Genomic DNA, 144,179 nt, shown 5'->3' on the forward strand with positions numbered 1-144,179 from the left:
GGACTCGGCACAGTGCCATGGACTGGGGTTGGGCATCGCGGAAATACTCCACAAATATCAATAAAATTGCACACTTGCACTTTAGCAGCTTAAGAGTAATAGGAAAATCTTTTTTTTTTTCTTTTAAATGTGGAGGCTCCAAGAGGGTCTCTTAAAGCCTAGACTCCAGAACTCATACAGTATCAGCTCCATCACATTTAGTCGATCAAGAAATAATTACAAATAGGGACTTCTCTGGCAGTACAATGGTTAAGACTCTGTGCTCCCACTCCCACTCTGTGCTCCCACTGTTAAGACTCTGTGCTCCCACTGTAGACTCTGGGCACAGGTTTGATCCCTGGTCAGGGAACTGAGATCCCACAGGCCACGCGGGGCAGCCAAAAAAACCCCAAAGAAACAAGAAAGAAAGAAAAAACACAAATAATTCCGCTGGATAGGAGGATGAGCAATGCTACATTGCAAAGTGTCGAGCATACTGGGCTGGCAGGAATTCATGGCCATTAAATAATTTACCACACATTAGCACCAGGCATAATGATTAGCATATGTGGGGGTGGATTTCTGTTGTGACAGGATTGGTTTTCGTAGTTGTCAACATTTTGACATCATGTCTCTGATAACCTGAAGTCCTTTGCCCAACCTAGCCCAGCCAACTGGTCAGCCTAATGCATTGTCTTTTGAGAAAATGCTCTAGTCTGAGTCTGGACTTGCTGGAGATTAGAGCTGGCTCCAGCTCTCCTGACATGGGTGGCACTTTCTATATCTCACACTGCTGATTTGAATTCAAACGCTCGATCTCCTTAGGGCTCATTAGGATTGGCTCTCTCAGATTTCCCTGGTGGTGCAGTGGTTAAGAATCCGCCTGCCAATGCAGGGGACACGGGTTCGAGCCCTGGTCCGGGAAGATCCCACATGCCGCGGAGCAAGTAAGCCCATGCGCCACAACTACTGAGCCTCTGCTCTAAGAGAGCCCATGAGCCACAACTACTGAATCCCATGCGCCTAGGGCCCATGCTCCATAACAAGAGAAGCCACCACAGCGAGAAGCCTGCGCACCGCAACGAAGAGTAGCCTCCGCTCGCCGCAGCTAGAGAAAGCCCGCATGCAGCAAAGACCCAACACAGCCAAAAATAAATAAATAAATACATTTATTAAAAAAAAAAAAAAGAATTGGTTGTCTCTGGGCGTTACCCATTCAGCATTTTGTCTGTGTTCAAAATTTCAGCTTAAGAGGAACTCTCCAAATTGCACAGACTTGATGGGGTTTCTTCTTTCAACAGCCTTCTCTCACTGGTTTTGTGTTTTGCTAAGGAGAAGGAAGCTTGATTCCCCTCCTTTCATATAATAAAGCGTAGGATTTTCCCTATGGGTCTTAGAGCAACAGAAGCAAAATTGTTATGAGAACAAATATCTGAGGATTCATGTAAGAATGTTTTGAGCTAAAACTATTCTGAGAAAAGAGATTCCAATCAACACAAATTGATTTTCTAGGGAAAAATTGTTTATACTTTTCTCTTCCTTTTTTGTGTTTTGACTATAGATTTAACTCACGCCACATAGGGCAGGACATGCTTTGATTCTGCCTAATGCAAGTCTTGTTGGGAACAGAAAATAAAGCTGGATACTAAAAAGGTGTCAATACCCTAATGGATGAGAAATGAATAAGTTCTTCTGGTGCAGGAACCATGTCTTATTCATCTTTATGCCTGCTGAGATGACAAGCCCAGTCACTTGTACATGGCAAATGATTGATAAAGGTTTACTGAGTTGAATTATCACAGACAGGTGGATCTTGGGATCTGATGTGTGCTCTTAATCTTTTGAGATGATTGTCAAGGACAAGCATGAGTCTTTTGGGGGAATGTGTATTCATTCTTATTTTTAGCTGTATTCCTGAAGGTTTGCACATGGTTATTTATTCAACATGGGATAAAATCCAAGGACATAGTTCATTTATCTTCTGCTTTATTTAAATTAGACTTAAGGAAAGCTTACTCAGCTTACTCCATTACTGATAAATAACTAACATACTTAGAAAAGGGACTTAGGTGCTGGGGCAGGAAAGGGCTAATTCAAACCAGGTAGACAGATTTCTTTTTGGCTGTGCAGCATGTGGGATCTTAGTTCCCAACCAGGGATTGAACCTGCGCCCCTGCATTGGAAGCACACAGTCTTAACCACTGGACCACCAGGGAAGTCCCAAACCAGGTAGACTTCTAATACCTTAGTGGGTACCAAGTACTGCAAGCACTTTACATTAGCAATTATGGAGTAAGTTTTAAATATAGCTCTGTCTTGAAGGAGTGAGCTGGCCAGATCAGTGATTGGTTGTTTCTGTAACTCTTACAAGAATTAACTTTTCCCCATTAAACTTATGGCCAGCAAACAACACTGCTTCCTATAAAACTGGAAACAGTGCTAGTGAGGGTCATCCTTGAGTAAATATGTAGCAACATGAAGTGGATGATGCAGACTGGAAGCTAGTGGTCACTTCTCCACTCAAGATTTATTTTCATTGTTTTTAGGTGAGAAAATAGATGTGAAGATTTCTCAGACAAATCCGGTTTCTTGGAAATACAAATAATTGCTCCCTTTGGTGTACTCGGAAGTGCAGCAGTAGTTGCTTGATAGATCATGAGCTGACATTACATTTCCAGGATGGAGTGCTGGCCTTTATGGGAGCCTCAGAGGAAAAGGAGGCTGAGATTGAATAAGGCTGCAAAAGAACTCACTGCTGAGACTCTCACCTTTGCATATAAATTTTAGGACCTTTAATAACATGAAATGGTCTGCGTACATTAAAATTTCACATGAGACATTTGCTAGCTGTTAGACAACCAGGTGAGTAAGGATAAAGAGATGAAAAACACAAGTTAATGTATTTCTTTACAGTTTATGAGTTGATGTGAGGCATAGAAGATGCTGCAATTTGCTTTGAAGATCATTCTTTGTGACTCTATCCCCTGCTTTGACTTTATGCATACCAATGCATGTACAGTTTTCAAAAATGAATCCCATGTTTATAGCTCTGTCTATTTAGGTTTCTTTTTTCCAAGATCCCTTCCATTTAGAGGAAAATGGACAAGGCACAGAGAACCTTGCTGTGGAGGCACAGGTGGGAGAGTCAGGGTTCCTGTGGAAGGGAGCTGGGGGAGAGAGGAAAGATCCTGAAATAAAGAGGGCAAGGAGAAAGTGGGGGTGGGCTGCAAAGAGATGGGAAAGCATGATCAGGTGTGAGGTCAAGTTCAAGGTATGAGGCCAGGCTACCTGGGTTTTCATATATCCCAATCACTCTTTTTTTTTTTTTTTTGTGGTACACGGGCCTCTCACTGTTGTGGCCTCTCCCCTTGCGGAGCACAGGCTCCGGACACGCAGGCTCAGCGGCCATGGCTCACGGGCCCAGCCGCTCTGCGGCATGTGGGATCTTCGCGGACTGGAGCACGAACCCGCATCCCCTGTATTGGCAGGCGGACTCTCAACCACTGCGCCACCAGGGAAGCCCTCCCAATCACTCTTGATCCTGGGTGCAGCAAGAGGACATTCTTTCTGAAGCTTTCCCTCTAGAATTTTTGGGCAAATGCAGATCTCCATCATATTTGTCTCTGCACCTGGAATCTGTCCTTTGAATCTACCTGTGGGCAAGGCAGGTTGCTTGGACAAGTCTGGAATAATCCATGATCAAGGTCAATCTATGTATTTCTGTCAGGGCAACAGATTTATTTCATTTGTTCTGGTAGATGAGAGAAGAAGGAAAAAAATCCCATTTTAATGCAGATGCATACGTAAAAAGTTGTACTTGAAGCAGGAAGTGATTCCCAAGAACAGCAAAGCCCAGTTAGACCTTTGTGCATTTCTTTTTTATTTTCTAACAATCCTGAGGGTTCTTTTAAAGAGGAGAAGGTAATTACTTAACTAATTCAGAATGATGAGAGAAAGTAATTCTAGGAATAATAATAATATCTAACATCTGATCAGTGCTAATATGGGCCAGGCACTGATCTAAGATGTTAAGTCTTGACTCCTCTCCACGGACCTATAAAACCGGGAGGTATAAATAGAGACCAAAAAGGCAGGTAACTGGGCAGTTCTGTTTTCTGCTTCCTTTTTTTTTTGTTTTAATTTTTTTTGGAGAATCTTTTCCAAAAATCTGAAAACATACAGTTCCCTTGGGAGAGGTCCTGGCAAGGTCTAAATGGCACTCCTTTTTATGGACCTTATAAAACACAGCACTTACTATATTAACTGATGTCGTGAACCTGCCAGATTTGCACTAATGGGCCAGAACATTTACCAGCAACCCCTTAATTACTAATAACAGCGCCTCCGGGTTTGTAAGCATCCTGAAGGCCACTTGCTCTGCCTCTTTCTTGTCCTTGTTTTGTTATCTTCATTCTCTACTAAGTGAGACAGAGATTTTCTTCTTTCTTGCATTTGGAAGGGATGAAGTTTGGGTGGGGTGGGACCCAAAAGAGACAAGAAAAAGAAGGAGAAGGAGAGGACTCCACCAGTGTGGGAGCACAAGAAATTGTGGGCATTTAAGCTAAACAGGCAGAGTCAAGTGGTCATATATGAGGAGAGCCTGAGCTGCATTGGGGATGACTTTGGGGGCCTTTGCATATGAGGCTGATTTGTATATTAGTTTCCTATTGCTGCTGTAAAAAATTACTATAATCTTAGTGGCTTAAAACAACACGGTCTTATTCTTTTTACAGTTCTGGAGAATGGAGGTCTGAAATGAGTCCTATGGGACTAAAATCAAGGTGCTGGCGGGGCTGGTTACTTCTAGAGACTCCAGGGAAGAATTCGTTCCTTGCCTCTTCTTTGACTTGCACATCTAATCATCTCTCCTCGTATACTCTATAGAAATGTGAGGGTTAAATTGTTCTGCTGTTTAGAAGTGTGTACCCTCAGTTACATAGTTCTCACGTACAAACCTTAATCACAGAATTACTAATCTTAGGAAAATCTTCCCACTTTCTTTGGGAATACTACAGCTGTGAGTCACCAGAAAGATGGCCAGGAAAGAGGAGGTGGCTGGGTCCCTGGGCTCAACATTCACTGGCACATCGGTTATCTCTGTCCAGCAGATGAGCCAAGGCATCCTTCAGACAGGAAACAGGATGTTGGTGGGTGGCCCCGAGGAGTGCACAGACTCTGAAGCAGGAAAATGACAGAACAATGTGGAAGCAATCCAGGTAAGGGAGTTTCTGTGATCAGGGCCACAGCAGCACCAAGAGGTAAAGACTAGTTTCTTCATGCTGCCACCCTACCCCACTACTGTCACCAGCCACATTCTAACTTGCAGGCTATACTTACTGCCTCTTTTACTGCACTGTTTAGCTCTTGAAAGCTGGCTTCCATCACCACCACTTTACTGAGATGTTCACTCATCCGCTTTCACAAATGGTCCCAGCTTCCTTAAAAGTGTGGAATGCCAATCGCTTACTCCTTTGAGATTATTACGGGCTGAATGTTGTCCCCCCAAATGATATGTGAAGTCCTAACCTCCAGTACCTATGAATGTGACCTTATATAGAAACAGGGCCTTTGCAGATGTAATCAAGTTAAGGTAAGATCATTAGGTTGGACCCTGATCCAATATGACTAATGTCCTTACAAGAAAAGAAACAGAGACACAGAGGGAGAAGATAGCTATGTGACGATGGAGGTAAGATAGGACGAATGCAGCTGTGAGCTGAGGAACACCAGAGATTGATGACAACCACCAGAAGCAACAAGAGGCAAGGAAGGAGTCTTTCCCACAGGTTTCACTGCTGTTCAGGGAGACACTGCTTTGGGAAAGGTCCCTGGAGCTCTCCTTACTTGCTCCAAGTATTAAATCCTTTCTTCTCTTGATCTTTGGCTTGGTTGTGTCTATTGGCTCCACACCTATCAAGAGGTGAACCCAGTTTTCAGGTAATAGAGGGAGACAACTTACAAATGGAGACTTCCTTTAAAAATGTAAATTTGTATGTTTTGTCTTCAGAGCTTCTCTTGTGTCTATTGATTATTAAATAATCAGCTCACAATAATCCTTATGCTAAAGAGGCATATTTTGGAGTGACATGTTCTGGTCTCCTACGGTTCTCCTTGTGCATCTGAACATATTGATTGGCTCCACCAGATACAACTATAATATGTTCTTGATTGTTCAGATTAGAAGGGCATCAACAGACATTTAAACACAAAGGAAAATGACCATTTGAAGTGAGCTTGGTTAACATTTGGGGCAAATCTGTCACAATTTGCAGATTTCCCCCTCTTTTATGTAGGCTCAGGAGTGTCCACTCATAATATTTGGGGATATCCTGACCTTAATCCACCAGGGTGAAACTGAGCAGGACCCTGTGAGGTCCTCTCGGCTACAAATCCTGTCCATCTCCCATTTCCTGTTTGTAGGAAATAGGCTTCTTTCAGCCTCTTAGACTTTCCCTGAGTTCCAAAGGGCAGATTAAAACGGTTGCCAATCAGGGAAGGGAGGGATTTCAGAAACAATAGTGCAGCCTTGTGGCAGGGTCCCGGTTCCTCCTGAAGGAATATTCATAACAATACCTTTGAGCTCTTCTGCAGGAACTAAGGCCCTCACCCGGGTGGAGGCTGGTAACTTCAGGCTGACCACAGGATTCCTGAAACACCACCCTGTTCCCTCCCCACCAACCAATCAGAAGAAAGTCACACACCCTGCAGCCCTCACCCCAAATTTTGCCTATAGAAACGTTTCAGTTTGTTTGACCTCCCTGGGCATCGGGCACAGGAACTTGTCTTTGGCAACAAGGGTACTGAAGGGGAACAGGATTTGCCACCCCAAAATATGCCTCTTTGGCATAAAGATTATTTGGGGCTGTTATTTTTTAAAAAAACAGCAGACTCAGGAAAAGCTCTGAAAATTGAGTAGAAATTACCCTTTTGTGGGAGACGTTTACATTTACAAGAAAATCTCCACATGTAGGGGCATCTCTCCATACCACGAGGAGGATGACTAAATCCCTAGCAACTCTTATCCACTGAGAAGGCAAAGACTTTGATTTGCATAACAGCCATGACCTTGTTACTTGTTACCATCCTATTCCTGGTTACCTCCCATTAACAGGACTTCCTCTACCCCTCAACATCTTTTTTTTGTCATTTGCTAAGGATGGTATTTAAGCTCCTGGCCTGGGCCATTTCAGGGACACACTCAGTTTTGTATACAGGCATACAGAAGGTATACTAAACTTATGTTTGTTTTTCTCCTGTTAATCTTTCTTTTATTGCAGGGGCATCTCCACCAAAAACCTAGAAGGGTAGAGGGGAAATTATTTTTCCTCCCCTGCAGTACCTTCTGCCACTTCATTTTTTTTTTTTTTTTTTTTTACTTTTGTAACTGAAATACACACTTTATTTTGCGGAAGCTAATTGCTTAATCTCCAGTCCCTCAGCCTTTAAAACATGTTTTTCTCCCTCAAGAATATGGCACCCAAATAGCTCCCTTTGACATTTGGACTATTTTGAGTTAAAGGCCATTAAGAAACAGTAGATGCAGGGAAAGCTCTAAAAACAGGCATCATTTACTTATCCTTTTGTAAAGCTTCCCCATCCTGCACCCGGGGGAGAAGGACTTTTAACATATCTTCAGTGGAGAAAGTACCTACTTAAGTCTGCATAACACATCCCACTAAGCAACCCTTGTTGACAGTACTTTTACTTGTCACCTACCCATAGCTTGCCTCTCCCACCTAGAAGTCCCAAACCCCTTTTCCTTTGTTTAGCCTAGGATGGTATATAAACCTTAGTCATCTGGCTGTACCATTTCTTTGTGAAATCCCATGCAAATGTATACACATAGTTAAATGTGTTGTTTTTTTTTCCTCTTGTTAATCTGTCTTTTATTTTACTATTATTATTATTTTTTTGGCCAAGCTGCAGGGCTTGCAGGTTCTTAATTCCCCGACCAGGGATTGAACCCACACCCTTGGCAGCGAAAGCACAGAGTGCTAACCACTGGACCGGCAGGGAATTTCCAATCTGTCTTTTATCAGTTTGGTCCCAGCCTATGAACCTAAGATGGGTAGAGAAAAAAAAATAAGCTTTTTTCCTTCCCCACAAAACCACCCAAAGCTGCTTGGTTCTTCACTCTCTCCACCTCTCTCCCCTCTGTCTTGCACACCAGACTGCCAGCAAGTGAGCCTGGAGGTGAAGTAGCTGGGATTCTCCAGTTAAAGGGTTGCTGAGCATGAGAAGGGGCTGTGAAGAGGCAGGGCACAGTGCCCACCAGGAGGCTGGGAGCTCTAGAACCCAGATGTCCTGGGAAATGAAGGAGAAATAATAGGCCGCTCACACTTGCAGCCAACCAGCCTGGGTGGTATTCTTTGAAGGAAAGCACTCAGAAATCCCTCCTGGGGCCAGACCAGTTTGACAAACTGGAGATTTGGGTGCCCTGTCTGCTCTTTGGGGGCAACCTTGGGAAGCTGAAGAAATCAAATCAAGGCCTCAGACCCTTTGAAGAGTTGCTTCTTCACAACTCTCATAATATACATGCAAATGCTGATTAAAAAATTCGATTATGTAATATTAAAAATGTCACAATGATCTTCCTTTGATAACAGCTTCAACTGGGGTGACATATCAACCTGTGATAGAGTCGATAGGAAGGATTTTGTCCCTGTTTTTGAAGTAAAAACGGGTATAATCTAAATGTACCACCTACTTTTTCTTAGTATAATGAATTTTATTTTAAACGCAAATTGGATGTGTTTATAATAAGAGCCACTTGTTTATGTATGTTTTCTGCTAAAGCAAATAAATGCAACATTGCCATTGTTTTCTTTGTTTTTTTTTTTTTTTTTCTTTGTTTTTTTTTTGTCAGAATATCTCAGGCTTAGATTTCTCACCCCAGGGGAACAGGGGTGTGTGTACAGGAACATCTGACAAAATTGTTTTGCAAAATTAGATGAATGTGCTTCCGAACACGGGAAAGTTTCCCATGTTTTTTCTTGTTGTGAATTGGGAAGCCTATGTTTCTGAGCCTGGGCAAACCTCCACTTTGCCAAATGAAAACACAAACAGGCACACAGATAAACACAATTTTTTAAAAAGTTAAAAGAAAAACAACAGGAAGGCCAGAAGCAATCTAATTTCAGTAATATTTTCAGTAAATTAATGGCTTGTGTTTGTGGCAGCAGACGCTTGGAAAAGATTGAGCTGACAGATGGGCACAAATAAAGCCACGGGAGAACTGGGAAGGATGATAAATATTATCTGTAGGCCATTCTTATCCCCCTTGTTAATTAACCATCCTGCTCTTCTACAACAGCTACTCTTATTTTTCTCTTTACTCTGAAATTCTTTCATTTCATATTGCTTTCTTTCAAATGTTCTCATATTTCCTTCCTGTGTTTTTTTCTATACCAAACCTACTTCGATTTTCAATCCTGTGTTCTTTCCACTTTTCCTACAGTGAGGTTTTTGCAGGGGAGAAAGCAAGGACATTTCCTTTACCTCTTGTCAGCTTCCTAATCTTACTGACTGGATGACCTTGGGTAAGTCCTTTAGTCCTTCTGAGCCAGTGTCTTCATTCCAGTAATGATTTCCACCATCTGAGTTTGCTAATGGGTCTTAGGGAGACATGGCACATATATCATCCAGCACCTCCTTTCACTTCTTTGATAGCAGAATGCTGGAAGGATATGGCAGTCAAGGGGGCCTTAGGTCAATTATGACTTTCTCTTCTGCAGAGTTAATATCTTCTTCTTTTCCTGCCACAAAAAAGATAAAGTTTCTGAATCAAATGAGACCTTTCTGTTTTTTGAAAAGCTTTAACTGGGTTCAATTCCTTAAAAGGAGTCTTCTCTGGCCATAGCAGACTGGATTTGTGGTCACATGGTTCAGCAGATATCTGATATACCTCCCCTGGCATCCTTACTCTCCTCTTTTATTTCAGCTCTCCAGGGGCTCTGGGAAAGGCACGAGGGAGAACAGAAGATAATGCTGGGATTCTCCTTTCTGTGCAGCAGCTCAGGAGTGGTGGAAGGTCAAAGAGCTATAATGAAACTCACTGAGGAGTTGTCTAATTTGAATAATTCAGATTTCAGACAACTATCACTTCCTCAGAGACACCTTACCTGATCATATGATCAAAAGTAATTTCCTCAGTCACTCTCTAGTCATCATTCTGCTTTATCATCATCACAACACTCAGCACTATCTGAAATTACTTACTAATTTATATGTTTACCCATCTGTCTATGTTTTTTGTTTATTTCCTCCACTGAAATGTTAACTCTATGACAGCTAGAAACCTACTTATCTTACTTTCTGTTATAGCTTGATTGCTTGGAGCAGTGTGTGACGAAACTAGGCACCCAATAAATATTTGTTACACAAATACAGTAGTTAGGCTACAGATATCACTAAAATGTTGGAAATCATCCTGACAGCTATCAGTGAATGAATGTAGCAAAAGATTCTGTTTAGGCTGGGCTTAGCTAATCTTAAACTGGTTTGTTTATGTGTCTGCAGGTGGAGTGGGTGTGGCAAGGCAGTTCTTATTAGATGCTAACTGCACCCTAGCTTAGCAAAGTGATATACCCAACTGTGACATGACTCTCCAGAAAGAACCAGGCAGCAGTTTAAAAAAGTTTTATTTATTTCATGGAGCAGCGATCGACACACTGATCATTCCTCCTTATTAAAACACCTTCTGGGACTTCCCTGGTGGCACAGTGATTAAGAATTCACCTGCCGATGCAGGGGACATGGGTTTGATCCCTGGTCCGGGAAGATCCCACATGCCACGGAGCAACTAAGCCCATGAGCCAAAACTACTGAGCCTGCGCTCTAGAGCCCGTGAGCCATAACTACTGAAGCTCATGCCCTCTAGGGCCCGTGCTCCACAACAAGAGAAGCCACCGTAATGAGAAGCCTGCACACCGCAACGAAGAGTAGCCCCTGCTCGCTGCAACTAGAGAAAGCCCATGCACAACAACAAAGACCCAACGCAGCCAAAAAAAAAAAAACATGTTCTGAGCCCCTCTTCTAGAATACTGTTCTCTCTTTACTCTACATAACTTACCAGCACCCCATTTCGATATCCTCTGCTGGTTTTCTTCATCTCCCCCGACTTGAATCTCTTCTCTATCAACATTCATTTTCAGGTGATCCATCTAGTCATATAACCTCAAATACTTTCCTATTTCAACAACCCTCAGTTTTATATCTTCAGCCCAGAGCTTTGAATTCCATACACGTATTTCCAAATACTCCTCTGATAGCTCCACTCGGAGCTGGAGGTTGACTGCATTAATATCCACACCCTTTGTCATGTGACTTTACATTTTCTCTCACTTAAGAGGCAAGGTCCATACACTAATATGTATAAAATGGATAACTAATAAGAACCTGATGTATAAAAAAATAAATAAAATAAAATTCAAAAAACCCCAAAAAAGAGTCAAGGTGTATTCTTCCTGCCACCCCTGCTGAACCTGGGCTTAGCCACGTCACTTGCTTTGCCAGACGAATGAGGCAGAATTCATGGTGTGTAGTTCCAAGCCTACCCCTCAAGAGTACGTGTGTCTCTTGGGCTTCGCCACTGCCATGAGAAGTACAAGACCAGGTTAGCCCTCTGGTCCCAAGAGGAGGATGAAGGGCTTAGAGCATAGCTTCCCAGCTAAGAGGCCTCAACCAAGCCAGACAAGAGCAGATGCCCAGCTTACCTGTAGACAGGAAACTTGCAGACAGGTGATGAGTGAACCCAGCTGACATTAGATGTGTGCAGCCTAAGCAGCTAATCCTCATTAACCACCAGTACTATAATAAATGACTTTAATCCATTGAGGTTTTTTAAAAAAATAATTTTAGATAGAATTTGTGTAGAAAAATTGCCTATTTTTTTTTGGTTTTGTTTTGAACAAGTAATTTATTCATGCTGGGCCTCAGTTTCCTCATCTGGTTTTTTAAAATTTATTTATTTATTTTATTTTTGGCTGTGTTGGGTCTTTGTTGCTGTGTGCGGGCTTTCTCTAGTTGTGGAGAGTAGGGGCTACTCTTCATTGCAGTGCGTGGGCTTTTCATTGCGGTGGCTTCTCTTCTTGCAGAGGATGGGCTCTAGGTGCTAGGGCTTCAGTAGTTGTGTCACGCAGGCTCAGTAGTTGCAGCGCATGGGCTTAGTTGCTCTGTGGCATGTGGGATCTTCCCGGACTAGTGCTCGAACCCATGTCCCCTGCATTGGCTGGTGGATTCTTAACCACTGCGCCACCAGGGAAGTCCCCAAGTTACCTATATTTAAAGGTATAAGTCAATGAGTCTGAGTACACATTGTATATATATTGTCTCACTATACATTGTATAATGAGACTATATATACATTGGTGATCGAAAATGTCCATTTCTTAAGGGCAAGGATGTTACTTTGTTACTGTTGGATCTTCAGGGCTTGAAAATGAGGTAAATCAAGATGGAGTATTAATAAGTATATAGCAAACTACTTAATTTTAGAATTTTAAAATCAATATTGTAATTTTTGATAAATAGAAAAATTCTGAATGTTCTCTACACTTGGAGAATAATATGTTTAAAATGTTAATTTTCTGGAACAGTTCAAATGTTCAGTAATAGAGGAGAACATCTGAATGTTGGGTTAGAAAGCAGCAATTACAACTGCTTTTTGAGCATGACATGATATACTGATATGTAAATATGCTCTGGAATGCTTTTTTTGAAGTGTAATATTAGTAATGGAAAACATAAAAGCAACAGAAAAAGGAGGGGAAAAAACATGCCACAATCTTAGAAAGCTTATTTCTTAGCAGTGGAATAATGACATTATTTATCTTTTTCTTCATGCTCTGGAATTTTTCACATTTTCTATAAGTTTATTTTAAAATAAGCTAGTATATCTCCAGTTCTAGTGGTAACTACATCTTTGTTCTTCCATTTAAGAAAGAATGCTAAGGTTTTTCCAAACCATGTAAGGCCCCTAATACCTAGATTGGCATGCTTCCCTCTGTTGAGAATGACTGTAATTAGCTCACTTGCTATTTACAACCACCCAAGGAGAGGAGCCGGATGGAGATTAAAGCCATCACTCGCTGATACTGAAGCTTGTGCTCAGAGGGAGGGACCTAAACCCCCTCAGTTGGACAGCAGCGACTGAAACACAGACCAGGGCAGAATCAAACACAGACTATGCTTTACTCTAAATCCATACCCCTTTTGAGAGATGCAGGAGGATAAAGGTGCTAGGAGTGAACCTGCATTTTGAGTGATCTTTATTCTGTGGTGAGCATGAGCCCTGCAATTCCTGCCTTGTAGACACGATAGAGATGAAATCCTTCCTAAATGATGGTGTGTCTCTTCCATCTCTTGAGTCTGTACATTAGCCACCATGGACTTTGATGAAACATCCTTTTCCCAGTTCCCTCTACTACCCCCTGGGGAGGCAGCCCTATGGGGTATGTACACTTGAGAGCATCAATGTAAAAATCCCAATAAAATCTTAATTCAGATACAAAGATAAAAATACATTAATCATGCCAAATTAAAAAAAATGTCAAGAATCATGTAATTTAATTGCTGATGAGCAAAAGGAATATTGTAAACCTGTCTACAGTTTTATAACATGGTTGCCACTTTAGCTGGTAAACAGAAATGTCAACCTGGCTTTGCAGGAGTCTCTAAACCATGCTGTTGTTTACATGCAATGGGACTCCTGCAAGTGATTTTTTTTTTTTTACTATTATGCTATTATTTTAGCATTCGCTATTATTATCATGTAAACTATTTTTACGACCTATAACAGTGTCATTCAAGTATTCATAAAATAATGATGTTAAGTGCTCACGCTGAACAGTGCGTCCCCAGATCAATAACTTTTGAGGGGAAGCTATATGTGATAAGATGCCAAGAGGAAGAGCAAACAACTATGATGAAACATGGTGCAGTTGATATGGGAGACAACTCTGTGGAATATTAGATATAACGCTGGGGACAGGAAAAGCGGCTTTAAAGTACAAATACGTTACAACTTGTAAATGTGCTCTGAGAATACATCTGTCTTATTTTATGTTTATTCCCTTGAGAAAATCTTTCTTGAATTATGCAAGGTCTTGTAAGATGCATCCTTTGTATGAAATAAGACCTCCTCACACTTTTATAACCAGAAATAATCCAACTTAAAAAAAAAAGTGCTGGTGGCACTTAAATAAACAAGTTCCAGGTTGTCCTTTTAATAGGAAAACTGCAGTTTTAGATTATATAATCCATCAGTTTGAATTGCTTAAAAGTGCTTAGCAAAGCTCCATGTTCAAATAGGTGTAAAGGAAACGTTTCTGGTGATAAGAATCGGGGAGTTAATATTTTCAAAGCATTTTGCTCAGACATGTGAAGAGCTAAATTAATTTCCTTGAAATGCCTAGAAGAATGCATAGTTATTAATCTAATTCAGCTTCCTATTAATGCAAAACTCACTGAAATGTTACAATGTAATGGTCAGCTGTCGAGATGATTTATGTCATTTATTATTTTTAAAAGGAGGGATGTTTTGCATTTTTTTTATTTCCATGTGATAACCTCGGCAGAATGAAATCCCATTTCTAGTTTCCACAGTGCAATAAAAACAGGTTTGGCTTTTCAACTTCGGCTGTGTGATTTGTGTGTGTAGTTTCAATTTGTGATGTGTCAGCCAATGAACAGCTGATTTAATAACAGTTAAGAACCTCCACTACACAGGAATGACTGAAGTGATGTTTCCTGAGATCAATAGTATTGCTGGTTTTACCAAGGAAATAAATCATTTTACCACAAGGTTGCCAAAAGGCAAGGGTTGTTTTTGATCAATGACACAAACCTATGCAGCCCTTGGAAAGACCATGAGATCTTAGACTATCAATCAAATCAACTTTAATTAAATCTCATTTAATGGACTACTGCCTAATAGAAAGAACATTTAAAAGAAAGTCAGAGAGTTTCCCTGGTGGCGCAGTGGTTGAGAGACCGCCTGCCGATGCAGGGGACACGGGTTTGTGCCCCGGTCCGGGAAGCCGTGAGCCATGGCCGCTGAGCCTGCGCGTCCGGAGCCTGTGCTCTGCAACGGGAGAGACCACAGCAGTGAGAGGCCCGCATACCGCAAAAAAAAAAAAAAAAAAAAAAAAAAAAAGATAGCAGTTGTCTGGGTCGTATTCTCATTTGAGGCTCCCGTGACTGCACACCAATATTTAGTAAATATTTGTCGAATGACTGAATATGAGTGAACAATAGGACACTGGGTTAGAAGAAATTTAGTTTAGGCACCTTAGGGGTAGAAGGCACGGAAAAGTAAATGCCTAGCAAACCAGTTTTTAATATATTATGGTTAAGATTAATTTCCTCTCCTTTATTCTTGATCCTTTTTCTACTACCTTTATTTAGACAGAAAGTGAAATGAGAACAAATGTACCAAATCATTGTTTCGTATCTGATCATTAATTATCATTTATCCAAAACATTAGCACTGTAATTTAGCTTCAGAATGACTATCATGATAGCAAATCAGGAAATGTATCTATAATAATAACTTTACTTTCCTTCCAAGTTCATTAATTTTAAAATAACTGATATACATTCATATGTTAACATTTTTAAAAAAAGATATCCAGGGAAAAGTTAACCTGGCTCTCACCCCTGTGTTCTAGTTCCCACGTTGCAATCCCTAGATATAACCACAATTCCCAGTTTATGCAGTCTCCTAGTTTATCCCTACACAAAAACATATGTAGTTATTGTTTTTTAAAAATACAAATAATATATAATTTTCATTGTTTTATATAATTGCATATAATTCTCATTGTTCTTCATCTTACTCTTTTATTTAAGATACAATTTAGAGATTATTCCATTTTACTGCATACAGAGCTGCCCCATTTCTTTAACAGCTGGGAATTATTCTATTATAACACCTATGATAGCTTGATCTTTTCTCTATTGATACAAATTTAAGTGGTTTCCAATTATTGCAATTACAAATAATATCATTTTATACATGGGAAAGTATAACTGTAGGATAAAGATCTAGAAGGGGAATGGTTACATCAAAGAGTATATGGATTTGTAATTTTGACAGATAATGCCAAATTGCTTTTCTTGAAGGTTGTACCATTTCCACCCTTACCTGTAATTGCTGGTCCTCAGTGATAAGTCCCATTATTGGTATGAATGTTGCTATCTTCTTCGAGCTTCTCCAATAGTGTGTTATTAAACTTTTTATAATTTGCCAATCTTTTAGGTGAAAAAAACAATCTCACTGTCATTTTTTTTTTTTTTTTTTTTTGCGGTACGCGGACCTCTCACTGCTGTGGCCTCTCCCGTTGCGGAGCACAGGCTGCGGACGCGCAGGCTCAGCGGCCATGGCTCACGGGCCCAGCCGCTCCGCGGCATGTGGGATCTTCCCAGACCGGGACACGAACCCATGTCCCCTGCATCGGCAGGCGGACTCTCAACCACTGCGCCACCAGGGAAGCCCCTCACTGTCATTTTAATTTGCATTTCTCTCTCTATGGGGGAGGTTGAACATCTCTTCCTAGGTTTAAGATTCATTTGCATTTCTTTTGCTGGGAACTGTTTGCTCTTATCCTTTCCCCATTTCCCTATTAGGCTCTTTTTCTAGTTATTGTTCATTTGTTAGAGTTTTTACATATTAAAAAAAATTAGTGAAAATTATTATTGCTGACAGTGGCTGGCTAGAGTTAAGGCTGCTGAAAAAAATTCATCAAATTACACTATAAGAACTTAAAATTCATGTCATTTTCCTGTTTCTAAAATGAAGATGTATTTAGAAACATACTTATTTCTAACAGTGAAGACATATTTTCAAACCTACAGTAATATTCAGATTCTCTAAACAGTAATTGATAAATACGGTTAGTGTTAGTGCCTAAATGTGCAATTTACAAATACTGAGTGTTCAAGGACATCTTAGATTATCTAGTTCTGTCCTCCCAGTTTATAGGTAAAAAAACGAAAGGCAAGAAAACTTGGTCCTTTGGCTGCAACTAACAAGAAGCCTCAAGCAACCTCAAACTCACTTGCATGGTAGAAAACGTATTGGCTCCTTTTAAAGGAAGACCAGAGTCAGTGCAGGCTTTAGGGATGACTGATCCATCCAGCTCAACAGCATCATCAGGGACTCAGGTTATTTCCCATCAAAGGGTTATTGCCAATAGCAATCCAGGTACTGTTTCATTGTCCTCCAACATCAGAGAGAACGGCTGCTTCTGTAAAGTCTCTCAGAAGAACGAGAACAAACCTTACAAGAAGTTCACTACAAACTTCTTCTCATATCTCACTGGCCCTTTCTAAGCCACATGATCCCACTGAACCAATCATTGGCAAGGGGATCTCTCAGCCTTGGACCAATCAGGACTACCCCTGAGGGGGGGTCGGGGGTGGGGTGGGGTGGGGCTCAGGTTAGTTTCCAGTGAGGTGGGTGGGCTGTTAGGGAGGGACTGGGTGCCCAAACCAGATCAGGAGTCTAAGTTATGTGTAAAGTCATGTAAAATGGCATTACTGAATGTCTCATCGTTGTTTTAATTTACAGGTAGCAAACACACACACACACACACACACACACACACAATAAAGATTCACTTGAAATCTGTATGTCAGTGTTCTCCAGAGAAACAGAATCAAAAGTGTGTACAGGGCTTCCCTGGTGGCGCAGTGGTTGAGAGTCTGCCTGCTGATGCAGGAGACACGGGTTCGTGCCCCGGTTCGGGAAGATCCCACATGCCGCGGAGCGGCTGGACCCGTGAGCCATGGCCGCTGAGCCTGCGCGTCTGGAGACTGTGCTCCGCAACGGGAGAGGCCACAACAGTGAGAGGCCCGCGTACCGCAAAAAAAAAAAAAAAAAGTGTGTACAAACACACATAGACACACACACACAAAAGGAATTATTTTAAGAAATTGGCTCCACTGTGACACTCAGCAAGACTGAAATCTGTAGGGCAGACCAGCATGCTTACAACTCTTACAAAGGTAAGAGTTGGTATTTCTGTCTTGAGACAGAATTCCTTCACCAATAAACCTCAGTATTTGTTCTTAAGACCTTCAACTGATTGGATGAGGCGCACTCACATTATCCAGGGTAATCCCCTTTACTTAAGTCAACTGATTGTAAATCTTAATTACATCTACAAAATATCTTCACAGCAGCATCTAGGCTAGTGTTTGACCAAACTCCTGGGCACCATAGCTTAGCAAAGCTGACACGTAAAATAAACTGTCACATAATCTTTATTCTCCAATCTTGTTTTCCTCAATGTTTTTAGCTCAAATCTCCTTGGAGTGAGTGATGTTGATATGATTTCAGAGACATAAACCTTACAGCAAAGGTATGACCACTGTAGAAACTACAGGAATCATTGTTTTTCATACTAGCCCACAGCATCTGTGGATATATCCCCGCAAATAGATGGACTCCGCCCAATTTTACAGATGAGAACAATGTCCCACTTACACTCTGATTCAGATTTCTCCTATAGTGTTCTGCTGTGTGGAGGGGACTGGAGGAAGGTTTTCTTTCGTGTCTGCAGTAATTCTAACGCAATCCATGATCCAGCAAGAGCGCCAAACATCAGGACCCAGGCTCAGAAAGATAAGGGAAAAGAAATCAGGATTCGAAACACTTAACTATGTGTTCTATCTAATAAACCACTCATCCGATGATGATGGTGGTGGTGATGGCAATCCACTCCGTTGACAGCTCCCGTGACTATGTACAGTACTTTTTGGGCATGCGGCTAGACAAATATTCTGGAGCAAGCTATGGGATTTTAGCCCAAGCATCTCTCAGACTATTCAAGATCGATTTTGAGTGTTACTGTGTAGTTATTAGATTGTTTTAAAAATCTTTTTCATAATCAGAGATTTCTCTCCCTTTCTGAGAAGGGGATAATTTTAGCAAGCTGGTAATTCTTGTTTTTACATGCTGTGATAGTTCTTGTTCATCTCAGAGTTTAGGAAAGTTTAGGCTGTTTCTACCCAAAGAACCACTCCAATCCAGTGGCTTAACCAGAAATCATGGAATTAGTTAGTACTCTTAGGAGGCGAAAACAAGCAAACCAAAAAACCAGTCCTCCGTTAATTCTAATGGAGAGTTTTGAGTGAAAGGCTCCTGACTGGCTCTCAGTGCTTCATCCTGTCTTATCTTAGAACTTTCATTCTACTTCACTGGAGACAAATAATACAGGGTGGTGGTGCATGGGGATGTTTACAGGAGGGTGTGGAGAGAACAAAGGGACTTTGGGGCGTAGCCAAGTTAGTGCAGTTTGGGAATTCTTGCCTGGTGCAGAGCCAGCCCTAATAGTTTCCTTCCTTCAGGTATTTTAACAATTAATTGTTAAAACAAAAATAAATAAAGGTGACTGTTTTCCCTCTCTGGTCGTGTCTCAGATCTGGAAGCCCCTTTATTCTCCTTTATTGGGCCCCCTTAGCACCGCACTGGATGTCTCCCTGGGAAGGGACAAGGTCCTGCTATGTCAATTGGTTATCAATCACCCTATTTTATTTTTCTATTTTTAATTTTAAAATTCATTCGTTCATTCATTTTTTGGCCGCGCTGCACAGGCCTGCGGGATCTTATTTCCCCAACTAGGGATTGAACCCGCGCCCTCCCCAGCGAAAGCGCGGAGCCCTAACCACTGGACGGCCAGGGAATTCCCTATCACCCTATTTTAAGCCTGGAATGGGGGAGACGCTGCTGACAGGGCCAGAGACACTATTTCCACCTCCAGATGAATCTGAGCCTTTGTCTCTTCAATAGAAAATCTTCCAAAAATACTCCCTGAGAATTTTCTAGACATTATTGTCCTCATAGCATGCATTGCTGATGGGAGACTAATTGTTTTTGAACATCTATCCTGGCTTGTCTGAAAGAGATAAAATGTTGGAAGTTGGGCGTGCTGTGACCCCGTCTTCCAGGCTCCCCACCTGCTGGTGCAGTGCTTCTAGGCTGCAGGTGTTGGAAGCACAGCCCGCGTCCGCAGGACGTAGCTGGGAGGCGGGGCGGCGCCGACCGCAGTGAAGAGACCACGGAGGAGGAGAAGCGCCCTCCTGTGGCCGAAAGTAAGACTGCCCGCAGAGAGAGGCGCGCCCAGGGCGCGGGGAGGAAATGTTTTCTCTGCAAATGCCCTTTCCTGTGGATGGAAACAAGGCAAACCCAACCTTCAGCCTCTGCTGCTCTACCACCTTGACTTCCCTTTCTCAGATGGGAGAATGATGGACGCTGGGGAAGGAAAAGAAAAAGCTAAGGATTTTTCCTGTTTCGGCTTTTGTCCCCCTTCTCCCCACTCTACCTCCTCCCAGCCCACTGGCTGACCCAGACCTTCTCTGGATACCACCCTCCCCTGTTTCGCCTCCTTGTCTGTCATAAGTGTTATTTCATTTTGCCTCTCAATGAAGTAAGTGGTTCATTTGCCTGCCTCCTCTTCCAGACGGTATTTCCTAGAGGACACAGGTCACATCCTAGTTATGCATGCATGGGGCATTGCATACTCCGTACAGTATGTGCTGGAAATAGGCTCGTAGCACATCGAATGGCAGAAAGGAATTTCTTGGTTATCTGGGGAGAGTCCTGTATGATTGTCTGATTGCAGGTTAGGATTGTCAGTCGTGGTGAGCCAAGAGCACAGGCTGATTTTAAATGTTGGTTCTACCAGCTCCCTCCGTGCACTTAGTTTTACACAACGTCCTAGCTCACGTGGTTTCATTGGAAACATTCCTTTTGCTTCGAAACAGCTGAGTGATTAGATGGGGTGAATGTGACTATCCTTATTTTAATTTTTTTAAATTTTATTTATTTATTGGCTGCACCATGTGGCTTGCGGGATCTTGGTTCCTGGACCAGGGATTGAACCCAGGCCTTCGGCAGTGAGACCACGGAGTCCTAACCACTGGACCACCAGGGTACAATCCTTATTTTTAGATAAGAAAAATGTTCAGAAAGTGCAAGTGACTTGCCCAAGGTTGTCTGGACAGTGAGTCACAGCTCAGAGTTGGCCCTCTTGCCTCTCTGCCCAGAGCTCTGACATTCTTTATCAGGCTACCTTTCAGGGCTCATGCCCTCTGGGTAAGTAAATGACCTCCACGTTCTCACCCAGGGTCCTCAGTGAGTTGGGGTAGCTATCTTTCCCCATCACATCTGGTCCTATCCCCAGCGGGCTGGTGACTCATTGAACATATGACATCGGGCAAGTCATTAACCTGTACCTACATTTCAGTTCCTTCATCCTGAAAATAAAGATGACAATAGAGGCTGGCTGCCTTAAATGGTGTGAAGATTAATGAGACCATGCAGGGAAGTGCCCTAAGCTTCTGGGATGAAAGGCCTAGCAGAGGTACAGAGTCTAATTATGATTTCTCAACAGTTTCAAAGCAGCCTCTGGGAAGGCTAGTTCTTGCTTCTAAAGTTAAAGAGGATGCCTATGTGGGGTGGAGGCCCTCTACTTGTAGTCCCAGCAGTCTGCTTGTGCTGGTCTTGAGGGCTCTGCTCTGATCCAGCAGCTCCACCCTTGATCCAAGGTCTACCCTTGGATCTCATCAACAATGGATGCTAGAGGCCTCCAAAGGCACTGCCCCCATCTTCCATGCCCATAGGAAGGAACAGGAGAAATCTATACATCAGATGGGCGTCTTTAACTTTAGGTAATCCGGACACAGTCCTTAGTCTAAGGGAAGGCACGTAGTTAGTATAGATCAACAAGACTATAAGAAGTCTGCTGGGACATTTCAGGAAAGGTTTTTCCTCCCTGGTAAGAGGAAGGTCCAGAAGAGAACCTGTCCTAGCCCTGTCTTCGGCTTCCTGCCCTTGAACCAGTGCAAGATCTGATCCTTGGAGCTACTGCTGCCGTCTTGCAACCTGAGAATTGTAGCAATATTGACCTTGGCAGCACTGAGTCACTGAGGCAACATGGGAGTTCTTATTTGTGAGAAAAAGAAATCTTTGCTTAGGTCACTGTTAGTACACCTTTCTGTTACTTAGGGACATAGACTCCTAAATGACACGTGGCCGTATCCACCACGATGTGGGCCAGGATGAGGAGGTAGTTGTGGATCTCTGACCTGAAATGTTACTGTAGAGGTTTTGGAACACTGGATTTTACACGGATAATCTTTGGCTTTGCTCACTTTATACCCTGTTTTGACTTCCTGGTGGCCATTCTCTCCCCCAGCTCCTCTCAAATGCTCTATCCTGAATGCGGAAATAAAATCAGCGTGAGAGCCAGCTTCCAAAGAGTGGGGAGGTGAGCTTTGTCTCCGCTCTTTCCCAGCCAGATATCCAGAGCCCCTCACGGCCCTGACTCCCTACCCTGTTCTCACCTGTGTCTATGCCTCCTGGTCCAGGCATGCTCTCCCTCATGCAAACCCCTCTCTCTCTCTCTCTTTTTTTTTTCGGCTGCACTGAGTGGCTTCTGGGATCTTTGTTCCCCAGCAAGGATCGAACCTGGGCCCTTGACAGTGAAAGCACAGAGTCCTAACCAGTGGACCACCAGGGAATTCTCCAAATCCCTCTCTTTCATGTCCTAGTTCTTCAGAGCCATAATTGGGGGTGGCGTAGTGTGTCACCTTCACCCGTGGCACCAACATTTTCACATAGTGGAGATGATTCTAGGCACAGTTGACCCTCTCACTGCCCTTTTCTGTTCTCTTCTTTCCTCTACTCATAAAACCTTTCAAGCATCTAGTGCTTTCTTGCTGTTCAGTGGGGTACCGCTCTTAACTCTAAGGGACTCAGTTGTCTTATTTCTGAAATAGGGACCACAGTGTTCTGTCTGATCAGAGATTGAGGAATCTTTACTCTCTTTTGGGTGCTCTCTGGCTCTACATTCTGGATATATAGACCCAGGCACCATCAGAGCCCTTTTCTTCCTGGCTCTGCAAAAATTTCCATCACTTCTGTGCCCTCATCAATGCTGCAAGGGAAAAAAAAAAAGTCTTGATAAAGAGGGTTTATCTCCCTCAGGTTATTTGCATTTTGAGTAAGGACCTGTAGGGGAAATGCTGAGAAGTTAGAGACCTTTTCTGGAACCCAATGTGAACAGTCAACTACTTTATCTTTATGACCAGTCTCTTCCTGTTCCGGGTATAGGAAAATCCACGGGCTAGCTTTCAGTTGATTTTCCCTTGTTTCAGATTTATGGTGGATTAGGGCGCCCAGAATTAGCTAAGGCCTTCAACATTTCATGATTAGTGGTGGAAAGGAAATAATAAGATGAAATGCTCGTCTCAGAAAGCCGTAGAACTTTGAAAGCAAATACACATTTCCTAGCCACCTCTAGGGAAGGGGCCATCTTCCTGAGACCTGTAGGAAGCTAACAGATACTTTCAGATACTTAAAGGAATGATAAACCAGCTGAGCTAATTAAAACATCCCCCAAACACCACAACTCGGGAAGATTAATGCTAAAAGATTAATTTGTCTGTAAGGGATATGATTTCAAATGATAGAGTTGACTGGAGAACCTCGCAGGCATTAAGTATTTTGGGAGAAGACCCTCAGTTGGGTTTCTCTGTGTGTGAGACAGAACTCTGTGTTTTGGTTGCATTTTAATACAGTGAAACTTAGTCCTCACTAGATTGAAATGTGCTAGTTCTTAGGTAATCAGGACTTTTTCCCAGCCCAAATGAGCAGATTGGCTTTGCCACATGCTTGGGAAGAAAGTCGAGTATATGTGGAAACCAGCAGATACCTTACCTGGGTGCCAACTCATTGAGGTAAATAGCAAATGAATAAATAGAAATTCTGTTGCGGGATGTGGTATGTGTACACAGTCATTGGTGACACAGCTATATGCACATGGAGTCTCACTTTTGCAGATTAACTTTTATTTTTGCCTCTTAAGTCTTAGGTTTCTTGTTTTGTCCTCATTGATTAATGATGGTCTATTACTTCAAACACCCCAAGTCTGGCTCTGGTCGTTGACTGTTCCATTGGTTGCTCTGATGTAATCATCGATGGGAATGACATTAATGGACCATGGCATAGTTGGCACCAATGTATGGATGGTCTGATTGGCTACCAGAGTGACCCAGTTAATTGTCAGGTAATTGGCCATGAAGTGAGCCAACACTCACAGACTTAGTAATTCAGTTTTCCTAAATCACTGCTTAGTATGAGATGACAGGTGCAGAAAGAAAAGGAGTAATATCCAATGTTTGTCCTATACTTTTTTAAACAAATATAGTGGAGGCCTTGTTGTGGGCCAGGTGCTGTGCCAAGTTCTGAGAAGGTGTCAGAGGAGGGATTAGAAGATAAACAAGAGAGGGGATCTTCAAGGTGGCGGAGGAATAAGACGTGGAGATCACCTTCCTCCCCACAAATACATCAGAAATACATCTACACGTGGAACAACGCCTACAGAACACCTACTGAACGCTGGCAGAAGACCTCAGACCTCCCAAAAGGCAAGAAACTCCCCTCCACGTACCTGGGTAGGGCAAGAGAAAAAAGAAAAAAACAGAGACAAAAGAATAGGGACGGGACCTTAACCTCAGGGAGGGAGCTGTGAAGGAGGAAAAGTTTCCACACACTAGGAAGCCCCTTCACTGGCAGAGACGGGGTGGGGGGGCGGCTGGCGGGAGGGGGAAGCTTCGGAGCCGCGGAGAAGAGCGCAGCAACAGGCGTGCAGAGGGCAAAGCGGAGAGATTCCCGCACAGAGGATCGGGGCCGACCAGCGCTCACCAGTCCGAGAGGCTTGTCTGCTCACCCGCCGGGGCGGGCGGGGCTGGGAGCTGAGGCTTGGGCTTCCGAGGTCACACCCCAGGGAGAGGACTGGGGTTGGCTGCGTGAACACAGCCTGAAGGGGGTTAGTGCGCCACAGCTGGCCGGGAGGGAGTCCGGAAAAATGTGTGGACCTGCCCAAGAGGCATGAGACCATTGTTTTGGAGTGCACGAGGAGAGGGGATTCAGAGCACCGCCTAAATGAGTTCCAGAGAAGGGTGTGAGCGCGTCTATCAGCGCGGACACCAGAGACGGGCATGAAACGCTAAGGCTGCTACTGCAGCCACCAAGAAGCCTGTGTGCGAGCAATTACAGAGAGAAGAACAAAAAACCCCAAAGTTAGCAGAAGGAAAGAAATCGTAAAAATCAGATCAGAAATAAATGAAAAAGAAATGAAGGAAACGATAGCAAGGATCAATAAAACCAAAAGCTGGTTGTTTGAGAAGATAAACAAAATTGATAAACCATTAGCCAGACTCATTAAGAAAAAAAGGAAAACACTCAAATCAACAGAATTAGAAATGAAAAAGTAGAAGTAACAACTGACACTGCAGAAATACAAAGGATCGTGAGAGATTACTACAGGCAACTATCTGCCAATAAAATGGACAACCTGGAAGAAATGGACAAATTCTTAGAAAAGCTCAACCTTCCGAGACTGAACCAGGAAGAAATAGAAAATATAAACAGACCAATCAGAAGCACTGGAATTGAAACTGTGATTAAAAGTCTTCCAACAAACAAAAGCCCAGGATCAGATGGCTTCACAGGCGAATTCTATCAAACATTTAGAGAAGAACTAACACCTATCTTTCTCAAACTCTTCCAAAATATAGCAGAGGGAGGAACACTCCCAAACTCATTCTACAAGCCCACCGTCACCCTGATACCAAATCCAGACAAAGATGTCACAGAAAAAAACACTGCAGGCCAATATCACTGATGAACATAGATGCAAAAATCCTCAACAAAATACTAGCAAACAGAATCCAACAGCACATTAAAAGGATCATACAACATGATCAAGTGGGGTTTATCCCAGATATGCAAGGATTCTTCAATATACACAAATCAATCAATGTGATACACCATATTAACAAACTAAAGGAAAAAAACCATATGATCATCTCAATAGATGCAGAAAAAGCTTTTGACAAAATTCAACACCCATTTATGATAAAAACTCTCCAGAAAGTAGGCATAGAGGGAAGCTTACCTCAACATAATAAAGGCCATATGTGACAAACCCACAGCCAACATCGTTCTCAATGGTGAAAAACTGAAACCATTTCCTCTAAGATCAGGAACAAGACCGGGTTGCCAACTCTCACCACTATTATTCAACATAGTTTTGGAAGTTTTAGCCACAGCAGTCAGAGAAGAAAAAGAAATAAAAGGAATCCAAATCGGAAAAGAAGCAGTAAAACTGTCACTGTTTGCAGATGACATGATACTATACATAGAGAATCCTAAAGATGCTACCAGAAAACTACTAGAGCTAATCAATGAATTTGGTAAAGTAGCAGGATACAAAATTAATGCACAGAAATCTCTTGCATTCCTGTACACTAATGATGAAAAATCTGAAACAGAAATTAAGGAAACACTCCCATTTAGCAGTGCAACATAAAGAATAAAATGCCTAGGAATAAACCTACCTAAGAAGACAAAAGACCTGTAGGCAGAAAACTGTAAGACACTGATGAAATAAATTAAAAATGATACAAACAGATGGAGAGATATACCATGTCCTTGGATTGGAAGAATCAACATTGTGAAAATGACTATACTACCCAAAGCAATCTACAGATTCAATGCAATTCCTATCAAACAACCGATGGCGTTTTTCACAAAACTAGAACTAGAAATCTTAAAATTTGTATGGAGACACAAAAGACCCTGAATAGTTAAAGCAATCTTGAGAACGAAAAACAGAGCTGGAGGAATCAGGCTCCCTGACTTCAAACAATACTACAAAGCTACAGTAATCAAGACAGTATGGTACTGGCATAAAAACAGAAGTATGATCAATGAAACAGGATAGAAAGCCCAGAGATAAACCCATGCTCATATGGTCACCTTATCTTTGGTAAAGGAGGCAAGAATATACAATGGAGAAAAGACAGCCTCTTCAATAAGTGGTGCTGGAAAAACTGGACACCTACATGTAAAAGAATGAAATTAGAACACTCCCTAACACCATACACAAAAATAAACTCAAAATGGATTAAAGACCTAAATGTAAGGCCAGACACTATCAAACTTTTAGAGGAAAACATAGGCAGAACACTCTATGACATAATTCACAGCAAGATCCTTTTTGACCCACCTCCTAGAGAAATGGAAATAAAAACAAAAATAAACAAATGGGACCTAATGAAACTTAAAGGCTTTTGCCAGCAAAGGAAAACATAAAGAAGATGAAAAGACAACCCACAGAATGGAGAAAATATTTGCAAACGAAGCAACTGACAAAGGATTAATCTCCAAAATATACAAGCAGCTCATGCAGCTTAATAACAAAAAAACAAACAACCCAATCCAAAAATGGGCAGAAAACCTAAATAGACATCCAAGGAAGATATACAGATTGCCAACAAACACGTGAATGGATGCTCAACATCACAAGTCATTAGAGAAATGCAAATCAAAACTACAATGAGGTATCACCTCACACCAGTCAGAATGGCCATCATGAAAAAATCTACCAACAATAAATGCTGGAGAGGGTGTGGAGAAAAGGGAACCCTCTTGCACTGTTGGTGGGGATGTAAATTGGTACAGCCACTATGGAGAACAGTATGGAGCTTCCTCAAAACATTAAAAATAAATCTACCATAGGATACAGGAATTCCACTCCTGGGTATATATGTGAAGAAAACAAAAACACTAATTTGAAAAGATACCTGCACCCCAATATTCATAGTAGCATTATTTATAATAGTCAAGACCTGGAAGCAACCTAAGTGTTCATCAACAGCTGAATGGATAAAGAAGATGTGATATATATAATGGAATATTACTCAGCCATAAAAAATAATGAAATTTTGCCATTTGCAACAAGATGGATGGACCTGGAGGGTATTACGCTTAGTGAAGTCAGACAGAGAAGGACAAATACTGTATGTTTTCACTTATATGTGGAATAGGAAAAATAAAACAAACAAGAGAAGAAAAAAAAAAAGAGAGAGGGAGAAGATGAACAAGATATTGCTTCTGATCTTGGTAGGGATTATTTGGCTAAAGAAGAGTTTAGGCCCTGTACCTATTTTATTCAACTCAGAAGGAGTCTCAGAAAGCACTGAGGTTTAAAATGCAGGAATGTGCAGGTCATCGTGTAAAGACACATGGTAAAAATGTCAGGCAGGCTGAGGAATGGTAGAAAGTATAGTTAAAAGTCACTGTAGTATTTTCTTAGTGTTGCCGTAACAAAGTACCAAAAACTGGGTGACATAAAACATCAGGACTTTATAATCTTTCATAGTTCTGGAGGCCGGAAGTCCCAAATCAAGGTGGCAGCAGGGCTGGTTCCTTCTTGGGGGTCCAGAGGCAGTATCTGCTTGTGCTCATCTCCCAGATTCCAGGAGTTGCCGACATCACTTGGTGTTCCTTGGCCTGTATCTGCGTGATCCGATCTCTGCATCTGTTGTCACATGGCTACATTCCCTCTGTGCGTGTCCATCTATGGGCTCAGTGCTGTTTTATTCTTTAATCTTGAAAATGTGTGCTGTTAGTTTTGAGAAGAAATGGAAAAAAGATGAATTGGTCAACAAAATCCACTCTTACTCATGGTAAGAAACAACCAGGGCACATGTATTTTGGAGGAGGCATCGGTAGTCATCATGCATACCAGTCATACCAGTTGGTTAATTCCTCTTCTTAAGGGAAGTTAACAGTTTTTGTCATTGTCGTGTTAGTCTGGATAGGCAAAATTATACTGTGGTAATAAGTAACTCCAAAATCTCAGTGACTTAACACTGTGAAAGTTGGTGTGTCTGTCCTGTGACAGCTCTCATTTCAGCTCAGGCTACAGGCCAGCAGGAGGACCCTACTTAATACGGTCACTCACACCTAGGCAGAAAGAGGTTCCATTCGGCACAGACTTCAAAGATCACTGCAGCAGGAAGGGGCAAGGAACCGGCAAATCCCACACTGGCTGTTACTCCTGCTCATGTTTCCTTAGCTCAGTGCAGTCACGTGGTCGGATACAACCGTAACCTGATGGAGTTCAGACCCATGTGTACCTAGACGGAGGGTAATTGGAATATTTGTGACCTGCCCCAATGTCTACCACATTGAGATGCACATTTCTTCAGCTCCAGAGTTATTACCCGTTGATATTACCATCCTTTTCAGTTTGGGAGAGGGCGAATTCTCCCCTGCAGGATGGAACTTTGGCCAAAAAACTGAATACAATGCTGAGCAAACTCTTAGAACGCGGCCATGTGTAATAATGCCATTCATAAGCAAAGACTTAGAACAGAACGATACAGGATGTATGGCCACCCCTTGAATAGTCTTATGATCAGTATTCAATAATTTAGGCTCCCAAGTGTGCTAGTTAACATAGAAGTTATAAAAATAATCTATCTACTAAACTTGCTATTTATCTAGTTTATCTATTTAGGCTTTATTAGAAAACTTGGCCAAGGATGACCAAGTAATAGAATTAATGTGAACCTCATTTAGATGATCACATTTCTCCTGTGTTGGCATTTTTTAATCTAGTTTACTTTTGGCTAGAGGGACCCTATAGAAGAGATTTCTGTCTATGCTGTTAAGTTCCTATTTCTGCAGCTTCAAGTGTCTTTTTGCTTTTTCTCTTTGAGATAAAATGAGAAGGTTCCATCATTTCCTTTTCCTTCAAAGGAAAGTGTTTAGTGAGGAGGGAAACAAACCAACTAGGATGATGCTAAAGGATGATTCCTAATCAAGTTATATTTTAATGGAGTTTGAAGATTTACTGATGGACTCAGTGAGGATGGCACTGAAACGGAAAGAGAAAAAATAAGCTCTAGCCTTACATTTCAAGAAGTCAAAAATCTGTGCCTTTTTTTTTTTTCTTCAAAATAAAAGGATTGCACTGGAGCAACTTCCACTTTTTCTGTTCTACAACTGCAACAAAAGAACAACTTTGAATAATGAACAGCCTACCTTCACAGTAGGAAACTAAGCTACGGAAAGGCTCTCAATAATGTACTTAATAATTTGAAGTATGAGCAGGAACTGACCTTCCAAGATGGATATATTATTACTCACTTTACCTGCTCACTGTCACAGTGGATGCTGTCACCGAGACTGTGACTAAAAACTCTGATCAAGACATCTCTGCCAGGTCCCATAAATAATCTGTTTGCCCATTGTGCCTGAGGTGTACATGGCATATGCTTAGATCCATGTGGGAATCTGGATGTGATAAGTGGTTTGGAGTTTACAGAGAATTTGTACCCAGTTTGCAGGTAAGGGACACACTGTAAATATGGCAGTGTACCAGCGTTCTCCAGAAGTAGCCTCCCGCTCCTTTGAGAGGAGATTAACCTGGGTTATGTAAGGTTCCTGATAACGAAGTCCTCTCCAATGATATCTATTTTTTAAAAATCTTCACATAATAGTGAAATATACATACTTTCTGGAAAGAACATAGGACTGAATTTCAAAAGCATGATCACTCCCTATTTCTCAGATGATGCTTGTCAGCTGTCCTTACCTGGTTTCGCTGCCCACTTGTAGGCCAGTATTCAGTTCTCTAGGGTTTAATGTAGACGGGATATCCACAATCAATGGTGAAGGACGTATGCAGAGCTCCTTACATGTTATAGCTCCCAGAGGAACCAATGGTATCAACATCTGAGGTGAGTGTTTCACAAATGGCTCTGTGTTCTTTTCTGGTTTTAGGTCTGTGCTCTGCTCATGTTTTCAACATGATCACTAGTGTAAAAGCACCTGGCACTGTGCCGGCATACAGTAGGTGCTCAATAGTTGGCCATGACCTTCTCCTTCCCTTTGCTTCAGCTCAGCAGCAGTGACGTCTGCCTGGAGCATGCTGATGAGGCCCTGAGTCCCCTCTTGGGTGTAACTAATATTCATCCTCAGGTAATACCCTGCATTTAAGAATCTCATCTCACACCAACCATCATATAGTCCAATAGCCACAGTCCCAAGAAGTCATTGGCAAAAGTAAAAATTTGAGGTTGATGAGACCAGTCCTGGAGGTAAACACGCCAGCAGACTGTTGGTGCCCCGCCCTCCCCCAGTAGGCTAGTGAAGACTAGCAATTAGGATGAGTGAATTTCACTGCATATGGGCCTGGCAGGGAAACACAGAGGATTGTATCTGTTTCCCCGGGGCAGCAGGGGAATATCAAGTACAAGAGACAGAAGGAAACCACGCAGCCTGCTCTTTGAAGGTTAATTCTTTCACTCTGCTGTGCAGCTCTTCACTTGCAGAGTCATGCCAAGGGTACATATGCTCCGTATTGCGGGCGAGTGGGGGACACCTCTCTGAATGCTGTCCTTTTGCTGTGCTGCCTGAGGACCAATGGGCACTTAGCATCGTTTTCAGCAGCTCCTGCCTTCTCTGCTTTCTCTGTAACCTCTCTGCACCGCCCACATCAGTGGGGTCATATGAATGGAAGTGTCTCTTCTCAGCCATCTGGTGATTCATTCTTCCCTCCCGCTTGCCTGCAACTGTGAGAGCTGCTTGCAGGCTGCCAAGTCAGCTGGAGAGTTCTGCTGCTGCCTGAGACCTGCCAGAGAGCAGGGCATCTTCAGAGCCCTCTCCATACACTCCAACCATGTGCAAAGGCTGAGTCGAAATAAAAAAAGATCCTGCAAAACGAACACACTAATTAGTTAGTTAATTAATTAATAAGCTACCTGGTGTGTGGATGTGTTGTAGATCCAGCCAAAGTGACAAGGACATGTAAAGGGTTCATAATGAGTTATTTTTTATGTTAAAATAGATCTTTAAAAATGTATTATATAAGGCTTCTATTGGTTTCCTAGGGCAGCCAGAACAAATTGGGTGGTTTAAAACAACAGAAAGGTATTCTCTCACACTTCTGGAGGCTAGAAGTCTGAACTCAAAGTGTGGGCAGGGTTGGTTCCTTCTGGAGGGAGAATCTGTCCCAGGCCTCTCCCTCACTTTTGGTGTCGCTGACAATCCTTAATACTCCTTGGCTTGTGGATGCATCTCTTCGATTGTCTGCCTCAGTTGTCACATGGCATTCTCCACTCTGTGTCTTTGCTTCTGTGTCTAAATTTCTCTCTTATAAAGACACCAATCATTGGTCCAGTATGACCTCAAGTCCATTTGATTACATCTGTAAACAAAGATCCTATTTCCAAATAAGGTCACATTCACAGGTACTGGGGGTTAGGACCTGAACATATCTTTGTGGCAGACACAATTCAACTCACAACAAAGGCAATGCAGTAAAAAAATTGATAGCCTTTTTCAATAAATGGTTCTAGAACAATTGGATATCCATATACCAAAAGAGAAAAGAAAAACAGAGCTTCAGTTCATACCTAAAAATCTACAAAAATAAATCCCAAATGAATTATAGACCTAATGTAAAACCTAAAACCACAAAAGTTCTAGAAAAAAAACATGGAAGAAAATATTTGTGACCTTGGGTAGGCAAAGATTTTTTTAGAAATGACACTGAAAGCACAATACAAGAGAACAAATTGATGAATTGGGATTTCATCAAAATAAAAAAACTCCTGCCCTTCAAAAGACATTGTCAAGGGAATGAAAAGACAAGCCACAGACTGGAATAAAAATCTTTACAAAGTCTGTACCTGATAAAGACTCATATCCAGGAAATAAAAAGAAATCTCAAAACTCAACAATAATGAAACAATTAAAAATGGGCAAATACCTCTGTGTACTCCACCAAAGAAGATATTTGGATAGCAAATAAACATGTGAAGAGATGCTCAGCATAATTAGTCATTAGGATATTACAAACTAAAATCACAGTGAGATACTACAACATTTCTATTACAATGACAAAAATGAAAAAAAAAACAGCCCATACCAAGTATTGGTGAAGGTGAAGAGGAAATGGAACCCTCATATACTGCCGGTGGGAATTTGGAATGGTAAAAAGACTTTGGAAAATAGTTTGGCAGTTTAAAAAAACCAAAACAAGAACTGAAAACATATACCTACCATATGACTCCAGCCCTTCCACTCCTAAGCATTTATTCAAGAGAAGAGAAAATATATGTCCATACAAAGACTCACATGCAAGTGTTCTTAGCAGCCTAACTTGTAACAGCCAAAAGCTGCAAACAATCAAAATGTCCATCAACATATGAATTGTTATGGACTGAATTGTGTCCCCCTCCATGCCCCAAATTCATATGCTGAAGCCCTAACCTCTAATGTGACTATATTTGGAGTAAGGAAGTAATTAACTAAGGTTAAATGAGGTTACATGGCTGGGGCACTAATCTGATATGATTAGTGTCCTTATAAGAACAGACACCAGAGAGCTCACTTGCTCCTGCCACCATGTGAGGATACAAAGAGAAAGTGGCCATTTGAAAACCAGGAAGCAAGTCCTCACTGGAATCTGACCATACTGGTATCCTGATCTTGGGCTTCCAGCTTCCAGAACTAAGAGAAAATAAATTTCTGTTATTTAAGCCGCCCAATATATGGTATTTTATTTTGGCAGCATAAGCAAACTAATACGTGAATGAATAAACAAATTGTGGTTTATCTACACGATGGAATACTGCTTATCAACAAAAAGCAATGAACTGTTGATATGCACAGTGGCATGTATGATACTCAAACTAATAATGCTGAGTGAAAGAAGCCAGACCCCCTCCCCCATCCTCCACACACAAGAAAGAGTATACTCTGTATGATTACATTTATATAAAACTCTAGAAAATGTAAACAAATCTACAGTGATAGAAGGCACACTGGGGGTTGCTTGCAGTTGGGGGAGGTGGTTGGCAGGGATGGGAGAGAGGTATTACAGTAGGGTATAAGAAAACTCTTGAAGGTAACGTATATATTTACTATCTTGAATGGGGTGATGGCTTCATGGGTGTATACATATGTCAAAACATTAAATAATATGCTTTACCTGCAGTTTATTATATATTAATTATACTTCAATAAAAATATATTGTGTGCCTTTTATATATCAGATATTTTGCTAAGTATTTTCATGAAATACTCATTTATTTCTGAAAGTAGTGCATGGTAGGGATAAAACTGAATTTTGGAGAATAATATACCTATAAAACAAGAATGTATTCTATAGAGAGGAGGGGGAATGGAAGAGAGAAAAGAAATGGTGAATGGAATCCAAAGTGATGCCTGGAATAGAGGAAGGAGGCAGAGTAGAAAAAAGGGAAAGACAATATAGCTGATTGGGGACTTCCCTGGTGGCGCAGTGGTTAAGAATCCGCCTGCCAATGCAGGGGACACGGGTTCGAGCCCTGGTCCAGGAAGATCCCACATGCCGCAGAGCAACTAAGCTCGTGCGTGACAACTACTGAGTCTGCGCTCTAGAGCCCGCGAGCCACAACTACTGAGCCCACGCACCACAACTACTGAAGCGCGTGCACCAAGAGCCCGTGCTCCGCAACAAGAGAAGCCACCCCAGTGAGAAGCCCGCGCACCGCAACGAAGAGCAGCCCCCGCTCGCCACAACTAGAGAAAGCCTGTGTGCAACAATGAAGACCCAAAGCAGACAAAACAAAACAAAAAACAGAAAAATAAAAAAAAGATTGTCGTTTTACACCACTAAGTTTAGTGTCTTTTTATGCAGCAATGGTGGTGAAACAGTTGATATAAAGAAGGGGAAGAAGCGGAAATAATAAAAGAAAAGCTAGTATCCAAACTTCCTGAAAAATAAGAAAAGACTCATAGGTAGTTTTACTAGCTTTTGGAAGTGTGTCCTCTCAGAGAAGTGGTCTAAGGTTTTCTGGGATGGAAAGTAGCCCTTGTCATCATGGGTACCAGGAAGGTGGCCTCAGCGGCTAAAATGTTGGAGTGGAAGAAACAGCCCCGTCATCAGTCATATGGAATCCTTACAAACCAAAAGTATGGACAAACACATGGGGTAGGATTTGCCAGCTTCCCGTCCCAGGAGGAAAGATTTAAGAAAAATTGTGTTTTTGGTTGATGTTGTAGTTAATTACACATACTATAAATTAGTACTCACAATTTTTGCACAACATGAATCACAAGAGACAGATATGTCTCATTAGTAGGTCATTTTAAAAAGAAGATTCCTTGATCTAATTTTGTCCATTCCCTGTACCAGAACCTTGACCCTCAGGGTCAAGCAGAAGCCTCCCAAATCCAGGTATTTACACATAAAAATATCTTGAAAGTTCTTTATTATGAAGATGACAAATGGATTTGAGAATGAGTCCATCTGCGAAAAGAACTGCTTGCAAAGTGTATCCTGTGCTCATGTATTTCCAGCACTAGAAAGGAAATACTGGGAATTTTGACATCAAGGTTTAGTTCTCGATCACTAGTAAACTAGTAACAATGCATAGTCAACGTGCCTGTACTGATTTTGGCTTGTTTGAATTCGTTTTCAGGATTTATAGATTCTTTCTTGTGCAAACTACTCCCTTCTTTGCCTTTGCTATCTGCCATGTTGGGATATTCTGCTTTTATGATTTAGAAAATTCATTGCTAATCTTTATCTTTGCTTGCGTTCTTGTTCAGAATACCGTTCCAGACAAAGTCTTATCAATTGATTTCCACAGATGTTCCTTTTCCCTCTAACATAAATTAAAGGCTAGCTGCTTTACCTGTTTACAAATAAATGGCTGGATAATTTTACAGCTCTCTTTTTTAACCTGATCACACTGCATTCTGTCTGGTGGCAATGATGTTTTATTTTCAGATGAACCAGCATTTGTGGTAAACTGTGGCAGTGGAAAGGGAATTCTAAAACTCATCTGGAGGGAAGAGTCTCTATTAGCTTAGAGTGTGAGTTGAAATGGATCTCCTATTCTGTGCTTCTCTCACACTTCCTGTATCACACCATTAAACATCTTCCCAGGGACCAGAAGCTCCAGGAGATTCTGCTTAATCACTTCATGCCCAGTATCATGGGGGGCCACATTTGCAGGATGTGGGGCAATGATAATCCCCTGTGGTTAGGATAACAGCTGTTCCCAGTTTTTAAAACAAGTAACATGGAGTGAGCTAGTCAAAAAACTATCCTCAGGGCTAGTGACAGAAAAGAATGTTATAATGGTCAATTTGCCCACATTCACATAACTGGTATGTTGTAAAGCCTAGTTTGGACTCAAGTTCATGTTTTTTCTTTTTCTTTGCTAAGTTTATTTATTTTTACATCATACTTTACCCTCAAAGAGCATGTATGAGAGCTGCCTTTCATGGAGGAAAGGGTTAGTATGCTGAAGGTTGAAGATGAGAACTTGCCTAGCTATTAGTGTACCACGTAATAAAGCATGAAGCACATCCTGCTGGTTCCCAGACATCCATTAGCCTTCTCACATGTTTCTGCCAAACTCTCCTTTTTACTGGAAAAGAGATTCACAATACTATTCTACTGATGGGGTAGGCCCCAGTGCAATCTAATCTTTCTATATTTGAGAAAGTGTGACCATATACCAAAGGTTCTCAAAGTGTGGTCCCTGGACCAGCAGCATCAGCATCACCCAGGCACTTGTTAAAAATGCAAATCGCCCCAGATCAACTGAATTAGAAACTTTGTGGGTAAAGGCCCAACAAGCTATAGTTTAACAAGTGATTCTGTTCCAAGTGATTCTGACACACATTAAAATTTGAGAACCTTTAACCGAGACACTCAGAAAACTATTTTGTTCACAATTTGTTCCCAATGGTGAGGATAACTGTGTAAAATATCCTTTAATAATACGACGTCAAAGAAAGAGATCCCTTCCATCGTGTACCCATTAAGCACTTATTAAGTACCCACTCTTAGCTACTGTGGGGAAAGGAAACATGAATAAAATATGGCCCCAGTGTTCTGTGAGCTCATCCAGTATTGACAAGATGTACATATTTGTACATATTTTTGGTACATATTTGATTTGCCAACAGAACAGAGATGAAAGTAGCACAGTGGCCTGCTTCATTGGTGGCTGTGTGCAATACACTCTCACAAAACAAAAAAGATATGGGCTAAACTCACTATTGTATTGCTGGTGTTATCAAACCATCCTTTGCTCTTTTAAGGGATGGGGAAATGAAAAATATTCATGAAAAGCTTTACAGCTTTACAGTTTAAACCATACGTTCATCTGATCAGTGACCGAAATAGAATGCACAGCCTCATACTTCTGTGCTGTTGTCTTTGTTTTATGAATGAGCCCCAGCCCCAAGAACCTGAGACTAGGTCAGGATCACAAAACCTTACCTGCTCAGCAATTAAACACATGTGCAATAGACTTTCCCTTCTATTTAACTTTTATTAAAAGAGATGCTAAGGTACTGAGATGCAGTACATCATATTTATTACCAAAATTATTAACAAATATACAAAACTTATACATGTAATTTTCTTACATCCATTCTCTATAATACTGATTTGTGTTCAAGTAGGTTATCTACAGTATGTAAACATCCCTTGAATTGACCTCACACAGATTAGGAAAGCCCTCTAACCCATGCTTTTATCAGATACTTCTTTTTTTTGGCTTTCATTTGTAGAATCTAATCTTCACATTTGGCACATGGAAGAGACATCTACAGTGCAAAAGAGGCAGATTTTCTGGTTTCCTTCTGAATAATTTTGCAGGGGCACAGTTAAAGAGCTGAGAGAACAAGAGCACTCTTACTCCATGGAGGTGGATTTGTTGTAATGCCAACAACTCTTGGTTCAGCCATTAAACTTGAGCTTAAAGTCAATGCCTCTTCCTTCTCCCACCCCCCTGCCCACCCCCCATGCAAGGTCAATTAGGCCTTAACCTTGTCTTAAAAGTATTAAAAGAAATTCCATCCATCCCAGAACAAGTAGGTTAATTTCACCGAGGAATAATTTTTCAGTGTTCTTTTATGGGGGTTGGTTTGTGCAGTGTGATGAGCCAGCAAAACTTTTAAATGGAGGAAAAAACATGATTAAAAATAAAAACAAAAAACGGATAGGAGAGTAGAACTTTCTATTTGCTTTCAACTGCCACCTCTGCAATGAAAAGCACAGCCTCTCTGAGGTGGCAACATGACCAAGCGAAAGGCGGAGAAAAGTCAAGCCCGCCATACTTAACCTTGGACTCCACGCCTTTGAATACAGTATCACAAAAACTAAAAAAGAAGAAAAGGTCATTGGAGATTCTGCCCCCCTCTTCCTGTGTTTCCTTTTGATTATTTAACTTAATCTAACCAAGTAAAGCTGATTCAGAGAGAGCTCCGCTCGCCCGCTCCCCCCCCCCCCCGCAAACTCACTCTCCAGCAGTCTTGCTCTTGCGGTTGGCGGCGCCTCTTCCGCGAAGCCTCCGCCCCAGAACGGCCGGGTTTGGCCGCGCGCCGGCCTCCCGGCTTCCGTCACCACAGGGGCGCGGGCCCCTCCGACGCCCCGTAGAGCTCCGCCAGCTTCCGGAAGCGGGGTCCCCAGTCCGTCAGGAAGTCGAAGCTCTGCTCTGAGTCTGAAGTGGCCGACTGCAGGGAGCTCAGAGACCCGGCGACCGAGCCGTCCCCCTCGAACATGTACGTTTGCAGGGAGTCGAAGGGCGCGGCCCACAGGTCCATGTCGGCCTCGTAGAGTTTGGCCAGGACGTAGCTGTGGACGGTGCTGCTGACGGCGCACGTCTGAGGCACGTAGCGGGAGAGGCTCTCGATCTCGGGCAGCATGTCCTGCCGCGTCTTGGAGGCGCCGCCCGCCTGCGCCTCCCGTGGGTTCCACATGGCTGCGATGTCGAAGGCCTCGGTGTCCTCCTCGCCACCGCCCTCGTCGTCGTAGCGCACGATGTTCTCGTGGATGTTCTCCTCGTCGTCGATGATGTATGGCTGCTTCCGGTGCCTCCGCATGGACAGGATGAGCAGCACCAGCACTGCCGGAAACACAGAGGACCGGGTGTTGGCGGAAGAGCCCCGGCCGTGTGGGCCGAGACCAGAGCTCTTGAGTAACACAGGTAGGGAGAGGGCTGTCTGGGTGGGGAGAGCAGGGGCAGTGTTTGGATATGTGACCTCACAGGGTCTACCCTGTTCTCACTCTTCCTGCACTGTTGGAGAGTCTGTGGGCGAGTGAACGCTACGTGACATGATTCCACGTGGTTTAAGTAGAAGTTGCATGTAGAGGCTCTGCACACACCTTATCGCTTTGAAATGTGTGTGCGTTTGTACACCCAGCCACCCAGTGTAACATCTCATTAACAAAGCACGAAGCCCTGTGGTCCCGTGGAGTATATGCTAAGGATCAGACCATGTTTTCTGACTGCGTAAGGACGAATACGTGTTTCTCCATTATAATGTGAAAACCTTACTGTACAGGTGGAATTCTGCTTTTTACATTAGCTTCTCAATAGGATCCTACTTTGTAAATATACAGTGGACCCTGGAACAACATGGGTTTGAATTACTGGGGTCCACTTAGCTGTGGATTTTTAAAAATAAATACATACTGCAGTACTACTGCAGTTGGTTGCTGCAAATGCTGAACCGTGGATACTGAGGGCCGACTATAAGTTATTCACAACTTCAGGGCAGGTCTAAGCCCCTAACCCCACCCCACCATTGTTCAAGGATCAATTGTGATCATATATTAATTAAATGAGTATAGACACATGTGTTAAATATGAGCCAAAGTCTTAGTCTTTCTATGTTTTCTCCAAAAAATAAGAGAGCATAAATGACCATCTTTGTCCAGTTAACTCAGATTCCTCAGAAAAGCCTTCCATTAGAGAGGAGGTTGTGACTTTCTAGATCTAAGGATGTTCATGGAAGAGAGGGAATGAACAGTGACATTTTATATAATTTCATCATGTTATCAGAGACGCACCACGCTGTTAGATATGCCCTTGCAGGTTTGGATGAAAGTTTATCCCAACGTATGTTTTTTTTTTTTTTTCCCCCAGGATGTGTTCACTGGGGTTTAAAGGAGAGATGGAGGTAATCCCATTGAACCATTTATCTCTGTGAGTAAAAATGTTTTCCAGGAAGTGTGTTGAGATTTTGGCTGTAGAACTTTTTTTTTTTCTAGCATGCTTTGTTACAGCTGGTGAATGGTGACAGCTAGACAACACTGCAAAATAAGAGCCCAGTTTATCCAAGGGAGGGGGGAATGGAGTACAGTCATATGCCCAGTAAGATTATGGACTAACTTAAAAAAATAACAATAATGGTTTTTTAAACTTGAATGTGGAATGTGCTTTTTGTAAATTGCAGTGAATGATGTTAATACATGATATTTTCCTGAATAGCTCGGGTGACAAAATGCACACATAGGAAACAGTTATATACTCTTGTATTTTATCTCTGTGCAAAAATGTAACTCATAGGCTAGAGGACTATGGGATTTCAGAGAAGTGGACTAATAGGACTTTGATGAAGTGGGGGCTTGAACTGGGCATTGGAGGTTGGGGTGTGATTTGGATGGATGCAGGGTGGAGAAATGGGATTCTGAGTGAACTTGCTGTGTTTGTGGGATTCAGTAAGGAGTTAACTAAACTCAAATATTTTTTAGACATTATCTGAAGCAAAACAGAAACCAAGTAGAATATGACATGATTTCTGTTTTTACAAGCATGCAATCGAAGGAGATAATAGACATTAATGATTAATATCAAACAGGTGGTGATAGGACTATCATAGAGCTGCAAGAGTTTTGCAGAGAATACAGAAGCAGGGCCAGTTAATTCTTTCTGGGGACCTGAGAAAACCTCCACACAGGTGACACTGGAGTGCTAGGTGTGGTATTTCAGAAAATGCTGGGAAGCAATATTAGAAAAGTCTTTGAGTTTGTACTGGAAAGAATTCTGATGATATAGAATTAGGCAGTTTATAGAACTCTGAAAAAAATAAAGATTGCTACGTATCTTATTTTTAGGTAATCTTATATAAATATCAAGTATTATATAGTCCCCTGAAAATCAAATTTTAGGAAAAATGATCCTATTCAGCTGAAGGGCTTCGCTGACAGAAGAGAATCAGTTCTAGGGATGTTTGTTCTTTAGTATCTATAGGCACAGTGCATAGGGCCTATGAGATTTTCTAGGAACTAGATACATATTTGAAACATGGAAAAAAATCCGTAGTCAAAATTAATGTGTTAATATAATTATCCACAAAATGTAGTATTTCTTTGACAAATCAACTGCAGTTCAGTCTTACTCAGTTTTATGAATTATATTTAATGTGGGATATACACTGTTAGAAGTGAAAGTGCCTAAAACTCTGAGGATTTTATGACAGCTTTGCTCAGTTTAGGTGCTGAAAACTGTCTGTTTATTCTGCGCAATTCCAAAAGCAAGACATAATGGGTTTGGGTGGCACGAAATAAATCGCCCCTTGCACACCGCTTGTAAGTTGAGAGCCTCTTTGTGCCAGCCTCTTTAAATCAGCCCCGCTGAAGTGGTGGCTCCTTCTGCTGTTTGTGGGCCAGGGTGAACTCATAATGTAGACATTTCCAAAGATAGAAGTAAGGACAGCCAGACTGGAAGTTTCTTCAAAGGCCTCTTTCAGGGTGTCCTGCTATGCACTCAAGGACTCCCAGTGCCACCTTATGGACACTCAGGGAATTGCAAGAGGGTTTTATTTGTCAGTACAGAAAGGGACCAGAAGTCGTAACAATTCTCTCTGATCCAGGTATCCAAGGACTTTGAAAGGTTACTTCTTTATACTGTTTTTCCCTTCATGTAGCACTGAACTACATGAAGCATATTCCACAGACCTACTAGAAATTCAATCAAGCAACTGACATTTTAGTTAGACCTTCTTTCTTTGGTCTGACTCAGTCTCTTGGTTTGGAGGTAAACCTGGGATCAGGGCTTAAATTCTAATTTTAATCCTCAAATCTTTACTCTTTTCCCTTACTAGGATTTCTTCCATATTGAATAATATTACTATCTACTAAGTCTGCTTTTCTCTAAGCAAAATAAGTATGCTGTGAATTATTTCAGTCAGAAGAGTTGGCAGATATGTACAGATAGTTTTTTGGTTTCAGGAATTGGTTTAGATGTTTTACTGTTTGTTTTGAGTGTGGATTTTGAGGATAATAGCATGAATGGCCTTAGTACAAGGGAGTTGGGAGCTGCTTTGCAGTATGACTTTAGATGAAGAGGAAAGGATCCTCTATCCCAGTAGTGCTCTCCCACTGGCCTGTCATCACATCTTTATTTCACAAGTAGAGGCAAACTGACCCTGGTTAGTGGCCATGGTACCCAGGGAGGGGGGGTGCTAACGCCCCCAAACAGCTTACCCTCCCAGATATCCATGTGGTTCACTCTGCCACTTCAGATCTCTGCTCAGAGGTCGTCTTATCAGTGAGGTCCTCCCTGACCACCCTAGTTAAACTGGAACCCACCCCTGTCTCCTGTCCTCTCAGGACTCCCTGTCCCTCTTCCCTTCTCTGTAACACTTACCACATCCTGAATCTGGGGATGAACATTTGGGGGAAAGGCCGTACTGCGCAGATACAGGGATGTGCAATGCGGGGCCTGCCTGTGTTTCAGCCCTGGCTCTGCGACTGAGATTTGGCCTTGGGCCCGTCACTACCTCTTTGTGATTTAGCTACTACTTATCTGAAATGAGGGGGCTAGAAGAGGTGATCATCATAGCCTGTCCAAAATTATTATATAGGTTCTATGATGTCAAAATGAACTTGCTTTATTTTGAATTAAGCTCTGTGAAGGCTGGGGCATTTCTGTCTTATTAATCCCAGCACCTAGAAAGGCAGCCTGGCCTACAGTAGATGGTTGATAAATATATGTGCTTTCATTTGGCCACAGAGGCCATGAGTTCCTTGAAGGAGGGGACTGTCTCCAAGTTCTTTACGTCTTCCCAGCCTTACTCACCCACCTTTTCAATAAGCACGGTGTGGAAAACCAGTTCTGGCCAGCTGTGTCAGTGTGATAACGGAATGGTATCTAAGTAAGCACTTGCAGGACCCCACAGAATGGAGAGGAGCCACTTACTCACCTAAGAGGACAAAGATGCAGGCCAGGATGGCGATGAGGGCGCCGCGGCTCAGTCTGACTGGGAGCATGTAGGCCTCGGGGCTGCAGGACAGGACGTGGCCATCGTCGTCACAGCTGCACACCTGGATAGTCAGCGTGCCCGTGCTGCTCAGCACCGGCTGCCCATTGTCCGATATCAGGATGGGCAGGTAAAAGACACTCTGCTCCTGCTGCCGGAAGCCAGACCTCCTAGTTAGAATCCGGGCAGTGTTATCTGAAGAAGACAGGGGTTCCGGGATCAAAAAGGAGAGAGAAGAGGAAAATGAAAGAACCAACAAGAGAATTAATTTTTTGGATTGAGGAAAGCAAGGGGGCAGGAACTGGGTGGGGAAGGAGAGAGAAGGGACAGCATGCCCTGGAGGTGGTTAGCTAGAGCCACCGTTGGGTTTTTTGGGATCAGCAGTTGGATTCAGAAACCAAGATTTTTGCTTGCTTCTAGGGAAAACCCTGAGGCCTTTTTTGAGAGTCTGTCTTACCCTTTGTGACAAAGTGCCCAGGGCAAACTGTCAGACTTCAGATCTAACTGAAATGTCCCTGGGGAAACTTGACAGAACTGAACAGTCACTGGCGACTTGTGGTCCCTGTTTGTTCTGGCTCAGCAGCTTTCCAAGGCCCTATGCTGCTTTGTGCCCCCGGGAAAAGAATGCTGAGGAGCCCACGCGGCTGTGGCACATTGCTTATTTTTGCCACTTTGGCTGGAGTTCAAGTCTTCTGCTATTTTCTTTTATGCCTCTGAAATGCAGTCACCAACTCCTGTGCTTTCTGATGAACCTGCTCGTTTAGCAGAAGCTTATCTGAAATCCCCTAATCATGACACACCCTGCTATTTCCCGCTAATTGGTGGTCTAAGTTTAAGCAATTAATATGAATTTGGTGAACATTCAATACTAGTTTTTTCCCCCAGTTTTAAAGGGGATTAGCAAAATTGTTTGGTATGTTTCCACAAAGCTGATGTGTGTGTGTGTGTGTGTGTGTGTGTGTGTGTGTGTGTGTGTCTGTATTTATATTTGCCTAGTGTAATGTTTTGGGATCTTTTTAAATCTATGTTCTCAAGTTTTCTTGAGTGGGTTTGACTTATAAATCAGATATATTTTCTGGAAAGCTGGTATCTTTTTCAGCAGAGGAAAAATTTGAGAGATGTGGTAGGACGTATAATCAGTGACAAAGCTAACGTCATCAGTATGGAAGGTCCTCTGGATGTGTTTCACATTTCACAGGGAAGAGTCTAGAACTTCACAAAAAATTCTGAGAGTTTAGCCAAAGTAAACATTATTCAGACCAATATCAATATTTCTGGACATAATAAAGGATTATACTTTTCTACCCTCTTGAATTTGGGCATGTCTGTATCATTTGCTTTAGATGATGGAAATGAGCAAAACTGATTCGTGTCACTTCGGACAGCAGCATGTATCAATAATAGCTGGTATGTTATTCTTGTGCTCTCTTGCCTTGTTGTAATACATGAAAGAACATTAGAGATGGAGAGCCAGGCAGCCTACACCTGGACAGCTGTCCTTGGTCGCCAGACCCACAGTCAGCTTTATGTGAGCAAGAAATTAACTTCAGTTGCGTTAAGCCACTGAGATTTTGGTGTTTTTTCCTGCAGCCTAACCTAGCCTATTCTGACTAATACATAATTCCTTAATTAACTTTTCCACCTCCTCCTCCCCCTGTTTTATCATGAGAGCAGTGGTTTTTTGAGTGCTTATGTGCAAGGTATTTAGACTTTACATGCAGTATCTCATTTAATCTTTACCACCATTTGGTGAGATAGTGATAATCTCACCCTTTTACAGTGAGAGTTAAGGCCTAGAGAGATTATGTAATTGGTTCAAAGTCACTAATTTAGTAGAAGAGCTGGGATTTGAACTCTGGTCTCTTGACTCCAGATACACACTCCTTCCATTGTGCTGTGTAACCGCTTACTTAGTTTTGTAACATTAATGTTGAAAATTATTCAGCTGATTGAAATCTCTTCCTACTTTGGTACAGGCCTTTTCCCTCTTATTTCCTTCTCAGTGGAGAAAGATAGCAGTTGGTTACCAACCTGAAGATTATATTCATATTTCCACCTACCACACAATCCATCTTCTTTTCTGTTTTCCAGATTTAATAGCTAAGTACTAGTAATTTTGCTTCACAGTTTCAGTTTTGTTTTGTTTTTGTCAGAAGTAAAGTTTTTCTCGAACAGAAATCTTTTTTATTTTTCATTTTAATCAAGGGCAGTTCATCAGACTTTGAGAAAGCCGGAGAAGAGCTGAATTTCATATAAGTATTACATTATGCCTACTATGCATCATAGATTTCTTGATCTCAGAATTATTTAAGATTAAGAAAAAAAGATCAGAGCATCACATTGCTGAGACTAGTCCTACAAAGGAGCTGGCAAAATTTAGCCACTTGCAAAATTTTGTTGAATATTATAACTGGAGCTCGAATAACCCATTTGGGTATAGTATCCAGGGTGACACAAAGATTGTGTGTGTGTGTGTGTGTGTGGCTAAAACAGGAGGTCTCAACTTCCAGTCCCAATTTTAATACTTACTCTCTATTCCATGGGCCATTTACTTTCTTTCCTTATCTATCAGATGAGACAATGAGAATCATCAGAGGCATTAGTAACTTTCTTAAGACCTTAAAGGATTATTATAAATATCAAATAAAGCAAAGTATGAGAAAATGCATGTGAAACTGTGAAGTATATGGACAATCCTTTTCACAATGCTTTGGGGATTAAGAAAGGCTTTACTTGAAATAGTGCGCTGTTGTGTTCATAAATGAATATCATGTTTTGGGCATGGGGGTTGGAGGGCTTGACAGTAGATCCACCACATCAGATGTTGGTCAGGTTTTTTTTTTTTTTTTTTTAACCGGTACACGGGCCTCTCACTGTTGTGGCCTCTCCCGTTGCGGAGCACAGGCTCCGGACGCGCAGGCTCAGCAGCCATGGCTCACAGGCCCAGCCGCTCTGCGGAATGTGGCATCTTCCTGGACCGGGGCACGAACCTGTGTCCCCTGCGTCGGCAGGCGGACTCTCAACCACTGCGCCACCGGGGAAACCCGGTCAGTTTTTTAATGAGCCTCAGTAAAGGATACTCGAGGGTTAAATTGTCATGAGATTAAGAGTTCATTCTTTCTATTGAAGATGTTCCAACTTCCGTTTTGAAAAAAACCTTCCAAGAGATGAGCCATTTCTTTTTATAGTCATCAGGTTCCAGGGGCCCATATTTTTAAAGTATTGGCCCCATGAATTGGTGCCCAAAGTCATTGTTAAGAAATTTGCAGCATTTTGCTGTGTATTGTTTCTGTATTGATTCAGACAAATATCAGAGTGGAGGAATACAGTGACACTTAGCTGAAAATTTGAAGAAACAGTATAATGTATTATTTTTTCCTCCAGGATTTCTACTATGAAACCTATCCTAGGGAATTCCTTGGTGGTCCAGTGGTTAGGACTCCATGCTTCCACTGCAGGGGCAGGGGCCCTGGGTTTGATCCCTGGTCTGGGAACTAAGATCCTGCAAGCCTTGTGGCACGGCCAAAAAAAAAACCTATCCTGAAGGGTCTGAAACAACATTTTGCAGGAAGGGTTTCCAAGTGAAGCAGATAAATGAATAATTCAAAATTTGACCCAGTAAAAAATATCAGGATATTTAATTGTAGCACTTCTGTTGTTATAATTTATATTACTCTTCCTTTCAGAATTATAGTGATTTGATGTAGATGATTAAACAGATGACTAAATGCTTTCCATTTAGAAGAAAACAGGTTTGATATTCTCTAGTTTTAATAGCAGAATATCGTGTGGGGTGGATTTAATACTTTAAGTCCCAAACAACCTAAGACTAGGTATGCCTAAATCATGACTTTCTGTTACCCTTTGTTTAGATTGTTCTAAAGTGACAGAACTTTAGAATTGGAATAAAAATGAGGCCACCACAGCCCAGAGAAGTGATGCCCTCCCTCTCCAAGGTCAGACAGCTAGTTGGTAGCAGAGTTAGCAACATAAGGGGTTCACTTGACAGATTTAAATTATTTTTTCACCTGCTCTGACCTTTCTCTGAAAATCTTCTGGCCAAAGTACAGAAGCCCCTCCTTTTCCCATCTGTGCCCAATGAAGAGTGTGCTAGGTCTGTGAACTCGTTAGCTGGTCTGAATGCTTTTTGGAATAGAGGGGTCTATAATTCCATTCTAGCAAAGATGTAGAGGGAAGCACTTTCTGGAATAGGGAACCCCACCCGACTCTTCTTTCTGAATCATTCCAAAATAATAAAGTGGTTTCAGTGCCAGAACTACTGGTTGTGTTCCTGTATTTGTCCTTTGCTCTTAAGTAACTCAAAAGTTACTTAGCCTTTGTCTCCCTTTTGTTCTGGGAGCTTTCACTGTTTCCCCCTTTGATCCTTGCTTAGAAGTGTTCAATCAGGATTTTCTCCTTGGGCCTCTTTCTATCAGCTTTCTCAGATTCTTCCTGTAGTTAAAGAACATACAAACATGGCTGCTCTCTGTGGGGATGAAGGAAGCCTGTGTGCCTCACACAGTGTCTGGCCCAGAGCCTGTGCTCAAATGTTTGAGTGAACTGACTGACTGAGTAAAAGTTTCAGAATCAGCAGAGGATGTTCTTTGTCTTTGATATTCTGAAACAAAACTTTAAAAGACCATACAAATTAACATTAATGTCTTTCGTGCTATTAAAGAGCAGGTGACCTCTGACACTGTTTGCATGGTATAGTAACCCAGAGTTTCCAGCCCACGCTGTAGAGAAGCATCGGTAGCCAGCTGATTACCTTGGTTGTCCCTTACGGTGAAGTTGGGGTTGTTAGCAGCCTCAGGAGCCAAGCTGTAGTAGAAGTGCTGGCCATTGCGTGGGTCATCTTGGTCCACTGCGCTCACTGTCTGGATCAGCTGAGGGAGGGACATGAAATCAGGTGAGTCAGAGTCAAGAGAAAAGCTTCAAGGGCAGGGGGGATCCCAAACCCTGAAATCCAGTAGTAGATTGTTTTACCTAATGAGGACATCCTGAAACTTCCCTCGGCAGTCTCTGTGCCATGACACAGTGCAGAATTGAATTTTGGTTTATTGTTGGGCCTGAGTGTGTTAACAGGCACACGGTAGATGATACCTAAATGCCTCAGATGTTAGACATCGACATAACACACTATTCTCACCCCAGGTCTGGCCCCTTTTAGGCAGTTGAAACAGAAGACTTCGAGTGAAATAATTCTGGGATGCCACAAGGTCCTGCCTGTTTCCCAGTTTTTTTTGTCCCCTCGCCTCACCTTCTTAGCCTCACATTTGGGTTAATATTTCATGATCAGATTGCTATGTTTGAGAGCCCTCTATTTAAAAATGACCAGTACCTAGTGGGAAGTAAGCAGACACTACATTGATTGTGTCAGCTTAATGGAAAACAGATGTGAGGGGGTGGGTCGCAGAGCAGTCACTCTTTGTTGGCAGGAAGGGGAGCTAGGCAAAGTGTAGAGCACAAGACCCCCAGGGTGGGCTTTATAGAACAGACTGGAGTCAGAAGCAAGGCTTGGGGCTGAGGAGAGGAAGAGGTGGAGTGGCTTCCTCTTGAGCTCTTTGGCCAAAATTTTGCCTTTTCCATGTGTTTTTCAAAGTCATAATTTACCATGAAGGTTATGAAGATCAGGATGGAAAAGTTCCTAAAGAAAGCAGTGAGAAATAACACAATTGAAACACTGGCAGGCAGACTGGGGGGATATAGAACAGGTGTCGAAGGGGTGGTCTCCTTCCTGTGTGTTTGCTCTCTCGCCAACCAATGGCACAGACTCCCCCCACCCCTCTCGGGCCTGGCCCTGTAGACACCACGCTCCTGCTGTCAAAAGCTGGCTATTAACAGGGTAGAAAATGGAACATTCAGGGTCAGCTGGAGGGCTGAGGTGGGCTTGCTTAGTCTTTCTTTCTTCATCTGTAAATTAAGGAGGTAATGCTACCCTCACAGTATGCGGAAGATTAAATAACAGAGGGGAAAGCTTCCAGCAAGGGGCCTGCTGGTAAACATGGTGTTGCTCAGACCCCCTTCAGTGAAGGACTTGATACCTTCACCTGTCAGTCTCTTTGGCGGTTGCTTTAGTTGCTGAGAGCCACCTACCCACAGTCACCACATTCTTCCAGGACATTCCATATCCAGTGACTGATGCGATAGTATAAAGCCTGGCCATCCCATTTCAACTCAGGAGAACCCTAGTCCTAGAACTCTTTGAAGTCATCCAGGGCTGTTAGTGGGTCTGCACTGCAGCTGGACTTCTCCTTTTGCCCAGTCTTGCAGAAGTTCTTCCCTTCCAAGGGCATTGGCCCCAAGGGCATGCCTTAATAAACATCTTAGACCAGAACTCCATCTCATTTATGCCTCCTGGTGAACCCAGCTGGCAGCGGGGCTCTGTTGAATCTAAAGGTCGGGGGGCTGGAGTTGCAATAAAGGAGAGGGATCAGGAGAGCACTGAAGATAAATCTGCCCCACAGTCCAGCCTGGCGTCAATGCTGCTCATACATGAGGGTCACTCCACTGCCGCATTCCTGCCGAGACAAATCCTGTACATTCCGTCTTGTGCATGGTGCCAAACACGTGATGACATGTTTCTTCATGAATGTTATAAATAGGTGATTATGTATAACTTGGAAAACAGAAAGTCATTTCAGAACATCTGACCTGTGAAATTGTATATATGTATATTGGTGAGGTGGGGACCTGAGGCATATGATGGGTTGGTTACAGGGCTTTCAAGAATGGGTGAGTGATGATACAGGTCGGGAGCACCAGAGCCTGCTCTCCTGGCCTCCCCTCTCCTGGCAGGTCCAATTTCATCCTCAGCCCTACTTGCCATTCAAGATTCTGCTCAGCAGGTTTCACGCCGCCCTCAGCCTGCACCAAAGACGTCGTCTGATTTCTTTCTGGGCTTCGTTTCTCCCTAAGAGGAAAGCACACATCCCAACTCGGCAGATACAAAGCTAACGACAGTGTCTGACAAATCTAACACAAGGAGGAGGCCTGATTCTTCATAAACCAGACATACCTACTGAGCTGTGTGCTTTTGAAAATCTTCAAAACATGTCCCAGAGCCAAAATCAAAGAGTAGGGTTTACGTATCTTGGGCTACAGATGACAAATATGACAGACTATGATAGACTTGTGGCTCACAGTTTGAACTTGAAGTCACAGATAAACCATGCTTCAAAGGACTGTATAATAGACAATTAGAAGATGAATGTAGAAATGGGAGGTGTGCTTGTGTGCTGCAAAAACAAGAGAGGTGGTAACATGCTATTAACCTGTCCTTCTGGACTTCCCTGGTGGTGCAGTGGTTAACAATCCTCTTGCCAGTGCAGGGGACACGGGTTCGAGCCCTGGTCCAGGAAGATCCCACATGCTGTGGAGCAACGAAGCCCGTGCGCCACAACTACTGAGCTGGCACTCTAGAGCCCACGAGCCACAACCACTGAGCCCATGTGCCATAACTACTGAAGCCCGTGCACCTAGAACCCATGCTCCGCAACAAGAGAAGCCTCTGCAATGAGAAGCCCGTGCACCGCAACGAAGAGTAGCCCCCGCTTACCGCAACTAGTGAAAGCCCACACACAGCAATGAAGACCGAACGCAGCCAAAAATAAATAAATGAATAAATAAGTAAATTTATATATATAAAAAAACCCTGTCCTTCTATTCTGAAGCCTGTTAAGAAAAGAAATGTTTCACTTTGGGGAATGAGGGGTTTAATTTATTGTGCTACTATTGCTCTTTATATTACAGATTAAAAATTAGTTTCTTGTCATATTAAAATATAAAGTATTATGTTTGTCATATTATAATGATAATCTTATATAATATAAAACAAAAAATTATGTATGGTGTTTCTATAATACATAAGTAAATTGTCATGTTACAATAAAAAAATCATTAAAGTCCCAAATCCCTTCGCTCAAATCTCAACTACCTTAGCACAGTAACTATTGCTGTTTTTGCATCCTGCCTCCCAATTTTTGTTCACATGCAGATACAGTTTTACATAACTTCAAGCATGTACATGTAGTTTCTATACCTCCTTTCTTATAATAACACAGATCATTTCTTATGCTGGAAAGTCTCATTGTAACTTTATTAGCTGCATAATATTTCAGGTCTTTCTAGATTAGAAATTCAATAGATATAGAAGTAGAATTATCTTAGACTTGTTGAAAAAAAATTTAGGCATGCTATAGACCATTGCACTGGGTTTCAAGAATCAATGGATGAGATAATTTAGATGAGGACTACAGGACACATTTTTTTCCCCCTGGAACAAGGGAGTCACTTTTTCTTTGAGTAGAATGGTGAAGATGTGTTGAGTCAATCTTTGGTGAGTTCAGGAAGCTAGTAAAAGTTTTGGTTGTATAGAGAGAGTCTGTGCAGTGGGATGTTGCAGGAGAGTGAGAGAAGTGGAAGCAAAAGCCGTGTTACAGTCGGAAAACCTGAATTACCAAAGCGTGTGTCCTTGCCATGTGCACCCGACGTCCCCAAACCGGAATCCAGGACCACAAAATATGCTCGGGGGAAATACATTAGGGAGGACTGAAGAGTCTTACAAAAGCAGGAGCAGAAGCGGAGAGATTGCCTGTGATCTGAGGTATGGAAGGCTGGGCACGGGGTGGGCAGCAGCCTGACACATACATTAATAACGTGGCCATTCCAAGCACAGTTTGGATGTTTTTCAGTTACACCACTTGGGATTTAGTCAACCCAATATTCATTTAGGTTTAAAAGAAGACTTTAAAAAAATACACAAATATATCTGAAGATTATGAAACTAAAGCTGTTTCAAATAAGTAGAAATTTGTTCCTTCAGATGCCTTTCCTCTCAAAACTTTACATGACATGAGTGGTACTAATAAAATGGATATTTTAATTGAGGGAGGGGAGAGTAGAATTACCTAGGTAGTTCTAGGTAATGAGCTGTTCTGAGAATAGGGCAGGCAGTCTGTAAACTTGCTGCCAGAAGGAAGGGAGGTAGGAAGATATAAAAACTAAACTTTCCTTACTACAAACACTTTCAAGGATGATCGCTAAAATGAGAAAAAGACTCTCCTTTTTTCTCCTATCTTCATCTCCATGGTCCCTCATTTCCAGGACCCAGAGCACATGTTACCGCAATTGGTTCCATACAGTTCAGTTACAAGGTGGGTGACTACCTGGCTTCACAGGTGAGTAAGCCACCTTGATTCACAACCTTGTTTAGATTATAAAATGTAATGGAGGCTCGAAATAGTTGTCTTAACAAATAAACTGTTGCAACATGATATACAGAAGTTGGGGACTGTCTTTTGTACACTTAGTTTCTGGAGTCTTAAATTTCTTTGATGACAAATCTGGTTATCTGAAACAGTCGTTTCCACATGTTGGGGGTTAACCAGGGTGCACCCTCACAGGCTGCCTTACCTGCCCTGCTTTGGCATTCTCACAGACAAAAGCTTCATAGAATCTGGGGAACTTTGGAGCATTGTCATTCACATCTAAGACTTTGATTGTGACAGGAACGCTTCCAACCTGGGAAGGATTGTCTAAAAGCACACACAAAACAAACAAACAAATACCAAAGGTGAGGAGGGTTCAGAAATGCAAGAAAGCAGCTCTTTGTTGGAATAGGTGTTTACCTCCTCATTCTGGTTTTTAAAGGAATGGATAAAGTACATGGAAATAGCAACACAAGGATGCAGGGGTTGCCTATTAAGAGTGTGGCCAGAACATAAGCATGGGCAGGACGAGTTTTGTGTTGGAGAGGTGTGTGATATCAGGAGGTTGAGGGGAGGGATGAGGCTCGGTGGGGGGGGAGCAGGTATCACAAAATGAATCTTAAAAAGAGGTTTTGAATCTCTTACTTGGCTCATGCTTCAGATTCTAGAATTGAAGGCAGGTCGCACCCTGAGCTGTGAGAGTGGCACCAACAAGCTCTTTCCCCAGGAACTATACTTGGCATCCAGCTGCCATATCTTTGAACTGTGTCTGTGAGCATTTGTGCTTTTTTTTTGCTCATCCGTTAGCAAGATGTGTCCTAATGTAACTGCTTCTTCATTTTACAACATTTTGCCTTACAAAAGGTTTCATAGGAACACTTTACTTTTGGATAGTGGGAAAACCTGTAATCAGTTCTTTGAATTACTGTTTCAGAAGGTTTCAAGTTATTCATGGGATTACAGATAACACTGCACATTTATTTCCACCTATGGACTAAGGGAGATAGTATAGGACACACCAAATCTGTATCTTTGTCTGGGGTAGGAGAAGTTACTCGTAGTCACTTATGGGGAAATATGTCCTTTTGGTCTGTCTGTTGCTTGGCGTTGCCACACAAAGATAATTTCACAGCCCCACTAGTGCCCCTCCTGCCTTTTTCTGTTTTGGCCACCATCCCAAGAAGACAAAATAGAAATCATAAGACACAGAAATTATGCATAGTAAATAATTGCATTAAACCTCAGAATGCCCTGTTCTTTTGGTTCATTGTTTTTCTTCTCTCTCAAGAATGTCTATTCTGTGTTTTTCCCCTGAATATTTCTATTGCTTGGTTACCAGAAGTGCTGCCATATTTACATTTTTTTCATTGTAACTTGGTGTTGCTTGTTTATACAAGGAATAATGAAAAATTCAGAAAAACGTAAGAATAAATGTGATCCATAGTCCTACCACCAGAGAGCTCCATTACACGTTATGTATTATATTACATGTGTCCAGACTCTCCAATACACACACACACACGCACACACACACACACACATACACACACATGCACTGAAATTAAAGAAAAGAAAAATGTTGAATTTAGAGCTTTAATATTTTAGGGCAGGATTATCCTGTATCATTGAAATATACTTTGAAAGCATGGGTATTAATATCAACATGATAGTCTCATTTTACTGTGTGGCTGTACCATAATTTATTTAATCAAACTCCTATTATTAGACATTTAGGTAATTCCCCCCTATTTTAAAATAACAATGCAGTGGACATTTGGGTACGTAAACCTTTGTTAATATTTATGATTATTTCCTTAAGATAATTATTAAAGGAGAATTCTTGAGAAAAAGAGTATGAATATATTGGGGGATCTTAATACAAAGATTAGCTACCAGATTGCTCTCATGAATGGCTGTACATACTTCTGCCAATATGTTAGTATTTATCATTTCCCTTAATCTTTCTCATCACTAGGTGTTATGAAAAATATGCAGTGTAGTAGTATATAATCTAATTTGTGTTGAGATTATAATAAATATGTTAATTTAGTTTTTGTTAGTTTTCAATTTTATTTTTAAGTTTATGTTAATAAATCTGTCTTTTGTTGTAAGATGTCTGAAATTCTTAAATGCATGTATGTGTATATATATGTGTGTAATAAGGGTGATATGTTATAAATGTTTCCTTTCATCCAATAATAATATTTTATACTATTTGTGCATTCCTAATCTTATTAAAGATTGAAAGCCTCTTAGAGTTCTCAGGAGTTTTCCCTTTTCTTCATATAGAAGTCTAGCTCTTTGATTTAAGGATGCTATTTTTTGTGCTGCTTTTGCATGTTTTATTTGTGTGTTTTTATCTGTAGCACAGGATTAGGTATATAGAAGATCCTCAGTAAGTATTTGAATTAATACATTCATTCACTTGCATAAACCAGGAATTCCATTCCTTTCCATAAAGAAGATAATTTTTGTTTCAACAAGCTCTAGAAACTTCCACTTTCTCCAGTGCTTCTATTTTGTCACTATATGGAGAGCAGTTTTTTTGTTTTACTTACTCATTTCCATAGCAAGGACAGTGATATTATGCCAAGAAAACTCTTCTCGATCAAGGGGTCTCGCAGTCATTAGGGCACCTGTTGTAATGTCAACATAGAAGAACCTTCCAGGGTCACTGCTTCTGTCAATGGAATATCTGCAAAAACAGATTACACACATCACTTTATTTGGATAAGCATACTGTGGCATATTCCATGAGAGAACTGAGTGCATGCCATGTGAAACAGGATAGTTCTCAGTTATGGGCACTTGGAAGACTGCATTGCTGTTTTATCTGTCCCAAAACCCTCCCCGCCCACCCAAAAGAAAACCCCAAACACAAAACAACAACAAACTATTACTGCTTTGATTTCCTCATTCATAAAATGAAATAAAACAGGGTACCAAAGAGTTAGGGTAGTTTCATGCTTTTTAAAGATCAATTTCAGCTATTTAAAGCTTAAAACTGCCCTAAGACTTTTGGGACACTCTGAATGTCCGCCTCTACATATCTTTGTTCAAAAAAAATTTTATTCAAATAAGTCCAGAAACGATAAATGGGAACTGGAAAAGGTATAGTTACGTGGTTCTGGTCCCTGTAAGTTGTATCACCTATTGAGAAGGAAAGATTTGAATCAGGTCTTTTGTAAAGATACTAAGATACTAATGACCTGCTGTCAAACACACTAACGGTATTTGCTAGATGGATGTCCTTACCTATGGAATGTTACTAGCAAGATGGACCAGGTCTGTCTAGGTTGCTTATTGTAAAGAAGCCTGGAATTTATGAATTTATTGGGCGCAGCGTGCTGGAAAATGTCATGTGAGCTATGTAATTAATGGGGTATAAAAAGCAGATGTTCCATAATCAAAATGGCTCCTTCTGTTCAAGCATTGCACTTCATCCTTTGCTTACACTTTTCATATTCAGTGTGGACCAACATGCATCCTTATACAGGAAAAAGAAGGATAGTTACAGGCACCTACACCTGACAGTTTCAGACCTCTCTAGGGAAAGAATGCTTAGCTCATATTTTGCTGTTGTTTATATCCTTTGAGTCCTTATTTACCTTGATACTGTGTAAGACCTGTAATTCCTGTTGAATCTGATTTGGCAGTCTGACCCTTTGTATTATCTCACCTAAGTTGTCTTACCTGGTGTCCATATTAGGAGATTCACTAAGTATGGAGGGAGTCTCAGGCATCTGTATGTTTAAAAACCTTCATAAGGGATTTTGATATATAGCCATGATTGAGAACCATCCTTTAGAATCTTATGTAGTCCTTGGTAATGGCCAGTAGTTATGATCGCTGCTGTTTATTGAATACCAGGCATTTTATAGCTTCTTTTTACAAAAACATACATATATTTTTAACATATTTATTGGAGTACAGTTGCTTCACAATGCTGTGCCAGCCTCTGCTGTACAACAAAGTGAATCAGCCGTATGCATACATATATACCCATGTCCCCTCCCTCTTTTTTTTTTTTTACATCTTTATTGGAGTATAATTACTTTACAATGGTGTGTTAGTTTCTGCTTTATAACAAAGTGAATCAGTTATACATATACATATGTTCCCATATCTCTTCCCTCTTGCGTCTCCCTCCCTCCCACCCTCCCTATCCCACCCCTCTAGGTGGTCACAAAGCACCGAGCTGATCTCCCTGTGCTATGCGGCTGCTTCCCACTAGCTATTTTACATTTGGTAGTGTATATATGTCCATGTCACTCTCTCACTTCGTCCCAGCTTCCCCTTCTACCTCCCCATGTCCTCAAGTCCATTCTCTACGTCTGCATCTTTATTCCTGTCCTGCTCCTAGGTTCTTTAGAACCATTTTTTTTTTTTTAGATTCCATGTATATATGTTAGTGTATGGTATTTGTTTTTCTCTTTCTGACTTACTTCACTCTGTGTGACAGACGCTAGGTCCATCCACCTCACTACAGATAACTCAATTTTGTTGCTTTCTATGGCTGAGTACTATTCCATTGTATATATGTGCCACATCTTCTTTATCCATTCATCTGTGGATGGACACTTAGGTTGCTTCCATGTCCTGGTTATTGTAAATAGTGCTGCAGTGAACATTGTGGTACATGTCTCCTTTTGAATTATGGTTTTCTCAGGGTATATGCCCAGTAGTGGGATTACTGGGCCATACGGTAGTTCTATTTTTAGTTTTTAAGGAACCTCCATGCTGTGAGAGTGGCTATATCAATTTACATTCCCACCAACAGTGCAAGAGGGTTCCCTTTTCTCCACACCCTATCCAGCATTTACTGTTTGTAGATTTTTTGATGCTGGCCATTCTGACTGGTGTGAGTTGATACCTCATTGTAATTTTGATTTGCATTTCTCTAATGATTAGTGATGTTGAGCATCCTTTCATGTGTTTGTTGGCAATCTGTATATCTTCTTTGGAGAAATGTCTATTTAGGTCTTCTGCCCATTTTTGGATTGGGTTGTTTGTTTTTTTGATATTGAGCTGCATGAGCTGCTTGTATATTTTGGAGATTAATCCTTTGTCAGTTGCTTCATTTGCAAATATTTTCTCCCATTCAGAGGGTTGTCTTTTCGTTTATGCTTTCCTTTGCTGTGCAAAAGCTTTGAAGTTTCGTTAGGTCCCATTTGTTTATTTTTGTTTTTATTTCCATTTCTCTAGGAGGTGGGTCAAAAAGGATCTTGCTGTGATTTATGCCATAGAGTGTTCTGCCTTTGTTTTCCTCTAAAGAGTTTTATAGTATCTGGCCTTACATTTAGATCTTTAATCCATATTGAGTTTATTTTTGTGTATGGTGTTAGGGAGTGTTCTAATTTCATTCTTTTACATGTAGCTGTCCTGTTTTCCCAGCACCACTTATTGAAGAGGTTGTCTTTTCTCCATTGTATATTCTTGCATCCTTTATCAAAGATAAGGGGACCATATGTATGTGGGTTTTTCTCTGGGCTTTCTATCCTGTTCCATTGATCTATATTTCTGTTTTTGTGCCAGTGCCATACTGTCTTGATTATTGTAGCTTTGTAGTACAGTCTGAAGTCCAGGAGTCTGATTCCTCCAGCTCTGTTTTTCTTTCTCAAAATTGCTTTGGCTATTCGGGGTCTTCTGTGTTTCCATACAAATTGTGCAATTTTTTGTTCTAGTTCTGTGATAAATGCCATTGGTGGTTTGATAGGGATTGCATTGAATCTGTAGATTGCTTTGGGTAGTATAGTCGTTTTCACAATGTTGATTCTTCCAGTCCAAGCACATGTTATGTCTGTATCATCTTTACTTTCTTTCATCAGTGTCTTATACTTTCTGCATACAGGTCTTTTGTCTCCTTAGGTAGGTTTATTCCTAGGTATTTTATTCTTTTTGTTGCAGTGGTAAATGGGAAACACTCCCATTCCTCTTTCAGATTTTTCATCATTAGCGTATAGGAATGCAAGAGACTTTCTGTGCATTAATTTTGCATCCTGCTACTTTACCAAATTCATTGATTAGCTCTAGTAGTTTTCTGGTAGCATCTTTAGGGTTCTCTATGTATAGTATCATGTCATCTGCAAACAGTGACAGTTTTACTGCTTCTTTTCCGATTTGGATTTTTCTTATTTCATTTTCTTCTCTGATTGCTATGGCTAAAAATTCCAGAACTATGTTGAATAATAGTGATGGGAGGGGGCAACCTTGTCTTATTCCTGATCTTAGTGGAAATGGTTTCAGTTTTTCACCATTGAGAATGATGTTGGTGTGGGTTTGTCACATATGGCCTTTATTATGTTGAGGTAAGTTCCCTCTTTGCCTACTTTCTGGAGGGTTTTTATCACAAATGGGTGTTGAATTTTGTCAAAAGCTTTTTCTGATCTATCAAGATGATCATATGGTTTTTATCCTTTAGTTTGTTAATATGGTGTATCACACTGACTGATTTGCATATACTGTAGAATCCTTGCATTCCTGGGATAAACCCCACTTGATCATGTGTATGATCCTTTTAATGTGCTGTTGGATTCTGTTTACTAGTATTTTGTTGAGGATTTTTGCATCTATGTTCATCAGTAATATTGGCCTGTAGTTTTCTTTTTTTGTGACATCCTTGTCTGGTTTCAGTATCAGGTGATGGTGGCCTCGTAGAATGAGTTTGGGAGTGTTCCTCCCTCTGCTATATTTTGGAAGAGTTTGGGAAAGATAGGTGTTAGCTCTTCTCTAAATGTTTGATAGAATTTGCCTGTGAAGCCATCTGGTTCTGGGCTTTTGTTGGAAGATTTTTAATCACAGTTTCAATTTCAGTGCTTGTGATTGGTCTGTTTATATTTTCTATTTCTTCCTGGTTCAGTCTCAGACGGTTGTACTTTTCTAAGAATTTGTCCTTTTCTTCCAGGTTGTCCATTTTATTGTCATATAGTTGCTTGTAGAAATCTCTCATGTTTCTTTGTATTTCTGCAGTGTCAGTTGTTACTTCTTCTGTTTCATTCTATTGATTTGAGTCTTTTCCCTTTTTCCTTGATGAGTCTGGCTAACGGTTTATCAATTTTGTTTGCCTTCTCAAAGAACCAGCTTTTAGTTTTATTGTTCTTTGCTATCATTTCCTCCATTTCCTTTTCATTTATTTCTGATCTGATCTTTATGATTTCTTTCCTTCTGCTAACTTTGGGTTTTTTTTGTTCTTCTTTCTCCAATTGCTTTAGGTGTCAGTTTAGGTTGTTTATTTGAGTTTTTTCTTGTTTCTTGAGATAGGATTGTATTGCTATGAACTTCCATCTTAGAACTGCTTTTTCTGCGTCCCATAGGTTTGGGGTCATCGTGTTTTCATGGTCATTTGTTTCTAGGTATTTTTTGATTTCCTCTTTGATTTCTTCAGTGATCTCTTGGTTATTCAGTAGTGTACTGTTTAGCCTCCAATGTGTTTGCATGTTTTACACAGTTTTTCCTGTAATTGATATCTCCTCTTATAGCGTTGTGGTAAGAAAAGATACTTGATACAATTTCAATTTTCTTAAATTTCCCAAGGCTTGATTTGTGAACCAAGATATGATCTACCCTGGAGAACATCCCATGAGCACTTGAGAAGAAAGTGTATTCTGTTGTTTTTGGATGAAATGTCCTATAAATATCAATTAAATCCATCTTGTTTAATGTGTAATTTAAAGCTTGTGTTTCCTTATTTTCATTTTGGATGATCTGTCCGTTGGTGAAAGTGGGGTGTTAAAATCCTCTACTATGACTGTATTACTGTCAATTTCCCCTTTTATGGCTGATACCATTTGCCTTATGTATTGAGGTGCTCCTATGTAGGGTGCATAAATATTTACAGTTGTTATATCTTCTTCTTGGATTGATCCCTTGATCATTATGTGGTGTCCTGCTTTGTCTCTTGTCACAACCAATTTTTATTTTAAAGACTCTTTTGTCTGATATGAGAATTGCTACTCCAGCTTTCTTTTGATTTCCATTTGCATGGAATATCTTTTTCCAATTCCTCACTTTCAGTCTGTATGTGTCCCTGGCTCTGAAGTGGGTCTCTTGTAGACAGCATATATATGGGTCTTGTTTTTGTATCCATTCATCCAGTCTGTGTCTTTTGGTTGGAGCATTTAATCCATTTACATTCAAGGTAATTATCGATATGTATGTTCCTATTACCATTTTCTTAATTCTTAATTGTAGGTCTTTTCCTTCTCTTGTGTTTCCTGCCTAGAGAAGTTCCTTTAGCATTTGTTGTAAAGCTGGTTTGGTGGCGCAGAATTCTCTTAGCTTTTGCTTGTCTGTAAAGCTTTTAATTTCTCCGTCAAATTTGAATGAGATCCTTGCCGGGTAGAGTAATCTTGGTTGTAGGTTCTTCCCTTTCATCACTTTAAATATGTCTTGCCACTCCATTCTGGCTCGCAGTGTTTCTGCTGAAAGATCAGCTGTTAACCTCATGGGGATTCCCTTGTATGTTACTTGTTGCTTTTCCCTTGCTGCTTTTAATATTTTTTCTTTGTATTTAATGTTTGATAGTTTGATTAATATGTGTCTTGGCATGGTTCTCCTTGGATTTATCCTGTATGGGACTCTCTGTGCTTCCTGGACTTGATTGACTATTTCCTTTCCCATATTAGGGAAGTTTTTAACTACAATCTCTTTAAATATTTTCTCAGTCCCTTTCTTTTTCTCTTCTTCTTCTGGGATCCCTATAATTCGAATGTTGGTGTGTTTAATGTTGTCCCAGAGGTCTCTGAGACTGTCCTCAATTCTTTTCATTCTTTTTTCTTTATTCTGCTCTGCGATAGTTATTTCCACTATTTTATCTTCAGTTCACTTATCTGTTCTTCTGCCTCAGTTATTCTGCTATTGGTTCCTTCTGGAGAGTTTTAAATATCATTTATTGTGTCACTCATCATTGTGTGTTTGCTCTGTAGTTCTTCTAGGTCCTTGTTAAACATTTCTTGTATTTTGTCCATTCTGTTTCCATGATTTTGGATCACCTTTACTCTCATTACTCTGAATTCTTTTTCAGGTATACTGCCTATTTCCTCTTCATTTGTTTGGTCTGGTGAGTTTTTACTTTGCTCCTTCATCTGCTGTGTATTTCTCTGCCTTCTCAGTTTTCTTAACTTACTGTGTTTGGGGTCTCCAGGTTTGTAGTTCCCGTTTTTTTGGTGTCTGCCCCCATTGGGTCAGGTTGGTTCAGTGGTTGTGTAGGCTTCCTGGTGGAGGGGACTGGTGCCTGTGTTCTGGTGGATGAGGCTGGGTCTTGTCTTTCTGGTCGGCAGGACCGTGCCCGGTGGTATGTTTTGGGGTGTCTGTGAACTTATTATGATTTTAGACAGCCTCTGTGCTAATGGGTGGGGTTGTGTTCTTGTCTTGCTAGTTGTTTGGCATAGGATGTCCAGCACTGGAGCTTGCTGGTTGTTGAGTGGAGCTGGGTCTTAGCATTGAGACGGAGGTCTCTCGGAGAGCTCTCGCCGTCACCGATTGATATTACATGGGGCTGGATGGTGTCTGGTGGCCCAGTATCCTGAACTCGGCTCTCCCACCTCAGAGGCTCAGGCCTGACACCTGGCCAGAGCACCAGGACCCTGTCAGCCACACAGCCAGGTATGTGCGGAGTTTCTTGCCTTTTGGGAAGTCTGAGGTCTTCTATCAGTGTTCAGTAGGTGTTCTGTAGAAGTTTTTCCACATGTAGATGTATTTTGATATATTTGTGGGGAGGAAGGTGATCTCCATGTCTTACCCTCAGCCATCTTGAAGGTCCTCTTGGGTTTAAACTTGTAATCACATAAATTTGTTAGATCTCAGAGGGGAGTCACTGCATGCCATGCAGGGCCACAGAGGAAGGTCCAGGTTTTGGTTGGGTGGCAAAGACAGGAGCAAGAGGAAACTCTAGGCCAGAGTCTTTAATGGGGTTTCTGAACTTGAGTTTACTGGGGAATAGCAGAGAAACTGCAATTCTAGAAGGCACAGTGTTGCAAGTTACAGGCCAGTCTGTGGAGAGTTCAGGATGGGCTGTATTTATCTATAGCTTCTTTTTAAATTCTACAGGATCTCTAGGATGTAGGTATTATCTCACCTAGCAGGAAACTAGGACTTAGAGAAGTTAAGTCACTTTCATACAGTTACACAGCTAATAATTTGCAGCTAACAGTAAGATTTGAAACATACATGTGTTTATATATAAACTATTGTATATATAATATACAGTAAATTATATATAAATGATTCTCTTTCTTATATATTATATATATAAGCTATTGTAACATATTGGGTTCTAAATTCCATTTAAAGTTGCCAGCGGTTGCAAACAAACCTATTTTCAAAACAGAAATAGAGTCACAGATGTAGAAAACAAACTTACGGTTATCAAGGATGAAGCGGGGGGGAGGGATACATTGGGAGACTGGGATTGACATATACACACTACTATATATAAAATAGATAACTAATAAGAACCTACTGTATAGCCCAGGGAAGTCTACGCAATACTCTTTAATGACCTATATGGGAATAGAATCTAAAAGAGTGGATATACGTATATGTATAACTGATTCATTTTGCTTTAAACCTGAAACTAACACAACATTGTAAATCAACCATAATCCAGTAAAAATTAATTTAAAAAAAGTTGCCAGCGGAATTCCCTGGTGGTCCAGTGGTTAGGACTCCGGGCTTTCACTGCCGAGGGCCCAGGTTCAATCCCTGATCAGGGAACTAAGATCCCACAAGCTGCGCAGCATGGCCAAAAAAAATAAAAAAGTTGCCAGCAATTGCAGTCTCTATCTTAAAGTTGTTGAAACTGGGAAATACTGCCCATTTGATGGGAGTAAGTAGTTTCTTTACTTTAGTGCATTGTTTTTCAATCTGAAATAAATATGGTGGGTTGTGACTAATGTTGTGACTAATGTAGGAAGAACATGTATATGTATGCCAGACTGTATTCCAGTAAGGGTAAATATTGATGGTAAAACTTTTGTTTCAATATAAATAAATAAATAAAGTATATACCAGTATATGTATTATTTGGAAAAGTATTTTGTTTCGAGTATTTATTTTTTCCTGCAGAGATTCAGGATGGCTGTTCAGAGAATTAGGAATTAAAGGGAAAGGTTACCACTAAAGGCTGGAGAAGTTGGAAACATTTCAGTTCTAACTCTCCAAGTGTTGGGAAATTTAAATAAGTAAAGTAATGCTTCTCTCTGCTTCTGACCCTGTTACTGTAGCCAGGCACTTCTCTAAACATCTTACCTGTATTGACTCATATAATACCCACAACAAACCTATGAGGTAGGTACTATTTATCATCCCCACTTTACAGGTGAGAAAACTGGAGCATGGAAAGGTTAAGACATTTACCCAAGGTTGCACGGCTGGGAATCAAACCTAGGCCTATGGAATGTATGAGATTGCTTAAGGAAACAAAGCCTTAACTGTTTTTTGAAAATAGATTAAGCCATGATAGCCGACAGTTGACTATTTAATAAAGAATAAACACATGCCTACAAAGTTAATTTAAAATTAACTGGAGCGTTTTTTTTTTTTTTAGGTATAATTAGTGATTTAGTTTTAAAGTTTACTGGCTATTTTAAGATTTGAATTTGTCTTAGAAAAAAAATACTGGTTGGCTCCTGACAGTCTTTTCTTTCAGCTCCCCAAACAGGAGAAAAGCCAGCCATTCAGCCCACAGAGCTGTAACCCTGATGGCAGCTCTCCAAGTTGTAGGCATAATGCTGAGGGGAGAGGCAGCCTATGATGAACCAGCTTCCTGCATTCAAACCTACAAGGCCATAGCAAATGTCACAGATGGTAGGGGAGATGGAATGATGGAAATAACTGACAGAACCCATGACAGTACTGTCGCTGACACACTGAGAGGAAACGCTGCAGGCCTGCCTCAGAGAAGCCTCCCTCAAGTGGAATTCCTCTTCCATTTCCCAAGCGGGGCCTGAATTGAGGCAATGATAGCATTCATTACTCTGAATGGGACGCTGGGCCAATTTTCAGGACTCAAGAGAACAAATTTAAAGGCATAGATACAGATAGAAAATGAGGAAATTGGGACACACTAGTGAATTATGTAGGTGGTTTTCCTTTCTCTAATCATGATATTCTCATATGTATAGGCATGACATACACATACAAAACTGCCTTCAGCCAACAGTAGCTGGTGTTCGTTGAGCTCCCTGCTTGTTTACTTGGCTGAGGACATTCTCTGAATTTAGGAGTGCTTTTGGAGGTAGGGTGTCATGGACAGGCTCCCTGAATCCATACACACTCTAGGAAGGCACAGGGGGACAAGCTGTTTCCATACGAGCAGGAGCCTATTTCAGTTGCCTAATGGTTCAGTTTCCTGCTTGCTAGAAATTCCTTGAGCATTTATTAAAAATTTAGGTGATCCAAACATTGTAATTTTCATGTACCTATAACTAAATCTGGAGACTTAGTTTTGGGCTTTACTAATAAATGATGACCAGCTTATATGCCTGAACACACCATAAACTTTCTAGAAATGAGATTATAAAAGTCCTGATAATCTTTTTAAAAAGTTCAGTGACCTTTTATCCATAGCATTTGAACCTCAGGTGGTATGTTGTTCTTTGGGTGATTTAATATGAATTTTCTTTTTAGGAATGTGAACCTCATTTATTTGCAACAAAAATGCACAAGATAGACAAGTGGCATATGGCATATTCAAATTATTTTTAAAAGAAAATAACTTTTATAGTATAAATAAGGAGAAAACAAGCAATTTGGTGAAATATAATGTAGGAAAGTACTTTCCAAATGGGTTTATTAAGTAATAGCCAGAGATTTGACTTCTAGTTTCTTTTCCTTCTCAGAATCCAGGACCCCTGGTGTTCTGCTTGGCTCCAGAGACCATTCTTTGTTCCTGTGGGACAGTACAAAGGGTCAGAGACTCTATCTCACAATATGAATTCTGTTCCTTCTTTCCAGCCGAAATGCAGAGGGACGATTATCTCTAGTTATGATAAGTGGAATTCTGCTTTATCCTCTGTGCCTGAACGCTTATCGTGTTACCTCCAGGCCTGTGGCTGTTGCCTTGTTCTTGCCAGTTTCTCTTTCAAGACCTAGAACCCTGCCCTAGAATAAGCCCAGTGGACCCTGCTCTATGCCTCCCGCCTATTCACTCTTGGATTCCTCCTGACTGGGATGTATTGGACTACACAGGCACCCTACTATAGACCTCCCTGGTGTTAATTGCATCAGTGCCATGCCAGCCAACTGACAGTTTTCAGTGGCTCATCATCTGAAGCCGCATTTTCGGTTAGCCAGACAGGATTCCCTCATTTTGTATCCTCATTTTGCTCCATGCCAGCAGTGGATCTAGGCCTGCTGGTGTTTCTCCTTCCTTCCTAGATATGTGTTGAGATAACGACTTTAGTCCTGAATAGTGCACATTCGCTCTAGGTGTGTGTGTGTGTGTGTGTGTGTGTGTGTGTGTGTGTGTGTGTGTGTGTGTGTGTGTGTGTGTGTGTGTGTGTGAATTTCCTTGTTTCTTGACTGCTTTCAGTCTCTTTTGCTTGTCATTTAGTAGTGTGACTCCTGACAAAATCATTTTTCCAGTGCTTACCATGTAGGAGTCCAGAATCAGAATCTGGAAAGAAGATGTGGAAGCATCCACTGGATATTCTGATTGACTCTTTTAGAAATGAGATCTGATTTTTTTCAGACTGTGCTTGTTTTATTTCAAACACTTTCCCTCCATAAAGTTTTATTGTCTAGAGTTTTTTCCCACAGTAGTGTCTCTGATATGAATAGATTAATCAAGATAGATATATATTCTTGGCTTCTGATATAACTATAATATTTATATTACAAATATAAATTTATAATAGAATTGGTTTCATTTGTGTTGTTGTTTTGGGGATAATATTCCACTAACTTCTATTATACATTTAGAAAGCTTAAGGTTGAAATATCACTTCTATAAAATTGTTACAGCTCATAAAGATTAGTTTTCTTCTAAAAATCAAATATCAGAATTCAAGCAAAATAATTTTAGCCATTTTAATGCCTGAAAATGTAAAATGTTTGCTAATTGGTTAGAGGAAGCAGATTTCCCTCAGTATGGTTAAACTCAGGAGAGACCCATCTTTATTAGACTGCAAAAGCACATTTTCATTAAATACAAAATGGCATCAGGTGAGGAAGGTAACCAGCTGACAGAAAAGGCCTTTGATGAATCAGGGTGTGTTTAAAATGTGCTGTCTGCACTAAAGCCCTAGATCCATTTGTGTAGCTTTCAACAATTAATGTGACAGATGGCCTCAAACAGCCTTGGAATCCTGATCTTTTGTGTCAAGCTTCAGAGGCTTGGCAGTTGCTCTGGAATGTTGAAGTGTCAATCTGTCCACCAGCGGTTTGCACTTTGGTTCCGTAGTCAACAGGAGATGGCCATGGCTATAAGAGCAGCTCTCTACCCCTCCTGAGGGCGAAGCATCTAGGTTGGAATCTTGATGTTCAAAACATACTTTGGAGAGGTTGTTATGTGGGCTTGCAATAGAAAGCCAGTCTACATGGCATCAAAGCTGTTGACAACAGTAGTAGTTTCTGTGTCTGTTCTTTGTATAGTATATGGAAATATGTGTTTATATATGTGTTTTCCATTTTTTAAAGTAAAAAAGTCAAAGGTTCATAAAAATTAAAAGAATGTACAGTAATCACCTTTATATTCACCACTAAGATTCAACGACTTTTAACGTTTTGACATCTATGTATCTGTCTATTTGGCAATATCTGGGGACTTTTTAGATTGTTACCACTCAGGGGATGCTACTAGCATTTTGTAGGTAGAGGCTAGAGATGCTGCTAAACATTGTACAATACATTGAACAGGCAGCCCCCTCAACAAAGAATTATCCACCCCCAAATGTCAATAAGGCCACAATTGAGAATTGAGAGGTGTGTGTATGTGTGTTGCTGAACCAGCTGACAGTGAGTTGTAGACATAATGGCACTTCATTTCTAAATAACATGAAAAGTCCACATTATTTAAGAAAAAAAGAATTTAAAGAAATAGGAGAGTGTCCAGAGATGGAAGAAGCAGAGAAAAAGTGCTAGAAAATTAGATATAAGGGAAGATTCCAGGATATAAGGATAAGGTGAAATGTGTAGAAAAACCTGATTGAGTTGTTGGTCACATCTGGATCCTTGGCAGAAATGATCTGTATGGTTGTTCCAATTGCCACATCTTCAGGTACCTCCACAAAATAAAAGCCAGGTTCAAACACAGGGGGCTCATCCACATCTTCCACACTGATGTGCACTGTGGTTGTGTCCTGAAATGGGCCTAGGTTCAGAAAACGCATCTCTAGGTGAGGATTGGCTCCCTCCACTTTTAAGGTGTAGCTTTTCTTGGTTTCAAAACTCAGGGGCTGAAAGTAATGACAGGAAAATAGATCAGTTAGGAGCATATACGTCAGGGTTCTAAAGGATGGATGATACTGCTGGCTAGTGGGTAGATTCTCAAATGCATTAAAATGGTGGAAAAGAGGCAAGAGGAAAAATAAGGGAATTTTTTCTTTTGTTCCATGGTTCTCGGAACGCGGGCCTCTCACTGTTGCGGCCTCTCCCGTTGCGGAGCACAGGCTCCGGACGGGCAGGCTCAGCAGCCATGGCTCACGGGCCCAGCCGGTCCGCGGCATGTGGGATCTTCCCGGACCGGGGCACGAACCCGTGTGCCCTGCATCGGCAGGTGGACTCTCAACCACTGCGTCACCAGGGAAGCCCTGTTCCATGGTTCTTGGTCTTAATGTCGCTTTCAACAATTTGGGTAAAGAAAGTAAGGAGGATGCTAAAGGAAGCCATTTTGCTGATGAAGAAAGGCACTGAACCCTGGGCAGTGCTGACTTAACTTGTCTACTCTTTAATCAGCATGGTCATCTTTAGAAATGCTTGTTCATTTGAAAAGGTGTCATGATAATTAAGAGAGAGTTTGAGTTCTGTTTCAGCATATCCATACAACTGAGGCCTAGGCTTTTCTGTTTTCTTTGAAAAAACCCAGTTCTTGAGTACAAAGGCAATAGTGATTTTATTCCAATAAACTATCAATAAACACCTCACAAAGGTTCTCAAAGCACTGTGTCAGATCAATATTTGTGTGTTTAGTTTATCATAGACAATCTTTTTTAAAAACCTAATCCAGTACCTCATTTTACAATGAAAGAAACTGAGATTCAGCGAGCTAGCAGACTGGCCTAAGCTGATGTGGTTACGCTGTGTCAGAGTAGAAATGCTGCTCTTGATCTGTAAATTCCTCATTCAAGGCTCACCCCCAAAAGTTTAACTTTGTCTAATAAAACCCCATGTCATAAAATATAACGTTTTTGGTGTTTCCTTTTTTGGATCTATCTCTACCTTCAGAATGTTTTATGTCAAAATAAATACAGCACTTTAGGGCAGAAAGTGGACTTGAATGCCATCTTAAGAATAATCCATTTGTGTTTCTTTTTTTTAACTGACAAAAATGTATAAAAGTTTAAAGCAACACTTACCTCAAAATATCATTAATAATTTAAAAAATGATGGAAACTCAATTCTATAATTACAGAGGATAGTGAAGCAGTTACTAAAGCTTAAAAGTCACATGTCAAGTTGGTGATGACAAGTTTTTCTAGCTAAACATTTCATTCATTTGTCCCTTTTTCATAAAATGTGCTGAATGTCAGCACATTCCATGTTAGAAAGAGGCATGTGTCTAAGCAACTGGTTTGGTTTTGAGAAACAAACAGCAGTAGGAATTGCTTTAACTGAATTTGTTACTTTCAAATTCTAACAAAAAGTTTTTTGTTTGTTTTGTTGCTGTTGTTGGTTTACCACTGGTCCTGTATTTACTTAGCACCATACTTTGTACTCTTCGTTTCATGGAGTCCATCGTTCCCATTTGAACGAAGTGGCCATTTCCACCAGCCGCCCTGTGTCTGTAGTTCTTAGTCAAAAGGCAGGGTTTTCATAAACAGGGAAATCTGCCACTCAGGTTTCAATAAATTTGAAGGAATAGGTTTACCAGTTTATTTTATTTATACTACTCTTTTAAGTCTAGACATTTATCTTTCCTGGTAAATTACACTGTATTCTTTTAGAATTCTTTCCTTATGTAGAAGTAACCCAGAGTGGACACTGATTGTTTATGTTAGGTTTGAGCTAGGCAAAATATGTTGTTCCTTTAATTTTAAGTCATGTTTCTAATTTGGTATGAATTTTGTAAAAATTAAGATGTAACTTACATACATTAAAATTCATCTTTTTTAGTGTAAATTTTTGTAGGTTTTGACAAATGTATACAATTATGTACGTGTCTCCTATGATAATTAAGATATAGAACAGTTCCATCACCCCATTATGCCCTGATCAGTACCTCTTTGTGGTCAGGTCCCACCCCCCTGGCACCCATTGATCTATTTTGTGTCCCTTTTACAAGAATGTCATATAAATGCAGTCATTCAGTAGGTAGTCTTTTGAGTCTGGTTTCTTTCACTTAACATATGCATTTGAGATTCATTCATGTCATTGTGAATGTGGAGTTTGTCCCTTTTATTGTCAAGTAGTATTCCATTGTATGGATGTACCACAGTTTGTTTATCCATCCTCCACTGGAGGTACCTTTGAGTTGTTTCCAATTTCTGATGGTTATGAATAAAGCTACTATGAACATTTGTATACAGGTTTTTGTGGGAACATAGGTTTTCATTTCACTTGGGTAAATACCTAGGAGTGGGATCATAGGATTATTTGGTAAGCATATTTTAAATGTTATAAGAAACTTCCAAACGAATTTTCAAAGTGGCTGTACCATTTTGCATTCCCACCAGGAATGTATGAGAGTTCTGGTTGCTCCACATCCTAGTCATTATTTGGTTTTGTCAGTTTTTCTGGTTTTAGCATCCTACTGGCTGTGAAATGGTTTCTCATTGTGGTTTTGTTTTGCATTTCCCTAATGCCTAATGATGTTGAGCATCTTTATATCTTCTTGAAGAGTTCTTTATATATTTTATATTAAAGTCTTTTATCAGACAGGTGATTTGCAAATATTTTCTCCCAATCTGTGATTTATTTTTTCACTCTTTTATCAGTGAAGAAAAGAAACTCTTAAAGTCTCATTTATCACATTTTATTTTGTAGATTGGGATTTTGGTGTCATATCTAAAAAAATTACCTAATCAGGGTCACAAAGACTTTCTTCTCTGTTTTCTTCTAGAAATTTTACAGTTTTAGTTTTTCACATTTAGGTAAATCATCTATTTTGGGTTTATTTTTGTAGCTATGAATCAAGGTTCTTTATTTTATTTTTTTGTATACAGACATACAATTTTTCTAGCACTGTTGAAAGACTAGAGCGAGTTTTTAATTATTGTTAAAATTTCTTTTTAAATAAGTTACTCAGTGATTTTTATATTATTTAAGATTATTGTCTCCCTTAAATAATTTTATTATTTAAAATTTAAAGAAAACATTGCCTTAAATACCCTAAACTTTAAATTGCCCATAATTGATATGAGTTTGACATTTCTGTCTAGAAAAGTTTTTGTACTTGTTTTTACATATTTAAATAGTAAATCAAAGAGTAGTAATGTCTGAGAACCCAAGTTAAATTCAAGAAATTTCCTAGAGTTGGAGCACGTAAAAATGAAGTTATTATATCCTTGAAAATTGAGTAATGAAGATCATGTTACAAAATAGTAATGCAGTTCCCCTAAGCAGCATTAATCATTCCCTCTTCTTTTCCCATAGCACTTTGTCTTACTTCCGTTATGGCTCTTCTTATTTTGTATTATAAATATTTCTTTCTGTGTTGGTTGCCTTCATGATACTAAAGGGCAAAGATTATGATTTAGTCAGATTTTTATTCCCCAGTACCTAGGGAGGGACTAAAACCCAAAAATGTTGTTACATTGAGTAGTGCAAAAGTGTTTCAGTGTATTAACATGTATTGATACTAGTTGAGTGATGATATATACAGACTTTACGTTGCCATATTTCAATGATTTAAAGACACACATTTTTTTGTATTTTGACATTTTGGAAATAGGGTTGCTTCTCCAATTGATAGCATCTTATAATTGCTGTAGGCCCAACGAGAGGTAGGATGTAGTTGTCACCATTTGTGCTAGCCAAACCTGGTCAAAGTCGTTCATGTACTTCGGTTGTGTTCTGCACTTGTTGGTAATACATGTGTTGAACTTTACTGCCTTCTAAAATGTCTTCAGAAAGATTGTATTATGATTCAACATTGAAACAAAGTTGCTGTGTAGGTAAAATGGTATGGAAACAATAGCAGGGAATAAATCTGATATTAGTGAAACAAATATGTCTGTGTCTGCAAGGGCTTTTCCAGTAACTACAAACAAAGGAATGAGAAAGCATTGTATCAAATTAGCAGGAGGTTTTGTGTGTGTGTGTGTGTGTGTGTGTGTGTTTTAAGTGATATATAAAACAGTGATGGGGGATGTGTCAGGGAGGACCTTCAAGATGGCAGAGGAGTAAGACGTGGAGATCACTTTCCTCCCCACAAATACGTCAAAAATATATCTACATGTGGAACAACTCCTACAGAACACCTGCTGAATGCTGGCAGAAAACCTCAGACTTCCCAAAAGGCAAGAAACTCCCCATGTACCTTGGTAGGGCAAAAGAAGAAAGGAAAAACAGAGACCAAAGAATAGGGATGAGACCTGCACCTCTGGGAGGGAGCTGTGAAGGAGGAAAAGTCTGCACACACTAGGAAGCTCCTTCACTGGTGGAGATGGGGGGTGGGTGTGGAGGGAAGCTTTGGAGCCACGGAGGAGAGTGCAGCAACAGGGGTGCAGAGAGCAAAGTGGAGAGATTCCTGCACAGAGGATCAATGCTGACCAACACTCACCAGCCTGAGAGGCTTGTCTCCTCACCTGCCAGGGCGGGTGGGGGCTGGCAGCTGAGGCTCAGGCTTCAGAGGTCAGATCCCAGGGACAGGACTGGGGTTGGCTGCGTGAACACAGCCTGAAGGGGGCTAGTGCACCACAGCTAGCCGGGAGGAGTCTGGGAAAAAGTCTGGACCTGCTGAAGAGGCAAGAGACCATTGTTTTGGGGTGCGTGAGGAGAGGGGATTCAGAGCACCGCCTAAATGAGCTCCAGAGATGGGTGCGAGCCACGGCTATCAGCTTGGACCCCAGAGACGGGCATGGAATGCTAACGCTGTGGCTGCAGCCACCAAGAATCCTGTGTGCAAGCACAGGTCACTCTCTACACCTCCCCTCCTGGGAGCCTGTGCAGCCCGCCACTGCCAGGGTCCCGTGATCCAGGGACAACTTCCCCGTGAGAACACATGGTGTTCCTCAGGCTGTTGCAACATTTTGACTTCTGCCGCCGCAGGCTCGCCCCGCATTCCATACCTCTCCCTCCCCCCTGGCCTGAGTGAGCCAGAGCCCCTGAATCAGCTACTCCTTTAAACCCCTCCTGTCTGGGTGAAGAACAGATGCCAGAGGGTGACCTACGTGCAGAGGTGGTGCCAAATCCAAAGTTGAACCCCAGGAGCTGTGGGAACAAAGATGAGAAAGGGAAATCTATCTGTGCAGCCTCACGAGCAGCGCATTAAACCTCCACAGTCAACTTGATGTACCTGTGTCTGTGGAATACCTGAGTAGACAACGAATCATCCCAAAACTGAGGTGGTGGACTTTGGGAGCAACTGTAGACTTGGGGTTTGCTTTCTGCGTCTAATTTGCTTCTAGTTTTATGTTTACCTTAGTTTAGTATTTAGAGCTTATTATCACTGGTAGATTTATTCATTGATTTGGTGGCTCTCTTCCTTTTATTTTATATATATACATATATTTTTTTTCCCCTTTTTCTCTTTTTGGGAGTGTGTATGTGTATACTTCTTTGTGTGATTTTGGCTGTATAGGTTTACTTTTACCATTTGTCCTAGGGTTCTATCTGTCCGTTTTTTATTAGTATAGTTTTTAGTGCTTGTTATCATTGGTGGATTTGTTTATTGTTTTGGTTGCCCTCTTTTTTTTTTTTAAATTACATTTTATTTTAATAATATGTATTTTAAAATTTTTATGTTAATAACTTTATTTTATTATTTGTCTTTCTTTATTATTTTTTTCTTTTCTCCCTTTCTTCTGAGCTGTGTGGCAGACAGGGTCTTGGTGCTCTGGCCAGGTGTCAGGCCTGAGCCTCTGAGGTAGGAGAACCGAGTTCAGGACATTGGTTCACCAGAGACCTACTGGCCCCATATAATATCACTCGGTGAGAGCTCTCCTAGAGATCTTCATCTCAACGCTAAGACCCAGCTCCACTTAGTGACCAGCAAGCTCCAGTGCTGGACATCCTATGCCAAACATCTAGCAAGACAGGAACACAACCCCACCCATTATCAGAGAGGCTGCCTAAAATCATAGTAAGTTCACAGACACCCCAAAACATACCACCAGACACGGTCCTGCCCACCAGAAAGACAAAATTCAGCCTCATCCATCAGAACAAAGGCACCAGTCCCCTCCACCAGGAAGCCTACACAACCCAGTGAAAGAACCATACCCACTGGGGGCAGAACCCAAAACAACAGGAACTACAAACCTGCAGCCTGTGAAAAAGAGACCCCAAAGACAGTAAGTTAAGCAAAATGAGAAGACAGAGAAATACACAGCAGATGAAGGAGCAAGGTGAAAACCCACCAGACCAAAAAAATGAAAAGGAAATAGGCAGTCTACCTGAAAAAGAATTCAGAGTAATGATAGTAAAGATGATCCAAAATCTTGGAAATAGAATGCAGAAAATACAAGAAAGGTTTAACAGGACCTAGAAGAACTAAAGAGCAAACAAACTGATGAACAACACAATAAATGAAATTTAAAATTTTCTAGAAGGAATCAGTAGCAGAATAACTAAGGCAGAAGGACGGATAAGTGACCTGGAAGATAAGATAGTGGAGGGCTTCCCTGGTGGCGCAGTGGTTGAGAGTCCACCTGCCAATGCAGGGGACACGAGTTCATGCCCCGGTCCGGGAGGATCCCACATGCCACAGAGTGGCTGGGCCCGTGAGCCATGGCCTCTGGGCCTGCGCGTCCGGAGCCTGTGCTCCGCAACGGGGGAGGCCACAGTAGTGAGAGGCCTGCGTACCGCAAAAAAAAAAAAAAAAAAAATGATAGTGGAAATAACTACCGCAGAGCAGAGTAAAGAAAAACAAATGAAGAGAATTGAGGACAATCTCAGAGACCTCTGGGACAACATTAAACGCACCAACATTCGAATTATAGGGGTCCAGAAGAAGAGAAAAAGAAAGGGACTGAGAAAATATTTGAAGAAATTATAGTTGAAAACTTCCCTAATATGGGAAAGGAAATAGTCAATCAAGTCCGGGAAGTTCAGAGTCCCATAAAGGATAAATCCAAGGAGAACCACGCCAAGACACATATTAATTAAACTATCAGAAATTAAATACAAAGAAAAAATATTAAAAGCAGCAAGGGAAAAGCAACAAGTAACATACAAGGGAATCCCCATGAGGTTAACAGCTGATCTTCCAGCAGAAACTCTGCAAGCCAGAAAGGAGTGGCAGGACATATTTATAGTGATGAAAAGGAAAAACCTACAACCAAGATTACTCTACCCAGCAAGGATCTCATTCAGGTTTGATGGAAAAATTAAAAGCTTTACAGACAAAGAGAATTCTGCGCCACCAAACCAGCTTTACAACAAATGCTAAAGGAACTTCTCTGGGAAGGAAACACAAGAAAAGGAAAAGACCTACAATAACAAACCCAAAACAATTAAGAAAATGGTAATAGGAACATACATAATGAGAATTACCTTAAATGTAAATGGATTAAATGCTCCAACCAAAAGACATAGACTGGCTGAATGGATACAAAAACAAGACCCGTATATATGCTGTCTACAACAGACCAACTTCAGACCTAGAGACACATACAGACTGAAAGTAAGGGGATGGAAAAAGATATTGCATGCAAATGGAAATCAAAAGAAAGCTGGAGTAGCAATTCTCATATCAAACAAAATAGTCTTTAAAATAAAAATTGTTTGTTACAAGAGACAAAGCAGGACACCACATAATGATCTAGGGATCAATCCAAGAAGAAGATATAACAACTGTAAATATTTATGCACCCTACATAGGAGCACCTCAATACATAAGGCAAATGGTATCAGCCATAAAAGGGGAAATTGACAGTAATACAGTCTTAGTAGGGGACTTTAACACCCCACTATCACCAACGGACAGATCATCCAAAATGAAAATAAATAAGGAAACACAAGCTTTAAATTACACATTAAACAAGATGGATTTAATTGATATTTATAGGACATTTCATCCAAAAACAACAGAATACACTTTCTTCTCAAGTGCTCATGGGATGTTCTCCAGGGTAGATCATATCTTGGTTCACAAATCAAGCCTTGGGAAATTTAAGAAAATTGAAATCATACCAAGTATCTTTTCTTACCATAACGCTATAAGAGGAGATATCAATTACAGGAAAAAATATGTAAAACATGCAAACACATTGGAGGCTAAACAGTACACTACTGAATAACCAAGAGATCACTGAAGAAATCAAAGAGGAAATCAAAAAATACCTAGAAACAAATGACCATGAAAACACGATGACCCCAAACCTATGGGATGCAGAAAAAGCAGTTCTAAGATGGAAGTTCATAGCAATACAATCCCATCTCAAGAAATAAGAAAAAAACTCAAATAAACAACCTAAACTGACACCTAAAGCAATTGGAGAAAGAAGAACAAAAAAACCCCAAAGTTAGCAGAAGGAAAGAAATCATAAAGATCAGATCGAAATAAATGAAAAGGAAATGGAGGAAATGATAGCAACAATAAAACTAAAAGCTGGTTCTTTGAGAAGGTAAACAAAATTGATAAACCGTTAGCCAGACTCATCAAGGAAAAAGGGAAAAGACTCAATAGAATGAAACAGAAGAAGTAACAACTGACACTGCAGAAATACAAAGGAACATGAGAGATTTCTACAAGCAACTATATGACAATAAAATGGACAACCTGGAAGAAAAGGACAAATTCTTAGAAAAGCGCAACCGTCTGAGACTGAACCAGGAAGAAATAGAAAATATAAACAGACCAATCACAAGCACTGAAATTGAAACGGTGATTAAAAATCTTCCAACAAAAAAAGCCCAGGAGCAGATGGCTTCACAAGCAGATTCTATCAAACATTTAGAGAAGAGCTAACATCTATCCTTCTCAAACTCCTCCAAAATATAGTAGAGGGAGGAACACTCCCAAACTCATTCTATGAGGCCACCATCACCCTGATACCAAAACCAGAGAAAGATGTCACAAAAAAAGAAAACTACAGGCCCATACCACTGATGAACATAGATGCAAAAATCCTCAGCGAAATACTAGCAAACAGAATCCAACAGCACATTAAACGGATCATACACCATGATCAAGTGGGGTTTATTCCAGGAATGCATGGATTCTACAGTATATGCAAATCAGTCAATGTAATACACTATATTAACAAATTGACGAATAAAAACCATATGATCATCTCAATAGATGCAGAAAAAGCTTTTGACAAAATTCAACACCCATTTATGATAAAATCCCTCCAGAGAGTAGGCATAGCGGAAACTTACTTCAACATAATAAAGACCATATATGACAAACCCACAGCCAACATCATTCTCAATGGTGAAAAACTGAAACCATTTCCACTAAAATCAGGAACAAGACAAGGTTACCCACTCTCACCGCTGTTATTCAACATAGTTTTGGAGGTTTTAGCCACAGCAGTCAGAGAAGAAAAAGAAATAAAAGGAATCCAAATCAGAAAAGAAGAAGTAAAGCTGTCACTGTTTGCAGATGATGTGATACTACACATAGAGGATCCTAAAGATGCTACCAGAAAACTACTAGAGCTAATAAGTGAATTTGGTAAAGTAGCCGGATACAAAATTAATGCACAGAATTCTCTTGCATTCCTATACACTAATGATGAAAAATATGAAAGAGAAATTAAGGAAACACTCCTATTTACCATTGCAACAAAAAGAATAAAACACCTAGGAATAAGCCTACCTAAGGAGACAAAATTCCTGTATGCAGAAAACTATAAGATACTGATGAAGGAAATTAAAGATGATACAGAAAGATGGAGAGATATACCATGTTCTTTGATTGGAAGAATCAGCACTGTGAAAATAACTATATTACCCAAAGCAATCTACATATTCAATGCAATCCGTATCAAACTACCAGTGGCATTTTTCCCAGAACTGGAACAAAAAATTTAACAGTTTGTATGGAAACACAAAAGACTACTAATAGCCAAAGCAATCTTAAGAAAAATGGAGCTGGAGGAATCAGACTCCTGGAATTCAGACTATACTACAAAGTTACAGTAATCAAGACAGTATGTTACTGGCACAAAAACAGAAATATAGATCATGGAACAGGATAGAAAGCCCAGAGATAAACCCACGCACATATGATCACCTTACCTTTGATAAAGGAGGCAAGAATATACAATGGAGAAAAGACAGCCTCTTCAATAAGTGGTGCTGGGAAAACTGGACAGCTACATGTAAAAGAATGAAATTAGAACACTCCCTAACACCATACACAAAAATAAACTCAAAGTGGGTTAAAGACCTATATGTAAGGCCAGACACTATAAAACTCTTAGAGGAAAACATAGGCAGAACACTCCATGACATAAATCACAGCAAGATCCTTTTTGACCCACCTCCTAGAGAAATGGAAATAAAAGTAAAAATAAACAAATAGGACCTAATGAATCTTAAAAGCTTAAACTTAAAAGCAAAGGAAAGCATAAACAAGACAAAAAGAGAACCCTTAGAATGGGAGAAAATATTTGCAAATGAAGCAACTGACAAAGGATTAATCTTCAAAATATACAAGCAGCTCATGCAGCTCAATATCAAAGAAAACAACCCAATCCAAAAATGAGCAGAAGACCTAAATAGACATTTGTTCAAAGAAGATAAACAGATTTCCAGCAAACACATGAAAGGATGCTCAACATGAGTAATCATTAGAGAAATGCAAATCAAAACTACAGTGAGGTATCACCTCATACCAGTCAGAATGGCCATCATCAAAAAATCTATAAACAATAAATCCTGGAGAGGGTGTGGAGAAATGGGAACCCTCTTGCACTGTTGGTGGGAATGTAAATTGATATAGCCACTATGGAGAACAGTATGGTGGTTCCTTAAAAAACTAAAAATAGAACTACCATACGACCCAGCAATCTTACTACTGGGAATATACCTGGAGAAAAGCACAATTCAAAAAGAGCCATGTACCACAGTGTTCATTGCAGCACTATTTACAATAACCAGGAGATGGAAGCAACCTAAGTGTCCATTGACAGATGAATGGATAAAGAAGATGTGGCATGTATATACAATGGACTGTTACTTTGCCATAAAAAAAGAAATGAAATTGAGTTATTTGTAGTGAGGTGGATGGACCTAGAGTCTTTCACACAGAGTGAAGTAAGTCAGAAAGAGAAAAACAAATACCATATGCTAACAGATACACATGGAATCTACAAAAAAACCCAAGTGGTTCTGAAGAACCTAGGGGCAAGAGAGGAATAAAGATGCAGACGTAGAGAATGGACTTGGGGACATGGGGAGGGGGAAGGGTAAGCTGGGACGAAGTGAGAGAGGGGCATGGACATACATACACTACCAAATGTAAAATAGATATCTAGTGGGAAGCAGCCGCATAGCACAGGGAGATCAGCTGGGTGCATTGTGACCACCTAGAGGGGTGGGATAGGAAGATTGGGAGGGAGATGCAAGAGGGAGGGTATATGGGGATATATGTATACGTATAGCCTATTCACTTTGTTATATAGCAGAAACTAATACACCATTGCAAAGCAATTATACTCCAATTATAGCACTTATCACTTTCTAATATACAACTTTATTGACTTACTTGCTTTTTTTTTTTTTTTTTTCCTGCGATACGCGGGCCTGTCACTGTTGTGGCCTCTCCCGTTGTGGAGCACAGGCTCCGGACGCGCAGGCTCAGCGGCCATGGCTCATGGGCCTAGCCGCTCTGTGGCATGTGTGATCCTCCCGGACCGGGGCACGAACCCGTGTCCCCTGCATCGGCAGGCAGACTCTCAACCACTGCGCTACCAGGGAAGCCCTACTTGCTATTTTTGATTGTCTTCTTCCCCTTACTAGAGTAAACGTCAAGAGGGCAGAGGTTTTCAGTTGTTTTACTTACTCTCTACATTAAATGCCTAGAACAGTGCCTGGCACATAGGTAGGCACTCAACAAATCTTTGTTGAAGAAATAATTTAAGATATCTTGGGTTTTAAGTTGTATTTGAAATAGAGGAGAAGGAAGATGAAATCAATACTTTTTTGAATTAATGTATTTTATCAGATATATTTATTAGGATGTTAAAACTTCAATTATTTTTAGGTTTTATCTTTCAGCTGAGTATGTCCATATGAGCTTTATGCCATAGAATCGATAGCTTACATTCAGAAAACTTATTAACTCACTATGAAAACTTATTAACTTATTATAACTCCTTACTATGAAGGAGTTCCAAGTGGTAACATCACTCAGCAGGTGTGTTTGATAAAGCCTTTCCAAGTCTGATTAGCATCTTTAGGTCTTTAAGTAGCAATTTAAAAATCCCTGCGTGTTATTTATTGATTAATAATAATAGTATAGCTTGCTTTATTGTTGTTTATGGTATACTGTGGTAAAAGTGAGGTTATTCAAATGCAGATATTGGTCATTAACATCATTAGGGAATTAAGCTACAGCAGTTCTTTAAAGTGGCTAAGTAGTTAGCTAGAAGTGACATATTTATAATACATTTTTATCATGACTTGGTACCCTTTCTGTAAAATGATGACACAGCCAGTGTTCACATGTAAACAAAAGGAGTAAGAGGCTTTTTTCTTAATGATAGGAAAGTGTATCAGAGGATTTGAAGCAATACGTATCAATAATATAACAGTCCTTACTAATATTTCATACACATTCAAAGCCTCCATTGAAATGATTTGGAAAAAGGAGTTTGATTACCTTCTTCACAGTTATGATGCCGACTTGGAAATTGGGATCTGTGTTAATGTCGAATGCATCTGCACCATCTCCATCCACAATAGTGTACTTCATCTCTGCATTAATTCCTTCATCCAAGTCCTTGGCAAACACCCTTCCCACAGTAGAGCTAACTGGAGCTGATTCCAACACACTCATCTGATAATGTTCTGTGAAGAAGAGTTAGAACATGCATTTTTTTGTAACCTGTTACTGCCAAAAAAAAGCCTCTTCCGTATCACATCATGTCCACCATGCTGTGCAAAACATCTTTTTCATGGTCCAAAAGTTAAAACTCGAGTTTTACAGATGAAAAAACTGAGATCCAAAGAGGCTGAGTAAATGTTATTGGGTCATAGCCTGTACTGGATGTTTGATAAGTAGGTGCCAAAATACCTTGATCATAATCCTAGGAGTAGGACAGGACAAAAGCAAAAATATTTCTTATCTCAGTGAATCTACCTTCAGAGTGGTAGGAAGTATCAGTACCTTGCTTTCCAATCTTTTCTTCCTAATGAACCATTTCCCCAAATGTTAATTACTTCTGAGAAAAATAGAAAAAACATTGTGGTCACAAAGTATGTATTTACTCTGTTCACGTTTCAAATGCCCACATTTTCCTTTGTAGCCTGGCCATGATGCTGAATGCCTCTCTCTATGACCACCTGCCCAAATTTAATGGAGACCAGTGATCTACAAAGGAGGACCAGCCATGGAGAACAAACTCCACCAGCTTCAATCTGTCCATGCACCTGGGACTGCCCATTGGCAGCTTCTTCATGGACAGATCTCTGATGCTTCTTGTTCTCTTTTCCATAATAGAATGCCCATAGAGTTCTCACATATGTAAGAAACTCAGAGCCAGTAATGTTCTCCTTTTCAACTTGATATCCTGAATTCACTAATTCAGTTCATTTTTGTCTCCACGAAGTAGTATTTTCATTAACTTACGTTCTCTGGGGCTAAACTTTTTGACATTCTTCATTATTTTGTCAGTCATAATGTGAATAACTAAATATTAAACAATCACATTTTCAATATGTACATGGCCTCTCTGATTCTAATATGCATTGCAAGCTGTGGGGATGTGAACCTGGGAAGTCTGGGATGTGATGGCTTGAGTCTCACAAAGATTTGGGGAGGCTGACAGCACCCAGCCAGCTCACAGCACCCTCCCCTGCACAGGAGGAGAAATGATGACTGTTCTTTGCCAGCGTGAGCCAGGAAATTGCTAATGTCTGTACTAAACTGGAGGCACTTGGATTTCATGATCTCTTTACATTCACTTCCAAAGTTGTTGATGGATTAGACTTTCTATTGCAGAACACGTTTCAGAAAAACAAATAATTTTCTCCAGGAAAGCTGTATGTTCTGTGTTGAAACAAACATATAATTTCTACACATAATGCATTATATTAGAAATAAATAGTCTGAGGTTTTTACACTCCCTTATATTTGGTTCAATTAAAGGTGACTGAGCTTGTTCAATATAAAATAGTAGGTGTGTCATTGTGTTGACACCTAATCAGTTATGATAATATTTGTGAAAAAGAAGGAAAGTGGGATTCCTAGAATGAAGAATCAGAAGATTAATAATGCCTAAGAGTTTATCCAAGGTAGGTTATGGAATAATGAGATCATTTAAACTTAGTTTTAGCAAATAAGAGAAATAATTAATGGTGAGATAAAGAAAATTTTTTATAAGCCCAAAAATAATGACTATTTTACTTTTTTTTTTTTTTTTTGAGGTATGCGGGCCTCTCACTGTTGTGACCTCTCCCGTTGCGGAGCACAGGCTCCGGACGAGCAGGCTCAGCGGCCATGGCTCACGGGCCCAGCTGCTCCGCAGCATGTGGGATCTTCCCAGACCGGGGCACGAACCCGTGTCCCCTGCATCGGCAGGCAGACTCTCAACCACTGCGCCACCAGGGAAGCCCAATAATGACTATTTTAGAGGAAGCAGAGATAATGTGTGAACAATGTTTAGAGACACAGAGATTACTTTTATACATTTCCATTTTGTCTTCCGTGCAACATAGTCTGTGTTTCCACTCTATTCTAGGTTCTTCATTATTTAAAAAAAATGACGACTCAAATGTGTGCTTTAGAATGGTGTTAAGATGTTGCCTTGTGGGGCAGGACTAAAACCCCCAGTTATCACTGTATTGTGTTATGCTTCTGTGAAGCTGCCGTGTTTGGGGTGATATTGAGACAGGCTGGGACCTGGGCCCCTTTGCTGCAGGGCTGCAGTGCTTGCACCTGGACACACCTCTCCTCCAGCAACAAAAGACAGAGAAGCTATATGAGACTAAAAATAACTGGGTGCATGCACAGTTGGGGCAAATTCTGGACAAAAGATACAAAGAGACCAAAAAACCCACTGCCACTTTTGAAGGGCCCAGAGCAAAAGCAGGGTACTGCGCCTGCCCCCTGCACACAACACCACCTAAGTGGTGGGCAGACCTCCCCAGCCACCCCTCTGTCCCGACCCCTGGACACACCCCTACCCTCAACCCATATAAGGAGTGAGCTCGCCCCCGCGCAGGGAGCAAGCAAGGGAAACTGTTGTTCTCACTCGCCACTGCTGCAGCGGGGTCCCCAGTAAAGCCTTGCCTGAATTTCTTGCCTGGCCTCCGATCAATTTCTATCGATTAAGGAGGCCAAGAGCCCTGGTAGGTAACATACAACTTCCCTGCAATATGTCCAGATCTACATACTGTGAGCTGTGTAATAACTTCGTTCTTCCCTTTATGCCTCAGAGATACTGTCTAGTGTCAAATTACAAAGCCAGATAGGATCAAGGATGTTCAAGAATCTGTAGTCTACAGTGTGCACAGTGTGAGCCATTCATGAAATAATAAAGATGGAACCCACGGGGTCAGCAAAGCAATTAAGAAGCCAATCCATATGGCATTTCATAAACTGTTTTCATGATGCACTACTATTCTGATTTGTAGAACCAATCAACTTAGTAACCTACTTATTTGTACCACTTGTGAAATATTTAATATACTGTCTTTTAGTTTCACGAAATCTCATGGGGACTTTATGGATACCAGTTGTATGTAAATATTTGAGTTCTCTTCCTCTGTTTACATAGATAAAATAGATGGCTTACTTGGTTTGACTGACTCAAAATGTAGCTATTCAGCTGATGGTCTGTTTTTTAGTTTAGTTGTTGTTGTTGTTTAACCTGATTCCCCCTGGTTAAGTCTTTCACCTGGAGTTGTGTCTGCTGCTCTCACTTCTCCAACTGCTCCCTTTTAGGCATCTGCTTCTCAAATTCACATCTCTGTTCCTGGGCTCCATTCCACAGTCATAGCTCTATATTCCACCTTCCTTAAGGACCTTCAATCTGATTGTCCTGCTGTCACTTCATATTCAAATTGGAATTTGTCTTCCTCCTTCCCTGCCACTAGTTCCATTATGTATCCTCTGTTTCTATCAGTAGTACAATTCTTCTCCCTGTCACCCAGACTTAGAACATCACTGTCATCTTTGATTCCATCTTCCCTTAGCCAAGAAATCAAGAGACAGAAATCCAAGTTTTCTTATTTGCCCCATTCCACCCTTCTGCTGTCTCCTTACATCCTTATCAGTTCAAATCTGGACCACTCTAAAAGCCTTCTAACAGACTCTCCTGCTTCTAGTCTCCACCCCTAGCAACCAGTGCTGTACGTGGCTATCATATTAGCCGTCCTTTATGTCTCTCACTTGCTCAAAAACTTTGCAGTGACTTCCGTTAGAAATATAACAAATTTGAAACACTGAAGAGCAGGTCTTCATTTTAGGGATCTTTGAACATAAAATTACACTTGCAGCTTTATTTCTAGGTCTTTATATCCCATATCTAGAATGTTGCCCAAAGCAAATATTTTTTGAATGAATAGCTTCCCCCTTCTGGAATGTTTTCCTTTCTTCCTATTTGAATCCTTTATATTCTTCAGTCCCCTGCTGAGCTCTCTTCCTTTTATTAAGCCTTTACTCATCTTGGTTTCTTGTGAAGGCTTCATTCTACAGTAACCAAGTGGCACAGCAAATGCTGCTTCCTGGTTAACTTTTGATGAGTATTGAGTATGTACTCCCCAAGTGGACTTTAAGCTTCACAGGGGCAGAGACTGGGTTTCAGTCATCTTGTGCCCCTCATGCCCAGGGCCCTTACAGAGCAGGTGCTTGGTACCTGCTTGTGAATTGATTGGTGAAGGTGGTCAGATGGGTCACTATGTTCACCTCCAGCTGTGGCATAGTTTCCCTGCATGCATTCTCAACAAGGGCAGTATTGCCCCCTAGGGGGCAAAAATCGATTCTTGTTGGGGAGAGGTGAAAAAATCTTAGATACTTATTATATATTACAATGATTTGTGGCTCTCTAAAGTTCAGCCCTACCCAACAAAGTCTTACTGCTTAATATTTAATTTTATGGGGAGTGGTCAGGGCATGGCAATCAAGAAAAAAAGAGTTTAAACACTGGTTTAGTGCTATGGGAAGTTGGTATCTAGAAGGGAAATAATTATGTGAGAATTGCATGATAAATGTCAGAAAGGAATCCATGAAAAATTGAACTCAAAGAGGGACTCAGGCCTTTCTCTTTCACCGCTGTCACAGCTGCATCCCTCTGGCTTGAGACCTATACTCTCACTGGTTAGGTACTCACTCTGGGGAAAGCGGGGTGGGTTATCATTGACATCTGAGAGGGTGATGTTGACCGTTGTGGTCCCAGCTAATCCGCCAAGCTGCCCTCCCATGTCCTTGGCTTGGATAATCACTTCATAGTATTCTTTGGCTTCTCGGTCCATGTTCATGAGTGCTGTCCTAATTACACCTGCAGAATAGAAATGACTTTGTTTTTAAAAACAAAACCACAAGTTCCATTTTAAAGATTGGGTTCTAGGCTTCTCCTTGTGCATTGTTAATGGCTAGAGTTGAGATGCAAGTCACATCTTTTATTAAATTTGAGGTCAGAATCCCAGCGTCAAAAAAATGCTGTGCTTAAACCAAGGGTGAATAAATAACTATTCCAGCCGGCAGAGCTTCGTGGGCCGATTTCCTTTGGCAACATTACTGAGAAAGAACAGGAGGTGGCAGCAGTGCTTCTCTAACAGGCTGGGGACTGGCAGTCTGAGACAGTTTCAGACTGCTCTGTCGCACCAGACAAAACAGGCTTCGAGTCCGGAAAATAAAGCCTCATATGCCTGCAAATCTGTGATTTTAGATAATTCTCCTTTAGCTCTTTCTTTCAGCCCCTAGAGCCCTTGTAGTGTGAATGACTCTTCTTTAGGCAACTCATTCCTAGTCTGCTTTCTCCTGCCTCCACAGTAATTGTAAGCAGGGTTGGAATTCAGATTTGCTTTTCCTTTTGTTATATGTTCATTCTGTTTTGTTAGGTTCTGCTTACCTCTGTGCTTCAGTGCATTCCGTGAGCTAAGACATGAAAGATGCTCTGTGAGTTGTTTATTTTTAACAGACATACAGGATGATCTCCCCCAGACCGTAGGTAGCAGCACTGCCGTATGATGATACGGTTTCAGTTAGGAAGAGGGGTCTAAGTCAAAATCCTGTGAAATGCGTTGTTTTGATCCTGCCAAGGATGTGTGGTAATGTTGTATATTCCTTTGAACACTTCAACTTAGAAAAGTTGACTTCTGTGCTCTCTAGGTAAAGATTAAAGGCTTGTTTACTTCAGGTTTACAACATGACCCTTGGCTAAGCAGACCTTTTGCATGCCAAGGGAAGGAACTGGGAACCACAAACCTGTCCCCATTTTACTCCTATAATGTATATATATTGCATTATAGTAACAACATTCTAAAGTGAAATATTTAGCATTTTCTTTTTTTAAATGGCCTATGGGCATGGCAATAACGATCTTTTCATGTATTTTTGACCTTAACACTATAGATGCCCCCTGGGAGCTGTCAAAATAATGTAAGGTTCCTCTTGGGATGTAAAGGACACATTACCGACTTCCTGTCTGTATTTTTCCTCCCTGTGGGCACCCCCTCACTCTCCCTCCCTCCATCTGTAGAATGGTTAAAGTTACTGTTTTGTGGAAGTCCCTAACAGCAACCTTTTTTCTTTCCTCCTACTAATGTATACTCCCTCACTTTCTACTTTTATGATACAGTTTTCCAAATGCCTGGTTCCCCTGAGGACTTCTGGAAAAAAATTATATCAGGTTGCTAATAGAAATGTGTTTTTTCTATTTCCTGTAAAGGGATGACTTTGAGTGTTTGTCATTGACTTTACCTCTGTGGCTGTAAGTTTCTTTACTCAAGTTTTGTGTTAATTACTCTTCGGTCCTCAATTTTCCTGTATGTGAAATGGGAGTAACACCACTTCCATATATTTCACTAGTTCACAAGATTATTGGGAGGCTCAAATATGGTAATATTTATGAATGTATTTTAAAAGCGAGAAAGTCTGGCACAAGTGCAAGATAATAATCATAATAATTGCTCTGCCCAACTTGAAAGTATTAAAGGGGGTCCTTCATAGATAAAACATAAATTCTGTAGTCAAAGCTCTTGGGTAAAACTGAAAACAAAACAAAACAAAAATCCCAGGGCCAAATTGATTTGTTGATTGTTGACGTGTTCTTTTGTAGCACATTGCTCCTTACCTCCTTACCCACCCAGTTCTCTATGCTGTCCTCCCTGTTAGAGTGTCCCACTTAGCACCTCCTTTTTGGGGGGCCACATTCCATGCTCTGTGCTCTCTCCCCCCTCATCACATTCATCCACTCATTCTGGCCTTGCTCTCTGCTTAGTACGGGGTGGCTCAGTGGGAAGAACATCAGACCACATGTCAGGGGACACCTCTACAACCAGAAGTACTTTGTTAGGTCTCCGTTCCCAATTTCCTTATCCTTTAAGTGAAGAGTGATGGACTGGATTATTCCCCTAAGGTTCTTCCTAGTTTCAAAATCAATTATTCTAGTTCTGTAGTGAGCCCAGGTTAATATGCCAATCCTCTTAGATCTTCTTGGCGTTATAAAAGACCTTACTCCCTGGGAATAAATACAACCATGGTATTTTTGCAGGTTAGTGAGGAGGCATACTTTTGTGTAGGCAGTTCTTTGGGCCTCTCCAATCAGACTTTATCCACTGTCTATGCATTGTGCTGCTCTTACCCACCAGGGCAGTGCTAGTTTGGTCTCTTAATCCCAAAGCTTATAACAATCCTCTCTAGTTAATACATTCCCTGGAGAGTTCTTGAAAAGGAGAGTTGGGTCTGTCATAAATAGCAGTTACAAATCATTAGAGAATAAAATCAACACCTCTGACTCAAGTATTACATCACAAGGAGAGTTGGGTCTGTCATAAATAGCAGTTACAAATCATTAGAGAATAAAATCAACACCTCTGACTCAAGTATTACATCACATACCTGTTTTGGAGTCCACAGAAAAATATGGCTGGCCCTGGAGGATGCTGTACATTACCCGGGCACTGTTGCCATAGGTTGGGTCATCAGCATCTGTGGCTGTCACCTGGATAACAGAAGTTCCTGAGGGAGAGAGATGGTGGAAACCTATTCAAGTTGAATTGCTAAAGGCTGAATGCAATCCTGAATGGGCAGTTTTAAAGCATTTGCTTCCTTGGGAGGGCCTCTTTCTAGGTCAAGTTTCCATAACTGCTTAGTACAGAAGTACCTCTTCAGTGGGGATGGGAGTTACTTGTGTTTTAAATTCTTAGTAACTCGTAAGGACAACACAGTCTTTGGGCCCTTCATTCTTCTTTTTGATAGTACCAAAGTGCTTCTCCCTTATGAATCAAATATTATCTATCATCTATATTTTGTTTTGCTTTTTAAGAACCGGAACTGAATAACAATACTAAGCTTAGTATTACTACTATTTTATACTATGGCTGTCTTCATTGTCTAAGTAGCTTGGTAGAGTTTTATGATTTGTGAACTCTTGTGCACATTCTGTCCTTCTCCATGTTTAGACAGGAGGATCTTCTATAGTGGAACCGCTGTTTGTGAGAATCAGTGAATCTCCACCTTACCCACTGGTGACATTTCTGGCACAGTGGCGACATAAGGTCCATCCAGGAACTTGGGCTCATTGTCATTGATGTCTTGGATTTTAATGATGAACTCTGACTCTGGCTCCATTGGCCTGCCCGTCCGCCTGTCCAGGGCTTGAGCCCTTAAAGTGTACTGGGCCCTTTCCTCTCGGTCAAGCCTCTGAATGGCATGGATGTCTCCAGTGGTGTCGTCGATGGTAAACACGACACCTGCACCTTCTCCAGAGAGGATGTATTTGATGGATCCATCCCCCCGGTCCATGTCTGAATGAAGCTGAGGAAAAAAAGCACCGACATATGAACAGGTGTCAGAAATAAATAGATTTTTCAATATGGTCTAAATTTATGATTTCCTTTCAAACAGAAAGACTTTTTTTCACTCAGATGTTTAAAATGTCTACAGAGAACTAATACGCATTGAACATGATTATATCAAAGAGCAAATATAAGTTGATGAATAAGTAAAGTTTCTCCACATTCCATTCAGTATCCTTAACTTAGTACTGTTTTTGAAGTTCCTTTCCCTGAGAAGTATAGAAAACAGGAGTTCTGGAAAGTGTAGGTCCCGTGTACAATAGGAGCAAATCTAATAAGAAGGAGTCCAGCCTTTCCATTTAATTTTTTTTTTAAGAAAAGGACAAGCTAAACATTTAAAAATTGTACAAGTGTTGATATAAATTAAGTTTTGGAATTTCAGAAACTTTATGACAGTTCGAGTTGGCTGAGAAGCTGATGAAATAGCTAATAAATAGACCAGTGGCCACCATACTGGAAATACAAAATGACTTCCAGGGGCTCTTGAAATTCTCTGAATTCCGTAGTTTCACTCAGTGGGACTATGCTTGTTTATGTTTCAGGCATCAAAATGGAATTTTACTGCTGGTTATTATTCTTCGTATCAGTGTATCTCTCCTTTTGGTGGGACCAGTTCTTGGCCTCATAACTGAATCACTCAAATCTATATGTGGAAGGTTCTGTTAGGGACATGCTTTTATCTGTCCATCCAGCTATATTTCCTCCCAAATTACTTTGTAACGACTCTCGAAATGAGTCCAGGGGCACTATTTTCATATTAAGCCTAGAAATAAACTCCTGCACCCCTAATTATAGACAATGTATATAGATGGCAAAAACCCTGGAATTTTGTGCTCTTATAATAGTCCTTCTCTAAGGGGGCAACAGAAAATTAGTTACACTTAGTCAGCTACCACCAGCTCTGTTGTTGCTGGGGTAGTTAGCACTTTGCATAGCTCAGTGATGAAGTCCATGAGATATAGTTTATAAAACAGACAGCCAGCGTTAGGGTTAGGCCAGAGAGGCAAGTATATCTGGCCTGAACACTGTCTGTATCAGTTATAAATTGAGTGCCCTTGACAAATTATTTAACGCTTATAACTCTCAAGTTCCTCATATTATAAATGTAGAGGACAATGTTAATTCTTACTGTGAAGGTTTGTTGGGCTCATTAGAGATTAATGTATGTAAAGCACCTAGTACAGTGTCTTTCCCATAATAGGAAAGCTATAAATGGGGCCAATTACCATGATGATATACGTGCATAGAGAGAAGGGTATTAACATGCCCAGCTCTTCTGTACTCCCTTCAAACCTTCAGGAGTGTAGCAGAGACGGCAAAAAAACAACCTGTTGGCCTTTTTGTTATGCATAGCCCAATGGTAGAAGCTGGAGAAGGCTGCCTGAAGCATTGCTGGGACCGTGTTAGTCTGAGGATTAAATGGCACGGACACCAAGAAGACACCTGAAAGTGTATTCACGACATCCTCAGACAAGGATGGGTTTGCATGTTGTGGCTGGTTTTGAGCTGAATCTCAAATTGACTCACGGCCAAATCACACAGGCAGCGATTTTGCTGCCTAGAGGAATTCAGCTGTGTCTTATCTACAGAAGGGAAGTAAGAGAACAAAACTGACCAAAAAAATAGCTGTGGATTTTTTTCTACTTAAAGAATTCTATTTAGAATATAAAGTTCTGCCATTTTCTCATTCCATATACAGTATTATTATTTTTTATAAAGTTCTCCCATTTCCTCATTCCATAGACAGTATTATTATTTTTTTATCGCAATCCAAATCTTCTGTTTATGCAGTTAAAAAGGCAGAGGTGCCTAGCTCTTACTGTGTAGAGTAGAAAGCCATTTTATTTGGACCCGGCCACAAAGAAATGAAAATCCATTCCATCTGGAACTGTGTTCCCAGGCAGAGGAATGGAATTGGGAGGAGGAGGACAGGGATCTAAGGATTAAAAAAAAAAAAAAATGTATATATTTGTGTGTGTTTACATATATATGTCTATACATATATAAATATAAATATACATATAAATAACGTGTAGTTTTAAGGCATGTGGCATAGAACTTTCACTTAGGATGAAATAGGTTAATTCAGGGCATGGCAGATTATCCAGGGGAAAAAGAAAGGATAGAAGCTGATGTTAAAGAAAATACCCAGGATTGTTTTGAGGTGTTCTATTTGTCATCTAAAAAGTTTTGTCCTATGAACCGTAAGAAAGTTAAGCATACTTGTGATCATCATAGGCCAAGTTGAAGTGCTCAATAAAATTTTATTGAATGAGTGGTGTAGGGTGTAGTAGTAGGGTTCAAGCTTTTAGTGAAACCACGTTACCTTTGCCTTAAAAGAGCTGGCAAGCACCTTTCAGGTACCTTCTTTGTGTGTGTGTGCTTATGGGCAAGAAAGGGGGAGAGGAGGGGGGAAGAGAGGGGGGAGGACATCCACAGAGAAGCAGGAGGGCCTCCTATGAACAGGAGGAGTACAAGCTATGTAAAGGGCCAGGATCTGCTTACACAGAACTAGTTTCTGGGGACTATACAGTTGACCCTTGAACTACATGGATTTGAACTACGAGGGTGCACTTATATGTGGATTTTTTCAATAGTATATGCTGCAAACAGTATTACACATGAATCTGTGGATGCAGAACCACGGATACAGAGTAAACGGTGATTATGGAGGAACCATGGATATAGACAGAGGGCCGACTCTAAAGCTAAAAATGTATTTTCCAGGGTGAGGTTGGGTGGTGCCCCTAACCCCCACGTTGCTCAAGGGTCACCTGAAATTGTATCAGTTCAGGACCTAGTCAGGGAACAGAGCCCACACCAATCATTTTAGCAGAGAGAATTTAATATGAAGGATTGAAAAGGCAGAAAGGGAACATTGAGGTATCATAGGAGAGATAATAACTCCAGGAAACAGCTAGTGTCCGTCTGGCTGGGGGAGCAGAGGGCAGAAGTTGGGGCTCTTGGAATCTGGGCATTTGGAGGAGGCTGGGCCAGAGACCTCTGAGAAGGGAGCGCTGCCCCGTCAGGCTGGAGCTTCAGGAGTTTAGAGGAGGTGCCCCCCAGCACCCACCTCCCACGGAGCAGAGACTCAGACTTCTGAGAAGGCGGCGCCATCCAGTGGGTGTGATGAGGCTGGGGCTGGGAGTGTGGAAAGAATCCAGAAACTGGAATCAACTGCTGCAGGTAAAAGGAACAAGTCCCTTCTCCCTCCTCCTGCCTCTGGTTCTCCCTCTAGTGCATTCTACTCTCAGAACCCAGTGGGAGCTGGTTGGAAAAGGAGAAACTGGTTTGCAGAGTTCCAGCCCCAGCATCACAGAGTGGAGTATGGAAAGGTGAATACAGAGCTGAGACACTAGCTTAATAACCAGCACAGTACTGTGCATTTAATATTAGGTTTACCAGCCATAGAATACACATTTGGTTGTGAAAATTGAAAAGAAGAGATATTAACAGCTTTTCTCTAAGTCACTCAGCAAATTGGCACTGCAATAAAAATGTGTTTTATGTTTATCCATTCTTAATTCAGCTAACACTGACTGAGCACCAGCTCTTTGGAGGAAGGTAAGGAACTTCTGGAGTGGAGTTGGCAGCACGTGGTTATGTACTTATACTAGACAGGCAGGTGGATAGTCTACTTAACCTAACAATTCTTTAGTCTATAAGATCTTGAGCCAAAGGAGTAGTGAATGATGGGAAGTACATGAAGATCATGAAAAAATGTTAAACACAAGGGTGACTTTCACTCCTTTTGCTGTCTTTCATGGTGCCTCGTATAGTTCCAGGAATGCAGCAAGTGCTTACAGTTTGTGGTTAGACAGCTTCCATGTAGTTGTTAACCTCAGTATGACTTGGGACCACAGGTTCGTGCGTAAGCACAAGCTTTCTGCATCCCCCTCTTTGCATATGTCAATATAATCTAGCTTTAACTCGACATTGCCTTGTCCCTGGAAAGCCCAGTGTGGATTTTATAAGGCCATACCAATTACAGCTGATAATTGTTACCACACTCCTTTCTGAAATAAGCAAATACTCAGGCCAGCTCTCTAAACAGACATCTTCCAGAGCTCAAGGTGACAAGCTGAAATGCCCCTGGAAGAGAGGGAATGAAAGGTGGTTGGATTCTCTTTCAAAAGAAAGTAAAGGGGAAAAGTGCCTGGGTAAGTGAATACATAATTATCTTCTTCATGTGGAGGTGACATACCCAATTCAGGGTAAAAACTTTCATTGTTTGCTGGAGTGTTGGTTGGACAGGATGACTGTGGAGATGCGGAGGTATCCTGTGTCCTGGGTTGGGGTGATTAGGAAAGGGTGAGCACTAATCATGAGTACTAGAGGGTACTACACAGCTGTGTGCTCCCACCTTCAGGAAACAGGCTTGGTTACATTCCTGGTCTCACCGACACCATTGATGCTTCTGTGTATCTTTCAGGGCTAGGTCTAAAGTCATGGTCATGTGCAGGGCAGTGTAAAAGAAAGCCCATGGCTTCGGTTTCAGATTTCCTGTTGCCTTCTGTGTAACTTTGGGCAAGGAACGTAACCTCTCTGAGCCTTGTTCCCTACTCTAATTATCAAAATAGTGAATTATACTTACCTCGTACCATTGTTATGATGATTAAATGATCTGCTTTATGAGAATATGACTGACACACGGTACTGTGGTAGCCCAGAAACTTGTCAGATACTCTTGTCTTTCTGCATTTTTGTATGTCCAGTTCTGTGCTGGGTACTCAGTGTTAGGGAAATGTAGGGAAGGCCAGGGATGGCATCTCAGTTTCTATCTTTGGGAGGAGGGAGGAGGGCTCTAAACTGTACAAATACACAAAACAATTACCGAATACAAAAACATTTTCTTAAACCTATTTTAGCGGTAGCTATGTGTGTCTAGTTGGAAGAAATGTTTTACAAATATCAAGTTGCTAGAGATCTTTGGACTCTGAATAGGTGGAAGATGTATTCATGATGGAAAAGGCTTTTAAGCTGGGGACGGTTTAACGGATGGTTAAAACCATAGGGATGACGAATCCACCCAGGGAATGAGTGTGGATAGGGAAGAGACCCAGGGCAAAGCTTACAGGACCACCAGTGGTTGGGGTCAGGCAGAGGGAGAGGACCAGCAAAGAGGCTGAGAAGGAAGGAGGAAAAATGGGATTGTGAAGGTCATGAAGCTGAGAGAAAGAATGTGAGTCGAGAAGGAGGGACTGGGCAGCAGTGTCCAAGGCCGCTGTTGGGTGGTTCCATAAAATGAAGCCATTGGGTCTGGTGGTGGGGAGGTCCTTAGGAGCATTGAAAAGACAACTTTAGTGCAGAGTGAGGGCAGAAGTCAGATAACTGGGTTGAGAAGTGGGTGGGAGTTGAGGCAAGAGCTTATGTAGACAGCTCTTGAGAAGTTGTGGTTCTCTTATTACGTGGTTCTCCAAAGTCACTCTGGAAGCAATTGGCAGAGCTGGGTTTTGAACCCACATATGTTTGACTCTGAAACCCACACTCTTAGCCTCTGTGCTAAACAAGTGTTTGTTATTTGAATGAATTATTTATTTTCTAATTAGTTCCTTGTTTCCCACTTTCTCTCATTTGGTTGCTTTTGCAAAGTGGTCTCTGATTAACATCCAAAATAAGTAAACACAGGAGAAAGCCCGGATTAAAAATGAAATGATGACAGATAAATCAAGGGAATTTGAATATAAAGTTTATAAATATAGTCATTGATTGTCTCCAACTATCCTGAAGCACAAGCTAGGATCTTCTGAAATGAATGTTTTATTCTTTTTATTTCCATTAAATTAAGGCCTCAGGCAATACCTGTGGAAATGCTTTGAAAAAAAAAAAGGCAAAAAACCCTCTACTCCTACCTTTGCATTTCCCAGTTTATTTCTTCCCCATCCTGTTATTCCTGAGGCTGCTGCTGCCTCTGGGGGGACTTGAATGGTTCTTACAGGGTCCAAGGCTTTTCCTGCAAAAATCCAATTCCTAATATTTCCCACTCAGAACAGAGGCAAGAACAAGGAGAGAAATCTTTCCTTTCTGATCCGTATCTGACACAGCAAAAATTAGATTTCAGCTAGCTGTCAAGTAACATATATCTAGTTAAAATTGTTCTCAGGCCTTAGACTATTTGAGCTTTCATAGGCAATTCATATTCTTAGTCAATGTCAATATTCAATATTCTGATCATTTATCTTTCTCTTTGGCAGTTCTTACCTTGCCGACATACAAAGGGTCAGTTCCAGTATATTCTTCCAGAACAAAAAATTGGTTCCAAACCCAGCTCCTCTTTGTCCGAGAGTGTGACTGTGGCTTGTCTGACAGGAACGCTTCTAATTTGCCTGGCGGTGTTGGTGTGCCCGAGAGAACAGTGGTTGTAAGGTCCATCAATCCCCAGAAGTACAAGGACATGCCAAGTCCAAGCCAGCTCTTTGCATTGCTCATTCTACCAGAAGTCCACATGGGATTGCCAGGTTTTCAGAAAGTAAAGTTCAGGATGATAAAGCCACTGAACTTGAGTATTTTCCAAATAAAAAACTAATGCAGTTTATTGAACACTTATACTTCCCAAATGAGGTCCTGATTCAAGTCAGTCTACTTGACGTTGACTTCCTGTCAAGTTAAGGAAAACACAGTGTGATGATGTCAAATTCTTTCTTGTGGGCTTACAGCAAGTTTTCAAGAAATGTTAGTAAATATTCATTTTTTCTACTCAACAAATTAAAGAGTCATAACACTGCTTTAGAAGTGTTTGAGTAATAAATAATATTTTGATAAAAAGAAGACAACTTATGTTGACATAGTCAATCCCAAACCTTTAAATATGGATTTCAGAAAGAAATAAAACTAGTGAATAAATTTCTTCTCACTGGTAACTAGAGGGCTATGCTGTATTATTGATTGGCTTGAATTAATAGTGTGCTCTTTGAAATATTTTTAAGACAGTCTCCTACATTCTTAAAAATAGTATTCATTTCCAGAATTTACAGCCAATAACTAATATTTTCATTAGCCCAACTGCTTTCATTAGAAAACTAAAAGCAAAATCTAACTATTTTTTTTGTCACCCACAATTATACTTTGTCTACTCCATGTTATTGATAATATTGGGACTCTTGGACTTCATTTATAAGCAGCCATGGATCACTTCTGACTTTAATCATTCTCTGAGCTCATGGTGGAATTCGAGTTTCACACTCTACTGCTTCAGCTCTGAAGCACTGATAGTGGCTGCTAATGTAACCTTTCTAGGATTTGAAAGGTCAGTTAATCATTATATCATTCACAATAGACTTTAAAGTACTATTAGTTACATGCTACCCTGGGCACGCTAAGAGAGTCTAGCCAACAATTTTTTTTGTCTGAGCTGAAAGACTCATTTACGCAAAGGGATGCTGACTTCTACCCTGGGGACACCTTTTCATCAAACTTCTTTTGTTGCTATGAGGTCAGATTAGCTGGTGACCTCACTCCTGGGCTATGACCTCATCAACCTTTTTTTCCTTTACTTTGGCTGGATTTAATGAGGTGGCATAGCACTCAAGCCACTCTGTCAGAACAACTAGAATGTCTTCTGTGGGCTTAGTACTTTCACTGTTAATGTGGAGAACTGCTGTCATCTTCTCATAACAAATGTGTTTATTTGGGGATTTCAGACCTATGCAACTAAGCAATGCTCCATTTCTACAAGTGGTTTAAAATGAATGCATTGCTGCTAACTCAATTACCACCTTCCACCTGTCATCATCAGAACTCGTTTTAGCTTCCTCTCAAATACTATTAAAATGAACAAAAGAATTAAAAAGATATAATCATTTCATACAATATGCCATTTCATTTCTGTGTAAGAAGTCACTTCAGTGAGAGCTGATAAAGAGGAAAAAGCTATAGAATTTCTTTAACAGAATGAGAGGCTGTGCCTCTTATCAGTTAGAGCTCTAAAGGCAGATTGATTGTCAAGTAAAAGCAAGCCACCTGTGCCTTATTTGGGGTGATGTGTTTGTTAATAAAGAACAATGGTTTGCTAGAAGGGGGGTCACCAAGTATTAGCTGTTTCCTTTCTCTTTAGACTGATCGACAGACACCCAGCTCATGTTTCTCTGATCCCTGTCTAAGGGGAGACATTCTGGAAAAAGGAACCTTAACCCCGGAGATGAATTAATGAAAAAGATTGGTGAGAATTAGCTATGCTGTTTTAGGGACCTAGAAGACGGACTAAAGGGCAATACCAAAAAAAAGGTATCGCCAGAATGAATACTGGGATTGGTAACCACAATGGGAATGTTCCATAGGTTGTGAGACACAGACCTATCTGTAGTTTCCCCAAAGTTCACTAGACAAAGGGTCACTAGCCAGTTTGGCTCCTGGTTCTGTGTTCATCACCTCTGACGTGTTCACTTCTATGAATTTTTGTTCCTCATCTGTTAGGCAGTGAATGGTAGTTCTCCCACCTACTTCACAGGATGACCATGAGGATCTGTTGGGATAACGTAGGTGAAAGTATTCCGTAAATGGCATAAGGTGTCAACGGACATTTGAACAGCTACATAAGGAGCAGTTACCTGGGTCATGTGTAAAAATGATGAAGCTGAGCCTGAAACATCTTGTGGGCACTTTTTGGACCAAAATTCTGAAAGAGCCTAATGTATATATATTAGTTTACAGATCTCTGCATCAATGATAAATACTATTGGGTAGTAAATCTGGCCCAGCCCAATTCTGTAATAACCAAACTTTTTTTTTTTTTTTTTTTTTTTGTATGAGGAAACATCAAAGGACTATCTCTTCGAAAACTCTGTAGAATAGAGAAAATTCTCTTTTTGGGTCATACTTATCAAAGATAGAACTCAAATATATATACTCTAATGTATTTCCTTTAATGTCTGTGTTTCGTATGTGGACATTTTGTCTAAGCATTATTTTTGATGATTTTCTCTGTCTACTTTTAGCATCTTGTTTTTGGGTTCTAAGTGAGCAGGTGCATGTGTGTGTTGTGTGTGTGGAGGGGGTGCAAATGTCTCCTCTCCTGTTTCCACTGGGTAAATTTTCTGGAAAGAATGAGATTTGAGGAAATTTTGAGGACTTTTAAGACTGTCCCTTATATTCCTCCATCTCTTACAAACTAGACATGCATTCTTGCCAATTCAAACCTCCTATCTTTACCTATAAGTGTGATCTGAAGAGCTCAGGAAAAAAGAAGGCATTCTATGGAATCTTTGTGATGAATATTTTGTAGGCCGTTCAGTTGCCTCAGCTTTCATCTCTCTTTCCTGCCCACTTTGGCCTCCTATACGCCAGTGCAAAGCCCTCACATTCTTCCCTTTCATGGGACACGTACAAAAGTGGCTTTTGGATGTCTAGGACCTGTGGAGTCCTTGGTGATCCTGTGAAAGCTCTGGTGGTCCATGTGCCCCTTTCACATTCCCCCTGACACACCTGAAACTTCAGAGCCTGACGTGCCTGTAAACTCTCTTCTGTGTTAAATAACTTGATAGCTACAGTTGATTAGAAACACTTTATTCCTGCTTTCTCATGGCAGAATGCATGGAAAATACCCCCTGCCAAACTTTTCAGGAAGTAAAATCTGGGTTATCCAATAGTTACATTATTCTTTTCACAATTAGAGCTGTTTATACAAGTGAGGGGAAAATCAGTTCTGTCAAAAATACTAACCAGTCTGCAATTATTGTAAATAAAATGGTTCTCATATTCATTTTTTTTCCTATGGGATAAGAATAGCGATGATGTGTTTGAAGGTAGGCTAATTGCTGTTGTTCTTATTAAGGAAGAGGCTAATATATGTATACATGTGTATATAGGTCTGCTTTGGAAGACCACATATGCCACACGAAGACTACATTAGTGGAAATTGACTTCTGTGTTAAATGAGTCTTTTAAAAGTTTTTTTCCCCCCATCCTGCCTGAAGAAAGTAAACAGCTTGGTAATGAACACAGTAGGAAGAAATTAAAGTTGTACATAAAATGTGCTCTCAGTGAATTGTTTATTTCTTTACTTAGATTTGTTGTGATATTTAAAATGTAGGGGGAAGGGACGGTTACTGCTTTCTCCTTGAAATGAACTGGGCTTTTATGGTCTCCCTCTGATTTCTTTCTTCATTATTCCAGTTTTCCTGAGCTTTCCATGGTCAATGGAAGATGTCATTTGAGCTTTACTACTCAGTAAAGCTCAAATGACATCTCTACAGAAGGAGAAAGTCAGTCGCCTCTGCTAGTGACTCCCCCTGTGAACAGTGGGGTGTTTTAATTTTCTATTGTCGACTCACACCTTTACAGAGGTAAATGGAGGCTGTGGTGCTGTGGTTTTAGGCAGCTAAACTTCTTATGCCATCACTTTTACTTTTACTTATAAAAAGAGTTTCAAAAATGTACTTAAAAAGAAAGACAAAACTTTGTGAAGATCCTAGGTATTAAAGTGAGATATGACTGTGTACCCGAGGTGCATCAGCATTCGGTCAGAACACAGCTCAGTGTCACAACATTATCTCACCTCCCAATCAAGGGTCTCTCTTGAGAAATATGAATAAACGCATTTTACTTCAGAGTCAAATCCTTCAGATTGGAGTATAGAATCCACAGAGAACAGGTGGTCCCAGGTATAAATTGGAGTGAAAAATTGATATGCTGATGGTGTTTTTGACTATGTACAGTTCACAAACAACAAGATTCCCATTGTGGAATCCCATGAAGAAAATATTTTCAGTGCTTCTGTAAACAAACTTTCAACATTCCTGGATCTGTATGTGTATGTCTGTGCTACTGACGAAAGCTTACCAGTGGGGCTCTGTTTTGGAAATGGTGTATAGTATGGTTTTGTATGCTGGGAGGTGAGATAGTTCCCTGACCTGAAGTCTTTTTCATTTACTACAGGTGTTCCATCTCACTTTTCAACTGGATAGTCATTAAGTGAGTAGAAGCTCCAATCCTCTTTTGTGGCCATCAACTCACCAGTCTACCCAAAGCTAGCCATCTATGGAGGTGACCAACTATCAACAGAACCAGAAGAGGTTGTCCAGGTACCAGATTTCCTGGATTTGGGCTGTGCTCTCACTTCCATTCACCTACTCCACACCTTACCTGCCTCATGACACTGCCCCAAACTCCAAAGTTAGCCTTTCTGAAATGGGATATATCTTAAAATCATTATGTAGATTTAATATGGTCATATTTCCTCTCCCATCCCTCAAAGAAGCTGTTAATAAATTGATGGTGTGTCTAGAATTGAAGAATTATGCTATAACCTGTTTGTTTTTGAAAAAAATCAAACAGAAGAAGAACAGAATACTTAATTTCCATGAAGAGTTCTTAGAAAAGGTAGTCATCACTCTTGTTTATTCTAATTTTGATTATTTATTATTCTATGAGTTCCTGCTCCTCCAAGTTCCTCAAAAACTGTGGAAACCCTGAGCCTAAAGGTTCAGCTCTTATGGTGTTCATTCAAGCTGTGATCAGTCTCTGAAATCCTCCCTTTCTCACCACTTGTTCTTTTTGCTCTCCTTCTCCTTCCCACCACAAAACTAGTTTAGGAGAGAGGGAGTGCTGTTTTAAGACATTGAAAAATGGAACTGTGGGGTTGATGTGGCTGAGGGGGAGGTATAGGGTAGCTCAAATGAAGATTTTAGGAACAATATATGGTCTTATGTAAGGCTAGGGGTGTGTGAGTGTGTGTGTTTCCACATGTGGGTGAGAGGAGTATAACAAAAAACGATAGAAAGCTTGAATTTTATGTAATTGAGAGCTGGCTTTGAAAGCCTGATCAGTCCCATAATAAAACCTGCTTTGTGTATTCTGTATATACACTGACCCTCTAGATATAAATTCCCTAGCTTGGGTCACGAATAAAGGAATTTCCACTTTAGAAATCCTTTTGCTAGAGTTCATGCCCAATTCTTTGTTTTTCATTCTCTTTATAATCAATTTTTCCAGTTGAGGGTGTCCTGTCTTTCTTTCCATATCCTGCAAGAATGGCAAATAGATTCTTACTGATCCTTTCACACATACTTAGTATCTAGTAAATGTTTTAATCCTAAAGGAGTCAGGAGGTTTTTGACCTACTTTACCTTTCCTCCAGTTTTCACTTTTAATCAAGCTAATGAAACTACATTTCAGTCCATGGGCACTTTCTTTGACTACACTTAGACAAGAATGATCAATTTTGATTTTTCAGAGTTGTCTCACATGCTCATTAATTTCTAGTCTTGTGCGACATTTATAATTATATTGAATTTGTGCTTGTTTATTACAAAAAAGCATGGCTAAAATTCTTCTTTGATAAGAAGTTACATGTACACCTGAAACTATCACAGCGTTGTTAATCAACTATACTTCAATACAAAGTAAAAAGTTAAAAAAAAGAAGTTAGAAATAATCACTACTCAGTGTTTTCTCTTATAGCTTTGACTTTGTACAGAACTTTAGGCAGGTAGGACAATTCTGTAGTCTTCGCTGGACCATAAAGATTAATCCACAGGAGGAAGAGTTTGGGGGAAAAAGTTAAGTTTGCTGTCTGAAATTAAGACAATTTATTAATTTGATAAATACTTGAGCATCAAATATGTTTAATCAAAGAACGGTTCGTGAAGCCAAACAAAACTTCGTTTCAATTTTAGCCCTACCACTTCTCATCTGTGCGCTCTTGAGCAAGTGACTTAAGCTCTTTCAATCTCATTTCACCATCTAGAAACTGGAGATAATTATAGACTGTCATGGGGTGATGGTCAGAATTAAGGGAGAAAATATATATGAAGCTCTTAGCGCGGTGTTTGGTAAAGCCCTGCGCTTGAAACATAGTGAGTAGGTGCTTCCCTACTTCAAGGAGTTTGCAGTTTAGTGGGGCAGATACTACCATTAATCCGAGTGTGGAAATAGTAGCAGGAGTAGGCTCAGGCATAGCACCCTCACTAGCAGTGGTGACGATCGTGCTGGAGCAGCAGCGGGAGTGACGGGAGCAATCACAGCAGAAGAACTAGCATATGGAGTGTTTACTCCGCGCCAGGCTGTGTTAAGTAACATACATTTTCTTTTTCATTTAATCTTTACAAGAATTCCATGGAAAGGTATTCTTTTCCCATTTTACAAAGAAACAAATGAATACTGGTGTGCTGGGGTCAGCTCCTTCCGGCTATCACTAAAGCCGGTTTGCACGTATCTTTCCAACTCCTTGAAATCAACCATGGTATGAATATTTGCACCACAGCCATTGACAAATGCCACATAGCGAGTCATGGGATGAACTGGAATTCTTCCTCAGGAGTGACTCTGTAGCATGTGCTTTGTACATGACTAACTATAACATGGATCTGTTTGTGATAAGGGCCCTAAGACCCATAAAAACAAAATGCTACACCTGGTTGGAAGAGGGAGAAATGATTTCTATCAGGGAGGAAAATGTTTAAGGTAGCATATGAACTAGGCCTTGCAGGATAGAAAGGAGGGCATCCAAGTGAAAGAAAATGCAAGTGCAGAGATGTGGTTGCAGGATGGAAAGGGCCTGTCTGGGGGAGAAAAATAATTTAATTTGCTTGGAGAATGAGGTCGATTCGGGAGGGTAATGAGAGGTAAGACAGGAAATACAGGCAAAACCCAGTAGCTAGGAGCTTTGAATATTGCTGGACTGGAGTGTTTGGAATATATTTAATTGTCCATAGTGAGCAATTAAAGGGTTTTAAGCATGTCAATGTACTTGTTCAAATCTCTGTTTAGCTGTGTTGCTGGAGGGGAGTGGAGAGGGATGAGGGACTCAGCTGAGAGTCCAGGGAAGCTGGTAAGGAGACCTTCAACCAGGGATGGGGGTGGAGAAGGTCGGTGAGACATCTGAACTCCTGAGGCAGAGTCCCCAACACTTGCAAACTGACTAGATATGAAAGAAGTTGGGCGCGGGAAAACAACGACAAGGAAACTTCCATGCTTAGGTGATGGCAGGAAGTTGAGAGGAGGCACTAGTTAGAGGCAAGGTAATAAATTTGATTTTAGACTTAGGGATAAAAAATTCATTCTTCTATGCCTGATTATTTAAAGAGGCAAGAACTTCCCTTCTCTTTTTAGTCCAAAACTTCAAAGCAGCTTTGGGCATAAAGAATGTGAGCTCCTGCCTCTCCCTTGGAGCAATTATCGCCACTCCCCGAGCCCGCATGCTGAATCCAGGCTCACTGGATGAGTTGGGGGGCGGGGGTGGGCTGGGGGCTGGGCCTGCTGTAAGTGGCTTCCTGTGGCCGACTTGAACTTCAACTTAACTAGGGACTTTTTTGACCTGTCAGTCCCCACATGTTATTCCTTTTACACAATACTGACTCTCATATTGGAGTCGTGGGTATTTTATCTTTCATTCTTCTAATGCATAAAGGATGAACACAAAGGCAACAACTGGATAATCTGTTAAAGGAAAAGAGAAACCCCTGGAAAACAAAACAAAACGAAGCAAAAGTCTCATTGATATTTATTATTTATTCTGTTAAAGGAAAAGAGAAACTTGTCTTCTGGTACATGCTTTCAAAAACAAAATCTCTCTTTGAAGGAATGGTGTATAATTGGAATCAGGACACCTTGGTCAGACTCTTTCCAGCTCTGCCATTCGATATGTGGCACATGGGTGTCTCCTTAACCTTTCTGAGTCTCAAATATGAGGATGATAATCTTCTTTAAAGGAGTATCACAGATTATCATACCTATTGCTATAGATTGTTCTGTTTTTATTTATCTATTTTACTTCCTATATGTTTCCCTTTTTGTCTATCTTTTTCTCAAAGCACCCTGTGCATTTCCTGTCTTGGCTTTTCATTATTCAGTATTGTAATTATTTACTTGTCTCTCTCTTCCCCATACTGTCAGCTCCTTGAAGACCCAGAGAGTGTCTCTTATCCATGTATCCTTGATACCCAGTGTAGTATTTGGCACATACTAGGTGCTTAATAAACATTAACTGAGTGCAAACGTATTTTTAAGCTATAAAAAGTATTTAACAGCTTGATATTATTCTTTCTAGGTCTTCAGGCTTTTATTTCGAGTTAATTAATATTTTTCCATGCTGATTTTAATACCTATTCTTACCAGCAGTATATTAAGTGGTGTGTAATTAGTATAAAGGCAACAGAAGTCAAGGAAACAGTGAGATTTTACAAATGATATTTTTGGACACTAAATGTAATAAACCTTTACATGTCAGAAGTGCTGTAGACACCAAATGTAATAAACCTTTACACGTCAGAAGTGCTGTAGATCTTGGCATCACTTGTTGTAAAGAATCCTTTGTAGAGATGCTTGGAAACCTTATGAGGGAATTGGGATTTGAAAAATTACAGTGGCCTAAAGTTATGTAATATTTTTTAGTTGTTTACTTAAAGGGATAGGACCATGAAGTTATCTCTGGTGGTTTAGCTTTTTACTTCCTTAATTTCAGGGGAAGGGGGAAGGGGCTGATATGCGGTCTTTTTTCTCTAATTCTTTTCAGGGTCAACCTCCACCTGTTCCTTCAGCGTTCCCCATCCGCTCTTCATTCATTGAAGAGTCAAATGGGAAAAAATAAACCTTGAAAGTTAGTAGAACACACAGAAAAACAAAACAAAAGATACTAAGAGAAGATGTAGTGAATATTATTTTTACAATACCTTCCCAAAGTATTATCAAAGGTAGTGAAGGAAAATGTTGATAGTTTGAACTAAATACTTATTAGAAATTGTTATATTTTTATGTATAAATATTAGGCAGCATGAGTGAGAAAACAAAGGCTTATTATCCTTAGCATATTAAGGAATCTTTATGTTCAGTGTTAAAAATGAGTTATTCCAATAGAATATTATCAAATGACAATAAGAGAAATTCATAAAAGATGAAATAACATGACCTGTAATATATGATAAACATTTTACTTTCACAATTAGCTGAAGAATACAAGCCATTTTCAACTGATTAAGTTGAAAAACATTAAAAAATAAGCTGGCCATGTTTCTCAGAATGTGGGGAACTGCACATTCTCGTATACTTCAGACAGGATTGTAGGCTGACAACAGTTTTCTTGAAAGCAATTTTGCAATGTGTCATGTCTTTAAAATGAATATGCAATTGATCCTAAGGAAAGAATTATACATATTTTATTTGAATTTAAATGCATTTATATTTATCATAGTATTTTTATTATAGCAAAAACTAGACTAATCTTGATTTCCAACAACATGATTTAAAAAATTATGATATCGCATGCAAAGGGACACTATGTAACTCTGCCTTTGAAAGAAGATCAAGAATTGGTTTAAAAGCTGTCCTGAAAAACACCATTTATTATCAACTTCTTAACACATGTTGCCACACACCCTTCAATTGGAGAAACAAAATTTAGCCACTTCACAGTTTTATCAGAAAGGAAGAAATCTACTCTAGAAATACCTCAAACGAACTAATACAGTAAGTCAAGTTATGTTAGAATTAGCTGATCCTAGGCTGATGCTGTCCACTATCTGTAGATCTCAATGAACTTTTGAGAAGGTAATTGTAGAAAGCATTGTCCCTAAGCCTGAGATTCAATATTCTCTTCTCCACCTTGGTACCACTTGTATCTTGGATCTCCCCAGCAGACCATGACCGGCTGGGCATACACATATGATAAGAGTGGTTATTTGATCTGTAGGTTGCAGCAGCAACCTGTCTCTAATTATATAATAGTAGTACAATCATGGGGCAGAGATTGGTTAAGTGTCCTCATTTTTCTGGGCTATCTTTATTCCCTGATTGCTCTTCAGTAGTGTTCTGTAGCTCAGTAACTGGAATCACCTTTCAAGCAAGTGTGTGAGGTGGTCTTCATTTGGACTCTGAACAGAGTCCCCCTGCCTCCGAAAGTCTAGTCCCATTAGCCTCTGTTAGGATTGTTGAATATATACCCGAGTTTGTATTTTTCTTTATGGAGTTCTACCATGTTAACAAGTGATGTATAAAAAAAGATTCCCAAATGGCCCAAGACAAACTGGTCTAAAACTAGGTCCTTCCAAGCAAAGTCGGGTCATCCTGAAGTGACCAGCATTCTCAGGAGGGAGAATTGTTTTGCATCCAGGATCTTCTCAGTCCTTTCAGGCTCATCAGAATCCAGTCTAGTTTTGGCATGAAGGTCATTAGCTAGCTAGGCTCAGACCTGGATCAAGAGGTACAAATGTCTCATTCAGTGAGGAAAGGGGGATCTGATCCTCTGATCTTCAATCATCTGACGTTGGACTGGATTATTTTGGCACTACTTCCTGATTTCTGGCTAGCTATTGCTATGAAACAAATCACCTCAAAATGGGGTAGTTTAAAACAGCATTTTATTAGCTTTTGTGGTTTCTGTGGGTCAGGACTTTGGATGTGTGTCGGCTGGGTTGGTCTGGCGTGGCGTTTCTCAGGCCAGGGCTCCCACATGGGTGCTACTGCTCCCATTCTTAAAGCAGAAGCCACTTCCCCTTTCATGACCCAGCCTCGAAATCCTCTCAGCTTCACTTCTGCTGCATTCTGTTGGTTACGAGCCACTAGCAAGTCCACACACACAAAGGGAAGGGAATTAGATTCCACCTCTTAATGGGGGAGCGGCAAAGCTCCAGAAGAGCCCGTGGGATGGGAGCTATTATTGTGGCCGTTTTTAGGAAATGCAGTCTGCTACACCTGGATTGTTATTAGGCCATTCAGGGCCATTGAGTTCAGAGTGGGAGAACTTTTGTAATCTCAGAATAGCAAAGGCAAGTTTTTGTATTTAGAAGGGGATTGGTGGTGGTGGGGATAATTATTCTTTGGTTTAAAAAACATATATAGAACATATTCTGTCCAAATGACCTAATTTCCATTTAGGAATGGAATATGTTGTACAGAGATGGGTGCATCTAAAGGAGGGAGCTCTATGTGAGCTGTACATACAAAACGTTTGATTATGTCTTACCAGGCATAACAGATGAAAAGGTATGGTTCTGACTGTTCAGTACTGAGTGTCTGGAGAATTGTTATCAGTGGATCATTCTGAACTTTAGTGCATTGACAAGTGCTATTATAGTAAGTTCTGTATCAAGTGTTTAATATTCATTCATAATTTTAAGGATATCTAAAGTCATGGTCACTGAGTACTGAGATTTTACCAAAGCGAACAAGTGAAAATGATGGTGATAAAGGATGTGGCTTGGCTTTCAACACGTGGCTCTTTTGGAGAGGTGTTAGAATATAAACAGAGCAATGATGAATACAATAAAATCTAGCAACATCTGGAAATGAGAACTCATTGAACAAACATAAGATTGGTGGGTCTGGGCTTCCCTGGTGGTGCAGTGGTTGAGAGTCCGCCTGCCGATGCAGGGGATGCGGGTTCGTGTCCCAGTCCAGGAAGATCCCACATGCCCTGGAGTGGCTGGGCCCGTGAGCCATGGCCACTGAGCCTGAGCATCTGGAGCCTGTGCTCTGCAACGGGAGAGGCCACAACAGTGAGAGGCCCGCGTACCGCAAAAAAAAAAAAAAAAAGATTGGTGGGTCATTGTAGATACTTCCTCCTAGTATGACTCCTAACTTTTTTCTTTGTTGAGTCTGTTGCTCTGTTTTTTTCTAACCTGGAGAACGAATGGCACTTCTAGCTATCCAAGTAGAAACTCAGAAGTCAGATTCCTTCTGTCCCCAACCCCCCATACCTGGTTACTTAGACCTGTCAAATTCTACCAATTCTACCTTCTAAGTCTTTCTCAAATCCATCTTTCCTCTCCATTCCTGCTGTACTTGCCATAGTTCTAGTGTTTTAAATTTCATATTTTCACCACTGCGGCAGCCTCATAACTGGTGTCCCTGTTCTAATCTGTTCTCTTGTCAGCCAGAGGGATCTTACCAGGCCACTCACCTGCTAAAAGGTCTCTGATAGGTCCTCATTTCTTAACTGAACTCCTTGACAGACACTTAAGGACCTACATGATCTGACTCCTACTACCATTCTAGGCTCATCTCCTGTCCCTGCTCCCCTCACTTTTTTGTCCCTCAAAATAAACTACAGACTGTATGTTTGTTTGAACACTGTCATGCTTTTGCTCAGACATGAATGCCTTTCCCAGGCCCTTCTTTGGTTAGCAATCTCTCTTCCAGGGAGCATTTATTAATTACCAGACCTGCCTTTTTTGCCCTCATGCCACTCTGTCCATTCTGCCAGCACAGCCCCCATGGTCTGCTTTCCCCCCTAGCCTGTGAATTCTCTGAGGGTAGTGACTGTCACTTCTGTATCTTCAGAATTAGCACAGTGTCGGCACCAAACAGGAATATAATAAAACGTGGAATAGAATTAAATAAAAAGTGAACAACGATTCAGCAATATAACATTCTCATTTCAAAAAGAATCTTGGCACTTGTATGGCAGTATTAACAGAGTAGGATCCCCAGGAACCACCAGGTGGGACTGGGATCTTCCCCAGAGCTTTGTCAGTTTCTGAGAGCTACAACCCAAAGAGGATTGGGGAGTGAGATGGGAGCTTGAAGCAGGTACAGAGGAGTCATCAAGACCCTAAAGATGAAACCTACAGTGTCCGAGGAAAGAAATCTTTAAGGCTGGAGGAGAAAAAGCCACGGTTCAGCTCGATAACGACATCCAAATTTTAAAAATTCATCTTCACTGAAGATAGGCATCTCCTAGGAATCAGGAGCAGGGAGCATGGCCTGAGTAGCAGAAGAGATTTAAACAAAGACAGATTTTCTGACAGTGAAGTTTAAACTGGGACAGTGTTTATGGAGATTAAGAAATCTGCCCTTTTTTGGGTGGGGGGCAGTGGGGAGCAGATAGGGGCAGGAGACTGCAGGGGAGAAGTTTCCCACTGACTTAAGTTTAGGTCTGCCGAAAGTTGGGGATGGAATCGAAGGGCCATAAAGTCTTTTACAAGTCCTTTAAGTCAATGATATTTTCAAATGCTGACTTTACATCATAGTAACATTTCACTCATTTTTGCGTAGGAGAAACGTTGAATTTATAAGCATACAGTGAAAAGAATTTGTGGTCCTTCTCTAGAGAGCAATCAATCGATGATGATGCTTGATTCTAGCTATTTCTCCTTTTACTTGCTCTAAAATATCAGTAAAGAAAAGAATTTTAAAAAATGACCTGCTGATTGATCTCAGGTAACATTTGTGGCAAGATAGGATTGTTAGCTCTTCTGTCTGGAGAAATTGTGTGCCTCCCTTGCCTTTATGCTGACACTTTCCCCCCTTTCTGATATTTAAATACCATATAGGAGTGCCACAAAGATGTTCAGATGTTACCAGTGGAAACTGCATTAGCAGTTAAAATTCCTGTATATTCTTTTTCTATGTCAGTAAAGGAATTGGGTTTCTTTGGAATGGAAAATGCTCTTATGCATCTTTGTAAAGTTTAATTTATTATTTTTCTCCTATAATCCCTTTTGTCTTTCCTATACAGTAAAGAATCATTGAAAGAAACCCATATAAACTCTACAAGTTTTTGTTCTTACACTTTAAGGCTAAGAATAGTTTAACGGGAAACAATGCATATGCTTTAATCCATGTTAAGGAAGCAGATTTTGCAAATGTTTTTCTTCAAAGTACTAAAAGTAAATGAAAGCTAAAGATAGAGAGTAGCAAGAAAGGCTTATTAATGGGAAACTCATTCTGATAAATCAAATTGATTCCAATCTTAATAGTCGATTTAAATAATGGAATTTGTTAATAGCATCAAATTAGGATTAAAGAGAGAGATAAAAATCTATTTCCACAAGTTGTTTCAAAACAAGGCATTCACTGGCTGATGCCATACTATATCAATCTGATTATACACAGTAAAGCATGCCCTACAATAAAATCCTTCTGGGAGATGTGTTTAATCAGATGCCTTTGATATTATTTGAGCAAAAGCTACTTTGGATTCAAAAGACGAGAAAAATCTTTAGCTCCTGCAATCAACCTTAATCCACTGTGGACGCTTGTGCTCTGTATACACCCCATCCTAACCTACTCCCAAACATAAGCATGAGCTGACTGGCTGGGATTTCAGATTTGTCTTTTCAGAAGTCATGAACAGAAATTTGTTTTGCTTAGTAACCATGTTCCACACATAGTGTTCATTTGTAAGCTTATCAGAAATCAAGTCAAGATAAAGGTTTTCTGTTGGCAGGAATTTTAGTGGACACAAGTGACTACAAGTAACAGCCACCCAATAATAATTTAGAATTACCGTCTTAGCTAGCTTTGTTTGGCTCCCACAGGAGATAAATCGACACATTCATTTCCCAAGACAATCTTTCTATGCCATGGACCAATTTTAAACCAAATTTTGTGACGATATGTCATAGAAATAACAGCCCACATGAAAAGTTTTATAACTTACTTTTTTCCTTCTTCCACGGAGTGCACTATTTTTGCATTTTCCTGAGCTTGTCACTTTAGTTGTGGAGTTCACTTCATGCTGCCAGCTCCCACTGTATGTCAGAACAACTTAAAGTGGTCCTCCCTTTGCCAGTTTGAAATTGGTCATTAAATTATAATCCGCTCTAAAGGAGGCCATCGGATGTAGGGAATTTAGTCCAGTAACTTTGAGGGCAGAAGGCTACACATGGCTAGGGCTTTTCATCCCCCTCTGCCAGTGCCACGGGGTCTGAGTCCATCTCTGGGGGGAGATAAGACCAGCCAGCTACCAAATTGCTGATGCAACCCAAAGCTACTTGGGAAGGGAGTGAGAACAAAAGGCGTCACTTATGTTAGGTGATTAGCGGCAAATGATGTATGGGGGTGGGAGGGAGTCTGGCGTATACAAGAAAGGGGGGCTGGCAGTTGCCCTTGTCTAGATGGGGGAAGGACAAAGAATGCTATCCCTGAATATTTGAGGCCCTGGGGGATTTCTTAACAGAATCAAACGGCAAAACACTGTTAGCAGCCTTGAACAGTAAGAGCTAAAGTTCTTTGGACATGTTGGCCTCACAGACAGCTGAAAATATCTGGTGGCAAATACCTATTAGCTACTTATGTATTTCAGAAACAGAAGATAATTGGAAGGCTAACAAATTGCACGTCTTTTCCACTTACCATTGCTTAGTGTTTCCAGTAAGTAAATGCAGTATCTCAGCTGAGCTGCTCTTTCAAATTATTGTTAATTAAATAATACTCCCTAGGAAATCTGTCATTACCCGCCGCAGCCAGGAATGGGTTTGTTGAGTTTGCCTGAGGCTGTTAATGCTCTAACAATCGGGCTCTTAATTGCCATGAGAGGTCATTTCATTGGGGATTGTAGTTCACTTTTCCCAACAATTTTATGGTATATTTTATATCTTAAACTTTTCTTTTGGGTTTCTTTGTCTGGAGTTTCATAAGGCCAGAGGGATCATTCTCTAATGATTCATCCATTGAATTAGCCATCCTTCGTAATGGAAAAAGTGCCTGTTGTTATTGAATCTGTAATTTTTACCCCTGTCTTCCATTATGAGTAAAGAGAAGCAACTAATAACAGATTTTAAAATTAGCTTAATTTTCTCCTGTTCATTTCATTACTTATTCTTTGAGATGTGTGACTTGCTGGAGAAATGATTTCTGGTATGTCATAGACGTAACTCTGACATTATTGCTTGTCAACTTTTCCTAGTAGACAGGAGTGTTGGACGGTAGAACAATTATCATTTGATACAGTCAAAAAGGGAAAAGATGAGGGCTTTTGGCCCTAGAGAGGAACATGTGCCATGGCCTAGAATTTAAAGTGACCTTATCTTCAAACATTTTCCTTCTATTCATGAGCAGAGAATAAGGACAAATATTAAGAAAAAGTCGCTTTTTTTTTCAGTGTTATAAAAGCCTCCATATGCCATTTCAAATAGAAGGGCCATTTCAGCCTTTTCTTAAATGACCTCTTTTTCATCATAATGTAATATATTTTTTCACCTTTTGACTGGTACTTCGGTTTTTTAGTAAAGTTACATACTTGTTTCAGAAAAATTACGCTTTAGAATGCATCTTGGTGGTGTTTCATCTTAAGAGTTTCATTTGGTCGAATTAATGTGCACGTGTCCCTTAGTGAAGGGAAGAGAGAGAGAGAGGAAGCAGAAGATAGAAGAGTCCAACCTCCAAGCATAACTTTCTTCAGTTTCATATTTCAGTATCATTATAGTAACCTTTGTCTGTAATAAAAGCGTAATTTAGCTGGATAGCAGTAAAACGTATGTATCTACATTATATCAGTGATTTACTGTCTTGTGGTCAAAATAGTTTCCTTTGTTCCCTCTTAACCAAGTTCACGTTTTGTTGTCTGGTGTCACTTGATAATCTTTCATTCTCCTTTTTTTAAAAATCGGGTTCTTCTCTCTCTCTTTTTCCCATTAAGATGTGAATGGGCAGGCATCTCGGCCAATATGTCTATACATGGCTGAATACACTTGGAGAAAAGCAGGGTCTCCTTTTGTCTGGACCCTGGATGGCTGCGTGTCATTCCGCACCAATGGGCAGGGGCTCCCTCACAGTAGGAACTTTGCAGTAAGTGCCAGAACAAATTGAGCTCAGGCTTACCGGTTCCTTTCCTTTTTCAGCTGGAAAACGGAGGGAATGGGAGAACAAGGCCATTTTTGACCAGTGACAATATAGTGTAGAAATAGATTGGATACAGCCAGTACCCAGTCGTGTTGCAGACGACAATCACGGGATACATCGTGTACAGGGATGATGAGATGCGCCCGCACGATCCCGATCACCAGGCTAACCGAGCCTTTTTCTCCCCACACGCCTGAGGATCCCGGTGTACACTGTCTGCATATACAGCAGTTGGCAGGGGGATTAGTGGAACTTACAGGTAGCCAGCAGCACAGGCAGCCAGCAGAGGTGAGCACACATACATGTGACTGTTTGGCACATGTGTTCTTTTTGCATCTGGTGAAGACCAGCAGAAGCAATACTCAAATTGTTTTCACCAGAGAGCAATGAGAAAAATGGTCTTTGGTAGGAAAGCTGAATACAGGGGAAAGAAAGCCATTTAAAAATCAATTACATTTTTTTCCTACACACTTTTTTAAAATCAGAATCTCTGTGAGTCATTTGACATATTTCATATATGCCATTGGCAGTGCATCTAGATCCCTCTCTGTGTTTGTTGTATATTTACATGTATATATGACTATAGGTTTTTATTAATCATTAATACCACATGCATGTAGGCAGCTGGAAACTATAATGTACATATGTAAATGCAAACAGTTGCAGTAGCACAGGTGATTTTCTCTTTTTTGTATATATTCACACTCCACAGGTTAATTCTAAATCTACAAAATGCCACAGGCTCACTTCCAGAAATCCTTCCATCTTAATGAGAGTTCGTGTTGGGTTACATGTACAATCATGGCTGTGTACTGTGTTGTCGCTACAGGGCGGTCGGGAGGCATGGCTCGACAAACTGGGCTGCCGGCCTGGTGTATCAGTACTGCTAGAGCAGCCAGACCACCTGTCCATGTGACAGCCCAGCCTATATTTTCAAAATAATATTATTTAAATAAACATTTGGAAGTGTGTGTGTTTGTGAATTCTCATTCAGCAGGGGTTAAGCTTTGCTCAGCTGCTTCCAAAGCAACTAGAGGTTAGACGAGACAGCGCTACGGCCAACTGAATGCCTTTCCATCTGCCCTCTGCTTTGCTGGGAAATAACCAGCCAGACCAACGGTTTTTGCTTTGTTTGGCTTTTTTTCCTTTTTTTTTTTTTTTTCATTCTGATCTGAAGCAGAGGCTGACATGAAACAAACATGGCATTTCCTTCTGAAAATTGGATTCTGAGATTGGCTTCATCTTTCCAGAAGCACAGTGCTATTGCAGTTCTTTTCCAGTTTTGTGAATGTCATAAACAGTTGCATATAAAGCTCCAAATTTGGAGGCAGTTACCACATTAGGTTTTTTGCAATTTGTTGGGGGGAGGTGTTTGGGTGTTGGTGGACGTGAAGGGATATGTTGTAGTGGGAGGAATGGAAATGGTTTCCCCTGAACAGAAAGGGATGAAGAAAATGGAGGAAGAAATTCATAATAAAGAACGCGTCTGTCTTTTATTAGCAATTTTAAAGGAGACACAGCAAAATATGAAGTCATGAAAATGTGGCTTCTTGAAGAACTTCATTAACATCACCCACAAGCTGTAGTTTACAATAAATGGCCACAAGGGCCCCCACAGGTCATGGCCTGTGGCCAGCTCACTGCAACTGAAGTGACGCTTACTGTAAGGAGAGTCCCCTGGACACAATGTATGAGGAATGGATGACACTACATTATCTAAGCCAGTCGTGCTGTAGCGGTTTGAAATTGGAAGACTTTTAATGGAGCAAGCAGGGGAAAAAAAAGATACTAGAGTTATGCAGACCATTAAAAGTCTCCTAGCAGAGAGAGACTAAATATGCTTATGTTTAAAAGGAGAGGAAAGGAAAAGATTCTTAGAAGAGAGCTACCATTATTCTTTAATATTGTGCCCTTCGTCTCCCCAAACACACTCACAGACCTACACTAGATATGAAGAGATTTCCCTCACTTATAACATCCTTAGCATATCTTGATGTCTTGAATCTTTAGGGGATATAGGGAGGAAGAGCTTTTTTAGGATGAAATAAGGATTTGAGAATCCTGGCTACCAAGATTATCATTTCCGTTCTCCACACATGCAGTGAAAAGACGAGCTACGCAATTTTAACCTGATTTCACTTTGACCTTGTGATGGAATCATGGCTGCTCTCACAGATATCTGCAGTTGAGGCATATTGACTCAATAATGAGAGCAGTCACCAAGGAGGCCCTGTGCCGTCTACAGAATCAAGTGCAGGCAACCTGACCTGCCGTGCAGCTGGATTGCCTGGGTCCTAAACTTAGCGCTACTGTTTATAGGCTTAAACTGAACTTCTTTGTGCTTCCCTTTTCACATCTGGGAAATGGAGCTGATAGTAGCTGGTTAATACATTTACTGCATAGTCAGTATACATGAAGTGCTGGGAACTGGGCCTCGGCCCACTGTCGGTGCTCCATAAATACTAGCTATTAGCTCTAGTGAGAGGAACGCCATGGGCCATGGGATCAGAGCAGAATCAGGTTTAGATCCTACTTCTGTGCCTTTTTTTTTTTTTTTTTGGTGCAAATTATTTAATCTCTCTGAGGCTCTGAGAGTTTTTTCCCCAATCCACAGAGTTGCATTGTTGCTCTAAGGATGAAATCATCTCATGTACACAGCAAGCAGAGCATAGTGTGGGGAACATAACAGATGCTCATTAAAAGTTGAATTCTTTCCCAAAGTAGAAGAAACAATACACCTATGGTGTAAACTGTAATGTTAGCCTTTTCTCATAATCATTTGGATGTTTCCCTTCATTTCTGAGGGGGAATGAACCTTTGCAGCTTGGGATTTCACAGCAACTATTGACCAGCAGTGGTGATTTCCCTGAAGATGTTGAAGTTGCAAACCCTATGTTTGGTGGATAGTGGGAAATGGAAGCTTGCTAGTAAAAGGATGTAAAATTCCTCCTGGTTTGTTAAAAGGACACTATTCTTGACATATCTGGGGGGATAAACAGACTGAAATGCTGCAAACGTGCTTCTTCATTGTGATTATGTGGAAATTGTCAGATTCTCAAGAGGAGGGGAAGGAAAATTATGCTGCATAAGTCTTTCCAAATATAGAAAAAAATATGAAACATATTTTCCAATAAAATAATTTGCAAATAATTTTAATGATAGAATATGACTGGGGATATCTTAGCATCATGTCTCCCCGACGGCAGACTCATCCATTATGTATGTAGCGTATTATTAGAAACTGTCCCAGACTTGTTTTGGGGCACCTGTGCAGTATATTTCTGTCTTGTCTGTGACATGCCCCCTCCCCCAAAGGATGGGTCCCCACAGCCTTATTTGTAACAGAGGATTCTGCCTCTCCCTTAGGCCAACACTGCCTGGAGTAGAGGCGGAGCCAGCTGCGTTCTGTTTTCTGGCAGTGCGGACTTGGGATGTGCAAGGATGGCTGGGGTGCTCCGTCCTGCAGAGGCAGTGCAGAGGAGGTCGGATGGAAAGACACCTAAGGAGGGCACGGGGAGAGAGGCTCTTCCCCCCAGCTCCTGTCCTTTGTCCCTCGAGAAACTAACCTGAGCTTCCTGCCCTCGTATTCTATGAGATACCAGTGTAACTGCACTGATTTCTCTCTTTTTCTTAAAACTAGCTTGAGGGAATTTTGGTTCCCTTGGACCAAAACTTTACCAGCAGGAGTCATATCTACGTCATGGAAGACTGGCTTCAAGTTGTGGATTCAGGGAAAAATCGTTTCAAGATTTTCACAGTTATTCCTCTCTCCTGACCCCTAGATTGTTTCAGACACCTTTATTAATAAGGTGAACTGCAGAAGGTAGAGTAATAACAAGAATGGCCTTGGAAGAAATGGCGGTAATGTCATGAGCTGCATATTCTGTAACGTTCTGTGACTGGAACATCATGTCATGGGAAGATTTATGAGTACTAATTTTTAAGGAAGTTCTCTGTGATAACAGCATTTAAGTGAAATAGTAAGTTTCTCTTGTAAATGTTAGAAAATAAGCTTTGAACATTTGTGGATAACTAAGGTAGAATTCTTTCTTGTTTTGTAAGAAGGTGGTAGAGAATCACTCTCAGAATTACTTATCTATTGTAAATCCTGCATTTGTATTTATTTCAAAAAGTGATGGACTGCGTTTCAAACAGTGAAAAGAAGTTGTTTGCTTCTCCTCAGGAATATGGCTTCATTCAGCTTTATATTGTTTAGGTGACAAGTACACCTGCTTCCCAGGGCAGATCCCTGAATCTGAGTGGGTTCCTAAGGTTTTCTGTAGAATTAGAATGAGGATGGTTTTTCTTTGCCCTCACAAGTATCCACTTCTGTTTTCTGGATGCTTTGGTCTGCTATGCTGTTCAACCTTTTTGTTTCATTTCAATGTTAATTTTTAAAATGAGTTATTAAAATTCACCTGGTTTGATACAAAAATTCCAGACCATTAATTCATCCTGAAAATTAAGAATCATTTTATTTCCAAAATATGAAAGTTTTAAAATGTTTTAGAAATCAAATGTCAATTTATTTTTGCAAACCTGGCAACTCTGACCAACTTCAGGATTCTTATTGCCAGTTCTGTTTTATTTTTTTCAATGTGATGGGAAATATGTATGTTACTAGCAAAAGGTCCATACAGTTAGAAGATGGCAATGGGACCATTCTTTGTAAGAAATGGCAGTTGTAATCACTGGATGCAAAGTTATGATTGACAGAGGGCAGGGGGCCAGAGGATAACTAGAGTTAATAGATTTGGTGCTGTTCTTTTTAGTAGCTGTAGGAATACACATGTAGAAAGTAAAGAGTGCCAGTGCCTGTTGACACTGACCCTATTTTCAATTTCACTTAAAAAAAATATATCAGGGGATATTCGTGGGCAACCAGGCCAACTAGTTTCTTTCCAATGAGCTCTGTGTTGATCACGTTTGAAATATTTTCAAGGATTTACTTGGGAGTTGAAGTTGTTTGCTCTTAAAAGGCTTATTTTGAAATGATTGATTCCATTTGTGGATATTGTCATTTCCTGAAGTTAGTGATAAATCAAGATGTTGTTATACAGTGATAAATACTGTTGAGGATTTTCCCAATATGTTCAATGGCTCCATAGATTTTTTTAGTAAGAATTTTCATGTCCAGAACAAGACAGAGGGTTCCAGCTGATTTCACCACAACCTCAACTTTAACTTCAGCTCCGTGCTTGGTTCATTAATACCTGCTTTCAAGTTGGAGAGGTCTATTTTTCACCCTGATGCTAATGTTTCCTTCTAATCCCAGATATTGATCAATGGGTGTGGTTGCTTTCAGCTCCCTTGTGGCATCAAGTCACAGCTCACATTCATTCCCAGCCAGTGTTTTGATCAGGGGTTCTGTGGTGAGGATAGTTTTGACAGGCAACTGTCAGCTCCTGTAGCACACCCTGCCATGGCTGGTGTTCCTAGACTGCTTGGGTTGAACAGTGTGTGAGTTCAAAGCCTCCAGAAACAGATGGAAGGGGATATTCCTGGAGATTGCCTGGTCTTTGCTAGCAGTGTAACAAGGGAAAATGGAGGGAGTGTTGTGTGGAGGTGAGAGGAGGGAGGTTGGTGAGCAGCATCAGAGTTGAGGGGTGCCAAAGGGTTAGAACAGGAAGAACAGTGAGGGAAGTGATAGCTCATGCTGCAGAACGTGAGCTTTTTTTTTTTTTTTTTTTACCTTGTTAAACCCCTAAACTCTTCTTCCCTCAGATGTTCTCTTGCATTTTTTTTTTTGAAAGTTAGGTACCAATGACCATGCTGCATAAGCAGAAAAACTCTGAGCTTACATAAAGCGTATCATGATGTTATCAATAAAATTTAAAAACAGAATTACCATAGTGGTACATATTTAATTACACGCACACTTCTTACTGTGCTATATGGTAATAACAGCAAGCAAATCACATAAACAGGGTAGCTGATGTTACTTTTAATAGGGAAGGGAACTAATATTTATTGTTTCCCTAATATCTGCTGGGCTCCACGCTGGGTGCTTTACATATGTTATCTCATTTAATGTGTAGCTAAACAAGGCATTTCCAGGGTCCAATGTGGGTGAAGGAGGGAGAAGTTACACTTCCAGGCCCTTTGGAAGACCCAGGATTCTCTTTTCTTTGGCAGGGGCACACATTTTCCTGATGGTTCGGGGACCTTTGCCCTCTCCCAGGTTTGGGTGTGTGGACTTCCTGGGCCCTGGAATCTTAGCCGCACTTGGACACAGTGAGGACACAACTTGTCCCCTTGGTATCTGATTGATCTTACCTTCAAGTTTTACTAAGGGCTGGGAGGTGACCTGGCAGCCTTCTTCTGATCCAGCTTCCAGATCAGAAGTTTGTTTGAATACAAGGAAACAGAACCCAAAGCAGCTCCTCCTTTAGTTTGAGGGAATGTGAGTAGGAACCCTGCTGTAGCCCCAGCTCTGCTCCCTCCCCCTCCCTCATGAACTGCCACACAAAGGGAGAGGAAGATAGGCAAGCCTTGGGCTTTGAGAGGAGACCTCTCCGCCTTTACCCCTCTCATGCCCTTCACAACATGTTTATTGATAGTGCCTGACCTTTTTACTATTTAGACTATGGCTTTTTATCTTTTGGGATTAGGAAATTCTTTGAAAGTCTGATAACAATCTTGACTCCACTCCTCAGAAAAATGTACCAATATTTACACTTCAAGTGAAGACTGCTTGATTTAGAGATTCACACAAACCACTAAAGAATACCTCTGGGAGGATGGGGAGGGTGGGTTAGGAGAGTGTATCAGCCATTTATTCTTTAGTAGGGTTATTTTATTCATTTGCTTACCTGAGATATGCCTAAGGAAGCAGGAGCTGATGAGAGAAGATGGATGGGTGGTAGTGTAAGAGATCATTTTGAAGTAAGGGACCTTGGGAGGCCCAACGGGGGAAGGTGGTGGGGATTATTTGTAGTGAAGGCCTTGGAGGACAGTCAGTCAGGGTGTACAGACTTGCAGTGTGGTCCATGGACAGCACATGGGCATCACCCAGGGGCTTGTTAGAAATGCAGGATTGCAGACCCCACCCCAGATGTACTAAATTGAATCTACATTTTTGCAAGCTCCCACATTAAAGTTTGAGGAGCATGGGTGTATACTGAGGATACTAGGATAGGAGTGGGGAGCTGGGGTTGAGGTTAGAGGAAGCCAAGAACCAGGAGAGTGGTGCTGAGGATGCCCGTGAAGGTGCCTATGGGTGCCTGAGAGGAAGAGAAAAGGAGCCCAGACAGGAGGACAGGAAAGAGACAATGGAAGGGGCCCTTGAAGTGGTACTCCAGGGAGAAGGTGGGAAAGTTGTAAGTCTGGAAAGAAAATGATGTATTTAAATACAGGCACAGAATTGTAACAAAAGAAAGAGTTGTTTACTACAATATGTTAAATCATGAATGGTACATAACTTAGTGTGAATTATGTTTTCTAAACATTCAGCTGTTATCAAAGAATTGTCATGCTAAGTTACTTATGATATTTATGGAGTAAATTATTTTAGGCAGGCTTCTATCTCTTCCCTTGGATGAATCTTTTGAACTTATTACTTTGTTTTCTTGAACCATAAGCCACCCAAGTAGATGGTTTACTTGAAAATCTCAAGGATCTTGAGTTATTAGGTCCTATTATTAGCAGCTATCATTGACATGCCCTAGATGCCCTTTCCTCTTTTCTAAGAGAACCTCTATCAAATACTTGTTGGGCATCTTACATTAATAACTGTTGCTTGGTTTCTAACTGTTCCTTTGTTTTGTGAAGAAGGCAGGTAAAAAGAAATGATAATTTCTGTATCAGAGAGAGAATAATACTATCATTTTGGTAATGTTACAGGTTATATTCCATCACTGAGAAAATGCTAGACACGTGTTATAGGTTGAATTGTGTGCCCTCCAAAAAAGATATGTTGAAAACCTAGCCCCTGGTACCTATGAAAGTGGCCTTATTTGGAAACAGGGTCTTTGCAGATATAATCAAGTTAAGATGAGGCCATTAGGGTGAGTCCTAATCCAGTATGACTGATATCCTAATAAGAAGAGGGGAAGACACAGACGCAGTAGGAGGGTGGTCATGAGACGATGGACGTTGGAGTGATCCTGCCCCAAAGCCAAGGAGCTCCTGGGGCTGCCAGAAGTTGGAAGGCAAGGAAGGATCCTCCCCTGATGGCTTGCAGGGAGCATGGCCCTGCTGAAACCTTGACTTTGGACTATAGTTTCCAGAACTGTAAGACAATAAATTTTTGTTGTTCTAAGCCACCTAGTTTACAGTACTTTGTTATGGCAGCCTAGGAAACTAATATACCATGCTTAGCTAGTTTTCTATGGTTAGTTATCATTTTGATCCAATTCTGAATTCACTAGTTTTGTATACTCCTGTTTGAGATGGAATGGTCATTATAAAGAAACTAAAACATTTTCTGAATTAATACTAAATTCACATCCCCTACCTGTATAGGCCGCTTGTATAATTTTTATGTAATCTGTATATACTATGGTTCAAATTTACCTTTTCACAAAATGCCAAAATTGCTTTTATATTATCTTATAAAAAGATATAAATAACAATGCGATATAATTCTTTAGCACTTACTACCTGAGATAGTCTAAATAAGATTCTGATTCAAAAATACTGAAAGATATATTTAATCCTAAACCAGTAAATTATTTAAAAATAAATGAAAAAAGTATTGAATTAGTGTTTGACATTAGTAGCTACTGATGTGTAGGATTTCTACTTATTGAAAACAAAATGGCAAAAACATAAGGAAAACACAACTGGCTAAGGAAAAAGGAAACTGCAAAACAGCTTATGTAATAAATACAACATATGGTCAAGGGATGTCAGAAATCTCAGATTTATTTTGAGACCAGAGTCAGCCTGATCCTGAGAAGTACCTTCAGGAAAGGATGGGGGACCTGCCATTCACTCCCATGGATGTCTTTCCTGAGCGGGAGGTCCAGGACTGTTAAAGTGCAAAGAGAGCAGCCGATTCTGAGACGCCGTTAGCTGTGTATGCGCGGCCTTTGCGGTGGTAGTTGCCTGTTTATGTTAGGACTCCCTTGTCCTGCATGAGGTTTCTGTGATTAGCTCCTCCACTTAAATTGGATGTGGTTTGGATCCTACTACACCTCCCACTTCTTGTCATTTGCCTAAAGTCTGTTGTTTTGAACTCAATGCCAGGAAGACTGGTTACATATGTATCCAGAGGAGCCTCAGAAATGGCTCTGAGATGTGAATATTATTGCAGAATTACATCAAGGTCACTTGTATTTATTTTTTCCTGAACAGTTTCTTGACTTTTAAATGCCTTTGGAATTTCCAGCTCAAAATTCTTAATTCCTTTCAGTGAGCTCAGTCTCTATGTAAAACTTGCTTCCCGCCTGCCAAATTGAAAGCATCTGGATGGAATACTGAATTTAGGTCATTTTTCCCCCAATGTGTCCTTCTTTAGAAGAAAGGAAATCAAATCCAATAACATCACACAGAGAAGAGGGTAAAATATTTCCAACAAGAGCTTTTTGTTTCAACCATTGGTTGGAATTAAGGGTGTGACACTTTCTGTCTTCCCTATCTCTGCCTCTCCTACAACCAGATCTCAATGGTCGATTTGAATTTTTAAAAACTTACAACCTTTTACTTTCCATTATCTCTATAGCACCATTCTCTGCTAAGGGGAGTGACTAGAGTATTCCTACTTAATTCCTGAGGTTAATCAAGGCGGACTTTCCCATCTTCCCAGTGGAGGCTCTGGGAGAGGTATAGACAGGGCTTCTCCGACTTGAAAGTGCATAGGAATCCTCTGAGGGTCTTGTTACTGTGCAGATTTTATTAGGTCAGCCTGGGGTGGGGTCTGAGCTTTTGCATTTCTAAAAAGCTCCTAGTTGGTGTAAAGAGCTGCTAGTTGGTAAACCACATCTAGAGGGGCAAGGGGTGGCCCACTTTGGAAGTATCTAGCTTCAGACTCACTTTCTTGGCTCAGTCTCTCCCCTGTAACCATTTCTGGGCTTGGTATATGTTGAGTGCATATAGGATTTAGCATTGAGTGATGTCTCCCACACATGGAGGTAATCTCACCATTTACCTTTCCCTTGATTCCATTTCTTTCCCCACTAAGTGCACTAATTGAGAGTTCAAAAATCAGTGCACACAGAAGCTTGCTATTACAGAGAAGCCATTTTTAACGGAGTAGAGAGAGGGCAAACAAGGAAAGATTTGTATCTACGTTGAACCTATATTCTACCATCAAAGAATTCAGAATTTAATTTTACCAGAGGTGATAGTTTCTTTAGTATTTACTTAGCATTAAGGTAAGTAATAGAATGGTAACAGATTGAGGCATATTTAATTTTCAGGTTTCCAAGTGCTCTAAATTATAGAGATTATAATAATATGACCCAAGCTGTTATATCCCCAGTGGCACTTAAGACTGATAGATATAATGTTACACTTAGGAGCTATCATGGTACAATTAACTAGATGGTATTAAAAAGAAGTTTCTTAAAACACTTAAAGTTGTAAAGCTATTCAGAAATAGATCTGTGCTTCTCAAGTAAATACAAACAAGGACTGCAGTCTTTTTAGTGGATAATACAAGAAATCAACAAGCCCAATTCTAGCTTCCCACGGATGAGATTTAAAGCAACAAATCTATGCTACTTTATGCAATTACCATAAAATATACTTAAATTTAGAAGATTTACTCTGTCATCACCTTCCCACACAACAAACACAAATCCTGGGCTAATTTGCATTCATTAATTCACATACAATTGCAGGGCTGACTTCTGCTCTCAGATGCTTAAGCACAGTCTACCTTCAAGTTAAGTTACTGCATACGGGCCCTTTAGCTTCTGTTCAGATCCTAAAGGAATCACAGGATACACACATTATGAGCCTTTCAGCCTGATTCCCTAACCCTGAGGGAGGCTATATTGATGTATGCAGAATCAAAGAGGTTTGAGGGGAACAATTTCTTGCCTATCGTCTGGCAGAGCTCGGACCCAGCTGCCTGGCTCTGAAAGGGAGGGGGATGTGATGGGCCTCATGGGAGAAGAGATACTTTCCAAGATGTCTCTTTGACAGGCTATCTTCCTGACCCTCCTTCCCCAACTAGTGCAGGAATGGGCCTAATAAACTGTGATTGAGGGCTAAATAAATCATGAAAAATTTAAGGTATTTTGGCTTTCTTTTTGTAAATGGGTATTTAGAATATTCCACTATTCTCCTTAACCAAGGAAAACCCTCTTCTGAGATAGAGTAAATATTGGTTCAATATAGTAACCACTTAGGGTAAACTAAAAGAGGATGGAGGAGCAAAGGAGGTTATAGAAGAGAGAAGGCACCAGACGGAGAGGGTCTCATACCAACAACAAGGCAGACAGAAGGAAGGAGAAGTAGTCATGGAGAGTAGATGCAGAGGCAGAGGAAATAGCAGAGCAGAAAGACACTTGTGTTTAAACACTTGGGATATGCTCTGTGTGTTTTAAGTGTTTGAAGGAAGTTTAGTTCCTTTGCTCGTAAAAGGAGTCAATTGAGGACCCAGATTGTTCACTGGAGAATCTGCATTTTAAAATTAGATATATCATACAGAAGAGGGGCAGCAGCATTGTGACGCTGATCAGGAAATGGCAGTGGATGGCCATGGCAGTGGAGTCTCCAGGCCTGACTGGACAGAAAAGGGGAGGGGCAGGGAGGCTGGAGAATCCTCAGCTTCCTCTGTTTTCAGTGTTGGTTTGGTTTGACTCTAGAAGGCACTCAATTCCTACCCAAATAGCTAGATCTTGTCGTGTGTCTACCAAACCATGTGGAGAACATAGAATACCTAGGTGGGGTCATGTTTTGTATTTGATGACCTGAAAGAAGGAAGGAAAAAATTTGAGCCTGTTAACCATCAACTGTGCTAAAATTTATTATTTAGCAACCCCTTGGATCTCATACCTACCTAGGAGCAAATAAGAGGAATGGGGCTACCCAAACTATAGGTTAGAGGATTGAGGTTAGCAACTTACTGTGGAATGGTAAGTTGCCAGTCTGTGAGCTTATTAAGTGATAGAGTCATGGGAGTTCATTTTTTAGAACTCTGTAGGAGAAATTCTATAGTGAAGCTGGGTGCAGAATTTAAACTTATATGCCTTTGTTAAAACATTTTCAGTAACTTATTAAAAATTCTTTCTAAAAGGGGTGCTCATCATGGAGATAATGTTAACTGTTCAATTTATATAACAAATATTAATTTGAAGTAAAATTAAAGAGTCATTTTTTCAATGCGATTTAGCACAGAATTGTATGGTGGTTTTTCTTTATGGTAAATTATGTTTTTTTGTTTGCTTGTCTAACTCACGTTCTCATAATATCTTCACATTCTCACATTTGGCAAATAATTGTATGCTTGTGGAATCTCTTAGAAGATGACAGTGTGGTCAGAAAACATTATTAAGAGAACAATATGAACTTCCAGTGGTTTTATAATTAGCCATATTGAAGACACTCAAAACATGGAATAAATTACTCAAAAACCATGTCATCACAAGACGATTTAACTATGCATATTCACATTTGAAAAGAAGAGTTGACCTCTTTTCCAAAAAATAATTTCATTAATGGCTCCAGAACCTTTATCTTACCAACTGTCCCGTTAAAACTTTTACCCATCAATCATACTTTTCAATTAACTAAACTACAGACTTTATTTAGATTTTTCCAATTTTTCCATTAATGTCCGTCTTCTATTCCAGGATTCAATCCAGTATCCCACACTGCATTTAATTGTCATGTCTCTTTAATCTCCTTCAATCTGTGACAGTTTCCTGGGTCTTCTTTGTCTTTTGTGATATTGAACAATGATCTAGCCATCATTCTTGTTGAAAATGGTTTGCAACTATTCTTTTTAACTTGGTTTTTGGTGGAAGAGTTTTGCTGTAATTCTAAGTAGTGGTAGAATATCTGTGATAAATAATAATTTTAAAAAAAGAAAATATAAAAAATCCCATAGAGAAGGTACATAAAAACAATAATATAAAGTATGTAGAGTTTTGAAGACTAAAAATGTGTAGTGTAAATATGAAGACAATGATAAGATTCTAACAATGAATATAAAATAAGAGCTGAATGAAAGGAGGAGATGTTACTGGAATACCATGTGGTTGAAAGGGAGGTTGAAAGAGATTTTTTTAAGTTCATCTGGTGTAGCTGGGTGGCGTGAGAGAAGAGGTGAGTGGTATTTGCCCTTTTAGATACTAAATGCATTTTAAAACTATAATAATTCAATCTTTACGGTACTAAGGCCATAACACAGAAAGATCAATGAAACGGAACACAAATTTCAGAAATAGCCGACTACACACAGGAACTTAGAATACAATACATGTGGTATTTCAGCTTGTATAAAGAGAATGTTTCTCAAAATACAAACCCTAAACAGTAGTGTACCATTAAATGTTTAACAATCAGCTCTCTGAAAAAAATGTATGCAAATATATATACATATATGTAGATAAATATTATATATTTTACTAATCTAGAGGATGCATAGCATACAATTTAAAAACTAAAAATCCATGATACTCTTTATTGTAAATAAATGTTATTCTGTATAGTCAATTGATTTTTTTTCAGAATGCTTTTTTTGATTTTTTGTCTGATTTTGAATTTGTAGTCAGTATTCAGCCATGATTTGACAAATGGAGTTGCATCTCAGTCAGCTCTTTTCTCAATAAATGCATTGTCATTAAATCTGATATGTGGCTTATTAAACTTCTTCTCACCCCCATATAAATTATTAAACTAAAAACTCAGTTTCAACATGAAATCAAGCCCTGATTTATAGCACTTGCTGATTTCCATGGTGTAAATACTCCTATCATGACCAATTTTAAGCTACCAATGTCACTAAATGTGGAGTTGGGAAGAGATGGGGGTAGCACACCACTATATGGTATTTCCACTATCTGCATATGATAGTCATAACTGACTTCAAAAGCATAGATAATAGTAACATTTAGTAAAGTAACTAGGAATTAGTGTGCTTTGAGTATTTATTGCTTTTGTTTTAAATATAATTTATTGTAAGTTTATGTAATTTTTAAATAATGGCTACATTTTACAACTGATTCTCAAAATTCCTGAAAATTTGGCAGTTGACTTTCAGACATTGTTGGGCTCTTAATCGTACACATTACTGTCTCTAAGACAGGACCACAAAGTAAAATATTTGAAACTAAAATATTTAGACTGTAAACAAAGTTTAAAAATAAGATGCAGAAACAGAAAGTGGATTAATTACCTTTCTGGAGGGCAATTTAGCAATACATTACAAAATACAAGATTTACCAATTCTTTGATCAAGCCTTTTCACTTTTCATTCATCCATTAATTCAGCACATTTATTGAGTACCTATTATGTTACAGGAACTTCTAAGAATTAATTTTACAAGCATATAAAGATCTGTAAGATAGGAGATTTGCCACAATGTGTTTATGGTAACAAAGCATTGAAAAAACATAAATGTTCATCAACAAGGGATTGGTTAAGTAAATGATGGTTCATTGATATAATGGAGTGAACATAAACATAAAGAATGAAGCTATAATGACAAAAGTCCATGAGGTAAATATAGAGAGAAATAGACTAATCTAAATAAACAAAAGGAAAAAGCAATCTAAAAGAAAAAAAAAAAGAATGACGCTATAGATTAGTGTTCATTGTATTGGAAATATGTTCATGGTACATTTTAAGAGCAAAAATCATCAGGTTTTAAAAATGTATAGGGCTTCCCTGGTGGCGCAGTGGTTGAGAGTTCACCTGCCGATGCAGGGGACACGGGTTCGTGCCCCGCTCCGGGAGGATCCCACGTGCCGCGGAGCGGCTGGGCCCGTGGGCCATGGCCGCTGGGCCTGCGCATCTGGAGCCTGTGTTCCGCAACGGGAGAGGCCACAACAGTGAGAGGCCCGAGTACCGCAAAAAAAAAAAAATTAACACTGAAACCCTTTCCTTTAAAAAGTGTTGTGATAAATACATCCAGATAAATACATCCATCTCATAAATGAAATGTTCTAGAAAAAAGACTTTAGACTTTGGACTAAAAGTCTTGTTTGGAGTTCATAGTACCATTCTTTATAGTTGAGTATCTGTTTGAAAAATCCCATAATTAAAAGTAAAGTTAAAAAAAGAGAGGTTTGAATTTCAGTTTCATTTCTCTTTAGCTGTGTGACCTTGATTGAGATAACTTTCCACTCTGAGCCTCATTGTCCTTTCTCAGAGGCAGGATAGACTCTATTCTTTACTCACTGGTGACTTTGAGCCAATTACTTAAATGTTCTGTTGTTTGGTTTCTCTGTCTGGGGGAATGATGGTAATAATGGAGATGATGGTAATAGTTGTACCTACCTCATAGAGTCATTGTATTAAATGAATTAAAATGTGTGCCTGGTATTTAACAAGTTTTGATTATTCTCATTATCTGCAGAATGGGATGATGATGATGACAATGATGCTAAAATACACCTGGAAGGTTTGTTGTGGGGATTAAATTAAATACTTAAATGAAATACTCACACCTAGTAAGTATTCACCAAATGCTAGTTGCATCTACATTGGAAGTACTGTAACAAAAACACAGCCTGAATACTTTTTCTTCGAGAGAATAGCCAATGTAACTTATTTATCTCATGTCATATCTGGTAACTAGATAATAGAAGATTGAATGCAAGACTCTTGATTTTGATTCATTGAAGAAAATACCCTTTCTCTGTTCAATTATCCAATATATGTTCCTATTTCAAAATCTGGACTGTCATATTAAACAACACAAATATTTGTATATAATTTTATTTCCAGAAATCTCTACTGGATCATTGTAATTCTTTATTATTCCATTAACTCAAAATAATTTGTACTGCCTCACTTGATATTCTCTGTAAATGGAGGCGATACAATTATGCTATTTTAAATAATTTAAAGTGCCATGTTCCTACCACCTATCCATTTGTATAGTATATTATTCTGTGTGCATGCCTATCGGATGTCAACACACTGCCTGGTCTTTTAGTGCAGAGCCATTAACCATGTGAGGGTCAGAAATGATGTATGTGTTAATGATATATTTTAATTTAACACATGACAGCAAAGGAAGGCTGAGTGACACCTCATATTTAGTTACAAATAAGGGAAGAACTCATTGCTTAGGAGTGTTCAAGTCATAGGTGAATAGCAAAAGGTTTTTATTCCTTCCCTGACAGAATAAATTTATCTCCTTAAAAGTCACCTTTATACTTTCTACTTATCATCAGGAAGGCTGCATTCTGTATTTCAATTTTATGTGGACAAGACATTAGTTTTAAGTGAAAGACATTGTTCTGTGCTGGAATTAAATGAGATCGTTATTGGTTTGAGTGCTAAAGATGTGTGAGGCGGGTTCAGGCTCATGTTTGGCTTTGATGAGAAAAGTGCTGTGTGAATATGGTTCTCTTGACTTCTTTGGCACCGAAAGCAAAGTATAAATGGGGCAATGAAGTTGAAAGCCATCAGTAGCCTCCCTAAGTATCTGGAGTCAGAGTGTACATCTGATATCAGATAGGGAATGTATGCAAGAACATATGGGTCCTTTCTCAGTCGAGAGATTGGTATGAGCACTTAGAATTGATTTTAGATAGAGGAACTCAAAGCGCATTAACTTCTGTTATTGAGAAAGGGACTTCAGAGGTCATATAGTTTAAACCAAAGTTTAATCCTTTCAAGAATAATGTCTGTCCACTTCTTTTTTTTTTTTTTTGTGGTACGCGGGCCTCCCACTGCTGTGGCCTTTCCCGTTGTGGAGCACAGGCTCCGGACGCGCAGGCTCAGTGGCCATGGCTCACGGGCCCAGCTGCTCCGTGGCATGTGGGATCTTCCTGGACCGGGGCAAGAACCCGTGTCCCCTGCATCAGCAGGCGGACTCTCAACCACTGCGCCACCAGGGAAACCCTGTCCACTTCTTAAACACCCCCAGAAAGAGATTTAGCCACTCCTCCCGATACATAAATGTCATCAAATTGGCAGGACAGAGAGAAAGCTGGTGATTAGAACAGGATGAATATTTATTTACTATTATTATTTTAAATAAATTTATTTATTTATGGCTGCATTGGGTCTTTGTTGCTATGGGCAGGCTTTCTCTGGTTGCGGCGAGCAGGGGCCACTCTTTGCTGTGGTGCACAGACTTCTCATTGCCGTGGCCTCTCCCGCTGTGGAGCATAGGTTCTAGGTGCATGGGCTTCAGTAGTTTGGCATGTGGGCTCAGTAGCTGTGGCTCACGGGCTCCAGAGCACAGGCTCAGTAGTTGTGGCGCACAGGCTCAGTTGCTCCGCGGCATGTGGGATCCCCCCGGACCAGGGCTCGAACCCGTGTCCCCTGCATTGGCAGGTGGACTCCCAACCACTGCGCCACCAGGGAAGTCCCCAGGATGAATATTTAAAACAACCTTAACACATTCTATATCTGAGAGAAAATAAATTAGGTTTTGTTCAAATAAGGCCAAGAAGACCAATTCAGCTCTACTCAAGGAAAGTTCAGGTGATTGTAGAGGATCACAAGCTAATTATAATTAAATAGTGCCTCGTTCTACTTCCTGCCAGAGGCACACTTCCCGAAAGGGAACTTTATGTCATTTTCACATTCTCACTTCCCGTTCACTGCAACCTAGTGATAGCTGGCTTTTGCTTCTCTGATCGATTGGAACGGCTTTTGAAACTCACCCAAGGTGTTCTTGCCCAGTCCACGGACACTTTTCAGGCTTCTGTTATTTGACCTCTCTGCTGTATTTGAGAGAGGAGGAGGTTCTTACAACTATTCTGAAATACACAGTTCCCCATTGTTCCCTTAACTGGTGTCATAGGGTGAGGGCTGGGCTTTCTATACCTCCCTTCTAAATCAAGGGAGGTTGAATTGTCCTAAACACATATCTAGTTTTCTTTTCCTTTTCCTTTTGATATTTAATGAGCATTAGGTCAAGCATTGTGTTCTGTGCTTTAACTGTTATCTGATTTAATGCCCCACAATATCAATAGAAGGGAGGTAGCATCACCTTCATTTTGTAGATGAGAAAATTGAAATTCATAGTGGTGAAGTACTTGTCCTTGGTTATGTAGCTCGTAAGTGGTGGAGCTTGCATTTAAACCAGGCTTGAGCCCTTGTCCAGTATAGCATAACAGAGGACAGCTGAGAGGAGCACTTCCAGGGTCAGAAATTGGCGGCTCAGGGCATCTGTTGCAGTGACAGGAGTGAAGTATAAGTGCAGGTGGTAGAATGTTACTGGGATGAACACATTGGGACTCAAAGAGTAGACTCATGTATGTGAGAGAGTCAGTAAAATGGCTTCAGACTGGCTTTGTAGGAAAGCAGAGAACAGTAAACTGAAGTCACGACGTGAACTTAGATTTAAACTTCTCTTTCCAAAGAGAATTGTTGGTTTAACTCATCACACTCATAATGACTAATTGTCTCTTCACTCCATGGATTTTGCTCACTTCTTTCATTGCTGTATTCTCAATCCATACTACAAAAACAATTAATGAATTTATTAAATGTTACAAACCCCTTTCTTTCCTCTTGAAATTCTCTGACATCTATGCAACCACACCATCCAGGTTTTCCTTCCGACTCACTGGCTGCTCCTCATTAATCTCTTTATGTACTTTACTTTCTCTTTGACTTCCCAGGGTTTCTCAAGAATCTACCCTTAACATACATGGCAGTCTACCATACTTATATCTTAGGGGCTATAAACTCCATCCGATGGTGTTCGCTAACCTATATGTATTGCCTCCACAATCTCTAGTTCATTTTAAATTTCTCTTCTGAGCATAATAACTTTATGTTCAACTATCTTCTAGCAAACTCTACTTTGGAGTCCCTGGGGCACCTCAAATTCAATAAGTCTAATATGCCGCAACTTAGCCCCCGTATTCAAACATTTGTGTCTCTCTGTAACCATTTTTATTCCAAAGGGAGGGTCTAGAGCTTTCATTAGATACTTCAAAATTTCCATGGCCCAAGAAAAGTTTAGAACTACTGCACATTTTTCCTAAGATAAAATGCTTTCCTGTGAATCATGATCCCAGTGGTTGGGGCAGATACTGGTGTGCAGACAGAAATGTTGGCCATTGCAAGACTTCTTATCTCAATCTCTTGCTCCTTGTGGGGATAACATGATTATTTGGTCTACATATTTGGCAACTTGCTTTGCTGTGCTATCATTCATCATATAGCTTACACTCTGATCTGCTTTTAGGACTGGGCTTCCTGTCAGTTTGTTTCAGGCTACTGTGTTAAGGTGAAGTGAATTGAGGCAAGAACAAATATATCCCAGGATATAAAAATGGGAGAAATTTAAAGAAAGTCAGAATAGGCAACCATATATAATCATGCAGAAATGAGAGTGAGAAATGAGAATAGGTAATGATTAGGAGGTACTTGGTAATTTCTGAGTAAATAATTTGAGAGGAATTGTGGGAAAGACAGGCTACAAGTGATAAAAAGGGAATAGATAATGAAGAGAGTGTGAAGGTGCTAGAAAAGGCAGCAGTGAAATTCATGACCATGGAACCCAAACTGAGAGATGAAGGACTTGAAGAATATGGAGAAAGGGATTAGAGGTTTTTTTTTCTTTAACTTATTTATTTATTTATTTATGGCTGTGTTGGGTCTTCGTTGCTGCGTGCAGGCTTTCTCTAGTTGTGGCGAGCAGGGGCTGCTCTTCATTGCGGTGTGCGTGCTTCTCATTGCGGTGGCTTCTCTTGTTGTGGAGCACGGGCTCCAGGCATGTAGGCTTCAGGAGTTGTGGCACACGGGCTTAGTTGCTCCACAGCATGTGGGATCTTCCTGGACCAGGGCTCGAACCCATGTCCCCTGCATTGGCAGGCGGATTCTTAACCACTGTGCCACCAGGGAAGTCCCAGATTAGAGTTTTTGATGGAGAAGGTCAAGTTCAGGAGCAAGGTAGTGAGAGAGGTGAGAGCAGGACAGTGTTAAAGAAGGTGAGCACCAGAGGCAAAATCTTGCGTTTGATATTTTCTTCGGTGATACTGAGTAAGTTGATGTGTTTTTATTTTCATGGGTAAGTTAGCAGAATGGAGGTGAAATTGGTGAGAAATTGTGGGAGAAGTGTGTGTGGTAGTTTTTAACATTTTTGCAGATTATTTGATATTCTTCCCTTGAGATGTGGTCTAATACCCTTCCTCTTAAATATGAGCCAGGCTTTGTGACTTCTAACAAACAAAATGCAGTGAAATGATGCTATGTGGCTTCTGGGACTAGGTCATCAAAGGTGGTACAAATTCTGTCTGGCTCTCTTGTGGGATGCCTGTCTTTGGAACCCAGCTACTATGTTTTGAGGAAGCATAGGCCATGTGGAAGATCCACATGGAGAGGCAACTAGGCCTAGGACCCTCAGCCCAGGCTGAGCTCCCAGTCAAAATCCAGCACCTACTTGGCAGTCCTGGAAGTGAACCATTGGGAAGCAGATCCTCAAACCTTTGGTTGAACTACCCCAGCTGATGTCACATGTAGCAGAGAGGAGCCTTCCCTGCTGAGCCCTGCCTAACTTGCAGATTTGAAAGGAAAATACATGATGAATATTGTTTTATGCCATTAAATCTGGGTGGTTTATATGCAGTGCAGAAAACTGGAATAGAGTTTTAGCAAGGCAGTCAACAGAGATGTTTCACCTTGAGTGATCTGAATTCAAATTTTTTTTTTTTTTTTTGAATTCAAATTTTTGACCACCAGTGTGACTTGGAATAGGTTACTTAACGTTTCTGAGGCTCACTTTTCCTATCTTTAAAGTGAGAACGATTTAGACCTCGAGGGTTGTTTTGTGATTTAGAAATAATTGGTATAAAGCCAATGGCTGTTATGTAATAGTCATTCAGAAAATGGTAGCCATCCTTGTTATTGTTAGGGAAGCTTGGAAAGAGCTTGGGCTTTGATGTCAGTTATATTTGTGTTTACCTTCTGGTTCTGTTGCTAACTGTATGATTTTGGGCAAGTAATATAACTTCTCTGAATCATGCATCCTTCTTGTGTAAATGGAGGATGAAACCTACCTTGTAGGGTTGTTATAGATTGGAACCAGTGTCTATAAGACAGATTAGAAACAACATAGTGACTAGCACATGGTAGGCACTCAATAAATAGAAGACATCATAATTATAAATATAATAATGACTATTATAGCTCCGAAATTTTTTTGGCTACTTGCAGGAGTTGGGCAGACTAGAAAATTCTGAGCCAGGCATCAAAGCCTTTGAGGCAGTTGGAAGAAGGTTCTAGTAGAAGATGGTGATGAAGTTTTGGGAAGGATGATATTAATAATTGATATGTTTCAAAAGAAGGAACTTTTGAATGATGAGAGTAGAATAAAGACTTACAAAAAGCATTTAGAGTGACCCCTTTCTTCTACTAGTACTGAGAATAGGAGGAAATAGGCTAAGGAGGTTGGAAAAATAATGTTTCTAAATATTAGAAAAGGCCACAAAACTCCAACATAATGGATCTGAAATTATGAGAGAACAAGGGAGATCAAGAGGCTGAAAGAAAAGTAGTATGATTGATAAGCAGGCTTAGTTTTAGGAATTTTAGTAAAGAAGAGGGAGATTTAAATCTCAATCATTCAACAAACTCATGGTCATAGCTCTGTTCTCTGCTCTAACATTAGCCACACATGTAGGCTTGCACAGGACTTGAGGTCATTCACTAGTCCTCTACCTTTGGGCTGAATCTCTCCTGAACTTCCTCAGACAGGTTAATCAGCTATGCACTAGGCACTGGTCTAGACACCCTATCCTTCTGGAGCTTGTAATCTATGGTGAGGCTGGGGCGGGGGTGGCAGTAATGAGGAGATAGACAATAAACAAGTGAACAAGTTCTACTAGAAAGAACATCCATAACATGCAATATATCTCACCCAACTATGAGCCCCAAACTCTTAGGTGCCTGAGAGAGCACAGGTTTTGGGCATGCTGGGAGAAGGAAAAGAGTAATGGTTCTAGATGGCTGACGGGCTGCTTGCCCATATTGTATACTCGGATCCACTGGAGTACAGGCAGGTCCTAATGCCCTGGCTTAGTCTGGGGCCTTCCGCAAGCAATTTTCCAGACCCTACTGGAGTTCTACCTCCTTTCCCCTTCCCATCCCTCACAGAGTACTGGGCTTCAAGGAGCCAAGGTACTGGTTCTCAATTCTGAGATAGCATCATGAGAAGGGCCCCTGAAAGTCCCTTTCTAGAGTAGTGCTCCTCCAAGCTGCATCTACAGGGAGATAAGGGACTTGTGCCAGAATATAAATCAGCGCCTGTGTCTTTTGTAAGGAAAATCTCACTATGGAAAAGATGTCAGCTGAACCTAACAGTGTTTAGTGTTGGCTTCCTATCTTGCTGGAGATTGGAACAAATAATTTGCGAACAGGTGCCAATCTGTGAGCCACACTTTGAGAAGCACAGTTCTAAAGTGAATATTGCAAATTGGGGGTCCAAGTGGCTACATCTGTCCTGCAGAGATATATATATATATATATATATATATATATATATATATATAATTTTTTTTCCTTTGGCCTGCCACTGTTTTCAACATTTTAAAATGGAAGGATTTCACATAAAATTTCCTATTTCTAAAACCTCTTAATCACGCCTTTATTTTGTGTCCCTTCATCATCAGGTGTCTTGGGGGGTTCCACGTTCTTACATGGCAACAGTCAGATGGAACTGAGAAGTGACTGTCTCTTTTATATAGGGCATGGACCTTCAAGGAGCCCAGTGGGCCCGTTTAACCCACTTTGTGTATTTATGTTGTCTACCACTCCCTAGAGGCATTTGATTTCATAACCCCTAAGAATCATGGGGTGGGGTCACTGAAACAGTCATGATTATAGCTCAGTCCTGGCAGGGAGAAGAACTAGGTTGGAGTGTGATTAAGAATGCCCCTCCTCTTCCTTTCTTTATTCTTCATCCATTCATCTTCTCTTGTACCCTCTCCAGCATAAAATTACTCAGAATTTATTGCACTGAGCCTGCTCAGTGTTGAGATTGGGAGAGAAAAGGTGATATGCATATGTTCTTTCATGCACAGCAAAGTCACAGTTCCAATCTGTTAAGCACTGTTTTTCTTGGAACCTGGGGAGCCATTAGATACATAGACCTGAGGGCAAATCGGCAAGGGGTAAGAGGGTGTCTCAGAGGCCAGCCCTGTGTACCATTGCTAACTGCTCAGAGATGAATTACTGCTAACCTTCTCAAGAGAGGAGGTTATATCAAAGTGCTGCTTTAGAAAGTGCCTTTTGGTTTTCTAATGGTTCAGCGATCTTCTTATTACAAAGATTCTCGTTTCACTGCTCCCTCTAATCCTTACAAATTTTACAAAATGGTGTTTGATCTGACGTCTCTGAAAGCACACAATAGTCTCTAGTTTCAGTCAGATTTCTTGATGCTATTTTTTCATCAGTTTAAAGCCTTGAATATATTTTCCTGTGCCTTATGAAATATATTAATTAAAATTAAAGATTATCAGTGAGTATTTGTGTTGCATACCACTTGATTTTGGGTAGCCCTCATTTAGCCAGACATGGGTAAAGTTCTGGAAAACTACTGTGATGTCCTAAGATAGATGCTCTACCTGGCAAATCCCCATGACCAGCACTTTGCTTGGTGCTTCCTGAGTTTTGTTTGCATTTTCTTTGTTTTTATTTGTTTACTTGATACAAAATATTATAAGATTTTATGGCTCCTGAAATGAGAGGAATGGGAGGAAAAATGGGTGGAGAGTCACCTCTTCCTCAATCTAAAGCCAGCTGAGTTTAGAATTTTAAGCAAGGCATGGTGGATGGGAGAACACAAAAACAGTACAGTTTGTAAACTCCACACAAACAGGAACCCTCATTGGAGATGGCTTAATAGAGAATGTGGAGTTGTGTACATAAAAGACTTCAAAATCACATTATAATCAATCTAGATCATATACCTTTGGGAATATAAGTGTATAAATGAACAACAAAGCATTCCCATTAAAATGTAAAATATTCTACAGAATAAACAGAATATGGAATGTTGAAGGGACACACAATAAATGAGGAATCAAAGTTGGGTACTATTAAATGCTTAAAGGAAGGTGGCTTTGCCAAAGGTACTAGGTCCCATTGCTATCAGCATGACTGTATTTTATGGGCACAAAAATCGTTCAGTGTTTCTTTGTTTCACCATCTTCAGTGCAATATATGGAATACCTCTGTGTGCAAAGTGTATATTTATTGCTTATTTGGTTCACCTAATAAAAAGAAAAGACAGTTCCTGGATGAGCTCCAGCCTTTAATTTGGTTCTTTCTTAAGTTCTACCTCCCCTGTATCTATACTGTCTGCAATGTGACTGTAGCTCTTTCCTTAAGAGGTGGAGTCGGCTTCCTCTACTTTGAATCTGGGTTGCCTTGTGACCTGCTTTGGTCAGTAGAATGCAGCAGAAGTGACAGTGGCCTCAAGCAGAAGTTCAAAGTCTAGGCCTCAGGATACCCTGTGTGCTCAGAACAAGCCTAGTCTGCTAGAGGATGAGAGGCCTTGTGAGGCAGAGCTGAATAAGCCCATCTGTCTCAGCCAAGCTCTCAGATATGTTGAAGAGTCTAGCCAAGATCAGAAAATGTTCCTAGCTGGCTTGAAGCTGACCAGAGAGGCATGAGTAAGTTGCATCAAGCTCAGCTGAGACCAGAACTGTCCAGATGATTTTAGTGTTACTGGTAACAACAAGTGGTTGTTATTATAAGTCATATATTTTTTTGTTGCTTTGTTACACAGCATGACTGTGGCAATAGGTAACTGATACAGAGGGAGTGTATCAATCAGCTTGGGCTGCAGTAAAGCCATATAATGAACAACTCCCAAATCTTAGTGGTTTACAATACTTATTTTTCTTTTTTATTTCCCTCATATCTGTTTCAGGCTGATGGTAGGGTTTAGGACTCTTTGATGTATCTATCATTCTCTGATCAGGGGCTATCCAGGACATGATTTCCTCATGACAGATGGCAGAAACACAAGAGTCAAGCCAACTTATGCAAGCAAATTTAAAGTCTTTGTTTGTATCATGCCCACTAACATTCTGTTGGGTAGAGGAAGTCACATAGCTAAGCCAGAAGTCAGAGTGGCAGTTTAGTTTACTGATACTGCTGGGCTCTGTGAAGTCACATGGCAAAGGAAATGATGTGTAATCTTATTATAGGAAAGAAATGAAGAATTAGGAACAATAATTGACCACAGGGAGAATTATTCAGAAGGCAAAATGGGGAAACTGTTTTCTGAAATACTTGATGAAACTCATTAATGCAATAAAGAGTTTGCCCCAGTAAAAGCTAAAATAACCTATTAAAGACAGGTGACAGTTAATATACTAGTGTGACTGTAGAATTGTTTTTTTGGGAAACAAATTATCTGGAATAGGAATATGTGAAAAATATTTTCATTTTTCTTGGTAAACTCACCTATTAGTTTCTCTTCATGTTCAGTACAGTTGGGGGTTATGTGATATTTCTCCTTCTCTTGGTTTTATAATTTTATCTACTCCACTTTTAAGTTTCCTTGGGTTTACAGTGTTTAAAAATAGGAAAATATCTTTCTTCTGCTCTAAGAAATTGTGAAGCCAGCAAAAAGTCATATATATGGGTGTAGGCTAATATGCACTATAGTTATTCAAATGCCTTTTAGATTGAACTGTAAAATGAATTGAAACAATGAAACAAGAATAAATTAATGCTACTATAGAAATGCAGGATTCTATCTTGCATATAACAGACTACACAGAAAAATGTTCTAAATACCCTATTATATATGGCATGTTGCACTCTTCTATGAGAGTTTCAGAATCTAGACTTTGCTTTTTGTGGTTGACTGTTAACATTGCTTCTTTCATTGATAGGTCTTACCTTGCATGCTGCCACTTTATTATTTAGGAAGTGTGACAGTCAAAAATCATTTTTCTTTGTTAAAAATGAATATATACCAGTATGCAGTGTCTATAACCATTTATCAGAAAAAATTGATTTGAAATAACATATTGAAAAAAATTGAAGTACTCTATGTGTTTTTGGCTGGTTTGCCCAAAAGACAGACCTCTGTCTGTCTTCCTGTGTCAAATATGTTGGGGTACCTGTGGCAGGAGCACATATGCTTGGGAGAGAGTCAGGGCCCTCTCCAGAACCATTCTCCACCTCCCCTGTCGTCTCTGAATCAATCCCTCTCTTTTTCCTGTCCCTATCCACACACTTCATCACATATGATGCCAGGGAAGAAATCTGTTCTGTCCCTTGGGACCAATCAATGTCAGAGGAGTTGAGGGGAAAGAAAGCAAGAGAAACAGGCAGAAGTGCAATAAAGGGTAGAGAGCTAGTGCGGGAGAACAGTGCACAAGGAGTGGGTGGAAATAGAGACATAAGTGGGTTTGAATGTAGAAACAGTAGTGACCCGTCTTCTGAGCTGAAGTACACCTGTTGAGATACCATTGATCCCACTTTCTAGCTTCAAAATATTTATTCGTGGTCATCCACAGCACTTCACTCTACTGCCCAAGTCTTCTACACTTGGCTGGGGTATCTGAGCCAAATAAAATCAATTTAGGCAATTCTGCCTTGAGATTCTTTGTGTTTTATGTTTCATCCAGCCCAACCTGGAAACACCGTGCAGATAAAATGAATAGAGAATTCACTGAGGGGAAAGAAAGAGTAGTAGAAGTAAATTCTACATTGAATATTTTTGTGGATTCAGAGAATGCCAAAGCTGGGAAGGAACCTGGACATTATATTGTCCAAACTCTCATTTTATAGTTGAAACTGATGTCCAGAGAAGTACAGTGACTTGCTCCAGGTAATGTGAATGCTAGAGCCAATATCTGAACCCAGGCTTCTGACCCCAAGGTCAATGCTCTTAACCTAGAACTTCCTTTCTGCATGGCCCCTTTGGACCATTTAACAATGATTTTTGTGCAAGGAGAAATCAGGGAAATGGGACAGTTACCTGCTATGGCATCAGTGGGGTTAACGAATCCTTTCAACATGCAGTCATTTTAGTGCGCCTCTTCAGCCCTTTATTTAACAATATTTAATAATGTCTCTTGTAAGTTCCGTATATTATACAGTAAGCACACAGGGCCAATAACATTTTATGCATTCTCATCAAGAGTGGAATTGTAAGGGCCATAAATGGCCTGATGGAAGAGGATGATGAGCACGGCGGCTCACAAATCATGTTTCCTCAGCTGAAAGAGCTGAGTGACTGTGGACATGAATTCTTCCTGTCTGACAGGCCCACAGGGAGCCACCTGCCAATGGGGCAGAACATATGAAGACATCTACCATTTACATTTTGTTCTGCTCAAAGGATGTTGGTAGCAATGGAATGTTTGCCCTTGCTGCACATTAATTTTTACTGCTTGCATGTATTGAGTATGAATAGTAACTGTTGAACACTTACTGAGTGCAGGACACTGTGCTAGGTACTTTTTAGTCACGTGTTCATTCATTGATTTCTATTAATGAATGAATTCATTCATTCAGTCGGTCATTCAGCCTTAATTTATTGAGTGCCTACTATGTGCCAGGCCCCATTCTATTTCTTTTATATTCCTCACAATAACCTTAGGATGTGGATATACATGTTTACTCTTCATTTACAGCAAAGGAAACAGAGTAAGTAAAATGTCCCCAAGTCAAGCAGCATGTAGTGTGTAAGTCAGGATTTAAACCCACAGGCAGGGTGTTTAATTCCTAGCTATACAGCCTCCGCACCATCAGAAAGTCCCTAGACATAACACAAAACAGGAAGAGCCTGATTATAATTTCCTTAGTGAAGGCTAGTCTTGGGTGTGAATAGAGTTAGTAGTTACTCATGTGATGCAATTTGTAATTCTTGGGAGAATCCCATGTTCCAATAACTTCCACTTAATGCTGTAGTGCCTAAATCCCACAAGTAGAAGTGCTTTCTTTTAGTTCATTACACTGATGACTTCCAAGTGTAAATACAGCAGCTACCCCCAGTTCAGAATTTCTACTAAACTTAAAGCTGCATTTTTAGAAGCTTTCTAGATGTTTCACAGGCATCTCAAATTCAAGGTGTCTAAAACTGAACTTCATTAGTCATTGGGAAATGCAAATCAAAATCACAATGAGGTAGGTTGCACTTCACACTCCCTAGATGGCTAGAAAAGAAGACAGACAATAACAAGTGTTGATGAGAATATGGAGAAATTGGAGCCCTCGTACATTGCCGGTGGGAATGGAAAACAGTACAGCTTCTTTAGAAAGAGCATGTCATTTCCTCAAAAGATTTAACTCAACAGTTCCACTACTAGGCATATTCTCAGTAGAATTTAAAACATATTTCCTCACAAAAACTTTTACATGAATGTTCATAACAGTGTTATTCATAATAGTCAAAAGGTGGAAACAACCCAAATGTTGGTCAACTGATGACTGGAAGAACAAAGTGTGGCATATCCATACAATGGAATGTTATTCAGTAGTAAGAAGGAATGAAGTACTGATATGTGCTACAACATGGATGAATCTTGAAAACACTGTGCTACAAAACACCACATGTTATATTATTCCATTTATTTAAAATCTCCAGAATAGGCAAATCTATAAGTACAGAAGGCAGATTAGTAGTTGCTTAGGGCTGGTGTAGGAGGTATGTGGAAATGGAGAGGCTAACGTGTGCAGGATTTCTTTTGGGAGTGTTTAAAATGTTCTAAAATTGATTGTGTCGATGGTTGCACTACTCTGTGAATATGTTAAAAACCATTGGACTACCCACTTTAAACGGGTGAATTATATGACATGCAAATTATATCTCTATAAAGCTGTTACATATATTTAAAAAAACATGTTTTTACCTATTTTCTTGTTCTCGGGTAATGGCATCCCTCCTGCTTTCCCTGGCTGAACTGTGTGTTCTTTGCCAAGGAGAATCTGGACAGGATGAGACTCTTGGGAACCTGGGAGAAATGGGTGCATTGAAAGGAGGGAAAAGAGCAGGGTATGGGATAACGGGAGGTACTGAGGGCGTCCTGCCTACACAGTTTTGTCTGAGGTTGGCCTGTTTGTAGTATATAGTGGCACCACAGGAGGCAGTATACTATAATGGGCAGAATGTCAGCTTTGCTCAAGGTCACAGAGAGAGGAAGTGATGGTGCCAGGCTGTGAACCCAACTTGGTGGCCTGCATAACTATCTTTCTCCTGCAAGCTTCTTAATTTTCTGATCTGTAGAAAAAGGATAGAAATACTTACTTCTAAGAATTGTGAAGATATAATGAGAATGCATATAAAGTTGTCTGGAATATGGTGAAAATGCTTTGTTTTTATATTATTATTTTGACTTTGAGTCCTGTCCTCAGACACTATCACAGTAAAAGGCTAAACATAGGAACTGTACTGTGTTTTCTCTCTCAGTCCTTATCTCGGACACCTGAGAGAAAGTATTCTGGAAGAACCGTGAAATTGTACAAAAATTGGAATAAGTTCAATTACTGTTCACTTTATGGATCAAAATGCCCACATACATTATGACTTTGATTTGTGTTATATTAATTCTTTTCATCAGTCTTAGCTTAATAATTGATGAGCTTCAGGAGGGTTTGATTCTGGTGCCTGGACTTGGTCCTGGTGTCACTGCCCATAGATGGCTCCAGGACAAGTACCACAAAGGAGAGAAGTGGGGCTTGTGTGTCAATCTCACTCTGCCTCCTATTAGCTGTGTGGTCCCTCGGTAGGTGATTGACCTCTAAAGGCCTCAGTTTTCCTGTCTGTCAGAGAAGTGAGGTCAGCATGTGAAACACTTATTACAATGTCTCATGCTTAGTAAGCCCTTAATAAATGTGCTTTAAGCTGAAGGATACTTTGAAGACACTGTCCATGTAACCAATAAACCCAACTCAGAGTTCCATACCATATTTTATAGCTATTTACCTCAAAATCAGTTCAACAGGTATTTATCATTACCTGAAATGCCAGGGACTTCTAATAGATGAAATGGACCAGTTAACTGACAGGAAGATTTATATATCATCAAGCCTCCTTAAATTGATTCATATACATTATGTTTATTTGTTTTTTACAGAATGCTATATGAAAATGTATTCAGAAACATATGGACTGCTTATGAAATATATCATATGTCATAGTGCAAAGGGCTCTTACTGCTATTATATTGGAGCTCTAAAAGAGTACATATGCCTATGTGTGTCCCCCCAAATGTAGCCCTCCCAGACTTTTCTCCAGGGAAAACCTAGTCAAATACTCGAGAACTCAATACTTGTTCTTTGTGTTGTATTGATTCTACCCCTGAAGTAGTTTCTAAGGTTCTGTTTTCTAAGAGTAAACAGAAATTATGCTTTCTGATTTCTTATTTCTCAACTATGAAAGCCAATACAAGCTGAATCCTTGCTCTTGAACAACACAAACAACAATGACAAACAAACAACAGTCCCCCAAATAGAATAATAAACCCCCCAAAGAGGCAGTTACTCAAATACAATTACAAAAACACTAGCCAAAATTCATACTTTGTTGAGCCATACTATATTTAGCTTGGGTTGTTCCTTGGAGCTCATTAAGCCTCTTGCTTAGTCCCAGGCCCTGATGGTGCGTCTGGGTTTGAGGATCTGGGGCTCATAAGAGCAAGGGGCTACCAAAGACATCATTGGCCCAGACGTTTTACTTTCAGTGGCCCTGTTTTTGTGTGTGAGAATGGTGATAATTCAGAAGGAAATTATAATCCTCAGGGAGTTTCTAAAGTAGTGGTAATATATGATGTTCATTAATTATTTTTTAACATATACTTTCCATCATTATATTTCAAAATAAAAATGCAACACAAAGAAATATCAAAAATGACCATGCAGATCTATATTTAATCATAAAGAGTCTTGTATTTTGTTGAACAAAACACCAGGTACCAGATTTAGAATGTGGGTATGAACTCATGTTGGAAAAATTGGTGTTATTAGCAACACCTACCATTCACTGAGCATCTATTCTGTTCTTGACACTGTCCTAAGTGATTTACATATATTATCTTGTTTAATCCTAATGTAAATAATGATATAGTATATTTTAACAATATATATCATTTATCCCCATTTTACACATGTGAAAACTGAGACTTAGAAAGGTTAAGCAACTTGTTCACAGTCACACAGCCAGTATGTGTGAGAGCCACGAAACTCTTGACTCCAACAGTGCTCTGTACATTGGTACACTGCCCCTAACAGATACAGGGAAAGATACATGAAAATGTCAATAATTGTTATCTGTGGGTGTGGAATTTTTTTTTCTTTTGGCTTATCTGTATTTTCTAATTTTCTTCAGTGAGTTTATTTGCATAATAAATAAAGGAGGGAAGTAAATTGAACCATAAACAACCTCCATATTAAAGCAGGAGGTGAAGGGAGAAAGGAAAGGTGAAGGGAAAGTAAGATAAGAAAAGAAAGGAAGAAAAAGGGGAGGGAAGGGGGTGGAGGAAGAGAGGAAGGAAGGAAGGGAGAGAAAGAAGGCTGTCTTCCTAAGTTGGCTGTAAGGTGGTGTGTGTATACAGCTCTGTACCATCATGCCTCCTCTTGGGGATGGCACTGAATGCAGTCCAGCACAGAGGACAGGAGCAGAGGAAAATGTCCTTCAGAACACAAGGGTTTAGGGAAGGGACTCCTACACGTTTAGAACACTGTGTTCTTTCCAGCTGTGGAAAATTGAGTATTGTAGTACTGAACTGAGTTGTAATTTGTATTGAAGACCATATCTTCTACAAAGCGTAGTCATTTAGCAAAATATTTTGAGTTATTTTGGCAGAAGACTATTAGCTACAAACAATTTTACCCTGTTTAATTGTCAAGGTATGTTTTGGGCACTGGCAGTGGAAAGGGACAGAGTAAGGATTAGCATCTGGAATGGTAGTACAGTTATGTGGGAGAACACACAAAATACATGAGGGCAGCAGCAGGACATAGTTGGTGACCATATAATTTATCTTTCTAAATGAAGGGGGATCATGTTAATCATTAACTGGGACAGCAGACATATATTAAGACTGTCCCTGATAAACTGGGAAGTTTGATC

General features: G+C 40.4%; 1 protein-coding gene across 1 annotated transcript; it reads right to left on the reverse strand.

Moving 5' to 3' along the window:
* Positions 1-38,251: 38,251 nt before the first annotated feature.
* On the reverse strand, positions 38,252-95,010 carry CDH20 (cadherin 20). Its single transcript, XM_060170548.1, has 11 exons — positions 94,765-95,010; positions 88,228-88,522; positions 87,605-87,724; positions 84,873-85,040; positions 80,201-80,388; positions 67,249-67,502; positions 54,666-54,802; positions 52,313-52,434; positions 47,667-47,784; positions 42,842-43,093; positions 38,252-38,757 (listed from the first exon to the last, which is right to left on the reverse strand). The coding sequence occupies exons 1-11, from the start codon at positions 95,008-95,010 to the stop codon at positions 38,252-38,254; spliced, it is 2,406 nt and encodes an 801-aa protein (XP_060026531.1).
* Positions 95,011-144,179: the final 49,169 nt, after the last annotated feature.

This window comes from Lagenorhynchus albirostris, chromosome 14, assembly GCF_949774975.1.
Source record: "Lagenorhynchus albirostris chromosome 14, mLagAlb1.1, whole genome shotgun sequence".
In the NCBI taxonomy this organism is placed as follows: Eukaryota; Metazoa; Chordata; class Mammalia; order Artiodactyla; family Delphinidae; genus Lagenorhynchus; species Lagenorhynchus albirostris.

Coding starts and splice junctions, on each gene's coding strand:
- CDH20 (XM_060170548.1), bottom strand. CDS start 95,010: ATGTGGACTTCTGGTAGAATGAGCAATGCAAAGAGCTGGCTTGGACTT. Junction 85,041..87,604: donor TTCTGTGGACTCCAAAACAG/GTATGTGATGTA, acceptor TCTATTCTGCAG/GTGTAATTAGGACAGCACTC. Junction 54,803..67,248: donor GTGACCAACAACTCAATCAG/GTTTTTCTACAC, acceptor CTGTTTTTGCAG/ATATTCCATTGACAGAAGCA.